Genomic DNA, 115,152 nt, shown 5'->3' on the forward strand with positions numbered 1-115,152 from the left:
GCTAACAAAAGGATACATGAGGAAATGCTCACGATCATTAGACATTAGAGAAATGCAAGTCAAAACTACAATGAGATTTCATCTCACTCCAACAAGGCTGGCATTAATCCAAAAAACACAAAATGATAAATGTTAGAGAGGCTGTGGAGAGACTGGAACACTTATACACTGCTGGTGGGAATGTAAAATGGTACAACCACTTTGGAAATCCATTTGGTACTTCCTTAAAAAGCTAGAAATAGAAATACCATACCAGCAATCCTGCTCCTTGGAATATATCCTAGAGAAGTAAGAGTTCTCATGTGAGTAGATATATGCATACCCATGTTCACAGCAGCACCGTTTATAATAGCAAAAGGATGGAAACAACCGATCAACGGATGAATTGGATAAACAAATTACAGTATATTCACACAATGGAATACTACGCAATGATAAAGAACAATAATCTGTGAAACATAACATGAATGAAACTGGAAGGCATTATGCTGAGTGAAATTAGTTGCCAAAGGACAAATATTGTATAAGACCACTATTATAAGAACTCAAGAAAAGGTTTAAACACAGAAGAAAACATTTCTTTGATGGTTACGAGGGTGGGGAGGGAGGGAGAGGGATATTCACTAACTGTACCATAGACAAGAATTAATTTAGGTGAAAGGAAGAACACACAATACAGGGAAATCAGCACAACTGGACTACAGCAAAAGCTAAGTGTTTCCTGAATACAACCAAACACTTTGAGGGACAGAGTGCCAGGGGCAGGGATCTGGGGACCATGGTTTTAGGGGACATCTATGCCAGCTGGCATAACAAAGTATATTAAGAAAACGTTCTGCATCCCACTTTAGTGAGTGGCACCTGGGGTCTTAAAAGCTAGGAAGTGACCACATAAGATGCACTAATTGGTCCCAACCCACCTGGAGCAAAGTAGAATGAAGAACACCAAAGACACAAGGAAATTATGAGCCCAAGGGACAAAAAGGACCACATAAACCAGAGACTTCATCAGCCTGTGGCTGGAAGAACTAGATGATGCCCCGCTACCACCAATGGCCATCCTGACAGGGAATACAACAGAGAGTCCCTGATGGAGCAGGAGAAAAGTGAGGTGCAGAACTCAAATTCTAGTAAAAAGACCAGACTTAATGGTCTGACTGAGACTGGAGGGAACCCAGAGGACATGGCCCCTGGACTCTCTGTTAGCCCCAAACCAAAACCATTTCCAAAGTCAACTCTTGAGACAAAGATAAGACTGGACTATAAGACATAAAATGATACTGGTGAGGGATTGTGCTTCTTAGCTCAAGCAAACACATGAGACTATGTGGGCAGCTCCTGTACGGAGGTGAGATGAGAAGGCAGAGGGGGACAGGAGCTGGTTGAATAGACATGGGAAATAAAAGGCAGGTCACGTAACCATGTGTGCATAAGTTGTATGAGAAACTGATTAGAATTGTAAACGTTCACTTAAAGCACAATAAAAAATAGAAAATTAAAAAAGAAAGAAATCAAACAACCCATTGCATTGGGTAAATCTGCTGCAAAGAACCTCTTTAAAGTGTTGAAAAGCAGGGATGTCACCCTGAAGACTAAGGTGCATCTGACCCAAGCCATGGTATTTTCAATCACATCACATGCATGTGAAAGTTGGACAACGAGTAAGGAAGACAAGAAGAATTGACGCCTTTGAATTGTGGTATTGGTGAAGCATACTGAATGTACCATGGACTGCTATAAGAATGAACAAATCTGTCTTGGAAAAAGTACAACCAGAATGCTCCTTAGAAGCAAGACTGCATCTTACTTACTTTGGACATGTTATAAGAAGGGATCAGTCCCTGGAGAAGGCAAAGTACAGGGTCAGCAGAAAAGAGGAACATCCTCAATGAGGTTGATTGACATAGTGGCTGCAACAATGAACTCAAGCATAGCAACGACTGTAGGACGGCACAGGACCGGAAATTGTTTCGTTCTGTTGTGCATAGGGTCACTATGAGTCAGAAGCGACTCGATGGCACATAACAACAAAAAGAACACAACATGGATGACCTTGACAACAGTATGCTAAGTGAAATAAGACAGTCAAAGACACAAATACTGTATGATTCCACTTATATGAAATATCTAGAATAAGCAAATTCAGAGACAGTAGATTAGAGAGGTTACCAAGGACTGGGGAGTGGGAGGGAGCAGGGAGTTACTGCTTAATGGATACAGAATTTGTCTGGAAATAAATGGTAGTGTTGGTTGTACAACATTGTAAATATAAGTAACACCACTAAACTGTACATTTAAAATGTTAAATGGCAAATTTTGTTACATATATTTTACCACAATAAAACAAAAAATTTAAAAAATTTATGACAGGAACAATATCTGTTCTCTTTTGCATCTAACACAAAATCTGACAAATACATAGACAATTAACATGTGTTTTCTGGGAAAAAGAGAAGCTCAGAAACTGAGATCTGGACAAGGAACTATGCAGCACAGAGCAGAGGCTCTTGGCCTTGTGGAGGGAGGAGGTAGGGTGTGCAGAGATTAAGGACTAGTCTGGGAAGACATCCCCCCAGAGAGAGCGAAGCCAAAGCAGAATCTCAAAGGGCAGAAATTCCCAGGCAAAGAATGGGCGTGAGAACAGAGGAGTATTCCAGTTAGAAGGGTGGCACAGACGAGCAAAGACAAATGCCAAACAGCTTGATGTACTATCTCTAACCACAAAGTACAAGTGTCAGGCGGTGAGGCTGCAGGGGGTGTAGTGTGGAGGACCCTGTACACCACACTAAGGAGGTTGGGCTTTGTCCTATAGGTGATGGGAGCCACAGTGGGAGGTGGGATGAGGAGTAATACTCCAATTTTCATTTTAGAAAGATCACTGGGTAGCATTGTGAAGACTGAATTAGAATGAGGCAAAACTAAAATAGGAACAGCTATGAAGCAAAAAATAATGTCTAAAACAGGGCAGTAGTAGGTAGTAGGGATAAGTAGTAGGAGTCATTTCAAGGAATGATTTGGAAGTAATAGTCCTGGATGGGTGATTGAATGGGGAAGGTGAGGGAGGAATTTAGACGTCCATATCTCTAGCTTGGATGATAATGTTATTAACTGAGGTTGTATAAATAGGAAGAATAGATTGGGCAGTGATAGATTTCCAGTTCAGTTATGGTGAAGCTGACTTTAAAGTACCTGTGGGACTTCTAAAGGAGCTCTGGCAGTGCAGTGGTTAAGTGCTCGGCTGCTAACAGGTTAGTGGTTTGAACTTGCCAGCCACTCTGTGGGAGAAAGATGTGGCGATCTGTTTCCATAAAGGTTACTGCCTTGGAAACCCTATGAGGCAGTTCTACTCTGTCCTATAGGGTGGCTGTAAGTGGGAGTCAACTTGACACCAATAGGACAGGTGGGACCTCTAAGTATAGAAGGGTGATAGTAAGTGCATGGGAATGCTGTGGGGAGCCCTGGAGTGACTGCCCTTCTCAGGTGGCATGGGCTTTGCTGATGTTCTTCCCCCTTGGCCTCTACCACCTTCCTTCCTTGGTACTACTCTTACTTCTGATCATTCCTTCTCCAAACGCTTTGCAGTTCCTTCCCTAGACTGTGAGATTCCCCATCGCCCATCCATCAAACCCTTATCTCGAGCTCAGAATTCCTACTTAAGATCCATCTCTCCAACTATTTCTAAGAGTCTTAGAGAAAAGAGGTAGTCAGTAGTGTGGACTAGTTGCCAGGGACGACAAGAAGGTCCATACCTCACTGTCCTGCTTACTTGTATTCAGGTGTATTCAGTTACCTGCCTGTGACTATTTTTTGGTTTCTCTGAAAATATCAAATTTAGAGATCAGGAATCAGAATGCAGACCCATTAACACATATTAATACGCACCCCTCACCTTCTTACCCTACTTTAACCTTGTACATACCTCTCTCAAGGATATTAACTCCCCCTTTATGCCTAGTGAGGAGCCCTGGTGGCACAGTGGTTAAGAGCTCGGCTGCTAACCAAAAGGTCAGCAATTCGAATCCACCAGCTGCTCCTTGGAAACCCTATGGGGCAGTCCCACTCTGTCCTATAGGTTTGCTATGAGTTGGAATTGATTCGATGGCAATGGGTTTTGGCATTACGCCTAGTTCATTATTTTCATCAGGAACTGAAACCAAACCAAAATGGAAACAGAAATTTAAATTCTATTGATATGGAATAAAAATAGCTGTTCAGATCATAACAGAAATAATAGTTTACATGTATTCACTTTTTGAAAACAAAAATCACAACTCCTATTTTGGGAAAAACCAATGCCTTTTACTTCAGAATTCTTTGCTCACTATTTCAGTGATGAAGGGACTCTGATCTCTTAAGCAAACTACACCATGACTTACACTTTTTATGTATGGAAGTTGGTTAAAACAAAAAACCAGTATTTTGACAATTTCACTTTAAAATGTTTCTCACATCGACTACTTAAAACTAGTTACACGATATGATCTTTCACTCCCAAAGAGCACAAGGACCTGATCAGAAACATTCCTGAAATTGTCTGAGGTAATCTACTGACCAACAGCTGTACCACAGCTCACCACCAGCTACTGTGTATTTCTATCGTGAACCCATTTCTTTGAATTTAACCCTCTGAGATTACTCCTGCAGTACGAGTCTTTAACATCTTGAAAGCTTCCCAGAAGAGACTAAGAAGGTTCCTATCATGCCCAGAATGAGGCTCAAGGGTAGAATTCTCAGCTTCTGTGCAGGAGACCTGGGTTTGATTCCCAGTCACTGTACCTCACAGGCAGCCACCACTCATCTGTCAGTGGAGGCTTATGTTTGCCTTGATGCTGAACAGGTTTCAGCAGAGCTTCCAGATCAAGATGGACTAGGAAGAAAGGCCTGGCAGTCTAATTTCAAAAATCGGCCAATAAAACCCCTATGGATCACAACAGTCTGAAGATATACCCGATCATGGGAACAGCGCAGGACTGGGCAGAGTTTTTTCTATCGTGCATGGGGTTGCCATGAGTTGGTAGCCAATCTGACGACAGCTAACAGCAATAACATCATTCCCAGAAGATATTCATAAATCATGCTCCATTTATCAGGTTAACTGCTCAGAAATTGTAAGGTAGATTGTCATCACCAGACTGAGTTGCTTTAACTTGGTCTTCTGCCACCTGACACTGGTTCTTGCAGCTCAGGAGAGCCAGCCCACGTGTGAGCAATGGTGACCAGCACTACAATGAATAAGAGCTCAGGATCACTTGGTGTGTTTTTGTTAAGTAGGTTTATCAAAAGTCTTAAGGATTCATCTTGATATCTACACAGACCCTCAGACTCATACAGATGGGTGCAAAACAAGGACATGATCATTTCTGTTCTTTACAAAGTACTCAGGACTCCAACAAGAAATTTCACAAGTTTATATAAATGCTTTTTCATACCAATTTATGAATTCAATAGCTCTTCTCACAAAGGACAGGATACTGTTTTTAGCAATGAATTTTGGATGGGAGCACTTCTGACACTCACAGAAAATTGCAATGATGTTCTCCCTAGGTTTTAAAATTCATTTTTCCCATTTATGACATTTTCTCCATCATATACTAAATTCTTCCCACCCTAAAAGTAATTTATTATTATTAACAAAATATCTCTAAGCTATTTGTATACTTAGATATATTTTTATTAGATTGTACCTTATGGAACTGATGATATTTGATTGTTTTTGACCTGTGGAAATAGTTTTTTCCCATGGCTGAACCTAGTAATGCCTGAGCTTCAACTGGCTGGCTCTCTCTCCTTACATACATACTATACAGTACTTTCTGCTTTACTTCAGGAGGGAGAAGGAAAATGTTTACCCCATTCACCAATTCTATGCAGCCTTGCAAAACTGTGCTTGTAAACTGCTGGTGAGTTTCATGAATATATTGTAAAGGTAGTAGAAGTTCCACAAGTTTAGTATGTAACTGAAAAACATCTGGTCCAAACTGGGTACACTGTTTTTGTAACTACATCATCCATTTACCCTGAAAATGGGTAAATGGGTTTTTTGCAGGTTTACGGTCAGGTCTTGAATTAATAGGTCAAGTAATAAAATACCAAAGCATTTTAAATTTGGAATACTGCCACCTTTATCTCCTCAATAACACTCGGTATTATACAGCATCTGAGACATGGTGCTAAGCACCAGTGAAAGAGATAAGCCCCAGACCTTGCTTTCAAGAAACTTATCCTCTATTTAAAGAGACACAAAAATGTACATAAAGAGAAGATATTCTAAGTGCCTTCAGTTTCAAACTGGGACAGAGTAAAAAGAAGAAAAGTGACAGCACTTCAGGAGCTTTTAATCAACTTCAAACATTACAGGCCAAAAGCCAAATACAAATGTGTTTTGAGTTCTAGATCCAGGTCAACGTGATAATCAAAGGTGTCCTCCTCCACGCATCTGGACCCAAGAAGTCCTCTTATTGCCCCAGAAACGATGACTAAAGATCCTCCAGGTCAGTTAAATCCACAGCCACTTTCAAGAAGAGGGTGTCATCTTTAATGTAGGTGTTCTTGGCATTCTCCAGTGTGGAATGAGACACAAAGCGGGGACATCCAGATGCAATGTTCATCTCCCCATCAGGTCTTTTATAGCTGCTGCTACTGGGGTCAGCCTTGAAGGTCTCCATAATGTGGTTCTTTTTGCCACTCTGGTCCAAAAGCATAAGAGTCACCCTCTGCCTGAAGGGCCACTGCAACAGTGAGTCAAACTCCCCTCGCATCACCACAAAGTACAGCGACAGGTGTGTTCCCTTCCCAGACCCATCCCCATTCAGGTAAGCTCTAGCACAGAGCCGGTAGCCACACCGGCTGGTATAGAAGGGCTGGCTAAAGATGGAGACTGTGTGCCCGTCCACCGCCTCCCTCTTCTTCATTTTGTAGTCTGTCACCTTCCAGATGAGCTTCCCATTGTAGCAGGCACCCTCTAGCAGTTTAAATCGCTCCTCATTTTTATTCAGCTGCGCTTTATGAATATTAATGTGGGCATCATGCTTCTTAGTTTGCCCTTCCAAAACAACTACAAAGAAAAAAAAAAAAGATTCCATAGGCCTGAGAGTTCTCTTTAGAATTTTCCCAAGGTGGAATTTTGTTACCTACAATTCTCACATCCTGAAGATCAACTGAACCCAAAGGCCAAAAATGGACCATTTGTATTAAAAATATTAAGTCCGGGAACCTCATGCCTTGATACATATGGCACCAAGAAAACCCAAATGTGTACTCTTAAAACAAAGCTCGCCACAGCACAGAAAAGACACACTCAGCATTCAACTAGCGAGCGTACCATGGCAAGCTCCAGTTTTCTCATGAGGATGTTTTTAAACAGCCAAACTCTTGCGTATTTTTCCATACTTAAAAAAAAGTTCCCACATCTCTTCCTGAGCACTCTCATTATTTTCCATTTTCTTAAAAAACTACTGCTCCTTGTTCTTGGAAATTTCCTGGCCTGTTTCTACCCCCCACTTACAGGCCTCCCTCATTCTTGCCTAAGGGACCAGAATCTCATGCTGTTCTCTTCCAGGGACACCAGATTCTACCACTGGCTATCCTGGACAGCTGTGGCTGACCATTTTCCCAGATGTTTGATTATTTCACAAACACATGAAGACAAACAAGGCACCAAAAGAGAAGTAAAACATCAGACATACCTAGTATTTGATCATTGGTTTCTAGCAGGGTAATTTTCTGTTTAATTGTATCAATTGCTTCCACCAAAGACCTCAGGTCAAGCGTATTTTGTTGCTGGTTAACCATCTGTAATAACTGACGCACCTGAGCTTCTAGCCAAGCAGATTTGTCAATGTGACTAGCAAGAACCTTTCAGTACAAGATGGATCATAATGTTAAAAAAAAAAAAAGAACTTTAGTTAACATCTTAGCACTTTATTGAGATTAAATTTTTTCAACTCAAATATTTCACATTTTAACGAAACACAGCAACTCATAAAAAATACACAGTCCAGAAAATTCAATGAGGACCACTGAGGAGTTGAGCCATCTAACCAAATATCTTCCTCTTCCTCTCCTACCCCAGCTCCAAATCTTTAACTTCTTTTTATCTGATTTTTACTCCTTCTTCAGTGTCTCCCTACCTAGTTCTCTAACCCACTGTTATCTCTCTATTCTCATGTTTACTCTCCTCTTGTCTTACTACTTCTCTCCCTTCTTAGAAGCGCCTCTCCTGATTCACTCCTGCTCTGCTAGAAGGCAGGGGAAGAGCTGGAAGTAGGCCCACCTGTTCTGGCCTGAGCCAGTGTGAAGTGGCCTGAGGTAAGACCTGAACTTTCGATGGCTCTCTTTAGAGGAAAGAGATTAAAATGAACTATATATTTCTCCTCTACCCTAAGTGTCTTAATTCTGGACTGGTATTTGTGTTAGAAAAAGGTTGGAATTGAGATATTAACATATATACCTACATATGTATATGAAATACTATTAACATATGATACACATATATTAAACGCAATTAAATATATATATGAAATGCACATATACGTGTGCGTGTGTATGTTGTTGTTGTTAGGGGCCATCGAGTCTACTCTGACTCACAGCTACCCCATGTGATAGAGCAGAACTGCCCCCATGGAGTTTTCTAGACTGTCATCTTTACAGGAGTAGATCACCAGGTCTTTCTCTTAGGAGCCACTGTGTGGGTTCTAACCACCAACCTTTTGGTTAGCAGCCGAGCACTTAACTGTTGTGCCACTAGGGCTCCATACACACACGTATATGTATATATATATACACACACACACACACACGTAAATGTTCTGATAAGGTATGGAAATTCTATAGTCGAGATTTTTCTGGGATAATCCAAATTTCAAATATATTGCCCACATCACATGCCTTGGAAATCTTTTTCACTAGAAATTTTATGATCATGATTAAAGGGCATTTTTTATTAGGAATTCATTTGTGATTCTTTAACACTCACAATTCACAAACAAATTTTTTGCTCTATTTTAGTGATATTTAAAGCATTTTCCCCCAAGGGAATGAACAGTTGCACTTCGTTGAGTATAAAATGCTCACAGTGAATCTGAAACCAAGCAGCTAATAGTGGCCTATATTAACTAAAACCCTCAGCGCTGTAGATTATATAAAAGTATTGTAGGGGTAAAAAAGTCACAACGTATGCAGCTTACTAGCAAATGTTTAGGAAGAACACATACATACACATTTATATATATTTATAAAAAACACGTTTATATATATGTGTATACAAAAAAAGAGAAAGGAAAATGGCACAAAATGTTGACACGGGTAAATCTGGGCAGAGTGTATGCAGGTCTTCTTTATATTATTCTTATTCTGTACATCTGAAATCATTTCCACATAAAAATTCAAAAGAAAATACCTCACAACAAATTGAAAGCGAAACCTTGGCTTTGATTAGAAAGGCCGTTTCTCACCTGGATGTTTGATAGCAAGTTTCCATTTTTGCCAAACAACCGTGAAAACTGCTTGAACTCCTTTTCAAATTTCTGTACAGTTTCTGCTAGCTGCTGGATTTTACTTTCTTTCTGTTCGAGGCTCTTATATAAATCAGAAATCTAATAATGAGAATGAAAATGAGGTCATTTATACGCACACATTTAAGTTAAAATAATTTAAATACCCCCCATTGCCTTCTGACTCGTAGCCACCCTAGGACAGAGCAGAACTGCCTCACATGCTGTGATCTTTACGGGAGGAGACCACCACATCTTTCTCCCACAGAAAGGCTGGTAGGTTCGAACTCAAAGAGCTAACCTTTCAGTTAGCAGCTGAGCACTTAACCACTGCACCACCAGGGCTCCAATTTAAATATATATAACTGTTGCCCTCGAGTTGATTCAACTCATAGCAACCCTATAGGACAGCGCAGAACTGCCTCATAGGGTTTCAAGGAGCAGTTGGTGGACTCGAATTGCAGACCTTTTGTTTAGCAACTGAGCTCTTAACCACTGTGCCACCAGGGCTCCAATTTAAATATAGTTCTTGAAAAATACTTGCAGGTAAGAAGGTGTTTACACAAAAAATAGATACATACATACTTCTAGGAAAAGGTTTATAAATAGAGTCCTATATAATTCTTTTTTAATATAAAAAAAATTTTTTTTTTTAATATAATTCTAGGCAAATGTATGCAGATGGTTCCAGAAAACCAGGTCCACAAAATTTCTCATCAGCCTTTCCTACACCTAACCCGTGATAATGGTTCAGCTGGTGATGGTGACATCACTTGACTGAATTTACTGAACCAGTTCTCTTCATTCAGTACACATTTATACAGAATCACAGAGTACTGATCACTGTACCACAATTAGATGCTATATGCAGAATACTGATAATACTAATAATGGCTAAAATTTGCTCAATGTTTATCATACCTTCATATTCATTGGAAACCCTGGTGGTGTAGTGGTTAAATGCTATGGCTGCTAACCAAAAGGTTGACTATAGGGTCGCTATGAGTAGGAATCGACTCAACGGCAGTGGGTTTGGTTTTTTGGTTTTTTTCATATTCATTAGCTTTTTTAATCTTCCAAAAACCCTACCAGGTAGGTATGAATAGTAGTCCCATTTTATGAATGAGGAAATGGAGGCAGAGAGTTTAGGGAACCCGCCCAGCATACAGCTCACGAGTGGTAGGCAAAACATGCTACTCAGATTTGGTAATCTATTTCAGAGAAGCAACCAGAAGCCTAAGAATGATCCTAAGATGACTCCTCTCTCATCCCCACATCCATTCCATTGGTAATATTTGCCAACTGAACTACTAAAACAACAAACAAAAAAACTCTTAGATCCATTTACTTCATCTCATTCCAGTACTAGTTTCAGCCTTCATTATTTTTCACCTGGGCTGTTATAACAGCTTCTTTCCTAAGCTTCCTCCGACCCCCTCTCCACACACACACACACCACAGAAGGTATGGTCCATGGGCGCCGGGATGGGCATGGGCCTCACTGTCCAACGCTGTGACCCCAGCAGCTGGACTGGGGCCAGGCAGGGGCTGGATAAACATTTGCTGACTGAACGCATGCATACTCTCCTGCCTTTAGTGCTGCACTCCTCCAATTCATGCTCATACATTGTGTCTAGATTTCATATTAAGCAACAAACCTGGTCTGGTCACTCCCTGACTTGAACGTCTCTAGAGGCTTTCTTCTGCAGCCAGGCAGCACCTACATGATCTGCCTGTCTACCCTTCAGTCACTTGCCCAGTCCTGGCCCACCTACACCTCGCCGAGCAAGACTAACAGCTTCTAGCTCCCTTCAGGACCTGCTCTCTCAGACAGTGTCCTGCTTCAGCTAGAAACTACTGCCCTTTAAGGCTCCACTCAAGGGCACATCCTCTCAGAAATATTTCCTTAATAGTACCACCAGTCAGGCCACCTCTTGAGTTCCGTGACACCTGTCCATTAAAAAAAAAAAAAAAAAGTCATTGACTCAATTCCGACTCATAGGGACCCCCAGGACTGAACAGAACTGACCCATAGGGCTTCCATAGCTGTAAATCTTTACAAAAGCAGACTGCCACATCTTTCTCTCTTGGAGTAGCTGGTGGGTTTGAACCACTGACCTTTTAGTTAGCAGCCGAGCATTCTAACCACTGCCTCACCAGGGCTCCTTATCCTGTTGATAACTCATGTATAACTTATCCTTATTAGTCTTATAACTTGCTGGGTTTTTTTTGGGGGGGTGGTAGTCCATATTCTCTACTAAGCAGTTTCTTTACGCTATGTCACCAGGGGCATTCAGTACATGTTATATCAATGAGTGCACAAATGGCTGTAACAGTCATCTGATCTCCAGCTCCAGACACCTCTATTCAGACTCCAGGGCAGACTTCTCTGTACCTCCTGACGTATCTTCTTTTCCAAAAGCAAACTCAGTGTCTCCTCTCCCCACCCCCGCCTCTAATCTGCTCCTGCTCTTGTAACTTCCATCTCAGTTAATGACATAACCAGGCTCTCTACCTTACAAGCTTACAGTCTGCCATTCCAATCTCAGAAATGTCTCCATCCCTACTGACACAGCCGTGGTTAAGCCTTCATCATCATCACTGTCACCTCCAACACCTTGCCTCCACCTGATGCTGAAATGCTTATTACATGCCAGGCACTGTGCTAAACGCTATTATCTCATTTACCCCTCACAACAACCCAGATGAGGAAATTGGGGAGTGGGAAGTTAAGTAGCTTGCCCACCTCACACAGTTAGTGTGGAGCCAGGGGCTTCAACCCAGGTATTCTGGCTCTAGAGCCCTCGCTGTTATCAATTGCAAGGCTCCACTGCTTCACTGCGTAGATTACTGCAACACCCTTCTGCTTGGGCCCTCTGTCTCCATTCTCTTCTCTCCCTCCTATTGATCTTCCATACTACCACCAGTTGTCTTCCATTTAAAAACCAAACAATTACCTGGCCAAGTATTCTCCTATTTAAAATCCGCAATTAACTCCCTATTACTAAATGGTTTGCACTCATCTACTAACCAAAAGATTGGCAGTTCAAACCCACCTGGTGATATGCTTCCATAAAGATCACAGCTAAGAAAACTCTATGGAGCAGCTCTACTCGGTTACACGTGGAGGTGCCCTGAGTCAGAATCAACTCAAAGGCAATGGGTTTGTTTTGATTACTTACGAATATTAGTTCAAACTTTTGGCCCTTAAATCCTTTCTCAAACAAGGAAAAGTATGAATGAATAAAAAAAATAATTGAATGCACAATGTTCTAAACATCTCAGCTTGCACTCATAAGGCCTAGCAATCTGAATTCAACACATCAGTCTCCAGACAGTCCACTCTCACGCTCGAATCCCATTTCCTGAAACCATCCACCTCTCTCACGCCTCCTTGCCTTGACTCAGTTTTGTCCTTCTGGCATGTCCTCCTCCCACATAATTTCACCTGACAAAAATCTTCTCTTCCTTCAAGGCTCAGCTCTGATGTCCTCAGGGAAGGACACCCCCTGAGTTCAGTAAACTGCTGTAGTCTCTGCACCCCTGACTGAGTAGAGCATGTCCTATGCGGCTCAGTAACCTATCCATCCGCTTTGCTGTGCGTTCAACTAAGCATCTCTAGCAACTAGCACAGTACCTGACATATGGAAGGTGTTTGTTGAGTGAATGGCTACGTGAATGAAGTGACTGAGACAGAAAGAACTTGGGGATGGTTACTAGGCAGCATGCCTTCTGCCAAAGTTCCAGTGTTTATCAGTCTTTCTAATTTTCTCCAGGATCTGACTCTGTGGAACTCACATGCTTGCTTTTAATATGGAATCAGAGACAAAATAAAATAATCTGCAGAAGTAAAATCCAGCTCCCTCTCTTCAGATGGAAAGTTTTCTTCCCTTTATGAGCTTGAGAAGTCTGATCCCGGGAGGGGTTCTAACAAAATAATTAACTTTTGTAATTACTTGATACAATCAACATTTATTAAGGTCTAGTATAAATGCCCCCTGGTGGCATAGTGGTTAAGTGCTACTGCTGCTAACCAAGAGGTCAGCAGTTCAAATCCGCCACGCGCTCCTTGGAAACTCTATGGGGCAGTTCTACTCTGTCTTATGGGGTAGCTATGAGTCGGAATCGGCTTGACGGCAGTGGGTGGTGGTGGTGGTGGTGATCAATGTCCCAGGCATGTAATTTCAGTTGATTCTTACAACTTTATGAAGTAAGTATGTATGTATGTATTTATGGAGCCCTGGCGGTGCAGTGGTTAAGAGCTCAGGTGCTAAACAAAAGGCTGGCAGTTCGAATCTACCAGCCGCTCCTTGGAAACCCTATGGAACAGTTCTACTCAGTCCTACAGGGTCGCTACGAGTTGAAATCGACTTGACAGCAATGGGTTTGGGTTTTTTTGGGAATGTATTTATCATGTTGCAAGCTTCTCAAAAGCAGAAGTTAAGATTTAGTAAAATACATATATAACCCAAAACATATAACTCTGGAACACACAGTCAACTGTTGTTTCATGGTAAGACTGATTTAATTTAAAAACACGAAGCACCTACTAAGTGCCAGGTATCAACTAAGAGGTGTGTGGGCAAGCGGTAGAGAGGCCGTGTCGTACACCACGAGGGCTGGACTTAGAATCAGAGGACATGGGTTTAAGATCCCATTCTGCCACTTACAAGTTATAAACACAGCAAAAAGTCTTTGAGCTTAGTTATTCCATCTGTTGAATGAGGGGACTGAACCCAACGATCTCGAAGGCACCACCAGTTCTAGCATTCTATAATCCTGAGTCTATTTTACCACTTAGAAGACAAACATCTCCCTCCAGCTGACTTATATTGAAAGGGAGAATATATAAATACCAACATAAAGCAGGCAACTTCCAGCAATTCTGTGGCTTCCCCTTATATTTGAACTCTTGAATATTTACCTGTTCTTCTAATTGGAAATTTTTTTCTAACACCAGAAGCATGTGGTCCCGCAATGCTGAATGCTCATGCTCCTTCAGGTTCCTCCGTTTATCCTTCAATATGGAGAGAAAAATAAGTCAGGTTGTTAAAAGGCTTCAAAATCGAGGGAGGGTGGGGCAATCTGCTATGAGAGACCTTTAACTACTTTGTACTTAACAGTCTCCAAGTAGGCTGCAGGAAAAATGCCTTTCTCTAAGTCTCTTTGCAGCTTTAGGATTTTACAGGACCATGAGACAATCTTATACTTACAAAGACAGAGAATCTACTCAGAATTATTTGTGCTGATTTCCTTACCTGCCCTGGGGACATATGGCTGTGGGTTAAGTGTAGTTATTATCATCTTTCAACTGCTCCCATATAAAACCTATCTCCTTAGGGGGTTACCTCTAGCTCAGTTGGAATCCTAGGCTAGTTCTCCCTCCTATCAAATACATTTCTGTGCCACTTCCCATCATTGTCGTGCTGTCAGGGGCAGAAAGCACGCAACCTACTTTTATTTTCTGCCTATGCAAATTGTTGCCCTTGAAATCACAGAATATATTTGCAAAAGGAAATAAATTTTTCCTTGACCATGAATTTAACTGCAAACTGCCTTTTTTTGCTGTTGCTGTCAACTCATGTTGCCGACTCATGACAATTCCAATGTGTGTCAGAGTAGAACTGTGCTCCATAGAGTTTATCAATGGCTGTGCTCTTTTGGATGCAGATTGCCAGGCCTTTCTTCTGAGGCACTGCTGGGTACATTCAAACCACCAACTTTTCAGTTAGGTTTTTTTTAACCAAGTGCTTAACTGTTTGCGATACCCAGGGACTCCATGCAAACTGCCTATATCACTAGTAAAAGCAAACGGGAGGTTTCCCAAGTGATCTATAAACTCTAAACAGACATTCATCAGCAATTTCCCTTCAGGTTAGGGCTGACCCCTCTGGTGAAAGACTATCCTAAAGAGGGCTCCAGAGATGAACTTCCCCAGCCATCCTTAGCTCTAGAGCACAATCCAACGAGAGGTTTGGGCCTAGCTGTAAAGATTCCTTTCAGAGACAGCTACTCCTACTGCGTTTCACACACTAGAAAGGTAAATCCTATCTGTTCTGCAGCCAGGACACCCAGCCACCAGTTTGATCTGTGACAAATTTATGCACTCTTTGCCGAACTCTTTTAAAAGTTTCCTGTAATATGTACATGTTTTTCAAATAGCTTTTTAAAAATAAGACCACTATTTACTTATATCAAACAATATAGCAAGATGTAGAATAAAAAGTAAAAGTCCTCTTCTCTCTATCCTCCTAGTTCCCTTGTCTCATTCACCAGAGTCAGAGACCACACATACACATTTTACACAAATGAGATCCAACTATATTTAATATTTTGCAACTTATTTACTCACTTAATACAAATTAAACATCTTATTTAGTCACTTAATACAAATTAAACACAGAGATGTACCTCATTCTTTTTGTCAGATGCACAGTATTCCAAAATATGAACACGTAATTCCATAGTCAGTCCTGTAGTGATGGACTTAAAGGCTGTTTCTACTTTTTTTTTTTTGCTATATAAACAATACTATAATAAACATCTTGTGTGTAACAATTACATGCTTATGAAAGGATATCTGTGAGATGAATTCCTACCAGTAGAAATGGAAGTCAATGCGTGGGTCTGTTTTTTATTTTTATAGATATAACCAAACTTCTCTAAAAAAAGTTAAATATTATCAAATGTTTTAATCTTTGTCAATTTGATGCTGAAATTAGATGGTAAAAATTATGATAATTTTTTTTCTTCTTATGGATTATTTTATTGCAGGAAATTCATTTGTGTGCAATTATTCAATCAAAGGTTGTGAATAATTTTTATGGCTCGATCTGTATTGTGAAATTGCCTTCTTTTCTTTGAATTTTATTGTTTTGAAAATTATTATAATTTATAGGAGACTGAACATCTGTCCTTACACCTATCAGCCATGTGAATTTTCTTCTGGAACTGTCTATATATTCCTTTGCCTGTTTTTCCATTAAGTTGAACAACATATAAGAAATTTTGTATATTTAAGAAAAATAGTCCCTTTTGTTGTTGCAACTATTTTCCCCCAGCTTGTGGTTTGCCATTTGACTTTATTTGTGGTATTAAAAAAAAAAATCATATGTTGTTGTTAGGTGCCATGAAGTCGACTCCAACTCACAGTGATCCCATGTTACAGAGTAGAACTGCCCCATAGAATTGCCTAGGGTGTAATCATGATGGAAGGAGATCGGTGGTAGGTCTTTCTCCTGCAGAGCCACTGGGTGGGTTTGAACCACCAACCTTCTGACTAGCAGCCAAGCACTTAACCATTTGCATCACCAGGGTTCCTTAAAAAATCATATAGGGACTTTTGATATTTGTGGTTAAACTTATCAAAATTATGGCTTCTTGCTTTTGTCTTAGTTATCTTGGAAGGGTCTTCTTTATTTCAAAAATAAAAAGAAAATTCACTCATTTTCTAGTAGTTTTATGATTAAACTTTTCATTTTGGAGTAATTTTAGATTTACAGAAAATTTCTAATGATAATATAGAGTATGACAGGTTTTTATGCGTAAAACTTTGATCCACGTGGTTCAGAGCAAACCAAAAAACCAAACCCACTGCCATTGAGTCAATAGCGACCCTACAGGACAGAGTAGAACTGCCCCATAGAGTTTCCAAGGAGCACCTGGTGGATTTGAACTGCCAACCTCTTGGTTAGCAGCCGTAGCACTTAACCACTACGCCACCAGGGTTTTCTTGGTTCAAATAACAAAATTTAAATAATTTGTTAAAAGGACTTACGTAGGGATAAAGTTTTCTTTTATTTTACCTAATTTATTGAATAATACTTTAAAAATCTTTAAAAGGCAACAGCATACATTTTTAAAGATGATTTCAAATAAATTTTGTTTCACAATACTTGGTGATCAATCCACTGAGGTACCATAAAGCCAGCGTTAATCATGGGAGGAGTGCTTCCAGAAAGTTCCCAAACCTGGTAGAGGCAGTGGAGTCAGAATTACAAATAATTGCCAGTCTTAAAATTCTCAGAATTGTATGTCCTTCAGCATCCTGAATGGAGTCAAAGAGTGAAATGAACTCTTCAAATGAATTCTATGGTAGAATGCAGACGCAGGGGGAAAAGGCATTTCCTACCATTACAGTACAGCCATAGTGCTTGAAAGGACAGTCTTGTTCGGCTTCAGGACACACACCAAGGTGCTCATCTACCTGTAAAATAGACAGTCTCAGCTATGGAAATTCATCACCATCTCCAACTGCTTGGTGCAACTGCAGCAAGCAGGGAGCCAACTGCAGCAAGCAGGGAGCCAAGGGTAGGTTGGGAAGATGGGAGGGAACTGGAGCTGGCATGGGCATTGGGAAGGAGAAAAGCCATGGTGAAAACTGAGAAGAGTCAACAGAAAAAAGGGAAGGGAAGACGGACACACAGTTATAACGGTTATAATTTAAGCCTTGGGCCTCTGCCTATGTGATTTTATCAAACATGTGCCACAGTGATTACTTACACTCAATCTACAGATAGCTTAATATTTACAGTTACCTCAGTTCTTGGAATAATCTGCAAACACTTGTTGGGACAAGATACCGGGTACTCAGGACACAAATTTTCCTCATGGTTCTGAAACAGAGAAAGTATGATGAAACAAACCCAACCCCTAGCAGTGTTTACACACGCATGTATATCTTGGGGAATGCATGCTATGTGGCATAACCTCTACCGGAAGGTATGGCCTCATTCCAAAAAAGATTAACGATGGCTGCTTTCTTGGTACAACAATTCAATCAAAAAATTAAATTTTCCAATTATTCCAAAAGAAGGTTAGAGATATTTGCAATGACACACACACAAAAAAGAAGAGTAGCTGCTGAGGCTGCTCATGTACAACCAAAAATCTACGGGATTTGGTTTCTTGGTTTGGAGGTTTAGGGTCATGGTTTCATGGGACATTCCAGTTAATTGGTCTAATAACATGTTTAGTGCCTCTGTTCTACCTCCTCCTAGTTCAATGCATAGTGCCTTGCGTCTTAAAAGCTTGCAAGTGGCCATCCAAGGCACAACAACTGGTCTCTATTCACCTGGAACAACAGAGAAAGAAGGAGAGTCAGGAACAAGATGAGGATATAGAATGTGTGGCTAATTGTCTCTGTGAACAACTGCCTCCTTTGCCATGAGACCAGAAGAAGTGGACAGTGCCCAGCTACCATTACTGAACATTTTGATCAAAGATTCCACAGAAAAATCCTGATCCAAAGGTGGAAATACAGAACAGAATTTCAAATTCTCATGGACTCCAGACTTTCTGGAGCCATGGAGGCTGGATGAACCCCTGAAACTACGGCCTTGAGATAATTTTTAAACCAAAAATATCCCCAGAAGTATTCTGAAAACCACACAACAGTTTAGATTAACTAGTAAAAAATGTCTGCTTTGAGCATTATGCTTTTTTAAGAACTATCTATATGGAATCAAATTGACAACAGCAATTTGAAAGATTAGATAAGAACCTTAGGGGGCAGTGAATTTATGTTAACGTGAAGAACAACTCAGAAAGGAGGGTGAGAAGGGTTGCGCAACTCAAAGAATGTAATCAATGTCCCTAAAGCGTACATGTACAAACTGGTGAATTAGTGTATGTTTTGCTCTGTATATTCTCAACAACAACAACATAAATAAAATTATATATGTATAAAAGAAGGTCAGAGGGTACAGGACTCACAGAGGACAGACTGCAGGAGCTGTCAGTGTGGGTCCCTTGGCACATGTAGAAGGCACCCTGTGCTCTCTTTTTGTGCCTATATGCTACCCTACCTGTTAGACCATGCACATCCTAAGGGCAGACAGTGTCGCTAAATTCCTGTGACCCAGGGCCCAGCATCACTCCTTATAGAACTGCACACTGTGCAAATCATATTTTTTGCTGATGATAAATAAGGTCCTGCCAATGAGAAGGTTTTAAGCTTTTCACAGAACTTTTCTCAGATCAGATAAACTTATTTTTTTTTTTAAATTGTGGTGAAAATATACATTAAAAAAATATGCCATCTCAACAATTTCCACATGTACAATTCAGGGATACTGATTACATTCTTCAAGTTGTGCCATTATTCTCACCATCCTCTTCCAAACCGATAAACTTATTCCTTAGACCTGATTCTACACAGATGTAAATCCAGAAATGGGCTCCTGGTATGCCACTTGATCCACTGTGACTGCTCAGGAGGAATGCAGCCCCATAAAGAGGACTGTTATTTCTACCTGTAAATTGATGACCACAACATCCTTCTTGCAATAAAGGCATTTTTCCTCTCGAAACTGGCAGTATGCACTCAAATGCTCTTTCAGATCTTTCCGTAGGACTGGTTCCCGACACTTCTCATTAGAGCACTGCACAGCTTGAAATAAGCACTGCAGAAGGTGGTCCTGCAACAAGTAACAACAAGCCAGTGTCACCCATTATCCAGGGCAGCAGGAGGGGGAGCCATCGGGGAAGGCCTACTGGGGGAGAGAGAACACTGGGCAGAGAAGAGCACAGCCCAGCCGCCTCTGCCTGCAGGCTCCCAGCCTCTGGCTCCTCCTGCCTCAGCACAGTGAGCTGCAACAACTGGAAGCAGTGAGAGCCAACTTTGTTTGGTCGAAGCTGGAAGGCAGGGGAAGATGGGTAAAGAGGGAAGAGTACTGATTTGCTTTAGATTATCTAGTAATACGCTCATATTCTCTTGGTTCTTACCTATTTTTCTTAGGCTTGCCAATTAAATTACCAGTTGCTCAAGAACATCTTTTATTTCTTTTTTGCATCTTCTATCCCCAACCCCAGATGATAAGGCAGGACAGAAGGAAGAAAGGGAGGGAAATGGCATACCTAACTAAACAAAGGAATGGAAAGAATTAAGGGAAAGAAAAGGAAGAGAGAGGAAGCTGTTTCAGAAATGAGACAGAAAAGGAAGTAGACAAAATACAGGATCCCAGGCCCCAAGTAAGCTGAGAATGGCCTGACTTGTAAAATCAAGAAATATTCTTAGCAAGATCATTAGAGGATGATGACATGTTTCTGGTGTTACACGCTGTCAAGTTGGTTTCAACTCATAGTGACCCTATGTACAAGAGGAGAAAACATTGCCCAGTCCTGTGCCATCCTCACAATCATTGCTATGTTTGAGCCCATCGTTGCAGCCACTAGGTCAATCCATCTTGTTGAGGGTCTTCCTCTTTTTTTGCTGACCCTCTACTGTACCAAGCATGATGTCCTCTCCAAGAACTGATCTCTCCTGACAACATGTCCAAAGTACCTGAGATGAAGTCTTGCCATCCTTGATTCTAAGGAACATTCTGTCTGTATTCTTCTAAGACAGATTTGTTTGTTCTTCTGGCAGTCCATGATATATTCAATACTCTTCACCAATACCATAATTTAAAGGTGTCAATTCTTGTTCAGTCTTCCTTATACACTGTCAAGCTTTCCCATGCATATGAGACAATTGAAAACACCACGGCCTGGGTCAGGTGCACCTTAATCCTCAAAGTGGCATCTTTGCTTTTCAATACTTTAAAGAGGTCTTTTGCAGCTATCTGCCTAATGCAATGTATTGTTTGATTTCTTGACTGCTGCTTCCATTGGCGTGACTATGGATCCAAGTAAAAGGAAACTCTTGACAACTTCAATCTTTTGTTTATCATGCTGTTTATTATTAGTCCAGTCATGAGAATTTTTTTTTTATGTTTACGTGCAATCCGTACTGAAGGCTGTAGTCTATGATCTTCATCAGTAAGTACTTTAAGTCCTTTTCCTTTTCAACAAGCAAGGGTATGCCATCTGCATACTGTAGGTCCTTAAATGAGTCTTCTTCCAATCCTGATACAGCATTCTTCTTCCTATAGGCCAGCTTCTTGGATTATTTTGCTCAGCATACAGACTGAATAAGTATGGTGAAATGATACAACCCTGACACACACCTTTTCTGATGTAAACCAATCAGTATCCCCTTGTATTCTTTGAAACAATGCCTCTTGGTCTATGTACAGGTTCCCCATGAGCACAATTAAGTGTTCTGGAATTTCCAGTCTTCAAAATGTTATCCATAATTTGTTATGAGCCACAGAATTGAATGCATTTGCATAATCAATAAAATACAGGTAAATATCTTTCTGGTATTCTCTGCTTTCAGCCAAAATCCATCTGAGATCAGCAATGATATCCCTCCTTCCATGTCCCCTTGGTTAATCTGTCTTGAATTTCTGGTCGTTTCCTGTCGATGTACGGCCGCAATTGTTTTTAACTATCTTCACTCGAGTGTGATATTAATGATATTGTTTGATAATTTCCGCATTCTGTTGGATCACCTTTCTTTGGAATGGGCACAAATATGGATCTCTTCCAGTCGGTAGGCCAGGTAGCTGTCTTCCAAATTTCTTGGCATAGACGAGTGAGCGCTTCCAGTGTTGCATCTGTTTGTTGAAACATCTCAATTTGTATTCTGTCAATTCCTGAAGCCTTGGCTTTCACCAATGCCTAGAGTGCAGCTCGGACTTCTTCCTTCAATACCATCAGTTCTTGATCATATGCTACCTCCTGAAATAACTGAACGTCAACCAATTTCTTTGGTACAGTGACTGTGTATTTCTTCCATCTTCTTTTGAAGCTTCCTGCGGCATTCAATATTTTGCATATATCTGTACATAATTTGAATAAACATGCAAATCATAAAAAATTGTTTGGTTTCTTTTCCTGTCATATAAAATAAAAAAAGAAACACTTCCTGGGAGTCTATGAAGTAAGATTCTTAATACAGAAAAAAAAAAGAAAAGTGGTAAGACTGCACCCTGTCAAAGGTGGAAAACTCGTGAGACCTGGAAAAACAAGGCTGTCCCATAGAGTTCCAGCTCTCATGGGTTTCACTGTAGCTATTCTCCTTTGTCTCTATTAAATAAAAAAAAAAAACCCAAACCCATTGCTGTAGAATCGATTCTGACTCATAGCGACCTTGCAGGACAGAGTAGAACTGCCCCTTAGTGCTTCCAAGAAGGAAGTGGTGACAACTGCAATCCACATCTCCAAAATTCATTGGTGTTACCCCCTCGACTCTCACCAAAGCAGTCGACATTCATCAAGACTCTGCTTCCTGTAAGATCCTATCTTAGAAAAGGAAGAACAGGAATGAGGGGAAGATACAGAAGAAGCAGGTGGAAAGAATGCAGCCCCTGTTCTCCTGAAGCTTATGATCTGGTTACTAGAGCTGTTCAATGGCCACTTTTGAGCCTCATTTCCTTTTCAGTCTGAGTGACAACAAAGTTGGGAAATGGGCCGTTTTCAATCAACTAATATTCAAAGCAAGTGGTGAGGGGCTGTCATCTGAGAGCAGAAAAACATTCCGTGACCACCAAAAAATCCCTGGGTTAACACAGAATGATTTACACAGTTCAGTGCCTGGGAGTTTAGAGGCAACAGAGAAAACACTGAATCACCTGAAATATGCATTCCAAAATATGTGGGTGGGAAGGGTAAATCACAGCAGCCTCCAAGTCATTCCCTGGAAGCCTGAGTCTTACTCATTCATAGTGTGATCAACTCCAGGAGCCTGTCCTGGCAAAGCCAGCACATCTGCTACAGCTTTTCTATAAAGAGCCAGAAAGCAGTATTGTAGCTTTCCACTAAGAACTGCTTCTCCAGCTGGAGGGAAGAGCAAGGTGGGGTAGTTTCATTTGAAAGGAACTCAACTCCCCTTTACCTACAGAAAATACTCACTTGTTTGCATCTCACATTAATGATTCACCTTTAAAGCACATCCAATCTCTGATGTGTTCCACATTATCTTCACATTAGATCATAAACTCTGAGAGGCCAGGGCACAGAGCCGCTGGGCAATATCTACCACAGCTTTTGGTGAGGAGCAAATGCTTTTGGGAAGGGTACATCATAATCACGTCTCAGATCAGCACCATCTGCAACCATCCTCTTGCTCCCAAACTTTCTTGCTATTTTTGGCTGCTGACTAATCAGCCCTTGACTCATGGTGACAGCATGCACGACAGGACAAAACATTGCCCGGTCCTGAGCCATCCCCACAATGGGTTGTAGATTGGACTTTTGTGATCCATAGGGTTCTCACTGGCTCCCATAATAGGCCGCCAAATCCTTCAGGGTTCCATCAGTGTGATGGAACCTTGTTTGTGCGTTCCTTTGCCTAGCATGCCTCATACCTTATCTCTTGGCTCCATGATTCCTAGCCCATAAATTAAGGTCTAACACACGTGGCATATCCTCCATGTGTTTATACAGAAGGAACTTCTCCACCCACACCTTAGCCCTGGCATGATGCATTGCAGCTAACTATGTCACTGGACTGTGAATTTTCCAGGGCTTCAAACCAGTTCGAACCAGTGCAGCTATGGCCGATGAAATGAAACTGAAGCAGACCCAAATTTTTAAAAATTATGGGTCAAAGACCTGGAGAATAAGAGACTCAGAAGAAGCACAGGGAGCCCTTTCAGGAGCCTGAATTATTGAATTATGAGGACTGAGGAGAGCGATACGCATCCAAAGCTGCATGATCGGCCGCCATCTTTGAGCAGGGTACCACTATTTCCAACTCTGCGCAAAATTCCACAAGCAAGAGATGTGGTTGGTATGCAACACATATGTTGTTCTTATTTTCTAAGAGGGCAATTAAGTTTCTAGCAGGACTTCAACTTGTAATTTTTCCTATTCCAGTTATGGTTCCAGTCCACCAAAATTTAAAAAATTCGGGTCTATTCCAGTGTCACTTCCTTGGCCATGATTGAGCTGGGAAGAACCATTTTGAAGCCCTGGAATTTTCTGGCAGTAAACTCAGTGAATGCCCCACAAAGCTTGGTAACTGTCACATACAGATGTTCAATACATGTCACTGGAAAAATGATAAAGGCAAATATTGTTCATGAGTAATACCAACCTGGTATCGCCCCAGAATAATCTTGGCATTACATCCAGGAGCATTTTTGCAATATACATATAAATTGAGGACTTCTCTTTTGCAGCAATTGTCTTTAAACACCTAAAATATAAACATTATAGGTCATACATAATTCTACAACTCTACGGCAGTGCAAAGAAATCTATTAATAATTTGGTCTCTAAGTTCACCTCCAAAGTTGGGTGGAAACTTCCAGACAGTGGTTGGAATGGAAATATCAGACTCACCACCACATTTAAAGAAAAGGCTATCTTACGTACATACTGCTGGCAAGCCACCAGATGCACACACCAGGAAACTCAGAGCTGCCCAGAGCAGCAGGCTATAGCTAAGAGAATCGCAGGGTGAACATGACCCCACGTGCTCAAAGGTCAGGAGGTAGGGCTATGACCAAGAGGATGCTTTCAGCTTCCTGTCCCAAGGTAATGTTCATATAACTTACTCATCATTAGTGTCACCTAAGCTCTACTGACTTGCTATTTCCACACAAGTCTGGAGTTGGCAAACTTTCTCTGTAATGGGCCAGATAGTAAATATTTTTGACCCTGCAGGCCACATAGCATCTGTGTCACAACTACTCAACTCTGACATTGCAGAAGCGGCCATAGACAATACGTGAACAAATGGGCATGGCTGTGTTCTAATAAAACGTTATTTATCTACAGACACTGACATCTGAATTTTATACAATTGTCACATGTCATGAAATCATCTTATTCTTCTGATTTTTTAAATATATTTTTATTCTGAAAGAGTTTAAGACTCACAGAAGTTGTAAAAATAGTACAGAGTTCCCATATACCCTGCTTTTGATTCTTTTCAACCATTTAAAAATGTAAAAACCATCCTTGGCTCATAAACCAAAAACCAAACTCGTTGCTATCAAGTCAATTCTGACTCAGAGCAACCCCATGTGTTACAGAGTAGAACTGTGCTCCATAGGGTTTTCTTGGCTGTAATCTTCACAGAAGCAGATCACCAGGCCTTCCATGGTGCCACTGGCTGAGTTTGAACTGCCAACCTTTAGGTTAGCAAACAAGCATACACTGTTTGTGACACACAGGGACCTTATCCTTAGCTCACGGGCCACACAATATCAGGCAGCGGCCTGAATTTGGACCAAGCATTGTAGTTTGACAAATCCTGCTTCAGTGGGTAAGACAGACACTAAATACAGCACAGTTCTCTGGTGGGTATTTGAAAAATGCGTGATAAGCGTATAGAGAATGAACGTGTACATCAGACCAGGTACTCAGGGAAAGCTTCCTGGAGGAGGTGATGTCTGAGTGTAATTTCAAAGGAAGATAAATGAGATTAAAAGGAACTTGTAAAGGAGTAATCTTCGTAACCTTGGGTTAGGCAATGGTTTCTTAGATATGACAACAAACACATAACAACAACAGGAAAAAAAAAAGATAAATTGGACTTCGTCAAAATTAAAAACTTTTGTGCTTCAAAGGACACCATCAAGAAAACGAAGATAACCCACAGAAGGGGAGAAAAGATAACCCACAGAAGGGGAGAAAATATTTGCAAATCATGTATCTGACAAGGGACTCGTATCCAGAATACACAAAAGAATTCTTACAACTCCACAATAAAAAGACAAATAACCCAATTTAAAAAATGGACAAAGGATTTAAATAGGCATTTCTCGGAAGAAGACATACAAAATGGCCAACAAGCACATGAAAAGATTCTGAACATCATTAGTCATTAGGGAATGCAAATCAAAACCACAATGAGGAGGCAGAGCCAAGATGGCGGCTTAGTCACAAGCACCATAACATGCTCCTATGCCAAAGACCCAAAAAACCAAGTAAAACCGAAGCAGATAACAATCCAGGAACCCTGAACATTAAAAAAAGTCTAAGGACTGAACCCAGCACTGACTACAAGGAACAAGGAAAGCAGCGAAAGAGGAGGAATGGCACAGAGGAGCTCAGTTAGCCGTCCCGGCTCGCTGCAGCTAACTTGAGATAAAGCCAGCAGCGACCCTGGGTGAACTGAATAGCAGGGCAACTTCACAACTTTCCCAAAAGGGACAGAGAACTCTATAGACACACAAGGAAAGAAGCAGAGACAGGGAGGGTACCAGATTCAGAACCAGAGGTACTCAGGAGCAGCAGTACTTGACCTCAGGGATAAGTGGTGTGCATGAACTGGTGGGCCCGCAGAGTGTCGGTGAGAACTGTCCTACCCAACCAGTCCTGGGTGCTCCACCTCTCGCACTCGAGAGAAGACAGGTCCTGCTCACTGGCTGCAGCAGACACAAGGTGCCTTGATACCTGTGTGTCCTAGCTGGAGGAACGCACTCCCCATTCTCCTGACCAGCCTGACTGGGGAACCACAACATAAGCCTATCTTCTTCCCTCCTACCCCACCCAATCCTGTTCACTACTCCCCTTGCCCACCCAATGAGCGCAACTAGGCTAGCCCTTTTGTTTGTGCCTGCCCGCCACCTACTCCCCCTCCAAGGGCCCAGTGGCAGCAGGACAACAAAAAGCTCACCTACCACTCCCTCTTCCCTCCCCCCCGTCCTGCACAAGGTGGCATCTCTGTGTGCACATCCGCCAGGTGTGACTCTATCCCTTAACCTACTCAGCAAGGGGCAGAAGAGCCGTGACCATGCATGCATGCCCCCTGTCATGGATTGAACTGTGTCCCCCCAAAATGTGTCAACTTGGTTAGGCCATAATTCCCAGTATCGTGTGATTGTCCCCCATTTTATGTGATTTTCCTATATGCTGTAAATCCTATCACTATGATGTAACAAGATGGATTAGCAGCAATTATATCGATGAGGTCTACAAGATTATGTAGTGCTTAAGTCAATCTCTTTTGAGATATAAAAAAGAGAAGCAAGCGGAGACATGAAACTCGTACCACCAAAAAAGCCATGCTGGGAACAGAGGGTGTCCTTTGGACCCGAGGTTCCTGTGTGGAGAAGCTCCTAGACCAGAGGAAGATTGATAACAAGGGCCTTCCTCCAGAGCTGATACAGAAAGCCTTTCCCTGGAGTTGACGCCCAGAATTCAGACTTCTAGCCTACTAGACTGTGAGAGAGTAAACTTCTGTTTGTTAAATTCATCCACTTGTGGTATTTCTGTTACAGCAGCACTAGATGACTAAGACACCCCCATAGCTCCTTCCTCCCTCCCCCCACCTGACATGAAGCATCATCACCATGCACGCATCCACCACACATGACTCCATCCCTTAACCCACCAAGCAAGGGGCAGAAGAGCCACAACTATGCACACACCCCCCTTCAGCCCCTTCCTCCCTCCCCAGCCTGACATGAGGAAGCACCTCTGTGTGTGTATCCACCAGGCGCAACTGTATCCCTTAACCTGCCCAGTGAGGGGCAGAGGAGTTGGAACTACATATGCATCCCCCCGAGGCCCCTTCCTCCCTCCCCCTGCCCAGTGCAGGGCTGAAGACCAGTGAGTGTGTGCATACCCACTCACTGCACCTTCCTCCCTCTTCCTGCCACCGACAAATAGATGCAGCAAGACTGAGGGAACATTCACCTGCCATTCCTTCCTCCCTGCCCCTACCCAGGAGGAGGTGGAGTTAGAGCACCTGTGTGCCTGTCCCCTCACAGCGCCCCCTGCCACCCACAAGTCCCCCCCAAACCAGCAAGAAGTGACGAGCATGCCACCACTCGCCCACCACACTGGCCATTCCACCTGCATGGACAGCATCATTCCCTGCTCCTGAACCACTGAACCAAAGACAGGCAGAGACCAAAGCTCAATCAAGCCACCCTCAGCTGCCCTGCAAGATCAGTAACCAGAGACCTGAACTTTCATATCTACCCACCACTCCACCCTCCCAAAGACAGGAAGCACAGCCAGTCCAGTGACCAGAGCACCACTCCAGCCACACCTGCCATGACCCACAAAACAATTATACAAATAAAATATAAATACAATAACCCCTTAATGTCCTGGAGACAACCGACAATAGCAAACCACCTAAGAAGCAGGGCAGGATGGCCCCAGAAAATGACCAAAATAAAGAACCAGAAAACCTCCCTGGGGAAGAAAAGGTAATGGAGCTTCCTGATACGGTATTCAAAAGACTTATGTATAGGGCCCTCAAAGGAATCAAGGAAAACACAGACAAAACTACAGCAAACACAGACAAAACCAAGGAAATCACGGACAAAACACTAGAAGAAATCAGGAAAACAATACAAGAACAAAATAAATAGACAATTGGAAATGATACAGAAACCAAACAAAAAAACCAAACTCACTGCTGTTGAGTCGATTCCGACTCATAGCGGCCCTATAGAACAGACTAGACCTGCCCCATAGAGTTTCCAAGGGGCACTTGGTGGACTTGAACTGCCGACCTTTTGGTTAGCAGCTGTAGCACTTAACCACTACGCCACCAGTGTCTCCAATACAGAAGCAGCAACTAGAAATCCAGAAGTGTAACAATAAAACTGCAGAAATTGACAACTCGATGGAAAGTCACAGGAGTAGAATTGAAACAAAGGAAAATAGGATCAGTGGAATAGGCGACCAACCCCTTGACACCAATCTGTTCGAGGAACAATAAAAAAAAAATGAAGAAAGACAAAGAGTTATGTGGGACACCATCAAAAGAAATAACTTAGACGTGATTGGAATCCCAGAAGGGGAGGAGCCAACAAAAAGTACAGAGGAAATTGTTGAAGGTATGCTGACAGAAAACTTTCCTAATATCATGGAAGGTAAGAAGATAACCTCACAAGAAGCACAATGAACCCCATAAAGGATAGATACCAATAGAAGAACATCAACACATATAATAAACTTTCCAAACTAAAAAGAAAGAAAGAATCCTGAAAGTAGCTCAGGAAAAATGAAACATCACCTACAAAGGGGCATCGATAAGACTAAGTTCTGATTACTTGGCAGAAACTAAGCAGGCAAGAAGGCAATGGGGTAACACAAATAAAACACTGAAAGAAAATACTGCCAACCAAAAATTATATATCCAGCAAAATTATCCCTCAAATATGATGGTGATATTAGGACATTTCCAGATAAACAGAAATTAAAGGGATTTCTAAAAACCAGACCAACTTTACAAGAAATATTACAGGGAGTTGTTCGGAAAGAAAACTAACAACATACCAGACAACAACCCGAGATTAAAACACATGACTACATCAGACAGGTATTAACCCAGATAAAGAGCTCTTACAAATAAAATAAAGCTAAAAGACAGAAAACAGAACTAGAGACTTCAAGGCAATATCAAAAAATAAATTACTCCTTTAAACTTAGGAAGATAATGGTAAATTTCAGGGTAACCACAAAGAAAGTCAACAAACCTACTCATCAAAATATAAAAGAAGGAAATCATAAAGATTCAGTACACACAAAACCAAAAAGGACTAAGGAAATGAAAAGACAAGCCACAATTAAAAAAAACTCAACACAGAAAATTAAGCAGAATAAAGAAGCCATCAACACCACACACACACATACACACACAAAATAAAAAGTAAGAAAATGACAGCAATAAACTCATACCTATGGATAATCACGCTGAACTTAAATGGCTTAACTACACCAGTAAAGAGATGGAGAGTAGCAGAATGGATAAAAAAAACATGACCCATCAATATGCTGCCTACAATAGACACACCTTAGATACAATGATATACATAAACTAAAACTTAAAGGATGGAAAAAGATATATCAAGAAAACAATCAAAAAAGAGGAGCAGCAAAATATTAATCTCTGATCAAACAGATGTTAAAGCAAAATCCACTATAATAGACATGGAAGGGCATTACATAATGATTAAAGGGTCAGTCTACCAAGAGGCCATAACCATAACAAATACACGCTTATCCAATGACAGAGCTCCAAAATACATAAAACAAACTCTAACAGCACCGAAAAGAGAAATAGACACTTAAACAACAATACTAGAAGACTTCAACACACCATTCTCCGTAAAGGACAGAACTACTAGAAAGAAACTCAAGAAAGACACAGAACATCTAAATACCACAATCAACCAACTTGACCTCATAGACAGATACAGAGTACATTACCCAGCTGTGACAAAGTACACATTCTTCTCCAGTGCTCAGGGATCATTCTCCAGTATAGACCACATTTTAGGCCACAAAGCAAGCCTCAAAAAATTCAAAAACATCGAAATAATACAAAGCATCTTCTCTGATCACAATGCTATAAAAGTAGAAATTAAAAACAGGAACAGCAAGGAAAAAAAATCTAATAAATAGAAACTAAATAACACCCTACTTAAAAACTACTGGGTAACAGAAGAAATCAAAGATGCAATTAAAAAATTCCAATGATCAAAACAGAATGAAAACACAACATACCAAAACCTGTGAGACACAGCAAAAACAGTGCTCAGAGGTCAATTTATAGTAACAAATGGACACATCAAGAAGAAGAAAGAACAAAAATCAAAATATTAACCCTACAACTCAAACAATTAGAAAGAGAGGAGCAAAAGGAGCCACAGTCATCAGAAGAAATGAAATAATAAAAATTACAGCAGAAATAAATGAAACAATAAAAAGAATCAAGAAGACTAAGAGCTGTTTTCTTGAAACATTAATAAAATTGACAAACCAGTAGGCAAATTGACAAAAGAAAATAGTAAAAGATACCGATAACCCAAATAAGAAATGTGATGGGTGACATTACATCAAAACCAACTGAAATAAAAAGGATCATAACAGAATACTATGAAAAATTATACTCCAACAAATTTGAAAACCTAGAAGAAATGGACAAATTTCTAGAAACACACTACCTACCTAAACTAGCACAAACTGAGGTAGGAAATTTGAACAGACCCATAACAAAAGAAGAAATTGAAGGGGTCATTAAAAAAAAAAAAACTCCCAGCAGCAACAGAAAAGCCCCAGTCCAGACGGCTTCACTGGAGAATTCTACCAAACATCCAGAGAAGAGTTGATACCAGTTCTACTCATGTATTCCAGGAAAAAGAAAAGGAAGAAATACTCCTGAATTCATTCTATGAAGCCAGCATACCCCTAATACCAAAGCCATGCAAGGACACCATTTAAAAAGAAAACTACAGACCAATATCCTTCATGAATATAGATGTGAAACTTGTGAACAAAATCCTAGCCAACAGAATACAACAGCATATAAAAAAAATAATATATCGCAACCAAGTGGGATTCAGACCACACATGCAAGGTTGGTTCAACAATAGAAAACCAATCAACATAATCCACCATATAATTAAAACAAAGGAAAAGAATCACCTGACCATATCAATTGATACAGAAAAAGCATTTGATAAAGTCCAACACCCATTCCTGATAAAAACTCTCAGCAAAATAGGAATAGAAGGGAAATTCCTCAACATAATAAAGGGAAATTACACAAAACCAACAGCCAACTTTATCATCAATGGAGAAAATCTGAAAGCATTCCCCCTGAGAACAGGAACCAGACAAGGATGCCCTTTATCACCACTCTTATTCAACATTTTATGGGTAGTCCAGGCAAGAGCAATAAGGCAAGAAAAGGAAATAAAGGACATCCACATTGGTAAGGAAGAAGTAAAACTATCCCTATTCACAGATGATATGATCCTATACATAGAAAATCCTAAGGACTCCACAAGAAACCTATTGGAACTAAGAGAAGTATTCAGCAAAGTGGGACGATACAAGAATAACGTACAAAAATCAGTTCAATTCCTCTGCATCAACAAAGAGAACTGTGAAAATGACATCAGGAAAACAATACTATTTATAACACCCGCCACCAAAGATAAAATACTCAGGAATAAATCTAACCAGATGCGAAAGACTCACACAAAGAAAATTACAAAACACCACTGCAAGAAACCAAGAGAGACCTACATAAATGGAAAAACATACCATGCTCTTGGACAGAAAGACTAAACATTGTGAAAATGTCAATACTATCCAAAGCAATTTACAGATATAATGCAATCCTGATCCAAATCTCAACAGCATTCTTCACTGAGACGGAAAAACTAATCACTAACTTTATACAGAAGAGAAAGAGGCCCTGAATAAGTAAAGCTTTATTTAAAAGAAAAAAAAAAAAAAAACACAGTAGGAAGCTGTCATGGATTTAATTGTGTCACCCAAAAATATCTGTCAACTTGGCTAGGTCATGATTCCCAGGATTGTATGATTGTCTACCACTTTGTCATCTGATGTGATCTCCCTATGTGTTGTAAATTCTATTAACATGATGTAATGAGATGGATTAGTGGCAGTTATATTGATCAGATCTACAAGATTAGATAGTGTCTAAGCCATTCTCTTTTGAGATATAAAAGAGAGAAGCGAGGAGAGAGACAGCAGGACCTCATACCACAAAAAAGGCAATGCTGGGAGCAGAGCATTTCCTTTGGACCGGAGGTTCCTGCACTGAGAAGCTCCTTGACCAGGGGAAGATTGATGACAAAGACCTTCCTCCACGCCCACAGAGAGAGAAAGCCTCCCCTGGAGCAGACGTCCTGAATTCGGACTTCTAGCCTACTAGACTGAAAGAGAATAAATTTCTCTTTGTTAAAGCCATCCACTTGTGGTATTTCTGTTGTAGCAGTGCTAAATAACTAAGACAGTAGCCTCACACTACCTGATCTTAGAACTATACAGCCACAGTAGTCAAAACAGCCTAGTACTGGTAGAACAACAGACACATGGACCAATGGAACAGAATTGAGAACCCAGACGCAAATTCATCCATCTATGGATATCTGATCTTCGACAAAGGAATAACGGTTACCGAATGGGGAAGAGACGGTCTCTTCAACAAACAGTGCTGGCAAAATTGAATATCCGTAGAAAAATGAAACAGGATCCATACCTCACACCACACACAAAAACTAACTCAAAATGGATCAAAGACCTAAATATAAAACTTTTATATTTTTTATTTTATAGTTTTAGCTATAAAAATTATGGAGTAAAATTAGGGGCAATGCTAGGGGCCCTAATATGTGGCATAAGTAGATTACCAAACACAACTAAAAATTCACACACAGAAGATTAACTAGATAAATGGGACATCCTAAAACTTAAAACACATTCATCAAAAGACTTCTCCAAAAGAGTTAAAAGAGAACCTACAAAACGGAAAAAAAAAATTTTTTTTTTTTTGCTATGACTTAACCAACAAGAGTCTAATCTTTAAAATTTACAGAAAACTTCAACTGCTCAAAAGAAAAAAAGACAAATAACACAATTAAAAAATGGGCAAAGGATATGAACAGTCACTTCATCAAAGAAGACATTCAGGCTACTAACAAACATGAAAAAATGCTCATGATCATTAGCAATTGTTTTTGTTGTTAGGTGCCGTCAAGTAGATTCTGATTCATAGTAACCCTAGGGACAAGAGAACAAAACACTGCCTGGTCCTGCACCGTCCTCACAATCATTGCTATGTCTGAACCCACTGTTGCAGTCACTGTGTCGATCCATCTTGATGGTCTTCCTCTTTTTCACTGACCCCCTACTTTACCAAACACGATGTCCTTCTCCAGGGACTGGTCTCTCTTGATAACATGTCCAAAGCATGTGAGACAAAGTCTTGCCATCTCTCACAGATTGAATCGTATTCCCCCAAAACATGTGTCAAATTGGTTAGGCCATGATTCCCAGTATTGTGTGGTTGTCCTCCATTTTGTGACAGTAATTTTATGTTAAAGAGCTTTAGGGTGGCATTGTAACACTCTTACCCAGATCATGTTTCTGATCCAATGTAAAGGGAGTTTCCCTGGCGTGTGGCCTGCACCACCTTTTATCTCTCAAGAGATAAAAACGAAACGGAAGGGAGCAGAAAGGGGAGACCTCATACCCCCAAGGGAGCAGTGCCAGGAGCAGAGCACATCCTTTGGACCTGAGGTTCTTACACTGAGATGCTCCCAGACCAAGGCAAGGCTGATGACAAGGACCTCCTCCAGAGCTGACAGAGAGAGAAAGTCTTCCCCTGCAGCCAGCACCCTGAATTTGGACTTCTAGCTTATTGGAGCGTGAAAGAATAAACTTCTCTTTGTTAAAGCCATCCACTTGTGGTACTTCTGTTACAGCAGCACTAGATGACCAAGATACCATCCTTGCTTCTAATGAGCATTGTGGCTGTACTTCTTCCAAGACAGATTTGTTCATTCTTCTGGTAAAAAAATAGACCATGGTATATTCAATATTCTTCACCAACAACATGATTCAAAGGCATCAACTCTTCTTCGGTCTTCCTTACACATTGTCCAACTTTCATATCCTTACAAGGCAATTGAAAACACCATGGCTTAGGTCAGGCAAACCTTAGTCCTTAAAGTGACATCTTTACTTTTGAACACTTTAAACAGGTCTTTTGCAGCAGATTTGCCCAATGCAATGTGTCCTTTGATTTTCTTGACTACTGCTTCCATGGCATTGATCGTGGATCCAAGTAAAATGAAATCCTCAACAACATCGATTGTTTCTCCATTTATCATAATGTTGCTTATTGGTTCATTTGTGAGGGTTTCTGTTGTCTTTACGTTGATGTGTAATCCATAACGAAGGCTACGGTCTTTGATTTTCATCAGTAAGTACTTCAAGTCTTCTTCACTTTCAGCAAACAAGGCTGCATCGTCTGTGTATGACAGGCTGTTAATGAGCTTTCCTCCAGTCCTGATGTTGAGGTCTTCCTCATATACCCCAGCTTCTCAGATTATTTGCTCAGCATACACATTGAATAAGGATGGTGAAAGGATACAACCGTGACGCACACCTTTCCTGACTTTAAACCACACAGTATCCCCTTGTTCTGTTCAAACGACTGCCTCTTGGTCTAAGTACAGGTTCCTCATGAGCACAATTAAGTGTTCTAGAATTCTCATTCTTCACAATGTTGTCCATAATTTGTTGTGATTCACACAGTCGAATGCTTTTGCATAGTCATTAAAACACTGGTAAACATCCTTCTGTATTCTCTACTTTCAGCCATGATCCATCTGAGATCAGCAATGATATCCTTCGTTCCATGTTCTCTTCTGAATCTGGCTTGAATTTCTGGCAGTTCCCTGACAATGTACTGCTGTAACTGTTTTTGAATGATCTTCAGCAAAATTTTACTTGTGTGTGGCATTAATGATATTATTTGATAATTTCTGCATTCTGTTGGATCTCCTTTCTTTGGAATGGGTACAAATATGGATCTCTTGTAGTCGGTAGGCCAGGTAGCTGTCTTCCAAATTTCTTGGTACAGACAAGTGAGTGCTTCCAGTGCTGCATCCATTTGTTGAAACATCTCAATTAGCATTCTGCCAATTCCTGGAGCCTTGTTTTTTGCCACTGCCTTTTTTTTTTTTTTCTTGGACCTCTTCTTTCAGTACCATTGGCTCTTGATCATACGCTACCTCCTGCAACGGTCACACGTCAACCAATTCTTTTTGGTACAGTGACTATTCCTTCCATATTCTTTTGATGCTTCCTGCATCATTTAATATTTTCCCCATAGAATCCTTCAATATTGCAAATCAAGGCTTGAATTTTTTATTCAGTTCTTTCAGCTTGAGAAATGCTGTGCCTGTTCTTCCCTTTTGATTTTCTATCTCCAGGTCTTTGCACATGTCATTATAATACTTTGTCTTCTCAAGCCGCCCGTTGAAATCATCTGCTCAGCTCTTTGACTTCATCATTTCTTCCTTTCACTTTAGCTACTCTACGTTCAACAGCAACTTTCAGAGTCTCTTCTGACATCCATTTTGGTCTTTTCTTTCTTTCTTGTCTTTTTAACGACGTCTTGCTTTCTTCATGTATGATGTCCTTCCACAACTCATCTGGTCTTTGGTCATTAGCATTCAATAAGTCAAATTTATTCTTAAGATGGCCTCTAAATTCAGGTGGGATATACTCAAGGTTGTACTTTGTTCTAAGAGAAAATGTCCTTCTTCCTAGTCTGTCTTAGTCTGGAAGCTCAACTGAAACCTTTTCCACCAAGGGTGACCCTGCTGGTATATGAAATACCAGGGGCAAAGCTTCCAGTATCACAGCAGTATGCAGACCACCACTACAACAAACTGACAGACATGCAGTGGCATTAGCAATTAAAAAAAAAAAAAAAAAGAGAGAGATGCAAATCAAAACTACAATGAGATATCATCTCACCCCAACATTACTGGCACTAATCAAAAAAAAAAGTTTTTTTTGGCAAGGATGTGGGGAGATAGGGACTCTTATCCACTGCTTTTGGGAATGTAAAATGGTACAAACGCTACTGAAAACGGTATGGCGATTCCTCAAAAAAGCTAGAAATAGAAATACCAAATGATCCAGCAATCCCGCTCCTAGATATGTAACCTAAAGAAATGAGTCGTGACACGAACTGACATATGCAAACCTATGTTCATTGCAGCATTATCTACAATAAGAACAAGGCAGAAGCAGCAGCAGACAAATGGACCAACAAATTTTGGTACATACACACAATGGAATACCAGGCAACGACAAAGAATAATGATGAATCCATGAAACATCTCACAACTTGGATGATTCTGGAGGGCATTAGACTGAGTGAAATAAGTTAATCACAAAAAGATAAATATTGTATAAGACCGCTTTTATAAGGCGCCCTGGTGGCCCAGTGGTTAAGAGTTTGGCTGCTAATGAAAAGGTCAGCAGTTCAAGTCCACCAGCTGCTCCTTGGAAACCCTATTATTTAAAGTAACAGCAAAAGATTTACGCACAGGGAAAAAAAAAAAAAAAAAAACACTCTTTGATGGTTACCAGGGATGGGAGGGGGAGGGAGGGAAATTACCAATGAGAAAATAAAAACACCGTTGCCGTCGAGTCAATTCCGACTGATAGCGACCCTAGAGGTAATAAAAAAAAAAAAACACTCTTTGATGGTTACCAGGGATGGGAGGGGGAGGGAGGAAAATTACCAATGAGAAAATAAAAACACCGTTGCCGTCGAGTCAATTCCGACTGATAGCGACCCTAGAGGTAATAGACACGAGTTAATACTGGTGCAGGGAAAGGCAATACGCAATATGGGAGAAGTCAGCACAAGATGACCAAGGCAAGAGAGGCCACTGAGAGGGACGCAGGAATAAAGGACAACTATGGTAACTACTATAGCATAGACAATCCTGCAACAATAGAATCAACAAACAATGATCTATGAATGGATACATACGTACATAGACAGATATGACAAGATGTGAGGGAGGGGATAAGGGAACACACCCACTGGCAGGTACAGGTTCAGTGGTGGAAATATCTAAATATGTGACTCCTCAGATATTAATATAGATCATAGAGCACACAAGTGGCACAGTCGGGGAAATCTCTTAGACATAACTAAACACCTCACAGGATGAAGTTCCCAGGCTCGAAGGCAAAGGACCATAGACTCAGGGGACATCTAGATCAACTGCTACAACAAAGTTCTTAAAAACCCCACAAGTCTGTCAGTTCGTCATACTTTGGTGGCTTACATGTTGCTGTGATGTTGAAAGCTATGCCTTCGGTATTTCAAATACTAGCGGGGTCACCCATGGTAGACAGGTTTCAGCTGAGCTTCCAGACGAAAACAGACTAGGAAGAAGGACCTGGCAGTCTACTTCTGAAAAAAATTAGCTAGTGAAAACCTTATGAATAGCAGAACACTGTCTAATGCAGCACCAGAAGATGAGTCCCTCAGGTTGGAAGGCACTAAAAATACGACTGGGGAAGAGCTGTCTCAGTCGTATTTGTAATGTGCTCATTTCAAAGAAAGGTGATCCAACAGAATGCAGAAATTATTGAACGATATCATTAATATCACACACAAGTAAAATTTTGCTGAAGATCACTCAAAAGCGGTTGCAGCAGTACATCGACAGGGAACTGCCAGAAATTCAAGCCGGATTCAGAAGAGGATATGAACAAGGGACATCATTGCTGATGTCAAATGGATCTTGGCTAAAAGCAGAGAATACACGAAAGACGTTTACCTGTGTTTTACCGACTACATTCAACTGTGTAGATTACAACAAATTATGGATAACATTGCAAAGAACTGGAATTCCAGAACACTTAATTGTGCCCATGAGGAACCTGTCCTTAGACTGTCTTAGTCATCTAGTGCTGTGGTAACAGAAATACCACAGGTCGACGGATTTCACAAACAGAAGTTTATTCTCTCACGGTCTAATAGGCTAGAAGTCCAAATTCAGGGCACCAGCTCCAGGGGAAGGCTCTCTCTCTGTCAGCTCTGGAGAGAGGGCCTTGTCAACAATCTTTGCCTGGTTGGGGAACTGCTCTTCATAGAAACCCCACGTCCGAAGGATGCGCTCTGCTCCTGACTCTGCTTTCTTGGTGGTATGAGGTCCCCCACTCTCTGCTTGCTTCTCTTTCATCTCTTGTAAGATAAAAGGTGATGCAGACCGTACTCCAGGGAAACCCCCTTTATATTGGATCAGGGATGTGACCTGAGTAAGGGTGTTACATCCCACCCTAATCCTCTTTAACATAATCTAATCTTGCCTCATTAACCACAGGCAGAGATTAGGGTTTACAACACACAGGAAAATGACATCAGATGACAAAACGGTGGACAACCATACGATACTGGGAATCAAGCCAAGTTGACAGATATTTTGGGAGGACACAGTTCAATTCATAATAAACCAAGAGGCAGTCATTTGAAGAGAATAAGGGATACTGTATGGTTTAAAATGAGGAAAGGTATATGTCAGGGTTGTATCCTTTCATCCATCATGCTTATTCAATTTGTATACTGAACAAATAATCAGAAAAACTGGACTATATGGAGAAGAACTTGGCATCAGGATTGGAGGAAGACTCATTAACAACCTGTATTATGCAGCTAACACAACCTTACTTGCTGAAAGTGAAGAGAACTTGAAGCACTTATTGATGAAGATCGAAGACCACAGCTTTAACATAAAGGAAAAAAAAATCCTCACAACTGAACCAATAAGCGATATCATGAAGAAAGGAAAAAAGATGGAAGTTGTCAAGGATTTCATTTTACTTAGATTCACAATCAACATCCATGGAAGCAGCTGTCAAGAAATAAAATGACGCGTTCCATTGGGCAAATCTGCTGCAAAAGACCTCTTCTTTAAAGTGTTCAAAAGCTAAGATGTCATCTTGAAGACTAAGATATGCCTGACCCAGGCAGTGGTGTTTTCAACCACTTTATGTGCATGTGAAAGCTGGATAATGAATAAGGAAGACCGAAGAAGAACTGATGCCTCTGAATTATGGTGTTGGTGAAGAATATTGAATATACCAGAGACTGCCAGAAGAATGAACAAATCCGTCTTGGAAGAAGTACAGCCAGAACACTCATTAGAAGAAAGGATGGCAAGACTTCGTCTCACATACTTTGGTCATGTTATCAGGAGAGACCAGTCCCTGGAGATGCACATCATGCTTGGTAAACTAGAGGGTCAGCGAAAAAGAGGAAGACCCTTGACGAGATGGATTGGCACAGTGGCTGTAACAATGGGCTCAAATATAGTAACTGTGAGGATGGCGCAGGACCCGACAGTGTTTCCTTCTGTTGTACAGAGGGTTGCTACGAGTCAGAGCTGACTTGATGGCACCTAACAACAACAGTTCTTAAAGACAATGTTCTACATCCCACTTTGGTGAGTAGCGTTTGGGATCTTAAAAGCTTGCAAGCCTACACAGCCTACACAACCCTAAGACCATAAGAACTAAATGGTGCCTGTCTAACACTACCGACTACTCTGACTGGGATTATAACAGAGGGTCCAGGACAGAGTGGAAGAAAAACGTCAAACAAATGATAAAATGCACAAAAAAGAATGGACTCATTGGTCTAACACAGACTGGAGGAACCCCCAAGACTATGGCCCCTGGAAGTCCTTCTAACTTAGAAGTGAATCCACTGCCAAAGTTCTCCTTTCAGCCAAAGATTAGGCAGGCCTATAAAACAAACAATAACACGTGAGGCACATGCTTCTTAGATCGATCAAGTATACGAGACCAAATGTGCAACACCTGCCCAAAAACAAAGATTAGAAGGCAGGAAAGGATAGGAGAACTGAATGAATGGAACCGGGGAACCTGGGGTGGAAAGGGAAAGGGAAAGAGTGTTGACACAGTGCAGGATTGCAGCTGATGCCATGAAATAATTTGTATAGAAATTTTTGAATGAGAAACTGATTTGCTCTGTAAACTTTCACCTAAATCACACACACATACACACAAAAACCCACAATGAGATACCACTTCATACCCACTGGGACGGCTATAATCAAAAAGATGACTTTCAAGAGGATGTGGAGAAATTGGAAGCCTCATATTGGTTGGACTGTAAAATGGCGCAGCCGCTGTGGAAACAGTTAGGCAGTTCCTTAAAATGCTAATCATGAAGTTACCGTATGACCCAGCAATTTCAGACCTACGTATATACTCAAGAAAAACAAAAACAGATGTCCAAATAAAAACTTGTACATGAATGTTCACTGCAGCATTATTTACCATAGCCAAAAGCAGAAACCACCAAAATGTCAGACAACTGATGAATGGATAAAGCAAATGTAGTATATTCATACAATGGAATAATATTTGGCCATAAAAAGGAGTGAATTACTGATACATGCTACAACGTGGATGAATCTTGAGAACATTATGTTAAGTGAAAAAAGCCAGTCACAAAAGATCACATTTGTATGAAATACCTAGAAAAGGCAAATCAATAGAGACAAAGTAAATTTGTGGTTGCCAGGGGCAGGGAAAGAGGGGTATGGGGAGTGACTGCTGAAGGGTATGGATTTCTTTTTGAAGTGATGACAATATTCTAAAATCACGTAAGGGGTGATGGCTGCACAACTGTGAATATACTAAAAATGGCTGAAATGTACAGTTTAAAAGGTAAATTTTATAGTACACGAATTATAGGTCTATAATATAGAGCTATTATTATTAACAATAATCAAAGAGTTTTAGAGATTAACCAGATGAGAAAAGGAATTCCAGGAAATAGGATGTTTTGTTTCTTCAAGTGCTCAATGTGCCCGGAGCTAGTGTAAGAAGGGGGTAAGGAGAAAGCAGGAGAGGAGACTTAGTGAGGTCACTGTAGACCCAAACAAGCTTCTCCCAAGCAGGGGTAGGAGTGGGGTCTGATCTGACCTCACAGCGAAGGGTATGGATTTTAAGAATGGTCCCCATCTCCCACTCTCCTGCTCCAACCTCTGTGTCCAACTCAAACTGGATACTGTCTCCTTCTCCATCACCAGAGGGCTGCTAAACGAAAGAGATTTTCTTACCTCCTGAGACTTGATAACCTCCTTATCGACAGGGCAGATAGGCACTGCATGTAATTCTCTGGAGAGAAAAATAAAAATGAAGCCAACATTAGGCATCTACTCAACCACTCTTCCAAGTGCAGGCCCAGCAATGGAGCCATCCTCACTCCTGCAGTCTACTCTCAACAAGCCAGTCTCTTTCCTTTCTCTGTATCTTTACACATGCTGTCCCCTCTACTCAGAAGGCCCCCCACCCCCTACCACAGCACCTCCACAGGTTGCAGTCTGTCTGAAGGACTGCTACCCACCCTCCAGAAACCAAGTCAAATACTGAGCTCCCAGAGTTAAGTGGCCCCCTGCCTAGGCTCATACAGCTCTTTGCAAAGCTTTTTGCTTGTCACACTGGATCATAATCTGTCTCCTTCGCTACTGGGAAGTTCCAGAGGGCAGAGACTGGGTCCTGTTCCACTCTGTACCCTCTAGTGCTTCAACTCTGTACACTAGAGCTGGGCAAAGTGCCTGGAACGCACAAGTGCAGAATGAACACAGCAATGAATGAGAATGTGCTGTAAATAACAAGACCACCATCATCCCCTTTCAAAGCTTGGCTGAGTGCAACAATGTGCTTACTGCCACACATAACAAAGTCCTAAAGTTTGTTTCCATCTCTCTCCTGGTGCCTCTCTCAAAATGGCATGTCCCAGGTTTACAGGTGCCCAGAAGGGACAGCATCCATGTGGGCAAGGTTCCTTCTGGATGCTATACCTCTGCCTTAATGCAAGGAAAGAAAGCCCAGGTGACTACAACAAAGACACCAGGAGATACAGGTCCCTCCCAGCTGCTAACTCCCCACCACAGACAGTGCACCCAGGTTTACCTTCACAAGCAATATAGGTGGGGCCTGATTTTAGGAAAAGGTGAATATCTATAAATAAAAAATAAGTGGCAAAAAATGAAGATGACTCCTCAGGCCCTCACAGAGGAATCCTAGGAGAGCTTCTCTTCATATTCAGAGTTCTTGGCTGACCACAGCAATTCTGAAAACCCTGATTACAGTTGAATGGCCACAGCTCACACCTAGATCCCAGGCACCCACCCCACCCCATCCCTAGATCCCAGACACCCCCCCCCACTGATTCCTGACACCCCCCAACCCTACACACACTTAGATCCCAGACATCCCCACCCCCTACACACATGTACATCCCTGATACTCCCACCCCCTACACACACTTAGGTCCCTGACACCCCCACCCCTACATACACTTAGATCCCTGACACCCCCACCCCCTACAGATTCCTGATACCCCCATCCCCTACACACACTTAGATTCCTGACACCCCCACCCGTTACACACACTAAGCTCCCTGACACCCCCACCCGCTACATACACTTAGATCCCTGACACCCCCACCCGCTACACACACTTAGATCCCTGATACCCCCACCTCCTACACACACTTAGGTCCCTGACACCCCCACCCCTACATACACTTAGATCCCTGACACCCCCACCCCCTACAGATTCCTGATACCCCCATCCCCTACACACACTTAGATTCCTGACACCCCCACCCGTTACACACACTAAGCTCCCTGACACCCCCACCCGCTACATACACTTAGATCCCTGACACCCCCACCCGCTACACACACTTAGATCCCTGATACCCCCACCTCCTACACACACTTAGATCCAACACCCCCACCCCACCACCACACTTAGATCCCTGACACCACCACCCCCTGCACACACTTAGATCCCTGACACCCCCATCCACTACACACTTAGCTCCCTGACACCCCCACCCGCTACATACACTTAGATCCCTGACACCCCCACCCGCTACACACACTTAGATCCCTGATACCCCCACCTCCTACACACACTTAGATCCAACACCCCCACCCCACCACCACACTTAGATCCCTGACACCACCACCCCCTGCACACACTTAGATCCCTGACACCCCCATCCACTACACACTTAGCTCCCTGACACCCCCACCCGCTACATACACTTAGATCCCTGACACCCCCACCCGCTACACACACTTAGATCCGATACCCCTACCTCCTACACACACTTAGATCCAACACCCCCACCCCACCACCACACTTAGATCCCTGATACCCCACCTCCTACACACACTTAGATCCGACACCCCCAGCCTACCACCACACTTAGATCCCTGACACCCCCACCCCCTACACACACTTAGATCCCTGACACCCACACCCCACCACCACACTTAGATCCCTGACACCCCCACTCCCTACACACACTTAGATCCCTGACACCTCCACCCCCTACATACACTTAGATCCCAGACACCCCCATCCCCCACTGTCTGGCTGTGGCCCTGCCTACTTACCTCAGGGACAGGATGCAGTGCTCGCAGAAGCGGTGCCCACACCCAGTCTGGTGGGGATTGTGAAGCACGGAGTGGCAGAAGGCACATCTGTAGCGCTCTTCTAATTGCTCCACAAACCAGTATTCAGTGTTGGGCTCAAAGTCCAAGGAAATGGAGCTGCTAGAATTCTGGCGCATGAAACCACAGGGGACACCTCTTTGTTCTTCAGGATAAGCCATGCTTAGGGTTCAAGAGAAGAGAAGGAAAATTAAGGGTACAAAACACCGAACCAACTACAGCCATCAGGCGTTTTAATGATTTATTTCATAATCACCTCCATGGTCATTCCATCCTGACTTTACAACAGCAGTAGCAACCTCCTGCCATGGAGGGCCCCACAGAGGTGAGATGGAGTGCACAGGTGGCAGGAGGCACCAGATGCTGTTAGCAAGGGGTCTTTGTTCCTTCAGCTCTTTGCTCATCAGCTTTTTACAGTTTGGCCACATCCTTGGACAATACAGCCAGGTGTTACCTACATTCTAAGCAATTTTTTTTTTCTCCTCACTCAATTGAGAGTACTGAATGAACATTTCTGTATCAAGTTAAAATTTTTCAGAAGCAAGACACTTGCACTGGAATTCATCTATTTCACCACCACCAAGCTACATGATTTTTACCAGAACTAAATAAGAGCCCATTAACTGCTTTTCCCTCCAATCTATTCTGCATACTACAGCCAGGGCAGTATTTTCAAAATGCAGGAATGATTCAAGGTTACCTCCCCTGCTTAAACATCTTTCAGTGGCTCCCAGGGCTCTTAAGGTAAAGTCCAGAATCCTAAACAAGCTACAGGACATGGGATGCCTGCCTCCCTGCCCAATAAAACAGCATCCTGGACCACTCTTCACCTTGCTTTCTACACTCCAGCCCCCAGAGTAAGGCAGTAGGGTGTACAAAACTCAGCACAGGTTCCCTGACTATATTCTATTCTCTTTCCTAGCACAAGAGTCTATCGTATTCATTTGCTTGTATGTCCATCTTTCTCTACAACAGTGGCTCTCAAACATTTTGGTCTCAGCATCCCTTTGCATTCTTAAAAATTGAGGACCCCAATGATATTTACTGCATTAAAAATTAAAACTGGAGAACTAAAAAATGTTTTCATTAATTCACTTTAAAATAATAGTAGTTCGATTATGTGTTAACATAATGTATTTTTATGAAAAATATTCCAAAAAAAAAATTCAGTGAGAACAGTGTTGTTTTACATTTTGCGTATCTCTTTAACATTTATTTGGCTTTAATAGAAGACAGCCTGACCCTTGTATCTACTTCTGTGTTCAGTCTGTTGCAGTGTCACATGTCATGTAGCTTCTGGAAAACTCCACTGTACACTCGTGAGAGCATCAGAATGAAATCGGGCAAATGACATCTTAGAATTATGCAAATAGTTTTTTTAATTAATTTTTATTGTAGTAAAAAAACATATATAACAAAACATTTGCCATTTTAACCATTTTTAAGTGTCTAACTCAGTGACATCAATTACACTCACCATATTGTGTCACCATCGCCACTATCCATGAAAATAGTTGGACCATGCAGATCCCCTAAAAGGATCTCCAGAAGCCTCAGGCAGTGGTGTGCCGGTAAATGTTTAGCCACCCACCTCTTGGGAGAAAAGCCCTGGTTTTGTAGGATTTGTTAATTTCTGTGGTTAAATACTCCTACCATGGCTGAGTTTCAAGCTACCAAAATGAAAAGTCACTGAACTCAGAGTTGGAAAGAGATGAGCAAAACTGGTTCTTGTGAGCTCCTAAGGGTCCCTGACGCATACTTTGAGAACTACTGCTCTACTAGCCTACCAGGTGGGCTTGTGGCTTATCAGTGTTTGTCCTGGGAGGGTCAAGTACACTGCGACTCTCACAGACAGTCTCGGCTTCTGCAGAAGCCTGAGGACTGAATGCCCCGTCCTTCCTGTCCCAGACCAATGTGTATCTTCCCCAGCCCTACTCAACACTCAGCTCTGCCCACGCCATCTGCTGACCAATTCACCCCCTAATCTGTTGCCATCTCATCCAATATTTGTTTTTAGAAATTTATTTTTATCCAATTACATACTTTAGAAAATAAGCACTTATATTCTGCTATAAGCTGATGGACTTTAGATGTTTCAGCTGGATGTTTTTGTACAGAACGAGCTGTGACGTCATCCAGGACAGGCCCTGCTTCCTTCCTCGTAACGTCCCTTACCCCACATCCCTGCTCGGGAAACAGAATCAATTCGCTGTGCTCACTGACATGGGAGTGTCCCAATAACAGAACCATAATAACCGACGTATCTTCACTTAACAAATATATTTCTGTAATTAATTCGACACTTCCAGCTGGTACAGTCACCCTCAGGCAGCTATTTAGTGGAAATGAATGAGCTCGTTTTATTAAAATCTTTTCCTCTGTGTATAATATCTTATGTAACAGGAACAGCAAAGTAGTTTTGTTCTTGCAAAAAAAAAAAAAAAATTCATCAGAATGACTCTTGGAGCTTGTTCACTTATGGTTCTGCAGTAAACAGTGCCTCCCTGATGCCATGGATGAGTGCAGAGTGCCTCCTCCTGTGAAGAGGTAGTAATGCAAACCAAGACAGATAAGAGAACATGACATCCCATCCGCTGCCTAAGAACTCTGGCTGAGTTCTGAATGCCATTTTTTTAGCTTCATGAATGATGCATCTTTCCCGTGTGGATTCTTCAGGAATTCTAAAGGAAAGCCATGGATGCCATGATTTAAACTCTTCGCTTACATATTTCTTCTGATTCATTTCTAGAGAGCACATAACAAACTGTCCAACGTTCGGAAGCAACATAAGTTTAGCTTTTAATGATGATAGGAAGGACACATATCTTCAGAGTTTAGTCTCAGTTTAACAAAGAAAGGTCCTTGTCTGTCTGTCCACACTATATTCAAAGTCCCCCAACATCCTGTTTAGATTAATGAAGGCTTGTAAAACTTGGGAATGTTTTTATATATTTCATGATAGCAAGATATTTACAGCTGCTGCAGTACATTGACAGGAAACTGGCAGAAGTTCAAGCCAGACTGAGAAGAGGGTGTGGAATAAGGTGTATCATTGCTGATGTCAGACAGATCTTGGCTGAAAGCAGAGAATACCAGAAAGATGTTCATCTGTGTTTTTTCTAGGCAAAGGCATCCAACTGTGTGAATCATAACAAATTCTGGACAACCTTCTGAAGAATGGAAATTCCAGAACAATTAATTGTGCTTATGTGGAACCTGTACACAGACCAAGAGGCAGCCATTCGAACAGAACAAAGGGATACTGTGTGCTTTAAAATCAGGAAAAGTGTGTGTCAGGGTTCTGTCCTACCACCATAGTTATTCAATCTGTATGCTGAGGAAATAATTCAAGAAGCTGTACTATATGACAAAGGACAAAGTGTCAGGGTTGGAAGAAGACTTATTTATAATCTGTGTTATGCAGATGACACAACCTTGCTTGCTGAAAACAAAGAGGACTTGAAGCACTTATTGATGAAGATCAAAGATTACAGCCTTCAGTATGGATTACAGCTCAACAAAAAACCTCACAACTGGGCCAATAAGCAACATCATGATAAACAGAGAAAATACTTAAGTTGTCCAGGATTTCACTTTACTTGGATCCACAATCAACGGCTATGGAAGCAGCAGTCAAGAAATCAAACAACGTATTGCACTGGGAAAATCTGCTGCAAAAGACCTCTTTTAAGTATTCAAAAACAAAGAAGTCACTTTGAGGATTAAGGTACACCTGACCCAACCCATGGTATTTTCAATTGCCTCCTATGCATGTGAAAGCTGGACAAAAAATAAGGAAGGCCAAAGAAGAATTGATGCTTTTGAATTACGGTGTTGGCAAAGAATACTGAACACACCGTGACCTGCCAGAAGAACTAACAAATGTGTCTTGAAAGAAGTAATGCCAGAGTGCTCCTTGGAAGCAAAGATGGCACAACTTCATCTCACTCACTTTGGACATGTTATCAGGAGGGATCAGTTCTTAGAGAAGAGCATCAAGCCCTGATTTTGACTTTTAGCCTCCAGAACTGAGAGAAAATAAATTTCTGCTCTTTAAAGCCATCTACTTGTGGTATTTGTGTTAGAGCCGCACTAGGTAACTAAGACACTATGGGTCAAATCCCACAGTGAAAAGGGGAAGACCAGAGACCTGGGCTCTGTCCCTACTCTGTCATTCACCAGCTGTGAAACCTTGGGCAAGACACCCCTGCAGCCAGCCCCTCTGACCTGCACAGTCCTTCACTGAATCATTGTCTATGTCCTGAGAATGCAGAGACACGTGACATCGTGCCTACCCTTGAGGCCCTCTAAGTTGAGCGGAGGAAATGGGACTTGGAAATGATAAACCACAATACCCAGGGGCCAGTACCATAAAAAATTTAAATAAAGAATTGCTGAAGCTCAGCTGAGGGGAAGCTAACACTTTCTGGGATGTCAGTGCTGATTTCCCAAAGAAAGCATCTCAGTTGGTCTTGAAGAGGGAGGAGGTATTTTCTAGATGAAACAGATAAAAAAAAAATTTCCAGAGGGTATTGTAAAAGTTCTGGAATGGTTAATAATGTGCCAATCATTGTCTGTTTGCTCTCAGATTCATTCCCTCCTCTGCCTTTGCCCTAGTCTGTATCATGAGGTAGGGGTAGAGCTGGCCCCTGCAAACTGTTTCCCAGGCTACCAGGCTCACTGACTTTTGACTAAGCCCAACCAATGAGAGGGACTGGCAGGAAACTGAGGGTGAGAGGAAGGGAGAAGCCAGGGTATTTCTCCCTCATCTTTGGTGTTAGGCAGCATCTCTCAGCAGACTGAGTTTTCTCCTTGGCTCTAACAACCACCAGATGGCCCCTCTTTCTGGGGTCTAGCTCCCTCCAGATAGTCCCAGCATGGCCCCAGGCTCCTAGGCTTTGGAAACACCATTTTCTCCCTTTGTCCTTTCAGCTGCAGAGCTGGTAGGCAGCTCCCGGCTATGGCTTATCTCAGATTGCCTCAATTGAAGAAGCTGTTTGGCTTCCAAACTTTTCCATCACCGGTGTAACCAATTCTGTGCAACTAAATTCTTTCTGTCAGAAACATCTAGAAAGGTCTCTGTGAGATATAAGTGTGGAGAGAGAGTGGAGAAGCATATTGTGAAGAGCCCTGAATGTGTGCCGCGGTCAGGGATTTCAAGTTTTACCTGTGTTTTTCAAAAACTTATGGTTTTTATCTTCTTAAAGATGCCAAACATGGAGGGCAAGCCCAAGCAGGGAGCTAAGGGAAGAGCCTACTACAACAGGGCAAATGGGGATGATAGCAACCTAATCTAAGGCAATGGCAAAGGGATGCCATGCCATTCTGAGATAAAATGCAAGGATTTAGAAATGGGTTAGATGGAAGGGCTGAGGGAAGAGTGTTGAGGGTGACTCCCAGTTCCAGTATGGCAAACTAGGCAGATGATGGCATCAGTAAGAGAGAATGAAGGAGAGAAGCACAGGATGTGGGTAGGAGGCGATGCTGAGTTGAGTACGAGACATATCAAGTCTGGGGTGCCTGGGACAGTCTTAGGGGAATGGAGGTGGGTCAGACCAGCTAACGTCGAATATCTCTTTCAGTCTAAAATTAAGAGTCCCAGGAATGGCCACATTTCCTTCCTAACATTGTGGTGTCAATAACTGTTTTAAAACTTCCCAGGACATTAACTTTTTTTTCACTTTATAGTGTTTTAGTAATGGGATTTGATGTTATAGGTTTAGCTCTGTGCCAGGAAAATAAGGTCTGGGAAGTTAAGACATCACAGAGAGCACATGGAAAAACTCCTTGAAGCTAGGACTAAAGTCTGCTGCCCACTCACCCCTGGAGCACAGCCCTTGTGTCACATCCTGTGGAGAATTTAACATGTGCTGCTTTCCCCAAAGTATCTCTCCTTCAGTCTTGAGTGAGCCCCCATGCTTTACTAGGCCTGCAATTACAACTATTAATGATTGGATTAGACAAAAACTCACAGGCTCCAGGGGCTGTTGTTAAATGTACATGGTGTGTGTGAGGACTGTACGAGGGAACTCCACCCCTTTACCAAGGCTCCTTTGCAAGGCAGTGCAGGAGGTTAAGAGCTGAAGAGTCAAGAGAGAGTACTTTCTGTGGGAGGTGAAATGTCCAAGGAACAGGTGATAAGGTGGGGGCTCAAAGACTGCCCAGGAGCCCAGGATGGTCCCTGAGCCATGAACAACTGACAGGTACCACAACACTGGCCAGTGAAAGCTGCCCAGCCATGAGATGGGCTGCTGGGAGGAAAACTGCCCTTTTCTCAGCTCTGCTCAGGCCTCTGGGTATGTAAGGAGCCAACTCCCTAACATTCACATTCAGCAATATGGGGAGGGTACAAATATGTTATTCCCCAAACTCACCCAAGACCCAATGATGGGAGTCAAGACTACGGTTCGAGATAAGGAAACCTTAAATGTCAAATCCCTAGGATGCAGTGACCCCAAGGAGACTCTAGAATCTGTGCCCTCAGCAGCATTCTAAGGAGAACAGCCCTGGCTAGGACTGCAAGAGGCACACCTGCTAGATGGACAGGTAACTCCTGCTCAAGGTCATCTAGCCCTGGAATTCTGTGATTCTACTCTTCCAGGAAGAGGAACAGTTGCTACTAAGGAAGTAAGAAGAAAAAAGAAAAACCCATCAGGATCTACACACTTTATCGATTATTATTATGTTATCACCAAGGCACATGGAAGAACTGAATGAGCTCAAATTCATTTCCAAAGCCTGTCTGTAAGCACTAAGCAAATCTTTCCTCTGAAGAAAAAACCCTCAAGACAACTGCTAGGCCTCTGCTCTAACCCTTTAACATTCTCTTCCTCTCTACTCTTAGGCAGATTATTTCCATAGTTTAAGAAAAGAAAAAAGATAACTTTGTGTGACCTCTGGGAGAAGCTGGCCTTGGTGGTGTAGTGGTTAAGAGCTCAGCTACCAACCATGAGGTCAGCAGTTTGAATCCACCAGCAGCTCCCTGGAAACCCTATGGGTGGCTATGAGTCAGAATCGACTCGACGGAGACGGCAACATGTTTGGTTTGGGTTTTAATCATGTAGGGTAGACAAAGAGGAAGGGCCCTGGAGAAATGAAGAAGTAATGACTCCATTTTCCATCAGGCCTTATTTGGTGGGGGAGATACCAGGGCCCCACCATACCAGACAATATGTGCAACAGTCCATCAACCCACCATCCTGACAATGGGGTGACTGGTGTTGGTGCCTCAGAGGCAGAGAGAGGGCATGTTTTTCTTTTCTTTCCCTCATACTTTCACAAAAGACAGTTTTCTTGGAAACAGGATGAAAAGTGATGTAGGTATGATTTTAACTCCTTTACAGAGAAGTGTGATTTCTCATCAAGTGGTCAGGGAATCTCTGGTTCCTCATTTTCCAGGTGGTGCAGCAAGGCACTGCTGGGGCAGAAAACCCATTAAAACCAAAGCTGTTGCCATCGAGTCAATTCCGACTCATAGCGACCCTGTAGGACAGAGTAGAACTGCTCCATAGGGTTTCCAAGGAGCGGTGGATGGATTCGAACTTCCGATGTTTTGGTTAGCAGCTGTAGCTCTTAACCACCGCACCACCAGGGCTAGGGCAGAGGAGGGGTTTCAACGGCTGAAGGGCCCCGTCCCTTCTGGGTCCCCAAGCCCACGGCTATCCTGATGCTGCTGCTGTGCTGCCTTAACCTCAGTCTCACTTAGAGGGAGAACTCTCTCTCCCAGAATTCTGTATGGGCCATCTGGCCTCAGGGGACTTTTTTAGATTTGCTCTCATAATTCGGACTGAGAGAAACAAATCAAGAAAAGACTACTAATCTTCCCGCATGAAAACTTTCCCCTTTAGGGAGCTTTGCTTGCCTTGAGGACTCTTGGCCCCATTCTCAGCTTCCTCAGCTCCTGCTCTATCACAGCCCCCCTGCTGTCTGGGGACAGGTGCAGGAGCCCCTCAAGGGAGGGGACTGTCTTCAGATCCTCAGCGCCAGTGCTATACCTGACACAGAACCCAAACCCAAAGCTCTCGCCATCGAGTAGAGTCTGACTCATACCATCCCTACGGGACAGAGCATAACTGCCCCATACGGTTTCCAAGGAGCACCTGGTGGATTTGAACTGCCAATCTTTTGGTTACTGGCACAGAGGACTCAGTAACTGTGGTGAATAAGAAAATAAAATTAGGAGTAATGTGTGCGGCCACAGTGGGAAAGGGCTGTCGGCTGTGGGGCCATGAATACAACCTAGGACAATTTGTAAGGAGGCAGAGAGAAAGTGGCTGACGTAGATATGGAATGGACACTAAGTGCCGGAACTGGATATGGGTTACATTACACTTACTGAGGCTAAGTCCAGGCACAAACCCAGGTAATTTACATGCATTAGCTCATTTTAGTCTTGACAACAATGTTATGACATATTTATTATTATCATTATCCCTATTTTTCTAATGAGGAAACTGGCCTTGGAGAGGTCATATGACCAGATAGTGGTGGGGACCCTCAGGGGATGAGGAGGCACTGAGATTCCTCCCTGCCCTCCAAGTTACGCCAAGAGGCAGTGTAGGGCACTGGTTAAAAGCATGGACTCTGCAGTGGACCTGCCTGCATTCAAATCCAGGTTCTACCCTTAGTAGCTAAGAGACCTCAGGTAAGTGATTTTCTCTCCATGCTTTTCAGTTTGCTCATCTTTAAAATGGTAGTGATGATAATAATTGTTCTCATGGATTGAATTGTGTCTCCCAAAAATGTGTGTCAACTTGGTTAGGCCATGATTCCCAGTATTGTGTGGTTGTCCTCCATTTTGTGATTGTAATTTTATGTTAAAGAGGATTAGGGTGAGATTTTAACACCCTTACTAACATCACATCCCTGATCCAACGTAAAGGGAGTTTCCCTGGAGTGTTGCCTATATCACCTTTGATCTTACAAGAGATAAAAGGAAAAGGAAGTGAGCAGAGGGTTGGGGACCTCATACCACCAAAAAAGCAGCTCTGGGAACAGAGTGCGTCCTTTGGGCCTGGGGTCCCTGCGTGGAGAAGCTCCTAGTCCAGGGGAAGATTGAGAGAATAAACTTCTGTTTGTCAAAGCTATCCACTGTGGTATTTCTGTTACAGAAGCACTATATGACAAAGAAAGTAGTTACCTCAGAGAAATTTTGAGAATTAAATTAATACTATATAGCAGGGGCTGGCCAGTCCACCATCTGTTTTAGTAAGTGAAGTTTTACTGGCACCCAACCATGCTCATTCCTTTACATAGTCTATGGCTCTTTTTACTCTACAACAGCAGAGCTGAATAGTTGCCACAGAGACCATATGGCCTGCAAAGCTGAAAATATTTACTCTCTGGTCCTTTGCAGACTCTGTTTGCTGACCCCTGCTATACATGAAAAGCTTATAATGGTGGTACACAGTAAGTACTATAAACCAAAACCAAACCAGCTGTTGCTGAATCAACCCCAAGTCATGGTGGTCCCACGTATGTCAGAATAGAACTGTGCTCCACAGGGTTTTCACAGCTATGATCGTTTGGAAGTAGACTGTCAGGTCTTTCTTCCAAGGTACCTATGGATGGGTTCAAACTGCCAACCTTTTGGTTAGTAGCTGAACACTTAACCATTTGCACCACCTAGGGACTCCAAAGTACTGTAAGGGATGCTATTAAGTATTACCTCATTTTGTGGTACTTCACTTTATTGTGCTTCACAGATATTGCATTTTTTTAACAAATTGAAGTTTGTGGCAATCCTGTGTCAAACAAGTCTATCAGCACCATTTTTCCAACAGCATGTGCTCATTTCATGTCTCTGTCTCATATTTTGGTAATCCTCATAATGTTTCAAACTTTTTCATTATTATTATATCTGTTATGATGATCTGTGATCAGTGATCTTTGATGTTACTATTGTAGTTGTTTTGGGGAGCCACAAACCGCACCCATGTAAGAGAGTGAACGTAATTGATAAATGTTGTGTGTGTTCTGACTGCTCCACTGACTGGCCATTCCCTAGTCTCTCTCCCTCTCCTAGGGCCTCCCTATTCCCTGAGACAAAACAATATTGAAATCAGGCCAATTAATAACCTACAACAGCCTCTAAGTGTTCAAGTGAAAGGAAGAGTTGTGCATCTCTCACTTTAAATCAAAAGCCAGAAATAATTCAGCTTAGTGATGAAGGCACGTCAAAAGCTGAGATAGGCTGAAAGCTAGGCCTCTTGAGCCAAACAACCAAGATGAACACAAAGAAATGCTCCTGAAGGAAATTAAAAGTGCTACTCAAGTGAACACACAATTGATAAGAAAGCAAAACAGTCTTATTGCTGATATGGAAAAGGCTGAGAGTGGTGAGGAAGCTGGGGAAGGAAAGTTTGAAGCTAGCAGAGGCTGGTTCATGAGGTTTAAGGAAAAAAGCCATCTCCGTGACATAAAGTGCGAGGTGAAGGAGCAAGTTATCCAGATCTAGTTAATATAACTGATGAAGGTTACACTACAGAACAAACTTTCACTGCAGACAAAACCGCCTTATATTGCAAGAAGGTGCCATCTAGGGCTTTCACAGCAAGAGAAGTCAACGCCTGGCTTTAAGGCTTCCAAGGACAGGTTGACTCTCTTGTTAGGGGTTAATGCAGCTGGTGACTTTAAGGTGAAACCAATGCTCATTTATCAACTTCTTCCAAACTCCTGTTAATGTTGATATTTTGACCTCCTCCCATGAATCATGAATGTCCTCGATGGCATCTAGAATAGTGACTCTCTTACAGAAGGTTTTCGATTTACAAGATCATAAAGCCTTTAAGAATTATGCTAAATCTACTCTTTCTGTGCACTATAACTGGAACAACAAAGCCTGGATGACAGCACATCTGTTTATAACATGGTTTACTGATCATTTTAAGCCCACTGTTGAGACCTACTGCTCAGAAAAAAGATTCCTTTCAAAATATTACTGCTCATTGACAACGCACCTGGTCACCCAAGAGCTCTGATGGAAGATGTACAAGGAGATTAATGTTGTTTTCATGCCTGCTAACACATCACCCATTCTGCAGCCCACAGATCAAGGGGTAATTTCAACTTTCAAGTCTTATTATTTAAGAAATACATTTTGGTCTGACAGAGACTCTAGAAACCCCGAGAGTATGACCCCTGGACACCCTTTTAATTCAGCACTTTAGTCACTCCTGAAGTTCACCCTTTGGCCAAAGATTAGACAGGTCCACAAAACAAACAATAACACATGTGAGGAACATGCTTCATAGTTCAATCGCGCATACAAGACTAAATGGGCACACCAGCCCAAAAGCAAAGATGAGAAGGCAGGAAGGGACTAGAAAACTGGATGAATGGAAATGCAGAAAACCCGAGGTGGCAAATGGGAGAGTTTTGATGCATCACAGGGTTGGCAACCAACGTCACAAAACAACTTGCATATTCATTGTTTAATGAGAAACTAATTTGTTCTGTAAACTTTTACCTAAAGCACAAAAAAAAAGCACAATAAAGGGAAAAAAAAAACACATTTCGTAAGGCTATAGCTGCCATAGATAGTGATACCTCTGATGAATCTGGGCAAAGTAAACTGAAAACCTTCTGGAAAAGATTGACTACCCTAGATGCCATTAAGAACATTTGTGATTCATGGGAGGAGGTCAAAATATCAACATTAACAGGGCTTTGGAAGAAGTTGATTCCAACTCTCATGGATGACTTTGAGGGGTTCAAGACTTCAGTGGAGGAAGTAACTGCAGATCTGGTGAAAGGAGCAAGAGAATTAGATTTAGAAGTGGAGCTTGAAGATGGGACTGAACTGCTGCAATCTCATGATAAAACTTTAACAGATAAGGAGTTGCTTCTTATGGATGAGCAAAGAAAAGTAGTTTCCTGAGATGGAATCTATTCCTGGTGAAGTTGCTGTGAACATTGTTGAAATAACAACAAAGGATTTAGGATATTACATAAACTTAGTTGATAAAGCAGCAGCAGGGTTTGAGGGGATTGACTCTAATTTTGAAAGTTGTACTGTGGGTAAAATGCTATCAAACAGGATCATATGCTACAGAGAAATCTTTCATGAAGGAAGAGTCAATCGATACAGCAAACTTCATTGTTGTCTTATCTTAAGAAACTGCCAAAGCCATCCTAGCCTTCAGGAACTACCCTGATCAGTCAGCAGCCATCAACATCGAGGCAAGATCCTCCACTAGTAAAACGATTATGATGCACTGAAGGCTCAGATGATGGTTAGCATTTTTTAGCAATAATGTATTTTTTAATTAAGGTATGTAATTATTTTTTTAGATTGCTACTGTACACTTAATATACTGCTAAAAAATGGTGTAAACATAAATTTCATACACACTGGGAAACAAAAAAAATTCACGTGACTTGCTTTATTGTGCTATTTGCTTTATTTCAGTGGTCTAGAACCAAACTCGCAGTATCTTCAAAGTATGTCTGTATTTTTATTATTAAGCATTCACCCCTCCATCAACATTCCCACTCTGAGGATAACCTGATTGCCAGCCACTGTATCAGACTCCTGGGTTCAGTGGTGAAAAAGACAGACATGGTTCAAGCCTCCTCCCACTGAGTTTACGATCTAATGGAGGAGACAAAGGATTAAACAAGTAAACAAGATAATTACAGACTGGGCTAAGTTCTTTGAAAGATGTTGAGACAGAAATTGTGGGGGACACTTTAGACTGGAAGGTCTTGCGGAGGAGGTGATATCTGAACAGCAATCTGACACATGAGAAGCAGCATGTGTGAGGAGTTGGAGGGAGAACATTCTAGACAGTGGGGACAGCAAGAGAAATTCTGGGAAAGGGCTCACCACATTTCAGAAATAGGAAGGGGGCCGGTGTTGCATAAGTGTCCTGGACAAGAGGAATGAAGAGTGATAGGAGATAAAGCGGGAGCCAGATCACACAGGGCCTTGTGGCCCATGAGAAGGAGTTTGGATTTATTATAAGAGTGGAGCAACAGAAGGCCACACGAAAGTTTTTAAGCAGCCAGTGGCGTTGTCTGTTTCGTAACCTAAAAAAAACATGTTTTCCTCCTCACAAGAACCTGCTCACTTCACCCAGTGCATTATCTTAAATGCACTGGACTATCTCCCACTAGACATTTATTCATTCAGTCATTTTTAAACAGAAATTTGTTTTTGAGATGAAAATACACCTAACAAGAGGTTAGTTCAAGATGGTGGAATAGTCAGATGCTTCCTGTCGTCCCTCTTACAACAAAGACCCGAAAAACCAAGTGAATCGATTATGTACGGCAATCTAGGAACCCTAATTATCAAAGACAAAGCTGAAGAATTGGACTGAGTGGCAGGTGGAAAGAGAGACAAATCAAAAGCAGCAGAGATGTGCAGATCGCAAGACTGCCAGTGCTCTGCTAGCTGAGTCTGTGCAGTGCACACGGGCTGAGGCAAGTGCATCATTCAAAGATGAGTCTCACCACATCAGGTGCAGCCAAGTGGCAGCGAATCTGCATGCACCTACAGAACCAAGTAGGAGCAACACCAGACCTGTGAAAGTTAAGTGCAAGCTACTAACTTACCACATGGGGGAAAAATAACCCCTCGCCTTCCCAAAGTTTCACAGTGGAGAAGTGTTTCCTCCCCGTCACCCACCGCCCATGCTGCTCTACTCCGACACCAGCCCCTCAGTATTAAAAAATGCCACACCCCCTAAGCTGGGCACTCAGGGCTGGACAGGAAGCCCTGCCCCTTCACCCAGTCACTGACATAAGGTCCATGGACTTGTGGCACCCTTCACCCCTGCCCAGACCTGTGTGGGCCAGTTCAACACCGCACACCCTCTTTAGCATAAAAGAGCAGGGTATATATTTGAAGTCATTTTCAACTGCAGCAGCCAAGGGGGTGCTGCAGATTTGTGATAGGCCCCCTAAACAGGGGCCTCACCCACTCACACTGGTACCTGAGGGCTGGTGGTACCACCCATCCATCTAGCCACCCACTACAGGGGTCTGACCATGAGTGGTGCCTCCTAGTCCCCCATCCAACAGTACTGGGTGTCCAAGGACTGGCTTCAATATCGCCCCAATTATGTGCTCCAGGAGACAAGAACATGTTCTCCACTCAGGCACCCTGGGGGCAGCCATTGGCCCCCTGACTTGCTCCACACATAGCCCCCTACTGCAGCCAGATACCTGTGCCTATGTGGAACACCCCCACGCAGCCCCGACTGCCTAGGACTGTAGGTGAAAGTCTGCACCACGCACTTGGTGACCGAAGACCTAGACATCTGTGCCACACCCTGACAAGAAAAATGAACAGACTCCTAGGCTCATACACCTAGGAGCTGTTCTGACCACCTGCAGACAGGACATGAGAGCTTCAGAGATGCTAAAACCCAAAGGAGCTCATGTGGCCAGCCTACCCGGGCATGTCAAAACAAAATAAAAAGTTAACACACAGTAAACAAACACACAATAAATAAATATAATAACTTATTGATGTCTGAGAGACAACAGTCAATATCAAATCACATAAAGAAGCAGGTCAAGATGGCTTCAGCAAGTGACCAAAATAAAGAGCCAGAAAACCTTTCAGAGGAAGATGAGACAATGGAACTACCCGAGAAAGAATTCAAAAGACTAACATGCAGAGCTCTCTAAGAGATCAAGAAGGAGATCAGGCAAAACTCAGACCACGCCGAGGAACACACAAACAAAAGAAGAATTCAAGAAAAATACAAGAACAAAATGGCAAAATTAATAGGTTGATAGAATCCACACAGAGACAGCAACCAGAAATCCAAAAGACTAAAAATAAAATTTCAAAATTAGACAACTCAACAGGAAGTCATAGGAGCAAAATTGAGACAATGGAAGTAGGGATTAATGAGATTGAAGATAAATCCCTTGACACCAATGTATCTGAGGAAAAATCAGAAAAAAGAACTTAAAAAAATGAAGAAAACTTAAGAATTATGTGGGACACTATCAAAAGGAAAAACCTACAAGTGACCAGAGTACCAGAACAGAGGGAGATAACCAAAAACACAGAGAGAATTATTGAAGATTTGCTGAAAAGAAAACTTCCCTGATATTATGAAAAATGAGAAGATATCTATCCAAGAAACTCAAGGAACCCTATACAAGGTAGACCCCAAAAGAAAATCACAAAGACTTAGCAAACTTACCAAAACCAAAGACAAAGACGGAATCCTGAGAGTGGCTAGGGATTAACAAAACGTCACCTACAGATGAGAACCAATAAGACTAAGCTCTGACTACGCAGCAGAAACCATGCAGGCAAGAAGGCAATAGGATGACATATATAAAGCCTTGAAGGAAAAAAATTGCCAGCCAAGAATTATATATCCAGCAAAACTGTCTCTCAAATACGATGGTAAAATTAGATCATTTCTGGATAAACAGAAGTTAAGGAAATTTCTAAAAATCAAACCAAAATTACAAGAAATATATTATGGTGAGGAGTGAGTTTCTTGGATCAAGTAGACACATGAGATTATGTGGGCAGCTCCTGTCTGGAGGGGAGACAAGAGGGCAGAGGGGGTCAGAAGATGGCCAAATGGACACGAAAATAGAAAGTGGAGAGAAGGACTGTGCTGTCTCATTAGGGGGAGAGAAACTAAGAGTATATAGCAAGATGTATGTATTTTTGTCTGAGAGACTGACTTGATTTGTAAACACTCACTCAAAACACAATAAAAATTAAAAATATATATATTTAAGGGAATCCTTCAGTTATAGAAACAATATCAAAAAACAATCTGAGACTACAACACAGATCAACAAGTTATCTACCCAGAAAGAGAATTCACAAATACAAATCAAAGCTAAAAGACTGAAAATAGGAAAACAGAGACATCAATATGTAAATGATGACAATGTCAAAACAAAACCAAAAAAAACCAAACCCAGTGCTGTCAAGTCAATTCCGACTCTAAGAGGGAATAAACAGCGTAGTCATAGAACTTCCACACGGAGAGGGTGTTAAGGCAATATCAAGATATAAAAGATTGGTTTAAACTTGGAAAAATTAAGGTAAATTTCAAGGCAAGCACAAAGGAAACTAACAAACTTACCTATCAAAATAAAAAAGAAGAAAAACAAAAAGACTCAGCAAACACAAAATCAACAATAATAAAGATTAAAAGAAAATACATAAAGAAAAATGACTCAGCACAGAAAATTAAGTGGAACAAAGAAAACTGTCAACACCAAAAAAAGAAAAAAAAGGGCAGCAGTAAACTCATACCTATCATCAATTATGCTGAACGTAAACGGCCTAAATGCACCAGAAAAGAGACGCAGGGTATCAGAATGAATTAAAAAACACTGTCCCTCCAAAGGAAAATGAAGAACACCAAGGCCACACGACAACTAAGAGCCCAAGAGACAGAAAGGGCCACATGAACCAGAGACCTACATCATCCTGAGACCAGAAGAACTAGTTGGTGCCCGGCCACAATCGATGACTGCCCTGACAGGGAGCACAGCAGAGGACCCCTGAGGGAGCAGGAGATCAGTGGGATACAGACCCCAAATTCTCATAAAAAGACCAAACTTAATGGTCTGACTGAGACTAGAGGAATCCCGGCGGCCATGCTCTCCAGACCTTCTGTTGGCACAGGACAGGAACCATCCCCGAAGACAACTCATCAGACATGAAAGGGACTGGTCAGAGGGTGGGAGAGAGACGCTGATGAAGAGTGAGCTAATTATATCAGGTGGACACTTGAGATTGTGTTGGCAAGTCTTGTCTGGAGGCGGGATGGGAGGATAGAGAGAGAGGAAAGCTGGCAAAATTGTCAAGAAAGGAGAGACTGAAAGGGCTGACTCAAGAGGGGGAGAGCAAGTGGGAGTAGGGAGTGAGATGTATGTAAACTTATATGTGACAGACTGATTGGATTTGTAAACGTTCACTTGAAGCTTAATAAAAGTTATTAAAAAAAAAAAAACACTGTCCCTCTACATGCTGCCTACAAGAGACACACCACAGACACAAAGACATAAACTAAAACTCAAAGGATGGAAAGCAATATATCAAGCAAACAACAACCAAAAAAGAGGAGGAATGACAATATTAATCTCCAACAAAATAGACTTTAAAGCAAAACATACCACGAAGGATAAGTAAAGACACTACATAATGATTAAATGGTAAGTACACCAGGAGGGCATAACTGTAATAAATATATATGCACCCAAAGACAGGACTCCAAAGTACATAAAACAAGGTAATAGCATTGAAAACAGAAATAGACAGCTCTGGAATAATTGTAGGAGATGTCAACACCACTTTTGGTGAAGGATATAACATCTAGAAAGAAACTCAATAAAGATACGGAAGATCTAAATGCCACAGTCAATCAACTTGACCTCACAGACATATATAGGACACTTAACCCCACAGCAGCAAAGTATACATTCTTTTCCAATGCACATGGAAGATTCTATAGAATAGACCACATTTGTGGCCACAAAGCAAGCCTTAACAGAATTCAAAACATCAAAACAATACAAAGCGTCTTTTCTGATCATAATGCCATAAAAGTATAAATCAATAACAGAAACAAAAAGGAAAAAATCAAATACATGGAAACTGAACAACACCTTGCTTAAAAACTACTGGGTTATAGAAGAAAGCATGTATGGAATAAAGAAATTCATAGAATCAAATGCAAATGAAAATACATCTTATCAGAACCTTTGCGGCACAGCAAAAGCAGTGCTCAGAGGTCAATTTACACCAATAAATGCACACGTCCAAAAAGAAGAGCCAAAATCAAAACATTAACCATACAACTCAAAAAAATAGAAAGAGAGCAGCAAAAGAAGCCTTTAGTCACCAGAAAAAAAGGAAATAATAAAGATTAGAGCAGAAATGAATGAAGTAGAGAACAGAAAAACAACTGAAAGAGTCCACAAGACCAAAAGTTGGTTCTTTGAAAAGATCAACAAAATCGACAAACCACTGGCCAAACTGACAAAAGAAAAACATGAGAGGAAGCATATAACCCAAATAAGAACAAGATGGGTGATAACACAACAGACCCAACTGAAATGAAAAGGATCATAACAGAATTCTACGAGAAACTGTACTCCAACAAGTTTGAAAACCCAGAGGAAATGGACAAATTTCTAGAAACACACTACCTACCTAAACTAACACAAACTGAGGAAGAAAAACTAAATAAATGCATAACAAAAGAAGAGACTGCAGAGGTAATTAAAAAATAAAAAAAAAAAAACTCCCAACAACAAAAAAGAAACCCTGACCCAGACAGCTTCACTGGAGAATGCTACCAAACCTTCAGAGACAAGTAAACACCACTACTACTAAAGGTATTTCAGAGCATAGGAAAGAAAGGAATACTCTCAAACTCATTCTATGAAGCCAGCATAACTGTGATACTAAGGCCAGGCAAAAACACCACAAAAAAAAAAGAAAATTATAGACCAACATTGCTCATGAACATAGACGCAAAAATCCTCAACGAAATTCTAGTCAATAGAATTCAACGCCATTAAAAAAAAAAAAAAAACTTCATGACCAAGTGGGATTCATACTGGGTATGCAGGGATGGTTCAACACTAGAAAATCAATCAACATAATCCATCACATAAATAAAAGAACCACATGATCCTATCAGTCAATGCAGAAAAGGCATCTGACAAAGTCCAATACCCATTCCTGACAAAACTCTCAGCAAGACGGGAAAAAAGTGAAATTCCTTGACATAATAAAGGGCATTTACACAAAGCCAATGGTCAACCTCATTCTAAACAGAGAGAGACTGAAAGAATTTCTCTTGAGAAAGGGAACCAGACAAGGATGCCCTTTATCATCACTCTTACTCAGCATTGTGCTGGAGGTCCTAGCCAGAACAATAAGGCAAGAAAAAGAAATAAAAGGCATCCAAATTGGTAAGGAAGAAGTGAAGTATTCTTATTCACAGATGATACGATCTTATACACAGAAAACCCCAGAGGATCTGCCAGAAAACTACCGGAACTAATAGATTTCAGCCAAGTACCAGGTACAAGATATACAAAAATCAGTTGGATTCCTCTACACCTACAAAGAGAACATTGAAAAGGAAATCACCAAATCAGCACCATTTACAATACCCTCAAGAAGATAAAGTACTTAGGAGTAAATCTAACCAGAGATGTAAAATATCTATACAAAGAAAACTACAAAACACTACTGCAGAAAACCAAAAGAGACCTACATAAGTGGAAAAACGTACCATGCTCATGGATAGGAAGACTCAACATGGTGAAAATGTCAATTCTACCCAAAGTGATCTACGGATACAATGTAATACCAATCCAAATTTCAACAGTGTTTTTTAACCAAATGGAGAAACAAATCACCAGCTTTATACAGAAATGGAAGAGGCCCCAAATAAGTAAAGCATTACTGAAGAAGAACAAAGTGGGAGGCCTCCACTACCTGATTTTAGGACCTATTATGCCGCCACAGTAGTCAAAACAGCCTGGTTACTGGTACAACAACAGACACATAGACCAGTGGAACAAAATTGAGAACCCAGTCATAAATCCGTCCACCTATGAGCAGCTGATATTTGACAAAGGCCCCAAGTCCGTTACATGGGGAAAAGACTGTCTCTTTAACAAATGGTGCTGGCATAACTGGATATCCATCTGTAAAAAAGTGACAGGACCCATACCTCACATCATACACAAAAACTAACCAAAATGGATCAAAGACCTAAATATAAAATCTAAAACAATAAAGATCACAAAAGAAAAAATAGGGACAATGCTATGGGACCTAATACATGGCACAAATAGTACACAAACCATACCTAGCAATGCACAAACCCTGGAACAGAAAATAATTACTGGGAGCTCCTAAAAATCAAACACTTATGCTCATCCAAAGACTTCACCAAAAGAATAAAAATAGAACCTACAGTCTGGCAAAAAAATTTTGACTACAATATATCCGAGAAGGGTCTAATCTCTAAAATCTACAAGATACTGCAACACCTCAACAACGAAAAGACAAATAATTCAATTAAAAAATGGGCAAAGGATCTGAAGAGATAGTTCACCAAGTTAAGACATTCAGGCGGCTAACAGGCACATGAGGAAATGCTCACGATCATTAGCCATTAGAGAAATACAAACCAAAACTACAATGAGATACCATCTCATTCCAACAAGGCTGTCACTATTCCAAGAAACACAAAATAACAAATGTTGGAGAGGTTGTGGGGAGGTTGGAACTCTTATGCACTGCTGGTGGTAATGTAAAATGGTACAATCATATCACTTTGGAAAACCATGTGGCACTTCCTTAAAAAGCTAGAAATAGAAATACCACACGATCCAGCAATCATACTCCTAGAGTACGACTGATCTGAGAGGAATAAGAGTAGTCACAGGAATAGACATATGCACACCCATGTTCACTGCAGCACTATTCACAATAGCAAAACGATGGGAACAACCTAAATGCCCATCAATAGATGAATGGATAAACAAATTATGGTACATACACACAATGGAATGCTATGCAAAGATAAAGAACAATGATGAATTCAGGAAACATCTCACAACGTGGATGAATCTGGAGGGCATTACACTGAGTGAAATAAGTCAGTCACAAAAGGACAATTATTATATGAGACCACTATTACAAGAACTCAAGGAAAGGTTTAAACGCAGAAAAAAGCATTCTTTGATGGTTACGAGGGTAGGGAAAGTGGGGGAGGGGAAATCACTAACTAGATAGTAGACAACGGTCAACTTCGGTGAAGGGAAGGACAACACACAATACAGGGGAAGTCCGCACAACTGGACTGACGCAAAAGCAGTTTGCTAGACAGATCCAAACACTTTGCGAGATAGAGTAGCTGGGCCTGGGGCCTGGGGACCATAGTTTTGGGGGACATCTAGGTCAACTGGCATAACATAGTTTATTAAAAAAAAGTTCTACATCCCACTTTGGTGAGTAGCATCTGGGGTCTTAAAAGCTTGCATGCGACCATCTAAGAAACAGCAACTGGTCCCATCCTCTTCTGATCAAAGGAGAATGAAGAAAACCAAAGACACAAGGAAAACACTAGCCCCACGGACAAAAGGATCAATTGAACCAGAGACTCCACCAGCCTGAGACCAGAAGAACTAGATGGTGCCTGGCTACCACCAACGATCGCCCTGACAGAACACAACAGAGAATCCTGGACAGAGCAGGAGAAAAATGTAGAACAGAATTCAAACTCACATAAAAAGACCAGACTTAATGGTCTGACAGAGGCTGGAGGAATGCCCAAAACTATGGCCCCTGGACCGTGTGTTAACCCAGAACTGAAACCATTCCCAAAGCCCACTCTTCAGACAAAGATTAGACAGGACTATAATACAAAAAATAATACACGTGAGGAACATGCTTCTTAGTTTGATCAGATATATGAGGCCAAATGAGCAACTCTTGTCCAAAAGCAGGATGAGAGGCCAGGAAGGGACAAGAACTGGTCAAATGGACACAGCAAACCCAGGGTGGAAAGGGAGAGTGTGCTGTCACATCGTAGGGATTGAAACCAATGTCACAAAACAATTGGTATAAATTTTTGAATGAGAAATTAACTTGGGCTGTAAACTTTCACCTAAAGCAGTATATATGTATATACCTAACAAAACCTTCACCAATTTCCACATTCAATCATTTTTTGAAAATTACCCTTCTGCTGAGAACCTACCATATACAGACATGTGTCATGGTGGGGCCAGCTTCCGGGGCCCCCAACCTCCAGCCCACTTACTAATCCCAACCCAGCAACACTCCCACCAGCCACACCCCTTCCTTCCATGCCTGGCTCCAAGCAGTTCCAGGTGGAAGCACTCCTCCCAGACGTGCCCTGCAGATGTGTGCCCCTCTTCAGATCCCCAGGGGCACCTCCCTGCAGCCTAAGGGGAAGAGCACCTCCCCTATCCTCCCAATCTACCTGTACTCCATCCATGGATCTCAGCTGGGTGTCGGGTATGTGCAAGGGCTCAGAGTAGTGGGGGAAAAGAATACTAGTTTAGTATCTAAATTTCAATCACATAATCACATTTGCCAACTAGTCTCTCTTAAGTCTTTGCCCTACTGCCCTTTATTGGCATTTGACACTTTCTTCTTGAATCTCCCTGGGGAAACTGTACTTTGTGGTTCTCCTCCCAACTTTTGACCATACCTCCAGGAAGCCTCTTCTCAGCACCTCACTCTGTGCGGGACTCCTCCAAGGCTGAGTCAGCCTCCTGCCTTAGTTCTTGCCACAACTCCAACGTTTCAAAGGTTTCCTTCTCCCCAGCCAGACTGAATTTCCAAGAGTGGGAAGGTATCCCCACTTCACTGCGTTATGGGGCCATTGGCTCTCCCCACCCCTTCCTGGCCATTCTGCTTTCTCACATAGACAGGCAGAGCACACACACTCAGAAAGTAAATGAGATCCCAGTGGCCGGCCAGTAGAGGGACAGGGAAGCTTGGGCACGCAGTTAACAGGCAGCAGTTTAGATGTAGCTTGGAATTCAGGAACCTTTCCAAACAGAGTTCCCAGGTGGCACAGTTAAGGTGCCACAGAAGAAAGGTCTGGAGATCTACTTCTGAAAAATCAGCCACTGAAAACCCTATAGGTCATAGTTGTCCTATGACACACAAGGGTTCGCCATGAGTTGGAACTGATTCGATTGCAACTTTTTTTTTTTTCTTCTAAGAGAGGACTGGGCTTGGCTCCTGTCTAGCCCCACCTCCATGGCCTAAGGGTTCTGAGGAAAGAGGTGAGATCTGAGACCACCCTAGATAGGCTACAGGCACAATGATGAGTATTCATTCAGAAAAGCTTGGCTGGGCCTTTTGGTAATGTTCAGCTGTCAAAGCCAAAATTATTCTAGCTCTGCCTCATCTACCCACAAATGCGCATCCACAGCTGCCTTTGCCTTAGGTTTCCATTTCCACAGCTGACCACTGCCAACTGCCCAGGGCTGGGAGAGTCTCTGGCTGGGGCACGAGCTGATGTTTTATGAGAGGCAGGCAGGGCAATCCCCTCCTGATCTGCGGTGACGCCAGCTCTGGGCCAGGCCCAGGGAGGAAGCAGAGTGGCCAGAGGCAGGGGCCTCTCAGCCTGGGCGTGAGGGGAGAGGCTTTCTCAGGTCTGTACCCCAGGCACACCCCAGATGTCCAGCCACACAGCGGCAGGCATACTAGGGCCCGGCTCGCAGAATGCAGCCCCTCCAGACAATGCTGGTTGGGACTGATGGGCTTGATTGGGAGAGCAGGTGGAAAGCAGAGGGAGGAGACTCAGAGGAAGGAGACAAAATTAGGAGAGCAGACTTCCCCCCCATAATTGAACCAGTTGGCTCTGACAAGACATAAGGGACCAGCTAGCCAGTCAAGGGTTCCACTTTTTTTTTTTTTTAAAGCAGTAGAACTCTTCAGACCAAATCTCAGTGGAGCTTTTCTGGTTGAAGCAGGTCCTGGAGGGCCTCTCCATCTCTACCCTTTGGCAGCTCTTCTGAGTAATCCTAGGGTTCCACAGTTTTATTTTTCAAGTTGTTAATAATAATGATGATGATAATATCTTAAATCCATTCATGGAGTCCTGGATGGTATAAATGATTAATACACCCTGCTACTAACCAAAATGTGGGCGGTTCAAGTTTACCCAGAAGCTCCTCAGAAGAAAGGCCTGATGATCTACTTCTGAAAAATCAGTCATGGAAAACCCTGTGGAACACAGTTTTACTCCAGCACACACTGGCTAATCATGAGTTGAGCTGACTTGACAGCAACAGGTTTAAATGTGTTAATACTTTCCAGTTTGCACTTTTTACAGACAGTACCACACCAGGTCCTTACAATAACCCTGTGCCAGTATTACCACTGTCATATTTCCAATGAAATTGTTGTTAAGCAACTTGCCCCAAGTCACCCACTTAGCACAGGGTAGAGCAGGAGTTTGAATTCTAGGCTTCCTGACTCCCAATCCAGTGTTCTTTGCTCTTTGTCAAGGCTGGGAGAAAATACATGGCATTCTAACCATCCTAACCCTAAAGGGAGTCACGGATGTTGATGAGAGGCAGTGTGCCTGCTGGCTGGAGACTAATTTCACTCAGCATAATGCCTTCCAGGTTCCTCCATATTATGAGATTTTTCACGGAGTCATCATTGTTCTTCATCATTGCGTAGTATTCCATTATGTGAATATAGCATAATTTATCCATTCATCTGTTGATGAGCACCTTGGTTGCTTCCATCTTTTTTTGCTATTATAAACAGTGCTGCAGTGAATATGGGTGTACATATATCTGTTCATGTGAAGGATCTTATTTCTCCAGGATATATTCCAAGGAGTGGGATTGCATGGTCGTATGGTAGTTCTATTTCTAGCTTTTTACAGAAGCGCCAAATTGATTTCCAAAGTAGTTATATCATGTTACATTCCCACCAGCAGCGTATAAGTGTTCCAGTCTCTCCACAACCTCTCCAACATGCATTATTTTGTGTTTTTTGGATTAATGCCAGCCTTGTTGGAGTGAGATGGAATCTCATTGTAGTTTTAATTTGCATTTATCTAATGGTTAATGACCGCGAGCATTTCCTCATGTATCTGTTAGCCACCTGAATGACTTCTTTGGTGAAGTACCTGTTCATATCCTTTGCCCATTTTTAATAGGGTTATTTGTCTTTTAGTTATTGAGTTTTTGCACTGTCATGTAGATTTTGGAGATCAGATGCTGATCGGATTTGTCACAGCCAAAAACTTTTTCCCACTCTATAGGTAATCTTTGTACTCTTTTGGGGAAGTCTTTTTTTTTTTTTGGATGAGCATAATTGTTTAATTTTTAGGGTCTCCCAGTTACCTAGTTTCTCTTCTGGTATTGGTGCCTTGTTAGTAATGTTTTGCATGCTGTTTGTGCCATGTATTACGGCTCCTAGTGTTGTCCCTATTTTTTCTTCCATGATCTTTATTGTTTTAGATTTTATATTCAAGTCTATGATCCATTCTGATTTGGTTTTTTGCATGGTGTGAGGTATGGGTTTTGTTTCATTTTTTTTTGCAGATGGATATCCAGTTATGCCAGCACCATTTGTTAAAGAGACTGTCTTTTCCCCATTTAACTGACTTTGGGCCTTAGTCAAAATATCAGCTGCTCATATGTGGAAGGATTTATGTCTGGATTCTCAATTCTGTTCCCTTGGTCTACATATCTGTTGTACCAGTACCAGGCTGTTTTGACTACTGAGGCAGTAAAACAGGTTCTAAAATCAGGTAGTGTGAGGCTTCCCACTTTGTTTTTCTTTTTCAGTAATGCTTTACTGATCTGGGGCCTCTTCCCCTTCCATATGAAATTGGTGATTTGTTTCTCCATCTCATTAAAGAATGTTGTTGGGATCTGGATTGGAATTGCATTAAATGTACAGATCGCTTTTGGAGAATAGACATTTTTATAATGTTAAGTCTTCCTATCCACGAGCAAGGTTATGTTCATGATTTGTTTCTCCATCTCATTAAAAAATACCATTGGAATTTAGATCAGGATTGCACTGTATCCATTGGTCGCTTTGGGTAGAATAGACATTTTCTCAATGTTGAGTCTTCCTACCCATGAGCAAGGTATGTTTTTCTACTTATGTAGCTCTGTTTTGGTTTCTCACAATAATGTCCTATAGTTTTCTTTGTATAGGTCCTTTTACGTCTCTGGTTAGATTTATTCCTAAGTATTTTATCTTCTTGGGGGCTATTGTAAATGGTATTGATTTGGTGATTTCCTCTTCGATGTTCTCTTTGTTGGTGTAGAGAACTCCAAATGATTTTTGTACATTTATCTTGTATGCTGATAATCTGCTGAACTCTTCTATTAGTACCAGTAGTTTTCTTGAGGATTATTTATGGTTTTCTGTATATATCATGTCATCTGCAAATGGAGATACTTTTATTTCTTCCTTACCAATTTGGATGCCCTTTATTTCTTTATCTAGCTTAATTGCTCTGGCTAGGACCCCCAACACTATGTTGAATAAGAGTGGTGATAAAGGGGATCCCTGTCTGGTTCCTGTTCTCAAGGTGAATGCTTTCACACTCTCTCCATTTAGGATGCTTTTGGCTCATGGCTTTGTATAAATGCCCTTTAGTATGTTGAGGAATTTTCCTTCTATTCCTATTTTTCTGAGAGTTTTTATCATGCATAAGTGTTGGACTTTGTCAAATGCCTTTTCTGCATCAATTGGTAAGATCATGCAGTTCTTGTCTTTTTTAAATTTATATTATGGATTACATTGATTGTTTTTCTAATGTTGAACCATCCCTACATATCTGGCATGAATCTCACTTGGTCATGGCAAATTATTTTTTGATATGTTGAATTCTATTGGTTAGAATTTCGTTGAGGGTTTTTGCATCTAAGTTCATGAGGGATATAGGTCTGTAATTTTCTTTTTTTGTGGTGTCTTTATCTGGTTTTGGTATCAGGGATATTGTCTTAGTTATCCAGTGCTGCCATAACAGAAATAACCACAAGTGGATGGCTTTAACAAAGAGAAATTTATTTTCCCACAGTCTAGTAGGTTACAAGTCCAAATTTAGGGCATTGGAACCAGTGGAAGGCTTTCTCTCTCTGTCGGCTCTGGAGGAAGGTCCTTGTCCTTAATCTTCCCCTGGTCGAGGAGCTTCTCAGGCACAGGAACCCTATGTCCAAAGGATGTGCTGTGCTCCTGGTGCTGCTTTCTTCGTGGTATGAGGTCCCCAACTCTCTGCTTGCTTCCGTTTCCTTTTATCTCTTGAGAGATAAAACGTGGTAGGGCCACATCCCAGGGAAAATCCCTTTGCCTTGGATCAGGGAGGTGACCCGAGTGAGGGTGGTGTTACAATCCCACCCTAATCCTCTAAACATTACATTACAATCACAAAATGGAAGACAACCATACAATACCAGGCATCATGGCCTCACCAAGTTGATACACACATTTTTGGGGGGACATAACTCAATCCATGACAGATACGCTGGCCTCATAGTATGAGTTTGGGAGTATGCCTTCCTTTTCTATGCTCTGTAATATCTTTAGGAGTAGTGGTGTTAACTTTCCTGTGAAAGTCTGGTAGAATTCTCCAGTGAAGCCACTAGGGCCAGGGCATTTTTTTTTTGTTGGGAGATTTTTAACTACCTTTTCAATCTCTTCTTTTGTTATGGGTTTATTTAGCTGTTCTACCTCTGTTTGTGTTAGTTTAGTTAGGTAGTGTATTCGTAGAAATGTGTCCATTTCTTCCAGGTTTTCAAATTTCTTAGAGTACAATTTTTCATAGTAGATCATAGGTATGATTCTTTTAATTTCAGTTGGATCTGTTGTGATATCGCCCATCTCATTTCTTATTTGGGTTATTTGCTTCCTCTCCTGTTTTTCTTTCATCAGTTTGGCCAATGGTTTATCGATTTTGTTAATTTTTTCAAGGAACAAGCTTTTGGTCTTGTTAACTCTTGCAAGTGTTTTTCTGTTCTCTATTTCATTTAATTCTGCTCTTAATTTTTATTATTTCCTTTCTTTTCGTGCCTGAGGGTTTCTTTTGTTGTCCTCTATTTGTTCAAGTTGTGGGGATAATTCTTTGATTCCGGCCCTTTCTTCTTTTGCATGTCTGCATTGATTGCTATATATTAACCTCTGAGCACTGCTTTACCTGTGTCCCAAAGTTCTAATAAGAACTGTTTTCATTCTCATTGGATCGTATGAATTTCTTTATTCTGTCTTTAATTTCTTCTATAACCCAGTAGTTTTTGAGCAAGGTAGTGTTCAGTTCCAAGGGTTTGATTTCTTTACCCTGCTTTTTCTGCTATTGATTTCTATTTTTTATGGTCAGAGAAGATTCTTTGTAATATTTTGATGTTTTTCAATTCTGTTAAGGCTGGCTTTATAACCTAATATGTAGTCTATTCTAGAGAATATTCCATGTGCATTAGAAAAGAAAGCATGCTTGGCTGCTGTTGGGTGGAGTGTTCTGTATATGTCTATGAGGTCAAGTTGATTGATTGTGGCATTTAGATCTTCCGTGTCTTTATTGAGCTTCTTTCTGAATGTTCTGTCCTTCACCAAAAGTGGTGTGTTGAAGTCTCCTACTATTATTGTGGAGCTGTCTATCACACTTTTCAGTGATGTTAGAGTTTGTTTTATGTATCTTAAAGCCCTATTGTTGGGTACATAAACATTTAATATAGTTGTATCCTCCTGGTATATTGTCCCTTTAAATCATTATATAGTGTCCTTCCTTTATCCTTTGTGGTAGATTTAACTTTAAAGTCTATTTTGTCAGAAATAAATATTGCCACTTCTGCTCTTTTCTGATTGTTGTTTGCTTGATATATTTTTTTCCATCCTTTGTGTTTTAGTTTATTTGTGTCTTTAAGTCTAAGGTGTGTCTCTTGTAGGCAGCATATAAATGGATCATGTTTTTTTAATCCATTCTGTCACTTTTTATTGACTAAAGTCCATTTACATTCAGTGTAATTATTGATAGGTATAAGTTTAGTGCTGTCATTTTGATGTCTTTTTGTGTGTGCTGTTGACAGTTTCTTTTTTCCACTTAATTTTCTGTGCTGAATAATTTTTGTTTATACACTGTGTTTCCCTCTTTTTCATGGTTATTGATTTTGTTTTTTGCTGAGTCTTTAAATTTTTCTTGTATTATATTTTGATGTGTAGGATTGTTAGTCTCCTCTGTGGTTATCTTAATATTTACCCTTTTTCTACATTTAAACCAAACTTTTATCTCTTTATACTGCCTTGACTTCCTCTCCATATGACAGATCTGTGACTATATTTTTTTAATACCTCTTTATTGACTGAATGTTGTCATCTTTTACATAATGACATCGTTGTTTCCCTGTTTTGAACATTTTTTTACCTTGATTTATTTTTGTGATTTCTCTCTCTGGGCTGATATCTGGTTGCTCTGTCCTGTGTTCTAGTCTTGGGTTGTTATCTGATGTTATTCTCTAACCAGAGAACTTTTAGTACTCCTTGTCGTTTTGGTTTGTTTTTTACGAATTCCCTAAACTTCTGTTTATCTGGAAATGTCCTAATTTCACCTTCATATTTAAGATACAGTTTTGCTGGATATATGATTCTTGGCTGGCAATTTTGTTCCTTCAGTTTCTTAAATAAGTCATCCCGTTGGCTTCTTGCCTGCATGGTTTCTGCCGAGTAGTCCGAGCTTATTCTTATTGACTGTCCTTTGTAAGTGACTTTTCGTTTATCCCTATCTGCTCTGAAAATTCTCTCTTTATCTTTGGTTTTGGCAAGTTCGATTTTAATATGTCTTGGTAACTTTCTTTTGGGATATACCTTATGTGATGTTTAATGACCATCTTGGATAGCTATCTTCTCACCTTTCACGATATCAGGGAAGTTTTCTGCCAACAAGTCTTCAACAGTTCTCTCTGTATTTTCTGTTATCCCCCCTGTTCTGGTACTCCACTCACTCATAGGTTATTTCTCTTGATAGAGTCCCACATGATTCTTACAGTTTCTTCATTTTTTTAAATTCTTTTATCTGATTTTTCTTCAAATGTATTGGTGCCAAGTGTTTTATCCTCAGTCTCACTAATTCTGCCTTCCATTTCTTCAATTCTTCTCTGACTTTCTATTGAGTTTTCTAATTCTGAAATTTTATTGTTAATTTTCTTAATTTCTGATTGCTGTCTCTCTATGGATTCTTGCAGCCTATTAAATTTGTCATTATGGTCTTGAATAACCTTCTTAATTTCCTGATCTTTATCTGCGTGTTGCTTGTCTTGTTCTGCATTTTGCCTGATCTCCTTCTTGATCTCTTGAAGTAGCTCTGTATAGTGATCTTTTGTATTCTACCTCTGGTCATTCCAGGAAAATTTCTTCATCTGGAAGATTCCTTGAGTCTTTGTTTTGGGAGCTTGTTGAAGCGATCATGGTCTGCTTCTTTAAGTGATTTGGTATTGACTGCTGTCTCCAAGCCATCTATAAGCTACAGTATTAGTTTATTTTATTTTTGCTTACTGCATCCTAGCTTCTTGCTTTGTTTTGTTTTGATATGTCCAAATAGGCTGCTTGAGTGAGCTAGCTTGATTATTTGCACCTTTGAAGCTCTAACATCCTGTCAACACGTGGCCAGAGCTGTTACAACGTATATGAGCCTAGGAGTCCATTATGGATTCTGCTTAGGTGTCCAGGTAGTCAGTCACCAAGTGTGTGCTACAGGCTCTCTCCTTCAGTCTTAGAGAAGCAGGGATGATTGGTGTAGCCACACGTATCTGGCTGCAGCAGTGGGTCATGCTCTGAGCAAGGCAGGGGGCTGACAACTGTCCCCTGAGTGTCTGTGAGGAAAGTGTGTCTCTGTTCCGTAGAGTGCACAAGTGGGTGGATTCTGCCACCAGACCATGGGCACCCAATGCTTTTGGCTGTAAGGACAGGGAGGCACCAATTTTCTTTGGACCCTTGTTGCAGGTGGATAGGTGGCATAGGTGGAGCCACTAGTCCTCAGGCCCCTGATGTGGGTAGGTGAGGACCCTGCTTAATAGGCAGAGCGGTGGCAAACATCAAAAACCCACCTTTCCACCACACAGCGGAAGCAGCTGAAGTCAGATCTCAGGCACATACACCATTGCAGTCTGCCAACAAGGGCCTAAGCTACTGAAATAGGCCCTCACAGGTCCGTGGAGGGGTGAAAGGCATTCAAACTCTGTGGATCATTTGTGTCTGGACAGGAGTTGCTTCTGCCCTGAGTTCCCAGCTTAGGGCAGCCGGGAGATTATTTTTCCCCCATTTGTTAATTTGTTTCTTCTCCAAGGCTGGGAGAATATCTCAGGGTGTGCAGCAGGACCTATCTCAGACCCAGGAAAAACAACAGCCACTGAAGCTGGCTTGGGGGCTAGGGCAGAGGGAGGAGGGATCAGATAAATGGGAGAGAGATCTTTCACAAGGGGTGCTATTCAATCCACACAGTAAATTAGATGGAAACACTTATCTTTTGCTGGGAGTGCTATTCTTCACCGATTCTGGAGGCATGAGTAGACTCTGTACAGCTCGCTGTCCCTCCCTAGGAAACCGTATCCTGAACGCTACTGCCAGCCCTGCCGCAGCTGTGCCAGAGGATTGTGCCTGAGGGGTGCCAGTTCCTGTACAGTCAGATCCAGCAACTCCTCGCCACTTCTGAACCATCTCTCCCTTCCCCTGCCACTCAGTCCGATTTCCTAACTTTGCCTTTGATGTTCAGGGCTCCTAGCTTGTCATATATATAATCGATTCACTTGTCTTATCAGGTCTTTGTTGTAAGAGGGATGACTGGAAGCTTCTGACTACTCCACCATCTTGGCCCTGCTGCAGAACTCTGCTTTTTTTAACAAGCTCCCTGGCTAAATTCTAGAGTCCATTACAGTGTGAGAGGGAAACCATCACACCACCTTCTGGTCACCTGCTCCCTCTCCTCAGGTCAGTCCTCATTCCACATCTCCTTGAGTGCCCAGGCTTGGTGCAGGGCCTTTTCCTACCTCTCTCATTTTCTTGGTGATCTCATCCTGACTACTGGCCTTAAATGCCATCTATCTGGACCTCTCTCCTGAACTCTAGACTCTTTCCATCTGTCGAATCCAGGCCTCCACATCCCTGTTTAATAAGCATTTCAAACAGTACATCCAAACCCCTCAACCTGCTCCTCCCATAGTCTTCCTCCATCTCAATAAAATGGTACCATCAATCACACCTGTTGCTTGGGCCAAAAACTCTGGAGTTATCCTTGGCTCCTCTCTCTCTCTCTCTCATTTTTGGTGAAAATATACCCAACGAAACATACACCCATTCAAGACCTTCCACATGTGCAGCTAATGACAGAGGTCATACATCTCACATTGTGTCACCATTCTCACTATCTCTGCCCATATTGTTTCAACCCAAGCTCTCTTTCCCTTAAAGTTCTCATCTGTGCTTTAGGGTTACTGTTGTCAATTCAATTCAATACTGATAATTCTTTAAAAGAGCGCAATGCTCAAAGCAAAACTTCACCAATTGAGCTAAACTGTTGTTTAGTTCAAAAATGGCCTCAGGAATAGTATCAGTCCAAGGCTTAAAAATTATTTCCAGGCAATAAATTCAGGGGCTTACCTGGTCCCAACAAATTCTGTAAGTCTTATTTCTATGCCTTGGCTCCTCTCTTGGTATCCATCCCACAACACCAAATCCTTCAAAACACGTCCCAAATCCAATGACTCCTCACCACTTTCACCACAACCACTCTGGTCTAACTTACCATCATCTCTCTCCTGGTTTTAGCATTAGTCTCCTAACTAGTCTCCCTGCTTCTGCCCTTACTCCTCTAATCTATTCACAATTCAGCAGCCAGATTGTTCCTTTTAAAAGAGAAGTCAGACCATGTCACTCTTCTGCTCTCTGCTACAATGGCCCCATCTCACCCAGGGTAAAAGCCAATGTCTTTAGAGGACACGGCCCTACTGATCTGGCCCTCCCTGCTCTCTGTCCTCATTTCCTACCACTTTCTCTTTTGTTGCCAGCACTGTAGTCACACTGGCCTGGCTTTTTCTTGAGCATCAGAAGAGCTACTTGCTGTTTCCCCTGCCTGGAGTGCTCTTCACCGTCATACCTGCATGGCTTGTTCTCTCACGTCAGGTGTCTGCTTGGATGTTACTTCACAAATAAGGCCTTCACCGATGGAAACTCAACTATATGGAAACTCAACATCCCTGGCATGCTCATCTCCTGCTGTATTTTTCTCCAAAGCATTTATTGCCACCTAACCTACTGTATGCTTCCTTACTGTCTCCTCTATCTGAATACAAGTTCCACAAAGGCAGGGATTTATGTCTCTTTTGTTCACTAATGTGCCAACACTGAGAATGGTACACTGACAGGCACTCGATAAATACTCACTGAAACAACGAATGCTGTCTCAGCATTCTAGCAGCAGCAAGACAGCCTCTCTCCACTGAGCATACTTCCCAGTGTCTCAAATTTTCACTTCACCTGTTGGAAAGTCCTGAAATTCTATCAGGTATAGCTAGAGAGGGGGCAGTGGTGGTTCAGTGGTAGAACTCTTGCCTTTCATGAAGGACACCTGGATCTGATTCCTGGCCAATGCACCTCATGTGCATTTACTACCCGTCTGTAAGTGAAGGCTTGCGTGTTGCTGTGATGCTGAACAGGTTTCATCGAAGCTTCCAGACTAAAATACACTAGGAAGAAAAACTTGGTAAACTCCTGAAAATCAGCCAATGGAAACCCCAAGGATCACAACAGTCCCATCCCCAACCAATCATGGGGATGGTGCAGAACCAGGTATCATTTTGTTCCACTGTGTACAGCGTTGCCATGAGTAGGGGCCGCCTCCACAGCAACTAACAACAACAGCACAGCTACAAAGGGCAAGGCCGCCTAATGACGGCTGACTTCGGATGGGGGCAGGATGGCAGTTGGGAGGCAAGTTGATATAAGGAGAGGAGGGTCCGGCCATGTGGTAATGAACTTTGAAATATAAGTACTCCTTGAAGGAGGACCTCGAGCTGTGCTCCTTACTCACCTACTACTGTAAATTGGCTTCCGTGTGAGATGCTATAGTGGGGAGCTTTGGGCAGCCTAAGGGCACCAGGGACCCAGGACCCAGAAATGAAATGAAAGTGCTGAAAACTCAGGGTGCTGAAAGGTAAATAGGCCAACAATTCGAATCAATAAACATTTATGGGGCACCCACCTAGGTGTGGAGCTCTGACGGCACAGTGGTTAAGAGCTTGGCTGCTAACCAAGAGGTTGGTAGTTTGATCCAACAACCACTCCTTGGAAACCCTATGGGGCAATTCTGCTCTATCTTATAGGGTCACCATGAATCGGAATTGACTCAACAGCAATGGTTTTTGGTTTTCATCTTGGTGCTGGGCACAGTACAAGGTGCTAGAGAGCTAAAGACAGAGTGGCCAGGGCCCTTTTCTGAGACTTCATCACGGCAACAAGTAATACAGGGTGGGGCTAAGGTTTCCCTTTCATATCACTCTCCTGTGTTTAAACCTTTTCTCTTTTCCACAAACCCTGACCACGCCCCTCAGTCTCATCAGGAAGCTTCACTTCCTACCGCAAAAGAAAAAACAGAAGCCATCAGACCAGAACTCCCTCAGCTTCCTGCCATCAGGCCTGCATATCTCACTGAAGGGGCCCCACTCTCCCTCCCAGGCAGTGGCAGAGGAGACCCTCTGAATTAGGCCAATCCCTCCACCTATGCTGGACTCATCCTCTCCTGCCTCCACAGGGATCTCCTGAATTCAATTATAACTGTCCCACTTCCTGTATCATCAACTTCTACCTCTCAGCTGGCTCCTTCTCATCAGCATTCAGTCAGGAGTCTCTCTTAAGATTAAACCAAAATCAAACAAAAAAATCTTACTCCTCTGTTGTTGTTTTTAAGTGCCATCAAGTTGATTTTACTCTCACAGTGACCCCATGTGACAGAGCATGATCACCCCACAGAATTTTCTAGGGTCGGGTATAACCTTTATAGCAGCATATCACAAGGTCTTTCTCCTACAGAGCTGCTGGGTGGATTTGAACCACCAACCTTTCAGTTAGCAGCCGAGCGCTTAACCATTTTGCCATCAGGGCTCATCTCTCACTCTCTTATTTCCCTAAAATTCATTCTCTCTTTCCCCTCACCCAAATTTGCGGATTTATCTTCACTGGCCTCCCTTCACTGCAATCCTCAGTCCACCCCAGCATAGCTTACACCCCCACCAAGTAACCCAATCTGCTCTCACCAACAGTGCCAGTGACACTGGGTCACTAAGTCCAATGGTCAATGTTCAGGCTTCATCGTACCTGACCTCTCGGCAACATCTGACGTTGTGCACTGTCACCCCCACCCCTATAAAATATGTTTTCCTTTAGCTTACCTGAAACCACATGGCATTAAAGACCACATACACACTGACAGCTCCCAAATTTCTGCCTCTCTTCAGTCCAGACAGTTCCACTGTGTCTAGACCCATATATGCTACTGCCTACCTCTGTCTCTTTTTGAATGTCCAAGACCAACATATCCAGAGCTAAACCAATTTTCCCCTCTCCTAAGCTGCTCTATCTCCAGAGCTCCATCTTGGTAAAGATGCTTTTTGAATTTCACTGCTGTCACCAGACAACTAGCATCATTTGTTCACTGAGGCCTCTGGTACGTAACTCTTAAATGCATTCTACCCATTTCTTTGCATCTTCACGACCAATCCCCAGTTCAAGCCACCATCCTCTCTCACCTCCAACTGGTCTCCCCTCAGTCACTCTTGCCCCTCCAAAGTATTCTCCACACAGCAGCCTGAAGGAGCTTTTGAAAAGGCAGAAGTGCTGTCACTTACAAAATCTTTTCAAAGCCTCCCATTACTCTTAAAGTTCCAAATTTCTAACCCAGCCTATAGTAGGCTGACTCCTGCCCATGTATCCATGGTATCTGGGGCCTCTCTCCTCCCCCCAGTCCTTGTTCTCCAGCCACTCTGGCCTTTTTCCTGCTCCTTGTAAGAGTGGAGAGCCTTCCCTCCTTGTGGCCTTCACCCCTTTTGCACAAACTGTTGTCTTGTAAATATCCTCTCCTCCTTTTCTCCCTACTTTTCACTGAGCTAAGCTCACCTGAGCCCAGCTTAGGTGTCACATCTTCTAAGCCTGCATGCCTCCCTGTTAGGGTCCCCCTTCTCACTATATGCCCTTTCCCTTCACAGAATATCCTGCACTTTCCCTTCACAGAACTTATCACAATTGCAATTAATTATCTGTTCTGGGCTGTGTCTATCTTTTTCAAGGTGCTGGCACACAGCAAGCCCTCAAGTATCTGAGTTAATAAACTGCCACTTTGGGTACCTACAACGTGTGATTTACTTCAGATAGGAGCTTTACCTGAGCTGTCTTACTTAATCCTCACATCAACCCAACCAACACAGAAACTCAGGGGGTCACAGCATCAAGATAACCCAGGGGGTAAGAACTCAACTTCAGGTCTGTCCAACATCAAAGCCACTGCAGCATACCTCCTCACCTCTGTACACCCCATGGTACTCACTCACTGCCTTAGACACAGTGCTCACCTAAGAGGTATGGATGCATTGCCCAGCACTGCCATATAGTTTGATTTCGCATCACCCTGTGAGGTCTACACTCCCCTTTTGCAAATGAGGAAACTGGAGTTTGAGGGCTTCAAAGGGTCACCCAACTGGTAGGCAGTCATGCTGGGCTGGAACTCAGGTCTTCTGGCTTCTTGCCTAAGGTGATTTTCTATCCAGCATAACTATAGTTAGGCAAAGAGAAGACCCTGGTTAGTACAGATGGGACTATGCAGGGAAGCTGTGCAAAAGAGTTAACATAGCAGGCTGAGACTGCTCTCCTTGGAAAGGCCTGTTTGCAAGGCTGGCCCTTGGCTGGTGTCTGGGAATCCGGATTTCAGAAGGGGTCTCACCACCCTAACTGATGGAGTGGCTCACTGTGCCTAAACTGTCTGTGGCAACAATGTGGTTAATGTGGAACATCTGCTTTCTTTCTGAGAGGCTAGGATTTTGGTATGTGCTAGCACAAGGTGCCTACATGACCAGCTCTAAATAAAAACCTTGCGCACTGAGTCTTTAATGAGCTTCCGTAGTAGACATTTCATATGTTTGTCACACCTCGATGCTGGAGGAATACAGGTGTACTATGTGACTCCACTGAGAAAGGACTCCTGGAAGCTTGTGCCTGGTTTCCTCTGGACCCTGCTGCATGCACATTTTTCCTTTGCTGATTTTGCTTTGTATCCTTTCACTGTAATAAATCATAGTTGTGAGTATGACTACATGCTGAGTCCTGTGAGTCCTCTTAAAAAATCACTAAACCTTGGAATGGCTCTGGGACCCCCAACACAGAAGCCTTCTTAATAAGAGATGAATTTTGAGTTTGTTTTGTTCTACTCTGAAACACACAGGGTCACCATGAGTCAGAAACAGCTCAACAGCAACTGACAGCATGGATTAGTAGATTAAAATATGAGAGAGGAGAAATGATCTGAGGAAAGGGAGGAATAGTCAAGTCAGGTGTACGAGGCACTACAGCCGTTCCACACGGCCTTAAAAAGAGCTGATGTTGAGAAAAGCAAGCATTGCAATTATAAGGTCAAAGAGAGAGGAGCCAGAGGAGTCACTCTTGTCACAAAGATTCAGACTAGGTGAAGTCATATACTGGTATTTTGGTATCAAGGAAGGACACTGAGAGAACGTAGTAACTGGATGTCCACGGCTAACACGTGGCATTAGATATTTCTGAGGAAGGTCTGCAGGAGTTGTACTGAGCTTGAGTCAAAATCCTAGTAAGATTCTTGGTTTCTGAAATCAACCCTCTCAACCATCTAAAATCTCTCTGCTCCAAAATGATCTACTTCCCAACTATTAAGGGTGACTCCTTTCTTTATCCCTTTGCAGTGCTTTTGTCCATAGCCCAGTAGTCTCTCCCATCTCTCTATCCACCCCTTCTCACCCTCCAGCAGGGCTTCCTGAATAGCCCCACCCAATTTTTTTTCTTTTTTTTAATTGTGTTTAAGTGAAAGTTTACAATTTCAGTCAGTTTCTCATACAAAAACTTAAACACACAATGTTACGTGACCGCAGTCACTCTCCCTATAATGTGACAGCATACTCCTCCTCTCCACCCTGTATTCCCTGTGTCCACTCAGCCACCTCCTGTCCCCCTCTGCCTTCTCATCTCACCTCTGGACAGGAGCTGCCCACATAGTCTCAGGTGTCTACCTGTGCTAAGAAGCACATTCCTCACCAGTATTATTTTATATGTTATAATTTACTCCAATCTAATCTTTGTCTGAAGAGTTGGCTTTGGGACTGGTTTTAGTTTTGGGCTAACAGAGAGTCCAGGGGCTATGTCTCCTGGTGTCACTCCAATCTCAGACCATTAAGTCTTTTTACCAGAATTTGGATTCTGCATCCCACTTTTCTCCTGCTCCATCATGGATTCTCTGTTGTATTCCCTGTCAGGGCAGTAATTGGTGGTAGTTGGGAACCATCTAGTTCTTACAGTTCAGATTGATGGAGTCTCTGGTTTATGTGGACCTTTCTGCCTCTTGGGCTCTTATTTTCCTTGTGTCTTTGGCGTTCTTCATTCTACTTTACTCCAGGTGGGCTGAGACCAATTGATGCATCTTAGATGGCCACTTGCTAGCATTTAAGACCCTAGACACTCACCAAGGTGGGATGCAGAACGTTTTCTTAATACACTTTGTTATGCCAATTGACCTAGATGTTCCCTGAAACCAGGGTCCCCAGACCGCTGCCCCTGCTACTCTGTCCTTCAAAGTGTTTGGTTGTATTCAGGAAACTTCTTAGCTTTTGGGTTAGCCCAGTTGTGTTGACTTCCCCTGAATTGTGTGTTAACCTTCCCTTCACCTAAAATTATTCCTGTCTACTACCTAATCAGTGAATAACCCTCACCCTCCCTCCCCACCCTCGTTACCATCAAAGAATGTGTTTCTGTGTTTAAAACTTTTCTTCAGTTCTTATAATAGTGGTCTCGTACAATATTTGACCTTTTCAGACTGATTAATTTCACTCAGCATAATGCCTTCCAGATTTCTCCATGTTACGACATGTTTCAAGGGTTCACTGTTGTTCTTTATCGTTGTGTAACATTCCATTGTGTGAATATACCATAATTTGATTATCCATTCATTCGTTGATGGACACCTTGGTTGTTTCCATCTTTTTGCTATTGTAAACACTGCTGCAGTGAACATGGGTGTGCATGTATCTGTTCGTGTGAGGGTTCTTATCTCCCCAAGACACATGCCAAGAACCAGGATGGCTGGATCATATGGTAGTTCTATTTCTAGCTTTTTAAGGAAGCGCCAAATCTATTTCCAAAGCGGTTGCACCGTTTTACACTCCACTGAGCAGTGTATAAGTGTTTCAGTCTTTCCACAAGCTCTCCAACTTTTATTATTTTGTGTTTTTTTGATTAATGCCAGCCTTGTTGAGGTGAGGAAGCCCTGGTGGCGTAGTGGATAAGTGCTACGGCTGCTAACCAAATGATCAACAGTTCAAATCCACCAGGTGCTCCTTGGAAACACTACAGGACATTTCTACTCTGTCCTATAGGGTTGCTATGAGTCAGAATTGACTCGACAGCAATGGGTTTGGTTTTTTTTTTTTTTTTTTCTTTTGCTGGGGTGAGATGGTATCCAATTGTAGTTTTGATTCGCATTTCTCTAATGGCCAATGATTGTGAGCATTTCCTCATGTATCTGTTAGCCACCTGAATACCTTCTTTGGGGAAGTATCTGTTCATATCCTTTGCCCATTTTTTAACTGGGTTATTTGTCTTTTTGTGGTTGAGGTTTTGCAGTATCTTGTAGATTTTAGAGATTAGACCCTGACTAGATTTGTCGTAGCCAAAATTTTTTTCTCAGTCTGTAGGTTGCCTTTTTACTCTTTTGGAGAAGTCTTTGGATGAGCATTAAGTGTCTGATTTTTAGGAGCTCCCAGTTATCCAGTTTCTCTTCCAGTGTTTCTGCATTATTAGTAATGTTCTGTATACTGTTTATGCCATGTATTAGGGCTCCTTGTATTGTCCCTATTATTTCTTCCATGATCTTTATTGTTTTAGATTTTATATTTAGGTCTTTGATCCATTTTGAGTTAGTTCTGTGCATGGTGTTAGGCATGGGTCTTGTTTCATTTTTTTGCAGGTAGATATCCAGTTACGTCAGCAGAATTTGTTAAAGAGACTGTCTTTTCCTCAATTAACGGACTCTGGACCTTTGTCAAATATCAGCTGCTCAAAAGTGGATAGATTTATGTCTGGATTCTCAATTTTTTTCAACTGGTCTATGTATCTGTTGTTGTACCAACGCCAGTACTGACTACTGTGGCAGTATAATAGGTTCTAAAACCAGGTAGTGTGAGGTCTCCCACTTTGTTCTTTTTCAGTAATGGTTTACTTATCTGGGGCTTCTTCCCTTTCCATAGGAAGTTGGTGATTTGTTTCTCCATCTCATTAAAAAATGCCATCGGAAATTGGATCGGGATTGCATTGTATCTATAGATCACTTTGGGTAGAACAGACATTTTCACAATGTTGAGCCTTCCTATCCATAAGCAAGGTATGTTTTTCCACTTATGTAGGTCTCTTTTGGTTTCTTGCAGTAATGTCTTGCAGTTTTCTTTCTATAGGTCTTCCACGTCTCTGGTTAGATTTATTTCAAAGTATTTTATCTTCTTGGGGGTTACTGTAAATGGTATTGATTTGGTGACTTCCTCTTCAACATTCTCTTTGTTGGTGTAGAGGAATCCATCTGATTTTTGTATGTTTATCTTGTATCCTGATATTTTGCTAAACCCTTTTATTAGTTCCAGCAGTTTTCTTGTAGATTCTTTAGGGTTTTTTGTGTATAACATCATATCATCTGCAAATAGAAATACTTATACTTCTTCCTTACCAATTTGGATGCCCTCTATTTCTTTTTCTAGCCTGACTGCTCTGGTTAGGATCTCCAGCACAATGTTAAATAAGAGAGGTGATAAAGGACATCCTTGTCTGCTTCCCATTCTCAAGGTGAATGCTTTCGCGCTCTCTCCATTTAAGATGATGATGGCTGTTGGCTTTGTATAAATGCCCTTTATTATGTTCAGGAATTTCCCTTCTATTACTATTTTGCTGAGAGCTTTTATCATAAATGTGTGTTGGACTTTGTCAAATGCTTTTTCTGCATCAACTCATAAGATCGTGTGGTTCTTATCTTTCGCTTTATTTATGTGATGGATTAAACTGATTGTTTTTCTAATGATAAACCATCCCTGCATACCTGGTATGAATCCCACTTGGTCATGGTGAATTATTTTTTTGATATGTTGTTGAATTCTATCGGCTAGGATCTTGTTTGCAATTTTTGCATCTAAGTTCATTAAGGATATTAGACTGTAATTTTCTTTTTTTGTGTGGTGTCTGTACCTGGTTTTGGTATCAGAATTATGCTGGCTTCATAGAATGAGTTTGGGAGTATTCCACCCATTTCTATGCTCTGAAATACCTTTAGTAATAGTGGTGTTAACTATTCTCTGAAGACTGGTAGAATTCTCCAGTGAAGCCATCAGGGCTAGGACTTTTTTTTTTAATTGCGAGTTTTTTTACTTACCTTTTCAACCTCTTCATTTGTTATATGTTTATTTAGTTGTTCTACCTCTGTTTGTGTTAGTTTAGGTAGGTAGTGAATTTCCAGAAATTTGTCCATTTGAAATTTCTTAGAGTACAACTCTTCATGGTATTCTGTTACGATTCTTTTAATTTCAGTTGGGTCTGTTTTGATAAGGTTTTCACTGGCTAATTCTTTTCAGAAGTAGGCTGCTGGTTCCTTCTTCCTAGTCTATCTAGTCTGGAAGCTCAGCTGAAACCTGTCCTCCATGGGTGACCCTGCTGGTATCTGAAAGCAGATGGCATAGCTTCCAGCATCACAGCAACACGCATGCCCCCCGCAATATGACAAACTGACAGACACAAGATCAAGCCTCAAGTAGCAAGAGTGAAGGATTCTATGGGGAAAATATTAAATGATGCAGGACGCATCAAAAGAAGATGGACAAAATACAGAGTCGTTATTCTAGAAAGAATTAGTCTATGTTCAACCACTTCAAGAGGTAGCAGATGATCAGGAACCAATGGTACTGAAAGAAGTCCAAGCTGCACTGAAGGCACTGGTGAAAAACAAGGCTCCAGGAATTGACGGAATATCAACTGAGACGTTTCAACAAACAGATGCAGCACTGGAAGTGCTTACTCATCTATGCCAAGCTACCTGGCCAATCGACTGGAAGAAATTCATAGTTATGCCTATTCCCAAGAAAGGTGATCCAACCAAAAGCGGAAAACATAGAATATCACCGATATTACACACAAGCAAAATTGTGCTGAAGATCACTCAAAAGTGGTTGCAGCTGTATATCAACAGACAACTGCTAGAAATTCAGGTGAGATACAGATGAGGACGTGGAACCAGGGATATCATTGCTGATGTCAGATGGATTCTGGCTAAAAGCAGAGAATACCAGAAAGATGTTTACCTGTGTTTTATTGACTATGCAAAGGCATTCGACTGTGTGGATCATAACAAATTATGGACAACAACTTAATTGCACTCATGAGGAGCCTGTACACAGATGAAGAGGCAGTTGTTCAAACAGAACAACTGAGTGGTTTAAAGTCAGAAAAAGGTGTGCATCAGGGGTGTATCCTTTCATCATACCTGTTCAATCTATATGCTAAGCAAATAATATGAGAAGTGGGACTATATGAAGAACGTGGCATCAAGAGTGGAGGAAGACTCATTAACAACCTGCGTTATGCAGATAACACAACCTTGCTTACTGCAAGTGAAGAGCACTTGAAGCACTTACTAATGAAGATCAAAGACCACACAGCCTTCAGTACTGATTACACCTCAACACAAAGAAGACAAAAATCCTCACAACTGGATCAATAAGCCACGTCATGATAAATGGGGAAAAGATTGAAGTTGTCAAGGGTTTCATTTTACTTGGATCCACAATCAACACCAACTGAAGCAGCAGTCAAGATATCTAAGGACACACTGCACTGGGCAAATCTACCGCAAAGGACCTCTTTAAACTGTTGAAAAGCAAAGATGTCACCTTGAAGACTAACATGCGCCTGATCCAATCCACAGTATTTTCAATCGCATTATATGCATGTGGAAGCTGGACACTGAATGAGGAAGACAGAAGAAGAATTAACGCCTTTGAATTGTGATGTTGGCGAAGAATATTGAATATACCATGGACTGCCAAAAGAATGAACAAACCTGTCTTGGAAGAAGTACAACCAGAACGCTCCTTAGAAGCAAGGATGGCAAGACTGCGTCTTACATACTTTGGGCACGTTGTCAGGAGGGATCAGTCCCTGGAGAAAGACATCATGCTTGGTAAAGGAGAGGGTCAGTGAAAAAGAGGAAGACCCTCAATGAGATGGACTGACACAATGGCTGCAACAATGGGCTCAAGCATAACAAGAATTGTAAGGATGCCACAGGACCAGGCAGTGTTTCTTTCTGTGGTAGACAGGGTCACCATGAGTCAGAACCGACTCGATGGCTCCTAAGAACAACAACAACTGTTGTGATATTGCCCATCTCATTTCTTATTCAGGTTATTTGTTTCCTCTCCTGTTTTTCTTTTGTCAGTTTGGCCAATAGTTTATCGATTTTGTTGATCTTTTCAAAGAACCAGGTTTTGGTCTTGTTAACTCTTTATCAATTGTTTTTCTATTTAATTCTGCTCTAATTTTTATTATTTGCTTTCTTCTGGTGCTGGAGGGCTTCTTTTGCTGCCATTTGTCCGAGTGGTAGGGATAATTCTTTTACTTTGGTCCTTTCTTCTTTTTGAATGTGTGCATTTATTGCTACAAACTGACCTCTGAGGACTGCTTTTGCTATGTCCCAAAGTTTCTGGTACAAAGTTTTTTCATTCTTTTTTGATTCTATGAATTTCTTTACCCCGTCCTTAATTTCTTCTATAACTCAGTAGTTTTTGCGCAAGGTGTTGTTCAGTTTCCACGTTGTTTGATTTTTTTTTCCTTGCTTATTCTGTTACTGATTTCTACTTTTATGGCTTTATGGTCAGAAAAGATACTTTGTAATATGTTTGATGTTTTTGGATTCTATTAAGGCTTGCTTTGTGGCCTAATATGTGGCCTATTCCAGAGAATGTTCCAGGTGCATTGGAAAAGAAAGTGTACTTGGCTGCTGTTGAGTAGAATGTTCTGTATATATCTATGAGGTCAAGTTGGTTGATTGTGGCATTTAGATCTTCTGTGTCTTCACTGAGCTTCTTTCTGGATGTTCTGTCCCTCACTGAAAGTGTCATGTTGAAGTCTCCTTCTATTATTATTGAGCTGTCTATCTCTCTTTTCACTGCTGTTCGGGTTTGTTTTATATACTGTGGAGCCCTGACATTGGGTGTGTAAATATTTATTATGGTTATATCCTCCTGGTATATTGACCCTTTAATCATTACGTAGAGTCCTTCCTTATCCTTTGTGGTGGATTTACTTTAAAGTTTATTTTGTCAGAAGTTAATAGTGCACTCCTGCTCTTTTTTGATTGTTGTTGGCTTGATATACTTTTTTCCATCCTTTCAGTTTTAGTTTGTTTGTGTCTTTAAGTCTAAGGTGTGTCTCTTAAAGGCAGCATATAGATGGATCATTTTTTTTTAACCACTCTGCCACTATCTCTTTATTGGTGCATTTAGTCCATTTACATTCTGCATAATTATGGATAGGTATGAGTTTAGTGCTCTCATTTTGATGTCTTTTTTTGTGTGTTGTTGAGAGTTTCTTTGTTCCACTTAATTTTTTGTGCTGAGTCATTTCCTTTATTTTCATCTTTTCATTGTTGTTGATCCTGTATTTGCTGAGTCTTTATATTTTCCTTGTTTTTGTATTCTGATGTGTAGGATTGTTAGTTTCCTTTGTGGCTACCTTCTCATTACCCCTATTTTTCTAAGTTTAAACAATCTTTTATTTCTTTATATCGCCATGACTTCCTCTCCACATGAAAAATCTATGACTACATTTTTTTAGTCCCTCTTTTTTGTTTTAATGTTGTTATCTTTTACATAATGACATCTCTATTTCCCTGTTTTGAGTGCTTTATCTGGATTGATTTTTGTGATTTCCCTATCTGGGCTGATATCTGGTTGCTCTGTCCTGTGTTCTAGTCTTGGGTTGTTATCTGATGTTACTGATTTTCTAACTGGAGGAGTCCCTTTAGTATTTCTTGTAATTTTGGTTTGGTTTTTGCAAATTTCCTAAACTTCTGCTTCTCTGGAAATGTCCTAATTTCGCTTTCATATTTGAGAGACAGTTTTGCTGGATGTATAACTCTTGGCTGGCTATTTTTCTGCTTGAAGGCTGTCATCCCATTGCCTTCTTGCCTGCATGGTTTCTGCTGAGTAGTCTGAGCTTAGTCTTATTGACCCTCCTTTGTAGATGACTTTCTATTTATCCCTAGCTGCTCTTAAAATTCTCTATCTTTGGTTTTGGCAAGTTTAATTATAATATGTCTTGGTGACTTTGGGATCTACCTTGTGTGGGGTTTGACGAATATCCTGGATGGCTATCTTCTCATCTTTCACGATATCAGGAAAGTTTTCTGCCAACAAATCTTCAGCAATTCTCTCTGTATTTTCTGTTATCTCTCCCCTGCTCCCCCGTTCTGGTACTCCAATCACTCATAGGTTATTACTTTTGATAGAGTCCCACATAATTCTGAGGGTTTCATCATTATTTTTAATTCTCTTATCTGATTTTTCCCCAAATACGTTGGTGTTAAGTGCTTTATCTTCATTCTCACTAATTCTGACTTGCATTGCCTCAGTTCTCGTCCTGTGACTTTCTATTGAGTTGTCTATTTCTGAAATTTTATTATTAATCTTCTGGATTTGTTTGCTTTCTCTCTGCAGATTCTTGTTCTTTTCTAATCTTCTTAAGTTGCTCTAATGCTTTGTCTTGGTGCTGCTTGGCTTGTTCTGTGTTTTGCCTCATCTCCTTTCTGATCTCGCAAAGAGTTCTGTGTATTAATCTTTTGAATTCTATCTCTGGTAGTTCCAGGGAATTCTCTTCATCTGGAACATTTCATGATTCTTTGTTTTGGGGAGCTTGCTGAAGCCATCATGCTCTGCCTCTTTATGTGATTTGGTATTGACTGTTGTCTCCATCGGTAAGTTATTGTATTTATTTATGTTTGCTTATGTGTCCAAGCTTCTTGTTTTCTTTTGATATATCCAAATAGGCTGATCAAGTGAGCTAGTTTGATTATTGGTGACTTTGAAGCTCTAATGCCCTGTCACCAGGTGGTTAGAGCTACTACTAAGTATATGAGCCCAGGAGTCTGTTTATTTTTCTTGTATGGATTCAGCTCAGGTGTCCAGGTAGTCGGACACCAAGTGTGTGGTGCAGGCTCTCACCTACAGTCTTAGACGAGCGGGGGTGATTGGTGGAGGCACAGGTATCTGGCTGCAGTAGGGGGTCAAGTGCTGAGCAAGGCAGGAGGCTGACAACCACCCCGAGAGTATGTGAGGAAAACGTGTCCCTCTTCCCTAGAGAGCATAGGTAGGTGGGTTTTGCAGCGAAACTATGGGCACCCAATGCTGTTGGCTATAAGAACTGGGGGGCACCTGTTATCCTTGGACCCATCGTGGGTGGCTAGGTGTCATGGATGGAGCCACCAGTCCTCAGGCACCTGATGTGGGTAGGTGAGGACCCTGCTTAACAGGCAGAGTGGTATCAAATGTCACAAACCCGCCTCTCCACGATATAGCTGAAGCAACTGAAGTTAGACTTCAGGTATACACCCTGTTGTACTGTACTAATGAGGGCCTACACTGTTGAAATGGACCCACAGAGGTCTACGCAAGGGTGAAAGGCATTCAAAGTCCGTGGACCCCTTATGCCTGTGCCTAGGCCAAGGAGCTGTTTCTGCCCTGAGTTTCCGTCTTAGGGGCACTGGCAGATTATTTTTCCCCGTGTGTTAATTTGTTCCTTCTTCAAGGCTAGGAGAATGGCTCAGGGCACTTGACATGTCCTACTTCCAGCCCAGGGAAAGCAGCTATCACTGAAGCTGACCTGGGACCCGGTGCAGAGAAGGAAAGAGTCAGGTAAATGGGAGAGAGTTTTTTCCCAAAGCAGTGTTTTTTGCTCCGTGTGGTGGACAGATGCAAGTACTTATCTTTTGCCAGATGTGTGCTGCTTTTCACTGATTCTGGAGGTGTAAATGGACTCCCCACCACTCAGTCTCTCCCAATGTGGAAAACGCATCCCAAATGCCACTATTTGCCTCACCATACTCCCGCTAGTAGATCCGGCCTGTGGGGCACCGGTTCCCACCAGGTCAGGTCTGGCAACTCCTTGCTGCTTCTGAACTGTATGTCCTTCCCTTTGCTGCTCAGTCCGATGCCTCAACTTTGCCTTTGATGTTCAGGGCTCCGAGGTTGTCATATATAATCGATTCACTTGTTTTTTCGGGTCTTTCTTGTAAGAGAGACCACAGGAAGCATCTGACTACTCTGCCATCTTGGCTCCACCCTCCCAACCAATTTTTTTTTAATTACTTCTCTTATTCTGCATCTACTTAGCACTTAAGTATTCACTTTATGTTCAGTATTTTGCCCTTTAAACAGAGAGGTTTGGTAAGTTTTTCTAGGTATCTGCCCAGCCTCTTTCTCAGAATCCTAATATCATGAAGTCAGGACTGGGACTTTCATGACCTGCTTAGCTTAACCCCACTCACCTGCATTCGTCTCCCAAGGTCAAAGTACTCCCTAATTGAAGGCTCAGGCCTTCCCTTGCTGCTCTAAGCCATTTCCTCTTAGTAAGGGAGGAGGGGAAGAGCTCTGACTGGTGGCTTTGCACCAATTCAACCTCACTCCTCCTCCTGCTCTGACTTCTTATTTGGATCCCCCTAAAATAACTGAGGAGCTTTGGTGGCGCAGTGGTTAAGGGCCCAGCTGCTAACCAAAAGATTGGCAGTTTGAATCCACGAGCCACAGCTTTGAAATCCTAAAATGGGGCAGTTCTACTCCACCCTATAGGGTCACCATGAGCTGGAATCGACTCAAGAGCAATGGGCTGAAGTAACTGCAAGGGCAGTGGTGGTTCAGTGGTAGAATTCTCACCTTCCATACAGGAGACCCGGGTTTGATTCATGGCCAAAGCATCCCTTGGATAGCCACCACCCATCTGTCAGTGGAGGCTTTTGTGTTGCTATGATGCTGAACAGGTTTCAGTGGAGCTTCCAGACTAACACAGACTAGGAAGAAAGGCCTGGCAATCTATCTCCAAAAAATCAACCAGTGAAAACATCATGGAGCACAATGGTCCCATCTGTTGTGCATGGGGTCACCATGAGTTGGGGGTCAACTCTACGGCTGCTAATAACAACAAAGTAACTGCTCTGCTCCTGGTGGTCAAGCCAATGCCTGTATTCTGCCTCCCAACTCTGTTTTAATTTCTTCTGCTGGCTCCTCATGTTGGCTCTCTGCCCAACACTATTCTTCCTCCAAAGCTACAGCTGGCTCTGCCCACAAGTCCTTCTAAGGACTAGAATCCTGAAATCTGCCCCAGAAACCTAAACCCTGTGGCTGGGCCTCCACTGTCTGATGCTGCCTGTCCCCCTCTCTGCTCTCTGCCCCTGCCCGCTTATGGCTCACCCCAGTTACCTCACCACACCCAACCCCATCCCAGCTCACCTACCCTGGTCCATGAGGTCCACCTGGTCTCAGACTGTGAAGTGGCAACAATATGCTAATTTAAATGATGGTCTACCCTGGGTTTAGGGTCATGGTGTCATGAGACATTACAGTTAATTGGCCTAATACTGTGTTTAGTGCTTCTGTTCTTCCTCCTAGTTCATTGTATAGTGCCTAGGATCTTAAAAGCTTGCAAGTACCCATCCAAGGTACAATTGCTCTCTATTTGCCTGGAATAACAAAGGAAGAGCAAAAGTCAGAAGCAGGAGGAGGATATGGAATGTGTAGCTAATTGCCTCCATGAACAATTGCCTCCTTTGCCATGGCACCAGAACAATGGGATGGTACCTGGCTACCATTACTGAACATTTTGGTCAAGAATTCTGTAGAAGAATCCTGATCAAAAGGGTGGAAAATGTAGAAGAGAATTTAAATTCTCATGGAATAAAGAAATTCTGGAGCCACAGAGGCTGGATGAACCCCCGAAACTACTGCCATAAGATAATCTTTAACCCTGAAACCATAAACCAAAAATATCCACTCAAGCCTCCTTTAAACCAAACAACTGTCTAGCTTAACTAGTAAAGAATGTCTGCCCTGAGCTTTGTAGTCTTTCAAAAACTCACTATATGATGGGGCAGTTCTACTCTATCCTATAGGGTCGCTATGAGTCGGAATCGACTCAACGGCACTGAGTTTTTGAGTTATACGGGATCGAATTTTTAACAGCAACTCGAAAGGTTAGATAGGAGGCTTAGGGGACAGTGAGTTTATATCAATAGGGAAGGCACAAATCAGAAAAGGATGGTGAGAATGGCTACACAATTTGAAGAATGGAATCAATGTCACTCTTGTACACGTAGAAATTGTTGAATTAGTGCATGTTTTGCTGTGTATTTTCAACAACAGTAATAATTTTTTTTAAATGATGATCTACGCTGGCATGTAGCGTTTCTTCTGCCTGTCTGTTTTTAATTTAAACTTGAATGCCATTAGGCTAGGCATGCATTTTCCACCTCCCCAGAGACCCCACAACTCCTCATTGTTATCAAGCACTTAGAAGGAGAAAACTGGCTTTACTGAGTACCTGTGAGACTCCAGGCTCTGGGTATACACTGTCTCACTGAATCCTACCAGCAACCCAAGTGGAAGATATTATCTCTATTTACCAGTGGGGATAGAGAAGCTCATGGAGCTTGGGCAACTCACCTAGCTCATACAACTACAACCAGCAAGTAAGACCAGATTCGAACACAGGCATGTCAGATTCTGAAGTCCACATCATTTTTTTTTTTTTTTTTTCTTTTTTTTGCCATTAGTGAAGGTAGCAGGTCTGGTTCAGGCTCTGAGTTAAGAAGGCCACTCTGCAGCAGTGAGGAAGAGGGACTGGAACAAAGATGGGGTGGGAAAATGCGTAAACAATTAATAAAGTCATCCAAGGAAGAGGCCGTGGAAACCTGAACTCAGGAAGCGGCCCTGGGAATAGACAGTGGATCAGGACCAGCGAGGAAGAGACTGGGCAGAGGTGATGGAGGAAGGCAGTGCGCTCTGCAAGGGTTAGGGAGAATGGAAGCAGACAGTGGGCCTGGTTCCAGTGTCTGTGGGGCTCCCAACATTATGGCAAAGATTATGTATATCACAACTCAAACTGGCCAAAAAGAGATCTTGGTAGGAGGTGGAGACTACATCAGCCTTTCCTTCAGAGTGCTGGGTTAAGCCTTGGGAGTAAACAGATCTAGGCAGAAGAGCGTAGGGAACAGAAAGCAGCCTGAGGACAGAGCCTGGGCCCCACACTGGTATTTGGAGGGCAGGAGGAGGGTGAAAGCTCAATGTCAAAGCAGGGAACAGCAGTGGAACGGTGTGGCACTCTTCATGAAGGCAGGCGGCAGCTGCAGAGTGGAGGATTACCAGGCTCTGGAAACCTTCACAGGCCATCTGAGCTGCACGGCAGGTGTGCAGCACCAAGTGAGGAAGAGCAGAGTGCACGTGCTGGCTACTCCAGAAAAGGAGAGACTGGGGAGCATGGGGTCTTCTTGCCTGACGGTGGAAGACTGAGGATAGGGGTAAGGGGAAGGAGTCAGCCAAGAGGGAATAATGGAGGGAACATGATGCCTCAGAGGGAGAATGAGAGGGATGAATAGAGAGTTCAGGTGCAGAAGGAGTCTCCCCTTGGTCTGGAGGAGAACACTGTTTTCTTAAGAAGCTGGGGGGAGTTTCAGGGGTGCTCTGAATTGGCGAGGACGGAAGTAAATGGAGCCCAAGTGGAACACTTCTGTCAGCTTCTGTCATCTTAAAACCTGAGGCTGGGATGTGGTAGAAGTGAGTGAGATGGGCACCCCTCCTTCCCACACAAACTCGGGGAGGGGAACTCACTCTGTTCTGCCTTAAGGGTGAGCGGATTTGTTGAGTTCTCACCTTCCTAGTCACTTAACACAGAGTCCAAAGTGCTTCCACGTGCACTGGGATTGTTGCTGCTTTTGCTACAGTACAGGGCTTGGGTCCTGTCCTACCCCAGCATGTTGTGGGATCATGCTCCCAACCAGGTAAAGTGGAGGAAATAGTACCTGCCTCTCCCTTCTCTTGGAGGGGGGCAGTGAGAACTAAATCAAATGAGATAGGCTATTTGTAAACTGTACAGCGCTATTCTGATTTCTGGGATCTACACAAGTCCTAAGAAGCTCTGGTAGTACAATAGTGAAGTGCTCAGCTGTCAACTGAGAAGTTGGTAGTTCGAACCCATCAGCCACTGTGCAGGAGAAAGAGGTGGTAGTCTGTTTCTATAAAGATTACAGTCTAGGAAACCCTATGTGGCAGCTCTACTCTGTCCTATAGGGTCACTATGAGTTAGAATCAACTCGATGGCAGCAGGATTGGTTTTTCTAACGCAAGTCCTGCTGGCAGCCAACCTCTCTCTTGAGCCTCACTCAGCACATGTCCCTCGGCCATCAGGCCCTGGCGGCTCATATATCCCAAACAAAGTCAGTGCAATTCACTGCATGTTTGATTAGGCCTCCTCAATGCCAGTTTCCAGGCTATAATCAAGAATGGACACAGGTCTCGCCCTGAGTTTGCTTGGCTGGGCAAAGCTAAGAGTGGGCATCTGTTCGTGCAGTGGCCAGTGGAGTGTCTGCAGCAGAACTTGCTCCATGTTGTTGGAATAGACCACACAGGCAATACTGAAGTCTTGGTCCTCTTGTTGGCCCCTCAGACTGAGGAGGAGGTGGATGGATTCAGCTCCCTGAAAAACCAGTTGAGGGGCCTGGAGCAGGAGCACCAGAGACCTTGGAGACCCATGCCTGGCCCAGCCAGGAGCTCAGGGGCCAATCTCAATGCTTCACACTCACCATCTGGGAAACGTGGAGAAAAACCTTGCATTAGCCTGATACTCCACGGTTACAGTGGAGGATAAAATGGGAACAAAATGACATGGGCAATGAGAAACTGATTTGAGAAGGAAAGAGCTTTATAAACAAGGACTTATTTTTTCTTCAGAGTCCTCCCCACTGAAGCTGAGATAATCATTGAAGGTATGCTCATCTAAATGTTGACATGTCTTTCCCACTTCTAGCCTGATGGGACTGCCTCAGCGTCAGCCAGGGTACCCAGTCCCCTTACTCTGCAACTCATCACCACTGAATACACCAGTCACAACAGTTAGTACTTCCAGAGGCTGGGCCCCATCTCCTTACCCATTTTCTTTCCACCACCCTACCACCCATGTGGAGTCCCTGGGTGGCACAAACAGTTAAGCATTGGGCTACTAACAGAAAAGTTGGCAGTTCAAAATTCACCCAGAGATGCCTTGGAAGAAAGGTCTGGCGATCTAGAAAGATCACAGCAACTGAAAATCCTATAAAGCACAGTTCTACTCTGACACACACGCAGTCACCATGAGTTGGAATTCATTCGATGGCAGCTGGTTTGGTTTCTTTGGCTTTACCACCCCATACAATGGGTGCTCAGGTGACGCTTGCTGACTGACGGAGGCACCACTCATCCCACCCCCATACCACAGGACTTTCTCCATCCTCTCCCTCAGGCCAGCCTTCCAGATTCTCCTGCCTTTGTCCAGGACCCGGAGAGGGAAATTCCAGAATCTGAGAACTCAAAAATATACACATGCACACACACAAAAAAAATAACAAAAACAAGAAAGCAACAACAACGTTTAGAGAGGCTAGACATTTTCTGCTTCTATCTCATCTTTCCTGCAGCAGTTTCTGTCTCTCTTGTTCAGAGTAAATTTGGAGGTGGCAGTATTTTGACGATAAGATTTGCACCCAAACAGTCAATTTTGCTAATTCCACCATCTTTGCCTGAGTGTATGTGAGGCAGGGCAAACAGCTGGGCTTTGAATTTAAGAGATCCTAGACCAGCCTTTCCCTTCCTAAAATTATCACACGCCCAGAACTGTTCTATTGCCAGTTGTTGCTGTGTGCTGTCAGGTCAATTCTGACTCATAACCACACAATGTGACAGAGTAGAACTGCCCCAGAGAGCTTCCTAGGCTGTAATCTTTATGGGGGAGCCCTGGTGGTGCAGCAGTTAAGAGCTCAGGTGCTAACCAAAAAGGTCAGCAATTCAAATCCACCATCCACTCCTTGGAAACGCTATCGGGCAGTTCCACTCTGTTATAGGGTCACTATGAGTTGGAATCGACTCCACGGCAACAGGTTTGGTTTTCTTAATCTTTATGGGAGCTGACAGCCATCTCTCTACTCCTGAGCTGCTAGGTGGGTCCCAACAGCCAACTTTTTTGTTAGCAGCAGAGCAATTAACTACTGCATCACCAGAGAAGTACTTTACCCAACTTCTTTGCATTTTATTTCTTCTAAAACCCAAAAACCAAACCCGTTGCCATTGAGTCGATCCCAACTCATAGTGACCAGCAGGACAAAGTAGAACTACCGCCATAGGGTTTCCAAGGAGTGGCTGGTGGATTCAAACTGCCAACCTTCTGGTTAGCAGCTGTAGCTCTTACCCACTACGGCTCCAGGGTTTCCTTATTTCTTCCAGAACTCTTAAAATTTGAATATTCCTGGAGGAAGGAACCATGTCCTACCAGGCTTAGCCCAGTTCTCACACAACACCTGTGCCCAATAAATATTTACTGAATTAAATTGTTTACTAGATGCTTGTCCTCACAGGACACAGGCTCTAAGCCCAGGACAGCAGAGGGCGGGCTGTGCAGGGGGCAGCCTGGGCAGGGAGCTGGAACCACGGCCGGCTTCACCACTCTCACTGCTCCCCTAGAGAAGCCCTGCCTGCCATAGCAGATAACTGGGTTGTGATGAAAGTAAATCTGAAATAACCAAATATGGAAACTCTGCAGGAGGGGCAGAACCACTCTTGAAAGTCAGCCAGAACCGCCCAATGGGGACAGCAGCTTACAGTGTGACTCTAACAAAAAAAAAAAAAAAATTGACTGAAAATTCACAGAATTGTCAAGACGCTGCAGAGCAGTAACAAAGGAGAGGCAACCTGGTGTGGAGAGAACTCAGATTCCACGAATTCCCTGAGTCCCCTTTTGGTTTCTTCCAAGGGGAGGCTTAGTTTCCCCCGAGACCCCTTCAAGCTCAGCTTCTGGGGTCCTGTGTTTCTAAGTGAGCACGAGCAATAGAACAGTTCGTGGAAGTTTCTATTCATTCCAATATTAAAGTTTCATTCTGGAGTTGCACTGGTTGTAAGGTCTTGCCAAGGTGGAGAGGGGCTCCTAAGGGTGCGTGTAGGGGGCAATGGTTTGCAGTGTGGATGCGCTGGAAAGCCCTCCCGTACCTGTGCACCCACCCTGAACCAGGCCCTTCCAGGCCACACCGCGCTCTGGACCAGCTCTACAGCTCGGGAACCTCACTCTCCGTCCTCGCCACACCCTTCCCCTGTGAAGAAAACCGCCACAGGCTGCGGGGCCCACCTGCCCCACGCGCCAGTATCAGCAGCCCCCTGCCGCGCCGGCCTCCCCCGACCTGGGTCCCGGACCCCCACTGTCACGCCAGGGCCCCGCCGCTCCGGGTCCGGCCCGGCCGCTGCCTGGCTGCCCGAGCCCCACGCCTTCCCGAGAACTCACCAGACGCGGGGAGGACGGACGACCAGGCCCGGGGCCCCTGGCACCGCAGCGCTTTCGGTTTCAAATTAAATGGGACGAACCAAAAAGGGTTCCTGGTCTCCTCACCCCACCCCTAAAGCCGTGGAACTTGATTTCCGCGGGGCTACCGCCAACCGGGCGACGACTAGCAGGGACTCACGTTTGGCTCGGCGCGCTCGGGCTCCGCTGGCGCGGGTCCGAGGCGCGCGGCTACTCCGGGGTGGCGGTCGGCGCGCTCCGAGAAGAACTGGCGGGGAACCCGGAGCAGGGTCGAGGTTCTCTGCTCCTGAGACGCTGCGCGGGAGAATACTGCCCGGGGAGGGAGGAGGGGCTGCTGGAACTGGGGGGAGGCGGGGACTGAGGCGGGACCCGGGGAGTGGTCGGCCGCGGAGGGGCGCAGGAGAGGGAAGGGCGGACGCCAAGAAAGGTGTTGGCGCAGAAGGCAGAGAGGGAGTTAATCCAGCAGTTAGAAATTGAACTTACCCGGTCTAGAATCGTTAGTACCTGTAAATAAAAATCATTTGGGATTTCCCTAAGTGCGTTTTAGTTGTACACATCTTGCTCTTCAGCCACGAATAACCAGGCTCAACCAATACTTTCGTGTTTTGACCCAGTAACTCAAGACCTGAGGTCTGGTTCCCATCAGTCCTTACCCAACCGTTCCTCAGAATAGTATATACATTTGCCAACCCTCCTAACCCTGCTGTTGGCCTAATAGTAGCAATCCCTTAAAGGTGTAAAGCTTGCCATTATACCAAGGGCTTCCCAAACATCTCATTTGATCCTCAAAACAACCTTGTGAAGTAGGCCATCCCCATTTTACAGATGAGAACTCTGAGCCCCAGAGAAGTGACATGAAATAAAGTGCTCAAGGCTAGACAGTCAGCAAGTACTACAGCCAGAGCTTGAATCCAGGTCTTCCGACTCCTCAGCACATGTTACCAGTGCATAATAGCTATAACCACCCTCCCCCCCAAAAAAAAAACCAAACCCTCTGCTCTGGAGTCGATTCTGACTCATAGCTATATCCTATGTAAAGGAGCCCTAGTGGCACAAAGCGTAAGCGTTCAACTGCTAACCCACTCACGCAGTAGCTCCATGGGAGAAAGACCTGGTGATCTGGTAAAGATTGTAGCGGAGAAAATACTATGGGGCAGTTCTACTCTGTCACATGGGATCGCTGTGAGTCGGAACTGACTCCATGGCACCGAACAACAACATGGAAATCTCCTCTATGAAGATCTGGACCAGAATCCCAATTCTAGCTCCTTCATTTACAGTTAGGCAATCGGGGGAAGATTACTTAATTGCCACAAGCTTCGATTACTTATCAAAGAAGAGAATGATCTCTACCTTGGGGGCCACGAACTCAGGTGCACCTAGGAGCCAGTCAGGAAACACACAGATGGAAGGGGGAGACTGTAGCCGTGAGGAGCCAGGAGGGAGTCTAGTGCACCAAAGAACACATGGGGATCTCGAGGAACAGCCACCACCCAGTGCCAGACTCTTGTGGCCTGGTCTCCTAATTTCCAGCAAGAGCAAAAACTCCAGATTCAAAACCTTTGAAATTCTGTAAAGAATTTTGAGAGTCAGTTTGGGATTCCAGGTCCACCTTACCATGTTATTGTGAGAATTAAATGAGATGATGTTTCTGATAGGCCTGACACAGAGTGGGTGCTTGATAAGCCTCAGCTCCTCTCCTTGCTCCTGCATACAGTACACTTTCTCTTCTAGTTGTCTGCTTCACACTTCCCTTCTCAATACCACCACAGCATATGCAAATCCATCTTTTTAAAAAAGTTATAGCTCCTTTCACTGGCTAGAAACATCAGTGTCCAGTGGGCGTATATACAGGTGTGCTCAGGGCCCCTGGTGCTTTCATAGATTGGGTTTCCCATGTCTTCTCCCCAGACTCCCCACTCCCAACATAATAAAGCAGTTGATTTCTTCCAAGAATGATATCCAAGCTTTAAATATGATGGAATCTGATACTGGGATAGATAGCTAATATTTATCATGGTGAGAAATAGGAGCCCCTAGACTCCAGGGCTAGGAGTCTAAGAGGAGAGGCAGAGGGATTTTAAGTGTGTTAGGAAGTCGAGGATGTGTTCCCAGTTCCCCTTGTTGATCACAGAATCCCAGGAAGGGTGTCTGGGAGAATAAAAGAGAAAGACCCTGGTACTGGCCCAATCTGATGGAGGAGACATGCTCCCCTTCCTCAAGGATCTTGAAGCTATATGGGCAGGACAGGATATAAATGTACAAATAAAACAAATAACTAACATTTATTAAGGATCCCTGGTGGGACAGTGGTTAAGCTGTTCGAAAGGTCACTGGTTTGAACCCACTAGGCTCCCACAGGAGAAAGATGTGACAGTCTGCTTCTATAAAGATTACAGTATTGGAAACTCTATGGGGCAGTTCTACTCTGTCCTCTTGGGTTGTTATCGACTTGACAGAAATGGGTTTTTCTTTTTTGGGGGGAGGGGTTATTATATGTCATGTACCGTACGTGGTGTTTTACCTATATTAACCTATTTAATCACTAGCCCTATTTTATGGATGAGAAAACATAACTATTGAACAACTTTCTCAAGATTCAAAAACTCTTAGGTTGGGAGAGGTAGGCTTTAAACCTGGAAGACTGGCTGTAGTGCTCTTAGCCACTGTACTACTCTACCCCTCAAAGACACAGTTCACATTAATTCAAACAAAACCACTTAAAGAAGGAGAAAAATTTTAGTAGTGTTAGTGTTTTGAAAACATTTGGCATTAAATTCCACATTAGATATAACACTGCATTTGTACAAACAGAATCCAGTCTTCAAACAACATCCATGTACAAAATAAGGGCAGGATATGGACTATAACTCAACACATCTGTCAGTTTGTTGTATTGTGGTGGCTTACATGTTACTGTGATGCTGGAAGTTACGCCACTGGTATTTCAAATACCAGCAGGGTCACCCATGGTAGACAGGCTTCAGTGGAGCTTCCAGACTAAGACAGGCTAGGAAGAAGGACCTGACCGTTTACTTCTGAAAAAATTAGCCAGTGAAAACCTTATGAATAGCAGCGAAACATTGTTTGCTATAGTGCCAGAAGATGACCCTCTCAGGTTGGAAGGCACTCAAAATACGACTGGGGAAGAGCCGCCTCCTTGTCTTAGTTATCTAGTGCTGCTATAACAGAAATACCACAAGTAGATGGCTTCAACAAACAGAAGTTTATTCTCTCACAATCTGGAGGCTAGAAGTCCAAATTCAGGGTGCCAGCTCCAGGGGAAGGCTTTCTCTGTCAGCTCTGGAGGAAGGTCCTTGTCATCAATCTTCCCCTGGACTAGGAGCTTCTCAGGCACAGGGACCCCAGGTGCAAAAGACACGCTCTGCTCCCAGCACTGCTTTCTTGGTGGTATGAGGTCCCCCACTCTCTGCTCACTTCTCTTTCCTTTTATCTCTTGTAACATAAAAGGTGATACAGGCCTGACAGGGAACACAACAGAGAACCCATGAGGAAGCAGGAGAGCAGTGGGATGCAGACCCAAATTCTTGTAAAAAGACCAGACTTAATGGTCAGACTGGGACTAGAAGGACCCCGGAAGCCATAGTCCCCAGACCTTCTGTTAACCCAAGACAGGGACCATTCCCAAAGTCAGCTCTTCAGACAGGGATTGGACTGGAATATGGGATGGAAAATGATACTGGTGAAGAACGAGCTTCTTGGATCAAGTAAACACATGAGACTACGCTGACATCTCCTGTCTGGAGGGGAGATGAGAGGGCAGGGGGGGCCAGAAGCTGCCCAAATGGACATGAGAGAGAGTGGAGGGAAGGACTGTACTATCTCACTAGGGCGACAGCAATTAGGAGTTTATAGCAAGGTGTATGTAAATTTTTGTATGTGAGACAGACCTGATTTGTAAACTTTTGCTTAAAGCACAATAAAAATTAATTTTAAAAAAAAGGTGATGCAGGCCACCCTCCAGGGAAACTCCCTTTACATTGGATCAGGGATGTGACCTAGTAAGAGTGTTACATCCCAACTTAGTCCTCTTTAACTTAACCCAATCTTGCCTCATCAACCACAGGCAGAGATTAGGGTTTACAATACATAGAAAAATTACATCAATCTCGAAATAGAGGACAACCACACAATACCGGGAATCATGGCCTAACCATGTTGACACATTTTTGGGGGCATACAATTCAATCCATAACACTCCTCAAAGTAGAGTCGACCTTAATAATTTGGATGGAGTCAAGTTTTCAAGGCCTTCATTTGTTGATATGGCATGACCCAAAATGAGAAGAAACAGCTCCAAACATCCATTAATAATCTGAAAGTGGCAAAAAAAAAAAAAAAAAGACCAGACCTGACTGTTCTCACAGAGACTGGAGAAACCTCCAGAGTATGCCCTTTTAACTCACACTGGATTCCCTTTTAACTCAGTACTGAAGTCACTCCTGAGGTTCACCCTTCAGCCAAAGAGTAGACAGGTTCATAAAACAAAATGAGACTAAATGGACACACCAGCCCAGGAGCAAGGACAAGAAGGCAGGAAGGGACAGGAAAGCTGGTAATGGGGAACTCAAGGCCAAGAAGGGGAGAGTGTTGACATGTCGTGGAGTTGGCAACCAACGTCACAAAATAATATGTGTATTGTTTAATGAGAAACTAATTTGCTCTGTAAACCTTCATCTAAAATACCAAAAGAAAAAAAAAATCAGAAAGTGAAATGTACAAAGCATGAATCTAGAAAAATGGGAAGTCATCAAAAATGAAATGGAACACATAAAGATCGATATCCTAGGCATTAGTGAGCTGAAATGAACAGTTACTGGCCATTCTGAATTGGACAATCATATGGTCTACTATGCCGGGAATGACAAATTGAAGAGGAACAGCGTTGCATTCATTGCCAAAAAGGACATTTCAAGATCCATCCTGAAAGACAACGCTGTCAGTGATAGGATAATATCCACATGCCTAGATGGAAGAGTTGGAAACCCTGGTGGCATAGTGGTTACGAGCTATGGCTGCTAACCAAAAGGTTGGCAGTTCAAATCCACCAGATGCTCCTTGGAAATCCTATGGGAAAGTTATACCCTGTTCTATAGGTAAGACCAGATGAGTTGTAGAATGACATCAAGGATATCATACATGAAAACAGCAAGAGGTCATTAGAAAGACAGGAAAGAAAGAAAAGACCAAAATGGATGTCAGAAGAGACTCTGAAAGCTGCTCCTGAACGTAAAGTAGCTAAAGTGAAAGGAAGAAACGATGAAGTCGAAGAGCTGAATAGAAGATTTCAAGGAGTGGCTTGAGAAGACAAAGTAAAGTATTATAATGACATGTGCAAAAACCTGGAGCCAGAAAACCAAAAGGGAAGAACAGGCTTGGCATTTCTCAAGCTGAAAGAACTGAATAAAAAATTCAAGTCTTGAGTTGCAATATTGAAGGATTCTACAGGAAAAATATTAAGTGACACAGAAAGCATCAAAAGAATCTGGAAGAAATACACAGAGTCACTGTACCAAAAAGAATTGGTGGATGTTCAACCATTTTAAGATGTACCATATGAACAAGTATTCTTATCGAAGGAAGAAGGCTAAGTTGCACTGAAGGCATTGGTGAAAAACAAGCCTCCACGAATCGTCAGAATACCAATTGGTTGACAAAGGGATGCAGTGCTGGAAGCACTTACTAGTCTATGCCAAGAAATTTGGAAGACAGCTACCTGGTCAACCGACTGAAAAAGATCCATATTTGTGCCCATTCCAAAGAAACCTGATCCAACAGAATACAGGAATTATTGAACAATATATCATTAAGATCACACACAAGTAAAATTTTGCTGAAGATCATTCAAAAGTGTTTGGAGTAGTACATCGACAGGGAACTGCCAGAAATTCAAGCCTGATTCAGAAGAGAAGGTGGAACAAGGGATGTCGTTGCTGACGTCAGGTGGATCTTCACTGAAAGCAGAGAATACCTGTGTTTATTGACTATGCAACGGCATTCTACTGTGTGGATCATAACAAATTATGGATAACATTACAAAGAATGGAAATCCCAGAACCCTTAATTGTGCTCATGTGGAATCTGTACATAGAACAAGAGGTAGTTGTTTGAACAGAACAAAGGGATATTGCATGGTTTAAAACCAGGGAAGATGTGCCTCAGGGTTGTATCCTTTCACCATGCTTATTCAATCTGTAAGCTGAGCAAATAATCCAAGAAACTGAATTGTTTGAAGAAGAACAGGGCATCAGGATTGGAGGCAAATGCATTATCAACCTTCATTACGCAGATGACACAACCTTGCTTGCTGAAAGTGAAGAAGACTTGAAGCGTTTATTGATGAAGGTCAAAGACTATAGCCTTCGGTATGGATTATACCATAACATAAAGAGAACAAAAATCCTCACAAGTAGATCAATAAGCAACATCATGATAAACAGAGAAAAGACTGAAGTTGTCAAGGATTTCATTTTACTTGGATCCACAATCAACACCCATGAAAGCAGGAGTCAATAAATCAAAGAACGCATTGTATTGGGCAAATTCACTGCAAAAGACCTCTTTAAAGTGTTAAAACAACCTAAGCTGTCACTTTAAGGACTAAGGCTCGCCTGACCCAAGTAATGGTGTTTTCAGTTGCCTCACATGCATGCGAAAGCTAGACAATGAATAATGAAGACCGAAGAAGAGTTGACCCCTTTGAATTATGGTGCTCGTGAAGAACATCGACTATGCCATGGACTGCCAGAAGAACGAACAAATTTGTCTTGGAAGGAGTACAGCCAGAAAGCTCCTTAGAAGCATGGATAGCAAACTTCGTCTCACATGCTTCCTGGAGAAAGTCATCACGCTTGGCAGAGGGTCAGCGAAAAAGAGGAAGACCCTCAATGAGATGGATTGATACAGTGACTGCAACAATGGGCTCAAGCATGACAGCAATTGTGACAATGGTGCAGGACCAGGCAGTGTTTCATTGTTATAAGTAGGGTCACTATGAGTCGGAACCAACTCAGCGGCACCTAACAACAACTAACATAGACTATACACTAAATTTTTACCCAGAAGAAAAGGGCTAACCCTTTTATCTTTTCCTCTAGACACCCTAAGATTGCCTCACACTTGAAAGAGACACAGGTTTCAGATGTTTAATTTGCTGGATGATGTGATGGCATGAGAGATTGCAGCCCTGGCTGTCAAGGGAAATGTGATGGAGAGGTTAGATCGCCACCTACTGGAATAATGGTCTAATGTGTTTATCTTCCTCAGACTGCTCTTTCTGTGATAAGATCGCTGGACACCATGGGTTAAAAAAAAAAAAAAAAAAAAAAAAAAAAAAAAAACCCAATGCCGTCAGTTAGAGCAGGGTAAAAGGTCATACCTTCCATAACCTAGAGATCCGTGATATCAGACAAGGAGGAAAAACCCTCACCTTGGGCCTTACATTGCATCTTTAACTTCCATTGCAAGTTACAATGGAAAGTCTGTGCCTGTCATGGAACCACACATGGGAAGTATGATTCAGCAGCAAACCACTCCCAGGCAAAAGTAAGTCCTCAGGGTCTGTGCACGTAGGATGCTCACTTGCTCACTAAATAGATGCTGCGTTGGGAGGTAAATTAACGCAAGTCTATGGTTTTTTTTTTTTATGGTTTTTCTATTTTTAATTTCCTGAGCCAGTGATATGTGGTCCCTTTGATTCCAACCAAATAACCTGTACCCCAGCTCTGCCTATCAGTATGCTGACCACCACAAGAAGAGAGGCAGAAAGTATGAGGGGCTTTCTCCCAGGACTCATGCAACATTAAAATAACACAAAAAGACCCCTTTTCCAAAAGGACCTTTCCATGCGCATCCAGCTTATCTTTAATCTTTAGCTTAGGAGCTCGAGAAATACCTATGTTCCTTTTGTTCTACCTAGTTTCATACTATTCTTATCTACTGTATGTAGTTTCAGCACCAGTTTGAAAAAAGCAGACCATACTTACTCAATCCGTATGCTGAGCAAATAATCTGAGAAGCTGGGCTGTATGAGGAAGAACAGGGCAACAGGATTGGAGGGAGAGTCATTAACAACCTGCGATATGCAGATGACACAACCTTACTTGCTGAAAGTGAAGAGAACTTGAAGTACTCACTGATGAAGATCAAAGCTACAGCCTTCAGTATGGACTATACCTCAACATCAAGAAAACAAAAATTCTCACAAATGGACCAATAAGCAACATCAGCATAAATGGAGAAAAGATTGAAGTTGTCAAGGATTTCATTTTACTTGGATCCACAATCAACACTCATGGATGCAGCAGTCAAGAAATCAAATGACACATTGCACTGGGCAAATCTGGGGCAAAATACCTCTTTAAAGTGCTAACAAGCAAAGATGTCACATTGAAAACTAAGGTGCACCTGATCCAAGCCATGGTGTTTTCAATCGCCTCATATGCATGCAAAAGCTGGACAATGAATAAGGAAGACTGAAGAAGAATTGAAGCCTTTCAATCATGGTGTTGGCAAAGAATATTGAATATACCATGGACTGAGTGTTTTGGGAAGAGTACAGCCAGAATGCTCCTTAGAAGCAAGGATGGCAAGACCTTGTCTCACATACTTCCTGGAGAAGAACACTGTCATGGATTGAACTGTGTCCCCCCAAAATATATGTCAAGTTGGTTAGGCCATGATTCCCAGTATTCTATGGTTGTCCTCCATTTTGTGACTGTAATTTTATGTTAAAGAGGATTAGGGTGGGATTGTAACACCCTTACCCAGGTCACATCCCTGAGCCAATGTAAAGGAAGCTTACCTGGGGTGTGGCCTGCACCACCTTTTCTCTCTCAAGAGATAAAAAGAAAAGGGAAGCAAGCAAAGAGACCTCATACCACCAAGAAAGCAGTGCCGGGACCAAAGTGCATCCTTTGGACCCCAGGGTCCCTGTGTGGAGAAGCTCCTAGTTCAGGGAAAGATTGATGAGAAGGCCAACAGAGAGAGAGAAAGCCTTCCCCTGGAGCTGACACCCTTTTGAGTTTTAGCCTACTTTACTGTGAAGAAATAAATTTCTCTTTGTTAAAGCCATCCACTTGTGGTATTTCTGTTATAGCAGCACTAGATGACTAAGACGGACATCAACATTAGAAAAGTAGAGGGTCAGTGAAAAAGACGAAGACACGCAATGAGATGAACTGACACAGTGGCTGCAACAATGGACTCAAACATGGCAATGATTGTGAGGATGGCACAGGACCGGGCAGTGTTTCGTTCTTTTGTACAAAGGGCCGCTATGAGTCAGAACCAACTCGACGGCACCTAACAACAGCAAAAACAATACTGTGTCTGTGGCCATCTATTTTATACTTGCTTAAGTCTCCGCCTGTCATCATTAAGGTTGTGTGCCAACTTGGCTGGGCCGTGATTCTCAGTGGTTGGCAGTTATGATACAGGATCTGCTGTGAGCAGCCAATCAGTTGAAAGGGAGTTTCCTTGGGGGTATGGCCTGCATCGAATATAAGTGGACTCTGGCAAGGCTGGAGGGCTTTTACTTGCTCTGGACACTGCAGCTGGCTCCTGTTCATCTGGCCTCTGGTTCTTGGGACTTGAGTTAGCAGCTTACCTGTGATTTTGCCTACTGATCTTGGGTTTCCCAGTCCCTGCAGCTACATGAATCAGGAGAAGCCTCCAGCCTGACCTGCGGATTTGGGATGTTCCGGCCTCTACAACCACGTGAGCCGTTTCCTTGGTAAAAATCTCTTTATATGGATATTTATATGCTTTACTGGTTTTGCTTCTCTAGAGAACCCAGCCTAAGACACATACCCCCACCACACACACACACACACACACACGTACACGCACACGCACACGCACACACACACCCCTCCTCATTTCTGTTCATGATTTGCTTGCTACTGGCATCTAGGGGTTAGAGCCTAGGTATGCTCTAAACATCCTCCAGTGCACAACAAAGAATTAGCTAGCTTTAATGCCAAGGTTGAAAAACCCTGGTGTATTACAGTAGTTGAGTTTCAGATGTTAAACCAAACTTGCATTCTTGAGATAAACGCCACTGGGTTATGTTGTGTAATCCTTTTTGAATCTTGATGGATTTAACATTTTTTAAAAAAGGATTATTGAATCTCTGTTCATAAGGGATATCAATCTGAAGTTTTCTTATGCTATCTTTGTCTGGCTTTGAATAGGAATAAGAATGATCTCACAGATGAGTTGTGGAGTGTTCTTTCCTCCTGGCTTTTCCGTGAGTTTGTGTAGGTTTGGTATTCTTTCTTTTTTAAGGGTTTGATAGAATTCACTAGTGAAGCTATCTGGGCCAGGACTTTTCCGTGTGTGAAGCTTTTAAGTTACAAATTCAGTTTCTTTACCTGATTCAGATTTTCTATTTCGTCCTGAGAGTTTTGGTAGGAATTTCTCCATTTCAAAACTGTTTCCAAATTTGTTGTTTATAACATTCCTGCACAGTTCTTTTCAATTCTGCAGGCTATGTAGTGATGCTCCTCTTTCAGTCTAGATTTTGATAATTTGTGTATTTTTTTTTTAATTTCTGGTTATTCTATCTAAAGGCTCTTTTTTTTTTTCTTTTGTTGATCTTTTTAGAAGCAACTTCTGGCTTCAGTGATTTTCTCTATTGTTTTCCTGTTATGTATTTCATTTATTTCCATTCTGGTCTTTATTATTTCCTTCTTTTGTTTACTTTCAGTTGGTTTAGCTCTTTTTAGCTTTTTAAGATACAAATTTTGATGATTGATTTTTGGCTCTTTCTTCCTAATATGTTAAAAGCTATAAATTTCTCTCTATGCACTGCTTTGCTGCATCCCAGATTTTAATATATTTTTTCATTTACACTCAAATCATGATATTTCCTAATTTCTCTTGTGATTTATTTTTTGACCCATAGGTTTAGAAATGTGTTAAGTTCCAAATACTTGGGGATTTCCCCGATTTTCTTCTGTTGCTGATTTCTAATTTAATTCCATTGTACTCAGAGAACATGCTTCGGATGACTTGAATCTTTTTATATTTATTAAAACAAACTTGCTTTTGGCACAGAATATGATCTATCTTGGCAATATTTCATGTGCACAGGAAAAGAATGTTTATTCTGCTGTTTTGGGGCAGAATGATCTATAAATTTCAGTTAGGTGAAGGTGGTTGACAGTGTTGTTCAACTCTTACATTCTTACTGATGCTTGGTTTACATATTCTATTACTGAGAGGCAGGTGCTGAAATCACCGACTATAATGGTGGATTTGCCTATTTCTTCTTGCACTTTTATCATGGGTCCTCTTAATGAACTGATACCTTTATCGTTGTTAAATGACCAACTTTATCACTGATAATATTCTTTGCTTTGAAATCTACTTTGTCTGATATTCAATGTAGTCACTCTAATTTTCTTTTGATTAGTTAAATGGCGTATATTTATCCATTGTGTTATTTATTGCTACATAACAAATTGTTACATAACAAATTGCTCCAAAATTTAGCAGCTCAAATATATATATATATTCATTACTTCAGAGTTCCTATGAGTAAAGATTCTGGGCACAGCTTAACTCCATCCTCTGCTTCACGGTCTCTCATAGGTTGCAATCAAGGTGTCAGCTGGGCTCTAGTCATCTCAAGATCAACTGGGGAAGGATCCATTTCCCAGCACATGTGGTTGTTGGCAGGATTCAGTCCATCACAGGTTGTTGAACTGAGGGCCTGTTTTTCACTGGCTATTGGCAGGAGGCTGCCCTTAGCTCCTCACCTCATGGACCTCTTCAACATGGCAGCTTGCTTCATCAAAGCATGTAAGCAGAGAAGGCAACAGAGAGCCTGCTAGCAAGAAAGATATCATCATCTTATGTAACCTAATCACAGAAACAATATCCCATTACCTTTGCTGTTTTTTTTTTTTTTTTTTTTGGTCAGAAACAAAATCACTTAAGTCCAGCCCACACACAAAGGCATGAGTACCAGGAGGCAGGAATCTTAGGGGCCTGCTCCACATGTCCAGCTCTAATTTAAGAGTATTATGGGATTCTTCTGAGAATATTGCTGTTTCCCTGCTCTTTTGCCCTTATGGAATGGGAGATTCCTTAATTTTGTGGGATCTTAAATCTATCCCCATCTACTGTGGCACCTCTCTTGGTTTTCCAGCACTGCTAAGTATTATTTTCATTTTTATATTGTCATTTCAGTCAGATTTTGAGAGGGAAGAAAAGCAAACAAGTCTGTACAATCTGTTGTCTTGAACTGGAATTTACCCTTTTCATTTGTATTGCACTTTAAAATTTAAGATGATAGTGATGTAAGTAGGCCATGTAAAAATTTCTAAAGTGCATGTTGTTGTTGTTGTTCTTAGGTGCCGTCAAGTCGGTTCCGACTCATAGCAACCCCATGCACAATAGAACAAAACACGGCCCGGTCCTGAGCCATCCTTACAATCCTTGTTATGCTGGAGCCCATTGTTGCAGCCACTGTGTCAATCCACCTCGTTGAGGGTCTTCTTTTCCGCTGACCCTGTACTCTGCCAAGCATGATGTCCTTCTCCAGGGGCTGATCCCTCCTGACAACACGTCCAAAGTATGTAAGATGCAGTCTCGCCATCCTTGCTTCTAAGGAGCATTGTGGTTCTACTTCTTCTAAGACAGATTTGTTTGTTCTTGTGGCAGTCCATGGTATATTCAATATTCTTCGCCAACACCATAGTTCAAAGGCGTCAGTTCTTCTTTGGTCTTCCTTATTCATTGTCCAGTTTTCACATGCATATGATGCGATTGAAAATACCATGGCTTGGGTTAGGCGCACCTTAGTCTTCAGGGTGACATCTTTGCTCTTCAACACTTTAAAGAGGTCCTTTGCAGCAGATTTAACCAAATGCAATGCGTCTTTTGATTTCTTCACTGCTGCTTCCATGGCTGTTGATTGTGGATCCAAGTAAAATGAAATCCTTGACAACTTCAATCTTTTCTCCATTTATCATGATGTTGCTCATTGGTCCAGTTGTGAGGATTTTTGTTTTCTTTATGTTGAGGTGTAATCCATACTGAAGGCTGTGGTCTTTGATCTTCATTAGTAAGCGCTTCAAGTCCTCTTCACTTTCAGCAAGCAAGGTTGTGTCATCTGCATAATGCAGGTTGTTAATGAGTCTTCCTCCAATCCTGATGCCCCATTCTTGTTCATATAGTCCAGCTTCTCATTTGCTCAGCATACAGATTGAATAGGTATGGTGAAAGAATACAACCCTGGCATACACCTTTCCTGACTTTAAAACAGTCAGTATCCCCTTGTTCTGTCTGAACAACTGCCTCTTGATCCATGTAAAGGCTCCTCACGAGCACAATTAAGTGTTCTGGAATTCCCAGTCTTCGAAATGTTAGCCATAATTTGTTATGATCCACACAGTCGAATGCCCTTGCATAGTCAATAAAACACAGGTAAACATCTTTCTGGTATTCTCTGCTTTCAGCCAGGATCCATCTGACATCAGCAGTGATAGCCCTGGTTCCACGTCCTCTTCTGAAACCGGCCTGAATTTCTGGCAGTTCCCTGTCAATATACTGCTGCAGCCGTTTTTGAAAGATCTTCAGCAAAATTTTGCTTGCATGTGAGATTAATGATATTGTTCTATAATTTCTACATTTGGTTGGATCACCTTTCTTAGGAATAGGCATAAATATGGATCTCTTCCAGTCAGTTGGCCAGGAAGCCGTCTTCCATATTTCTTGGCATAGACGAGTGAGCACCTCCAGCGCTGCATCTGTTTGTTGAAACATCTCAATTGATATTCCATCAATTCCTGGAGCCTTGTTTTTCGCCAATGCCTTCACAGCAGCTTGTACTTCTTCCCTCAGTACCGTCGGTTCCTGATCATGTGCTACCTCTTGAAATGGTTGAATATCGACTAATTCTTTTTGGTATAATGACTCTGTGTATCCCTTCCATCTTCTTTTGATGCTTCCTGTGTCATTTAATATTTTCCCCATAGAATCCTTCACTAAGCAACTCGAGGCTTGAATTTTTTCTTCAGTTCTTTCAGCTTGAGAAACGCCGAGAGTGTTCTTCCCTTTTGGTTTTCCATTTCCAGCTCTTTGCATATGTCATTATAATACTTTTTCTTCTCGAGACACCCTTTGAAATATTCTGTTCAGTTCTTTTACTTCATCAATTCTTCCTTTTGCTTTAGCTGCTTGATGTTCAAGAGCAAGTTTCAGAGTCACCTCTGACATCCAGCTTGGTCTTTTCTTTCTTTCCTGTCTTTTCAATGACCTATTTCTTCATGTATGATGTCCTTGATGTCATTCCACAACTCGTCTGGTCTTCGGTCACCAGTGTTCAGTGCGCCAAATCTGTTCTTCAGATGGTCTCTAAATTCAGGTGGGATATACTCAAAGTTATATTTTGGCTCTCGTGGACTTGCTCTGATTTTCTTCAGTTTCAACTTGCATATGAGCAATTGATGGTCTGTTCCCTAGTCGGCCCCTGCCCTTGTTCTGATGATATTGAGCTTTGCACCATCTTTCCACAGATGTAATTTGATTTCTGTGTGTTCCATCTGGCGAGGTCCATGTGTATAGTTGCCGTTTACGTTGGTCAAAGAAGGTATTTGCAATGAAGAAGTCGTTGGTTTGCAAAATTCTTTCAGCCTCCGGCATTGTTTCTAACATCAAGGCCATATGGTCTAAAGTGCATACCAAACCAAAAACCAAACCTGTTGCCATCGAGTCAATTCTGACTCACAATAACCCTATAGGACAGAGTGGGACTGCTCCGGAGGGTTTCCAAGGCTGACGTTTTTACAGGAGCAAGTTACCAGGTCTTTTCTCCTGAGCTGCTAGGTGGATTTAAACTGCCAACCTTTTGATTAGCAACCAAGCACTTATCCACTGTGCCACCAGGGCTCCTTCTAACATGCATAGGGCAGGTATAATTTTCCTCATTTTAAAGATGAGGAAACTGAGGTTCAGAGAGCTTAAATAACTTGTTCATTGGAGCTGGGATTGAATTTTAACTTTTATTTGGAGATGGACGCTTCTTCCAGAATTGGTCTATGTAGTTTTATTTTGCAAATGATATTTTACATGAGAACATCTATTACAAGTTATAATCAGTTCCATTAACATGAAGTGTCATCCTGTTAAAGGCAGAGGGTTACCTCTTCCACATATAAGCCAAATGACAAGGCTGCCTCAGTGATCTTGATTTTTTTCCCCCGAACTCGTTTGGAAAGCAGAGAGAGTCAGCGTGTGAACAAAAATGGTTTTGGGGTAAGAGCCTCTATAAGCCAAATCCTGCTAAGTAAGAAAGCTGTTGAGGCCAGTAAGTTAGATACCTCAAGAGATATCTTGTGTTTTAGTATTATTCAGGGTTTTCTTAGTTATTGGTAATTGTACCTTATGTTTAAATAAAATTAAATCATACAGAATAAAAACCTAACCTTTTAAAAAATAATCCAAAGCGGGGAGGGAAGATATAAAGCATTAAGGATGTAAACTCATTATCTCATTTAGCATTGTGATGGCTGCTCCCAGATAGCTCCACTTGATATCCCCACTATATTTTCTTTAGGGACCCTGTTCACCTAAATTCCAGTTTTAGGATTCTAAAGTTTAAGAACTTACCATATTGTAAAGGCCCATTTCCTTATCAGTGGACAATAGTCAATGGTCTACTTTAAATCCAGTGATGACAACTTGCAAACACTCCAACACTAATTTCTAGTTTTTGTCTTTTCTCCCTTAAGTGTATAGGACTTATGAGAAGGAAAAGGACAGATGAGTCCATATGGCTTTTCCCCCCCTACTTTCGAGTGGCTGCTTAAGCAGCCACTGAAATGACAAGAAAGCCTCTTGAAAAACAATTTATCTATTTAGGTACTAACTCAGACACTTAGCATTCCTTTAACGTTTAGACCTAAAAATCCACTGTTACTAAAAATTTTTTGCTGCAGAATATTCCTTCACTAAGGCAGTTTAGTTATAATAAAGATGAAGGTTGGGAGAGTTATTTTTTCCCCAAGAGAAAGCAGTTTACGTAGTCCCATAAATCAGCTGTCAGAAAATGAGGTAAAGTTTCTTATATTTTCTAATAGAATATAGCATGGTTGGTCAAACTTGATTCTTGGACTTTCTGTATTCACTTATTCTTATAAATGCTGCAAACCTATCATGAATGTTTAAGTTAAAAAAATACACATTTTAGTTTTTTTGTTTTCTGTAATTAGAATTTATTCGTTATCTATTTTTGGGAAGCACAAAGAGAATGACAGATCTTGCTTAAAGAGTTCTAAGTCAGCTTACTATTACTTTTGAGGGGACTCTGATAACCCAGTGTTAACTGGTCAGCATTTATTAATATTTATGGATAATATTCTCTTGATAGCAGGGTAATATTCTTTTGATAATGGAACATATTAACTAAACAGTACTTTAACTGAAGTACTTGCATTCATTTTTTTTTGAAAATCATGACTTGCATTCTTTGCTTGCTCTGTGTCTATTTTTAAAAAGAATGTAGGCCTATATTAAGACAATTTTACATTCTTTCATCTTTATTTTACTCACTTAATTGCAAACTTATTATGAACAAGTTTACATCATAACTTACCTTTATACTTC

The 115,152-nt window shown here is 42.2% G+C and overlaps 1 protein-coding gene across 3 annotated transcripts; it reads right to left on the bottom strand.

Moving 5' to 3' along the window:
* Nucleotides 1-5,394: 5,394 nt before the first annotated feature.
* On the bottom strand, nucleotides 5,395-98,819 carry TRAF5 (TNF receptor associated factor 5). 3 transcript variants are annotated; one of them, XM_064273236.1, is made up of 12 exons: nucleotides 98,678-98,819; nucleotides 93,645-93,821; nucleotides 44,094-44,312; nucleotides 41,738-41,795; nucleotides 24,415-24,516; nucleotides 19,745-19,909; nucleotides 18,029-18,106; nucleotides 17,623-17,697; nucleotides 14,416-14,508; nucleotides 9,453-9,593; nucleotides 7,686-7,854; nucleotides 5,395-7,054 (listed from the first exon to the last, which is right to left on the bottom strand). In XM_064273236.1, exons 3-12 carry the CDS (start codon nucleotides 44,309-44,311, stop codon nucleotides 6,477-6,479), a joined length of 1,677 nt encoding a protein of 558 aa, XP_064129306.1. In that variant the 5' UTR covers nucleotide 44,312; nucleotides 93,645-93,821; nucleotides 98,678-98,819; the 3' UTR covers nucleotides 5,395-6,476. The 3 variants fall into 3 exon arrangements, with proteins under 3 accessions (XP_064129306.1, XP_064129304.1, XP_064129305.1); XM_064273234.1 differs by lacking the exon at nucleotides 93,645-93,821; XM_064273235.1 differs by lacking the exons at nucleotides 93,645-93,821; nucleotides 98,678-98,819 and adding an exon at nucleotides 98,500-98,653.
* Between the last annotated feature and the right edge of the window lie 16,333 nt (nucleotides 98,820-115,152).

Source organism: Loxodonta africana, chromosome 20 (assembly GCF_030014295.1).
Source record: "Loxodonta africana isolate mLoxAfr1 chromosome 20, mLoxAfr1.hap2, whole genome shotgun sequence".
In the NCBI taxonomy this organism is placed as follows: Eukaryota; Metazoa; Chordata; class Mammalia; order Proboscidea; family Elephantidae; genus Loxodonta; species Loxodonta africana.

Coding starts and splice junctions, on each gene's coding strand:
- TRAF5 (XM_064273234.1), bottom strand. CDS start 44,311: ATGGCTTATCCTGAAGAACAAAGAGGTGTCCCCTGTGGTTTCATGCGC. Junction 18,107..19,744: donor TTGTGGTCATCAATTTACAG/GTAGAAATAACA, acceptor TCTCTGTTTCAG/AACCATGAGGAAAATTTGTG. Junction 14,509..17,622: donor ACTATGGCTGTACTGTAATG/GTAGGAAATGCC, acceptor TCCATATTGAAG/GATAAACGGAGGAACCTGAA.